Source organism: Vulpes vulpes, chromosome 13 (assembly GCF_048418805.1).
Source record: "Vulpes vulpes isolate BD-2025 chromosome 13, VulVul3, whole genome shotgun sequence".
In the NCBI taxonomy this organism is placed as follows: Eukaryota; Metazoa; Chordata; class Mammalia; order Carnivora; family Canidae; genus Vulpes; species Vulpes vulpes.
Window position 1 is genome coordinate 132,733,903 of NC_132792.1, and position 144,179 is coordinate 132,878,081.

The window sequence follows — 144,179 nt, forward strand, 5'->3', positions numbered from 1 at the left end:
CTCAAAGAGCAAATGAGTTTAACATGATTATTTTTTTCTCTGGGTTTTGGAGGCAGCTAGTCCTGGACTCTGAGGTTAGCCTCTGCTAAGTAACTCTGAGATCTGATTTGAGTAAATGGGCTTTAAGAGAAGATAATTCTAATATCAGCTATAACTTATTCTTTATACTATGCTATAAATATAAAGGGTACAGTGAGGCATGTACCCTGGAGAAACTCTTATACAGGTGCACGAGTAAATAAGTAAAAGAATATTTAGGGCTCGATTGTTTGTCATAGAAAAAATTTGAAAGAATATAAATATTCATCAGTGGAGAAGAGCTAACTGAATTGCAATACAGTTATATAAAGGAATTCTCCATATAATGAAAATAAATGAATTAAAGCTGCATATACTTAGAAAACATGGGTTTCACAAAGATAGCATTAAGCAAAAATGCAAGTTGCCCAAGAATGTATGTGGCATAATACATATTTCTGATCATATATAATGTTTGAGTCGTGCATATATGCAAAAGCATAAAGAAAGGCACCAAAAAAAGATCAACAGTAAATTCAAGAGACTGGGTACCCTTTGACAGGTATGGAAAGGGATAAAAAATCAGGGTAGAGGGAGGACTTCAACTGGGAAGTAAGTACATGTGTGTACTCATAGTATACATTTTATATATCTTAAATATTTTGTAATGTATTTATCAGTGTTATACAGTTACATCTCCATCTTTGTAGTGGGATAAGGATTTAGTGGTTCAGAGTGAGGGTATGCACAAAGTTGAGCAATGAAAGAGCCATGCCAGGAAGATACTGTCTCACAAGACCTTCAGCAATAGAATGTTGGCAAGATGAAAAGAGTAGAAGAAACTGAATGATTTTTTTCTGGACCTATATGAGATAGAAACATAGGAAAATATTAGAAATAGTTGGAAGTCATTGAAGTCTTCCAGCTATAACTGGTTAGCTTATATTAGGCCAGTCTTTCCACTGAAAACAACTAGAAAAACAGTATAAAACATTTTTTGCATTTGTTAAAAGTATCAGGGAATTACCAAGACAGCAAGAACCAAGATCTGTAAAGAAGGAAAGCTCACTGAGGGTGAACCAGACAGTCAGCTTCAGGGTTTGAGGCATGTACCATTTAGAAAGTAGAAGCTAAGAGGTTGGATTTTTGAAAATCCCAAAGAACTAAGGAGGTAAAAATTGAAGTTCCAAAGGGAAGGGAGCCTGGAAAATACCCCAGGCCTTTGACTGTGACTCACCAAAAGCTTTTAGTCAGCCAAACTCAGCTTAACTACCTTCCAGAACACTCCAGAGAGAACATCCATGGACTTGGCAGTAAAACTGATGAAAACCAAATGCAAAAAGAATATTTTAAGATCATCAACAGGGGAACCAAAAGGAGACTTCTCCATCAAAATGATGGAATTTAGAAAACAATAGAATTTTTTTTTCTGTAAGTGCTGAGAGGTGGATGTACCGCCAATCCAGAATTCTATACCTTTTGAAAATGCACATCAAAAATTAAAGTAAAATAACTCATAAAAAAGAGAGAGAAACTGCAATAGTTTCCAGTACACCACACTAAAGGGAAGTCAAAGTTCTGTGGGAAAAAATAAAGAAAACAAAATAATAAAGTTCTCTGGGCAAATGAAAATGATACCAGATGGAGCCATGGAAATACTGAAGAATGAATAGGTAAATGTGTGTGTAAGAATATTGATGGCATGAAGCAACAACTAAAATGTGTAATGAGGCATTAAATGTATGAAGAATTAAATATACATGACAGCAGTACTACAGAAGGTATGAGGGAAGTAAAGAACTTTAAAGTATTATATAGACCTAAAGTATTATATAGACCTTTCATTGTCTTGGAAGTAGTAAAAATACAAATATATTTTAGACCTTAAGCAGCCAAGGATGCTTACTGTGATCCCTAGGGAAACTCCTAAAAATAATAAATGACAACAAATGAGTTAATGGAGGAAGAAGGATAAATATATTTCATTGATTCAAGAGTAAGCACAGAGGGAAAAAAAGAAAGGTAGAACAGGTGTGGCAGATAGAATATAAATGGTAAAATGGTGGACTTAGAGATTAAATGAAAGAGATATAGTATTCCAACTAAAGACAAAAATTGTCAGACTACATTTTTCAAAAGGAAGAGCTGGGAGACTTAGCAAAAGGCAGTTTGAGGAAATAGCAACAAGTTTTTTGGGAATGAAGTCTAGGAAGGATGCTGAGCTATGGTAGACTGTGAGAATAAACATAATCTTCTAAGGACTTCAAAATTTGTTCTGTCAATTAGAATTAATCCTGGAGTAAATACTGCTGGTTCCAGGCTCTGTACTGGAAGGTGATGAATAGAAACATGAAGAACTAACTCAGCTCTTACATAAATTCTCATTTAATTATCTTGATCAATGTCCCACACTCTCCCCACACCTGCCACAATGGAGTTTAGGGCTTGTAGTTTGGTGCAGCAACTAAAAGTGGACTTAGGTAGACCAGATTCAAAGTCCTCCTTATTATGTGATTTTCAGCATTTTAGTTAATTCTGCCCATCCGCTTTCTCTCTCATAAAATGAAGCTAACAAGGTTTATTCTCTCATAGGATTGTTGTAACAATGAAGCATTACTTGATGATGCTTGGTAATTAATAAGTACTGCATAAATAATAGGTATGATGGTGTCTTTAATAGCTTTTATCGATAAAGATACCTCCCATCCCTGCTCCACCTTTCTCCCATGTCTTCTGGGCCATGGCTTCTGCTCTGGTTTGTTAAAATGGTCCCATCCTAATTCCACCTTCCAGAAATTTCATCAAAATCTGGTCCAGAAATAGGCAAAATTTTGCACATGAATACATATGCCAGGATTGTTAATGATAGTCAAAAAGAAAAAAACAACCTAACTGTCCATCAACTAGTGAATGAATAAATAAGCTGCAGTATCTATACAATGAAATATTACTCATCAAAAAAAGAAATACTAATATGTAATATAAATGGATGAGCCTTGAAAACATTATATTAAGTGAAAGAAGCCATCACATACACACTCAAAAAATATGATACCATTTTTATGGAATGTTCAGAGTTGGAAAATCTATAGCAACAGAAAGTAAAAACAGTAATCAGTGGTTGCCTATGATCAAGAGTATTTGGGTAATTGTTAATGGGTACAGAGGTTCTTTGGGGGGGAGGTGATAAAAATGTTCTAAAATTGGCTATGGTAAAGGTTATATAACTCTGTGAATATACTATAAACCATCAAATTACATATTTTAAATTGGTGAATTATATAACCTGTGAATTATATCTCGATAAACTTATTTTTTTTGAATCCGGCCTATAGAACATTCCCTTATCTGAACTGCCCCAGAAAATATAGAGCACAAAGAAGTGATGGAACTGTACACATCACACAGGAGATACAGATGAGTTCATTAAAGCAGAAAAAAACTGAGTCATGGTCATGTGACAATAAAACTAGTTTAGCTGGTCATTTGCCTAAGGTCTAAGCAACTTTGTAAGAGAACTTGTCCTCCCAGCTCAGTAATTCCTGTCCTCAGGGAGTGAGACATGTTTTTAGTTTTTATTTTGTTTTGTTTTATTTAATGAGTTAAAATAAAATGTGACATTAAAAACTTACCATCTTAGTCATTTTTAACTAACAATTCAGTGGTATTAAATATGTTCAAATTGAGCCATCACTACTGTTCATCTCCATAATGTCTCCCACTTTGCAAATCTGAATTCTCTAATTATTAAACAATAACTCTCCATTTCCCTTCCCCACAGCCCCTAGAAGTCATCATTTAATTTCTGTCTTTATGATTTGACTATTCTAAATACCTCATATAAATGGACTCATATAGTACACGTCTATTTCACTTAGTATGTGTTCATGTCTCATTCATGTTGTAGCGCATTGCAAAATTTCTTTCCTATTAAGCCTGATATTCCATTGCGTGTATGTGTGTGTGTATCATATTTTGCTTATCTATTCATCAGTCAATGGACACTTGAGTTGTTCCCATGTTTTAGCCATTGCAAATAATGCTACTGTGAACATGGACATATAAATATCTCTTCAAGACCCTGCTTTCAATTTTTTGAAGAGGCTCCATACTGTTTTCCACAGTGACTATACCATTTTACATTGCCACTAACAGTTCACAGCTTTCTGAGGGTTTTTTTTAGTAGCTACCCTACTGGTTGTGAGATGGTATCTCATCAAAGTTTTTATCTGCATTTCCCTAATGATGGGCATTTTTGCATGTGCTTATTGGCCATCCATATATTTTCTTTGGATAAATGTCCATATATTTTCTTTGAAGTCCTTCCCATTTTTTAATTAGGTTGTATGTTTTTTGTTGTTGAGTATTAGGAGGTGTCTATATATTCTGGATTCCAATCCTTTATATACAGAACTTGCACATATTTTCTCCCAGCCTGTAGGTTGCCTTTTTATTCTGTGGACAGTGTTTCTTGATATGCAAATTTTTAAAATTTTTATGAAGTCCAATTTGTCTATTTCTTTCATTGCCCATGCCTTGGTGTCATATCCAAGAAATCATTGCCAAAGCCAACATCATGAAGCTTTTGCCATATATTTTTGTCTGAAAGTTTCATTATTTTAGATCTTACACGTAAGTCCATGATCTATTTTGAGGTAATTTTTGTATATGGTATTAGGTAAAGGTCTAGCTTTATTTTTTTGCATGTAGATACCTGGTTTTCCCAACACTTTTGTTCAAAACACTCTCCTTTCCCCACTGAATGGACTTCACATCCTTGTCAAAATTCATTTGATCATATATTCAATTGTTTGTTTTTGGACTTTCTCTTCTATTCCTTTGATCCATATGTCTATCTTTATGCCAATACCATGCTGTTTTGATTACTGTAGATTTGCAGTAGGTTTTTAAATCAAGACACATAAGTCCTCCAATTTTGTTCTTTCTCAAGATTGTTTTGGCTAGTCAGATTCCTTTGGAGATTCCATGTGAATTTTAGGATGGATATTTCTATTTCTGCAAAAACTGTTTTTTGGGATTTTGATAGGAATTACAGTGAATCTGCATATTGCTTTGGGTAATACCAGAATTTAACAAATTAAGTCTTCCCAAGCTATGAACATGAGAGTGTTTCCATTTATTTATGCCCTCTCTAATTTATTTCAGCAATGTTTTATAGTTTTCATTGTACAAGTTTTTCATCTCCTTGGTTAATTCATAAGTATTTTATTCTTTTTAATGCTGTTATAAATGAAATTGTTTTTGTCGTTTCCTTTCCAGATGGCTCACTGGGGTTTTTTAAAAGATTTTATTTATCTATTTGAGAGAGAGAGAAAAAACAAAACAAAACAAAAAAAAGCACAAGCAAGGGGAGAGGCAGAGGGAGAGAAAGAAGCAGACTCCCCACTGGCAAGAAGCCTGACTTCGGGGTTGATCCCAGGACCCTGACATCATGACCTGAGCCAAAGGTAGATGCTTAACCAACTGAGCCATCCAGGTGCTCCTGCTTAGTGTTCGTATATTGAAATCAACTGATTTTTGTTTGTTGACTTTGTATCCTACTACTTGCTGAATTCACTTACCAGTTCTAATAGCTTCTTTGTGGAGTCCTTAGGATTTTTTATATGTAAGATCATGTCATCTTCAAACAGAAATAATTTTACTTCTTTCCTATTCAGATGCTTTTATTTCATTTTCTTGACTCATTGCCCTACTAAAACTTCCAGTACTATGTCAAATAGAAGTGGTAAAGAAAGGCATTCTTGCCTTGTTCCTGATCTTAGAGGAAAAACTTTCAGTCTCCCACAGTTGAGTATTGTGTTTGCTATAGGTTTTTCATATATGGCCTTTATCATGTGCCTTTTATCTCTGTTATTGAGTGTTTTTATCATGAAAGGGTATTGAATTTTGTCAATTTTTTTTCTGCATCAATTGAGATGATCATGTGTTTTCTTTCCTTCATTTTTTTGATGTGGTCTATTACACTGGTTGATTGGTATATGTTGAGCCATCCTTGCATAAATCCCACTTAATCATGGAGTATAATCCTTTCAATATGCTGCTGAATTATGTTTGCTAGTATTTTATTGAGGATTTTTGCATCAGTGTTCATAAAAAAATATTGATCTGTAGTTTTCTTTTTTTGTGGAGTCTTTGCTGGCTTTAGTATCAGGGTAATTTCTTTTTTTTTTTTTTTAAGATTTTATTTATCCATTCATGAGAGACACAGAGAGAGAGAGAGAGAGAGAGTGAGAGAGAGAGAGAAGCAGAGGGAGAAGCAGGCTCCACACAAGGAGCCTGATGTGGGACTTGATCCCAGGACTCCAGGATCACACCCTGGGCCAAAGGCAGGCGCTAAACCACTAAGTCACCCAGGGATCCCCTCAGGGCAATTTCTAACATAAGTGTTCCCTCCTCTTCAATTTTTTGGGAAAGTTTGAGAAGGATTTGATTAGTTCTTTAAATATTTGGTAGAACTCACCAGTGAAGCCATCAAGTTTCTTTGTCAGGATATTTTCAATTTCTGATTCAATCTCCTTACCAGTTATAAGTCTGTTTAGATTGTCTATTTCTTTGTGATTTAGTCTTGGTAGCTTTTTCATTTCTAGAAATGTGTCCATTTCATCTAGACTAACCAATTTGTCCATATAATTGTTCATAGTACTATCTCACAATTTTTATTTCTGTAGAATATGTAGTAATGCCCCCAGTCTCATTTCTAATTTTAGTAATTTGAGTCTTCTCTCTTCCTGTCTTTCTTTTTCTCTCTAGAGAGAGAAAGATAATAAAAAGCTAAAATTGAAGGAGGAAGAGATACCGCAGTTGATATATACATTCTTCTCATGGGAGTATCCATAATTAAGAGACTTTGGACTCTTCCAGGAAGGCTCAGGGAGGTGACTGCAGGGACCAAACCATGTAGATGAGTGAATAGTACCAACAGTTTCAAGCATACTTGCAAATCAAATCTAAAGTCTTCTCAGCAACTTCATACCTATAATAGAATTGTAATTAATAAGGATAAGATCTCAGACCCTATAATATTATACTTAGTGACAATTTTACTTCACTATCACACCCTGCCTGCATGAATCCTCCTAGTATCCTGTAATAAGTGGTTATCTAACTTCTGTTTGAATACTTACAAAGATATAGAATTCACTACTTTACAAAATAGTCCATCCAATATTTATACACCATTATTAGCCAGAAGTTCTTCTTTATATTGAGGCAAATTCATCTTTTCTGTAACATTCACATGGTTGGTCCTAGATAGATTTTATGTCCACTCAAAATAGACTTATGTAAACATTTCCCTATAACAATATATTGAAGGCAATTATCATGTACATATATCCTTTAAGCTAAACATCCAAAGTCTCTTCAGTAGCCCCTTATGTGACAAGGTTTTATTTTCATTACCATCCTGGTTGTTCTTAATCTTTCTAGTAGCCAAGCAAAGCCTATATCCATATCCATAAAACAAGGATGAATGAAAACGCCTATGGTTCTAAACTAACCAAATGAATTAATCTATATGAAAGTATTTTTACACTTAAACACTTTGTAAACATGAAATACTATCCAAATGTATCTGCTTCCTGGAAGGCAACTTGGCAAAACATAGTAGAAACTTGCAACTCAAAATGTAGTCCAAGGACCTGCAGCATTGGCCTCACACAGAAGCTTGTTTAAAATAATTTCAGGGGGGATCCCTGGGTGGCGCAGCGGTTTGGCGCCTGCCTTTGGCCCAGAGCGTGATCCTGGAGACCCGGGATCGAATCCCACGTCGGGCTCCCGGTGCATGGAGCCTGCTTCTCCCTCTGACTGTGTCTCTGCCTCTCTCTCTCTCTCTCTCTCTCTCTCTCTGTGACTATCATAAATAAAAAAAAATAAAAATAATTTCAGGGGGACACCTGGTGGCTCAGTGGTTGAGCGTCTGCCTTCGGCTCAGGATGTGATCCTGGGATTAGGGATCGAGTCCCACATTGGGTTCCTTGTGGAGAACCTGCTTCCCCCTCTGCCTGTGTCTCTGGCTCTTTCTCTGTGCCTGTCATAAATAAATAAAATCCTTTTTAAAAATAATAAATAAATAAATAAATAAATAAATAAATAAATAAATAAAATGATTTCAGGCTGGGCACCTGGGTGGCTCAGTGGTTGAGCATCTGCCTTTGGCTCAGGTTGTGATCCTGGGGTCCTGGATTCCCCACAGGGAGCCTGCTTATCCCTCTATGTCTCTGCCTCTGTGTGTGTGTGTCTCTCATGAATAAATAAATAAAATCTTTAAAAATAAGAATAAAATAATAATTTCAAGCCTATCCCACAGCTAGTCAATCAACATCTGTGTTTTTTAAAAACTTTATATATTTGACAGAGAGTGCACAAGCAGGCGGAGCAGTAGAAGGAGAGGGAGAAGGAGGGTCCCCACTAAACAGAGAGCCTGATGTGGGGTTCTATCCCAGGACCCTGGAATCATGACCTGAGCCACTCAGGTGCCCCCACATCTGCATTTTTAAGAAATCTCCAAGAATTTTGTACACACATGAAGGCTTAAGGAGCACTGTAAATTTTTTGTTCATACTTTTTCACTCTCAAGTATTCAGTTAAAACATTTTCTAGTATATCCAGGTGTTTTGTTTTCTCTGTACAATTACCGGGTATAAATATGACTTACAAGGCTTCTATTAAGATCATAATTAACTAACCAAGGGACAGTGAAGATAAAATTGGAGAATAGATCACAGATTAGTTATAAAATTTGTGGCCCAATATCAATGAGGTAACTCATCTTCTCTTTTTTTTTTTTTTTTTAAGCTCTTTTCTCCCTTGGTCATTGACCATGATCCTTATTCTGTCTTTTACTATTGTTATGTAGTTGCTCTATCTGACAGAAAAAGACTCTCATCATACCAGATTCAGTTGGGAAAATTTCAGGAAAATAATGTTTCCTATTTAAAATTATCAAACACTATCCTTCACTCCTATACTCCAGAGCTCATTTTTCTCCTTTATTTTCCTCCTGAACACTTATCACCAGCTAATATACTTATTTATTTTGTTTTATTAACTGTTTGTCTGACTCCCTCCACTAGAAAGCAAGTGCCATGGGAGCAGGGAGTATTATCTCTTTTGTTCATTGCTGTGTCTATAGCATTTAGAAAATGTCTAGTACCTAGGATGTGTTCAATGAATACTTGTTGAATGAATTTACATTTCAAAAAAATCTCAGGGTTCTTAGATCCACTGGTCTTGCAGGTTGAAGAACAGAGTCTTTTATCTTCATCAATTAGATTATATCCAAGGTACATAAAGGCTTTCCAGCCCCCTGATTAGTCTTCTTAATTAATGATAGTGCCACTAACTGAGATTGTAAGCAAAAGGAAGTTACCCAAAATTTAAAAAAAAATTAAATATAAATAGTAATTTAGCCATTTTTATATCAATCCAAAAAGAGATCAATGGACAGGAAGATCTTGGAAGTCCCAGTAGGTTCATCTAAACTAGCACACACACACACAAGCAGAAACATCAAGATAAGATACAGGTCTGGGCAGGATAAGCAATCTAGGAACATGTGAGTGTAGTATGCAAGGATCCAGATGTTGAACTAGATCAAGTCTAAGAAAGGCAGTCCAGAGCTTTGTAAATTCCAGAAGACCAGGGACATAATCTGTTTCATTCATCTGGGCACAGTCATATGCCAGTAATAGTGCCTAACTCATAGAAATGAATATTTTTTAGGTAGATAACTAACCCATCAACTAAACAAAATTCATGCAGCCATTAAAAAATGCTACTATAGATATAAAGGTATTGATACACTGGAAAGTGAAAAATCAAATTGGAAATTATTTTTATTCATATACACACACACACACACAAATATCTGGAAAGATATGCCAAAATGTCCATGTTTTTAATAATTATCTCCATACAGTGAGGTTAGGGATAATTTTAACTTCTTTTGATTTATTCATATCTGCTACTTTGCTTATGAACATTGGTCACATCCATTTCAGAAATGATTTTTATGCTATGTGTATGATATGTGTAAGTGTATAATTGTGTTACTTCAAAGATCATTATCCTGGACCTCAGAATATAAGTGTCTTGCTTAATTTCAGAACTCCTAACAAAGGCCCAGGCGTTTCAAGTTGCAAAAGACTAAAGGAGTGAGAAGCTCCTCCCACTTCTCACAGCCTCCTCCAACTCTTAAAGTACTTATGATTGTGTCCCAGCCCACAGCCAACAGAGAAAACCATTGTGTCAAAGAGACAGCACCAAAAGGCAAAACGAAGGTAAGGATAATAGCTGGGGATGGTAGCTGAAAAGGAAAAGCTCAGCACTCTAAAGAATGTAATGAGATTTGGCTCATATACTTAGTACTATATTATTAAATTTTTTGGCATCCTTAGGGGCACCTGAGTGGCTCAGCTGGTTAAATGTCTGACTTCTGATCTCAGCTCAGATCTTGATCTCAGGGTCTCAAGTTCAAGCCCTGTGCTGGGCTTCATGCTGGGTGTGGAGCCTACTTAAAAAATAATAATAATAAATTGTTTGGCATTTTTTAAAGATTTTATTTACTTATTTAAAAGACAGAGCATGAGTAGGGGGAAAGGCAGAGGAAAAGGGAGAAGCAGACTCCCCACTCAGCAGGGAGCCTAACAGGGGGGCCTAATTCCATGACCCCAAGATCATGAGATCATGACCTGAGCTGAAGACAGAGGGTTTACTGACTGGGGCACCCAGGCATCCCTGTTTGCTTATCCTCCCTCTGCCCTTCCCCCTTCTCATGTGCTCCCTAATAAAATCTTTTTAAAAAAATACAAATAAAGCTGATTACTGACCACACGATGAGGGCTTTCCTACCTCTTGTCCCAGTGAAGTAGTACTAATTGATAAATTCATTGACAGGACACCATGGCAAAGAAGGTGGCAGTGATTGGAGCGGGAGTCAGTGGCCTGGTCTCTCTGAAGTGCTGTGTGGATGAGGGACTGGAGCCCACTTGCTTTGAGCAGACTGAAGATATTGGAGGGCTGTGGAGGTTCAAAGTAGGTGGGATCTTCATGTTTCTTGAACAGATTGTGCCTACAGATGGGTCTTATTGAGGGATTTTCTAAGCAACTTTGATCAAACTTATTTCATGCAGCTACACAGGAACTAAAGAAATAAGCTGTCATCTCTCCCAGATCATTACTATCCTAACCCAGATGGTCAACCCAGGCATGCAAAGGACCTTTTCTTATGGATCTTGACGCTGTCTTGCAGCCCACATTCTTGTGATTCTCAGAGCAATATACTAATATCGGAGAACATATTACAAAATAGAAGTGATGGGTATTCTTTTCAAGATGCCACTTCTGTTCCACTCATTGAGCAGATGCTTTTTCAGAGAGTGTGCTCTTATTACTACTGACTTAATTTTTCTCTGACAAATGAACCATGCTGGTTTGTTTAGCTTTACTAATGATACTGTAAAGTAACTGCTGAGGAACTCTTTAATGACATTATTAAATATATTCACTCAATTCATTCTACTAGCCAAACTATATTATTGATAATGCTATCCATTCATCAGCTTTTACATGAATATTAGAAAGATATGTAAACAGCTATATAGATTCATAATTATTCCCTCCCATAGTCTTCTGAGTTTAATTACTAGCTTGCCACCTCCTCAGTGTGAGATCTTGGGCAAGCGATTTACATCCCTGTGTCTTAGATTTCTAAGTGTAACTGAAATAATAATAGAAAGGTCTAATTATTTCACGGTGCTGTTTGGAGATTAAGAGAGCTAATTCATGCAAAGAACTTAGAGCACAATAAATGTTGGCTGCAATAACTATATATTTTATGCACAAGCAAACAGAAACTGAGGGAGGTTACGTAATTTCATCATAGTCATGCTGGAGGAACTAACATTCAAACCCAGGTCTCTATGACTTCTTAACAACTAATGTCCTACTTATAACCGTGCCCTAACTTGCATTTTCACTCAAAAAGTTTAAACAAAAGTCCCAGCTCAGAACTCCAGAGCAACAACTTTAGGATGTGTATCAGGTACATCTAAGGGAGGGCTCAGACAGGTGAGAACACTCCAGACAGAAGCAAAAGGTTTGAATACACTAAAAGCAGACTCTGACATCAGCAGAGACCATCTAAAGGGCTCTGCCTACAAGCTGATCAGTTAGGGGGAAAACTCTACATCTAGCACATGTGCTTTGTGAGTTTGAACCAAATTTTATGCCAAAATGGATTTTCTAATCTTAGGTTTCTCAAATGCACATGACTATGAGACACACCTTGAGGGTTTTGTAAAGATACTTACCACTAAATAAATAAAATAAAGATACGCAACACCAGACCAGACTTACTGAATCAAAATCTGAGGGAGGGAATCTATATTTAATAGGCATCCCAAATGAATCCTATGATGAAACAAATTTGGCAAACTAATTGCACAAATACCAAATTAAAAAATCTATTCATTCAGCTATGCAAACACAATCAGAGCTAATGATAGAGATGTTGATCCTTATATAAGACAGGTAACTTGCAGAGAAGAATCTGGAAAAACAGCTTGAATCACATTCATTTCTTACTAACAACTAATCATTAGAAACATTATAGCTTTTCTTGAAAGGGTGATATAATAAGGTAGTCATTCCTGTCTTAACCAAAGATGTTTTTTGTTGTTGCTGTTCACTCTAGGTGAGCAACTCTAGGTGATCATATAGATTCCATTGGGTTTTCCCTCCTTGGGTGGATTTTTTGACCTAAGGAAGAATGTGAAGTTATAACAAATTTATATTTTTTTAAAAGATTTTTAATTTATTTATTAGAGAGAGAGACAGGCAGAGGGAGAAGCAGGCTCCATGCAGGGAGCCTGACATGGGACTTGATCCAGGGTCTCCAGAATCATGGCCTGGGCAGAATGCGGCATTAAACCGCTAAGCCACCAGGGCTGCCCACAAATTTATATTTAATAATAAATATGTTACTGTTTTATACTAATTTGGGACTTAAGATAAAAAAGTCAAATGTCCCTTACTTGATTATCATCAATTTGGCAACAGAAGAGGTGAGTTATTTTGAGTGGTCTGTCAAAAATATGATTTGATGAATTCCAGGAAGTATTTTTTCTGCCCCAGAATATTTTTCCTGCTATCCTATTCCCAGTTCCCAGTGTCTAACATTTCAGAACTAGAGATACCTTCCTATGGGTTCAAAAAGAAAAGATTACAATTTGAATTAATTAAACCTTATTAGATATAAAATCCTTAAGTATATAATTTCTTGAAACCTGTCACAATATCACATTTCAAACCTCTCAAAACTATATTTAATAGAGAAACATAAACAATTTCCTAAACCCAAAAAAGACAAATAGTCTCTCTCCAGTGTGAAACTTACAGTATGCAAAATTTCCCAGGCAGCTAATGGGGCCATGTGAAAGTCTTGATTACCAACAGACTGAGTTGCCAAAGAGAGAAGGTACTGAAAGGGATGCTGCGAGCTGCCACACCACTCCCCCCTCCTCACCTCTCAGTCTTTGCCACTTCACTACTCTACCATCCAGAATCAATTTGGAAAATAGGTTATTCTTTCATTTCTATATTTACACACAATTCTTCTAAGGTCACTTAACATACTTAGTGCTGACAAGTTAAAACAAAATTTGAGAATCCTTGCTCCTACCCAGCTAAGAGGATGCTGAATTCTTTCAAAAGGTTTTCCAGCACCCCCTAGTGGCAGCTTTGGAACATGGGTAAGGTGGGTAATTAACGTATTTTTAGCACTTTTCCCCAAAGGAAAAGTACTTGCTATGCGTCATCTTATTTTTTCTTCACAATACTCCTAAAATGTAGTGTCAGGGAGCAAGAACCCCTGTACCCTCAACAGCCCTTCTAGCTGGACTAAGAATCAAATTGACATAAGATTAACAGGAGAAAATCAAGTTTAATAGGCATGTGCTCTGGGAATCCACATAGACATGGAAATTCTAAAGACAGTCAGGCAAAATGAGGTATATATGTCATTCTGAACTAAGGAGTAGGGGGTACGGTTCTGGGACTTCAGAGTAAAGAAATGAACTTCATGGGGTGATAGGAAAAGTAGACTCATTCTGATAGGTCACTCCGATAAAATTTATCTCTGTTAATAACCCTTATTCTAGGAAATACTCCCAATTCAGATTCTTCTGTGTTAAAGGAGAACAAAAGTTTCCTTGAGCCAATAGAGTCTCAAGTGCCTTCAGGTCAAAATAATCCACATGACAAAGTGGTACATTTGGCGGTGTGGGGGGCCTGTCCTGAACCCCTTCAGTAGGTATTATGATTATCCTCATGGACAAATGAAGAGGATGCTAAGGTTTGGAATTAACAAATCGTCCAGGATGGTGGAAAAAGCACAAAAATGAAGGTCTATAAGATTCCTGAGTCTGTACATTTGATCATCTTACTGAGGCGTTAAGAGAGGAAAGCATACTCTTCCTCTAGCCACTAACCAGCTCTGCCTCCTTCATCATTCCTAATACCTGTGTGCATAGGAAAGTTACCAATATACATCACTTTTTGTTTATTTTTTTTTACATTTGGATATAAATATATCTTTTCCAAGCTACATGTACTCAATATTCATATAATCTTTATATAATCTTTTAATTAATCTTCACATAATATTCTTTAAATGTCTCTCCATCTTGGTTTCCTTCCTGTAGATTGGATCTGAAATTTCACTTTCTCTCTTAAAATGTGACGCCCCCAAGATATTCCAAAACAAATATTCCAAACCAATTTATCTTTACAACATATATATTTTTCAGAACCAAAGAGGTATTTAGCGTTGCTTTAGATAATGGGGAATGAATCAGACACAGTCACTTCCCTCGAAGAATTTATAATCAATTGGTCTAACAGTTGCCCACCATGACTTATGCTACATTTGGCCTGGACAGTCCACCTTATTAAAATAAATTTTGTGTTGTATTAGCTTTTTTTGCATTTGCAAAACTAAAGCTATCATTCATATAATTATATTCACATGATTTATCTCATTTTATACTTAAAATCCTCTTTTACATTATTTATTATTAATTTCAACTTAAATATAAGAAAACCAAAGGGAAGTGGCTTACCATTAGTGACTAATAAATGGCGATCGACAGGTCTTAAAACTAGCCACAATATTGAAACATACGTAGGTTCTCTATCAGGCTTTGTCTCACCTAACTCCAATCATTTTCACTAATTTTGGGATCAATTAAAAGTTCTGAACCTTTTTTATTAGAACCACTGATGATCTGGGTCACTATCACTCTATCCTTTTGAAACTGAATTTTTAATCCTATTGATAGGAATTCACATTTGTGCATGTTAAATAGTATCTAGTTGGTTTTGTCCTTGGTCAAGAAATGTTTATTTGAAATTTCAATTCTGTCAATTCTTTTTCAATTCTTCCAATTCTATGCTTTGGATATACACAAATTTGATCACCTATATTTATCTCCATCAAAGTTTTTGACTCAAATGTTGAAAATAGGGATATAAAAATGTGAAACAGACACATAAGGTATTTCCAAATGGAACTTCCCACATGACACCTTCTCTGCACTGATCCAAACATGCACTTCTGTCTTTCCTATGGCTCAGTCTTTCTTCTGTTTCAAGTAGCCTGTTCTTTTTTTTTTTTTTTTAATAGAAAGAGAGAGAGGTCAAGACGGGAGGGGCAGAGGGAGAAGGAGAGGGAATCTTAAGTGGGCCCCATGCTCAGTGAGAAGCCCCATGAGGGGCTTGACCTCATGACCCTGAGATCATGACCTGAGCTGAAATCAAGAGTCAGATATTTAACCAAATGAGCCACCCAGGTGCCCCAAACGACTTGTTCTTCTAAACAGCACATACTGTTCACTTAAAGTTTAACATTATACAGGACTAATGTAAGGGCAGAAAAGTTTTCCCCCCTTCCCTTCTAGGTTCTTTGGCTGGCCAAATAAATTGATATAAGACAGAGTAACAGGATAAAAGGTACAAACATTTAATAACATATATTATCAATTATGTACATGGGAGACACCCAGAAAAACTGAGCAAATCCCTGAAGTAGTTATCACCTTAAATACCACCTTCAGGGATCCCTGGGTGGCGCAGCAGTTTGGCGCCTGCCTTTGGCCCAGGGCGCGATCCTGGAGACACGGGATCGAATCCCACGTCGGGCTCCCGGTGCATGGAGCCTGCTTCTCCCTCTGCCTGTGTCTCTGCCTCTCTCTCTCTCTCTGTGACTATCATAAATTTAAAAAAAAAAAAAAAATACCACCTTCAGCTAAAGACAAGAGAAGAAGTTGAGGGTGGGGAGTCAGTTACCAGAGGTGACCAGGAAAAGCAGTAAGGGTAAGGTTGTTGTGCATATTTAAGTCACTGCCTTCTCCTTTGGTAGAAGTTTCTAGACATTGACTCATCCCCTTCATCCTGGTACCTCCAGGGAGACACTCTTACAAGTGATTTCCCTTCTACATGTCAATATCTCTTACAAAAGGGTACCTTCTGGATCCCTGGCTGGCTCAGTGGTTTAGTGCCTACCTTCAGCCCAGGGCGTGATCCTGGAGTCCTGGAATCAAGTCCCTCGTCGGGCTCCCTGCATGGAGCCTGCTTCTCCCTCTGCCTGTGTTTCTGCCTCTCTTTCTCTCTCTGTGTGTCTCTCACGAATGAATACATAAAAAATATTTTTTTAAAAAGGGGAGGGGGTAACTTCTACTCAGTTTTCAGAGCTTCCCCTAAGTTTGCTGTTTCTTAAAAATAGCCAGTTTAAAATAATCCCCATCCCAAATAGATATATTCTAGGGTGGCAAATTCTGTTCCTCTTCACTGGTTTAGAACAAACAGCCACTTTTTCTCCAGAAGAGATGACTGCCTTTCCCTCATTTTATTATCATTGATCAAAGCCAGAGATCTAGGGAAATATCAGTGTAATGGAAAGACAACAGAATGCAATGACAGTCTAATAAACATAGTGGTTCCCAGTTCATGTGCAAGGAGCACTTCTAAAATACAGATATCTGGGCCCAAACCAGATCTACTCGGAGATTATATATTTCAAAGCTCCCCTGAATTCTTATAATGCAACTAGTCCACTGAATGACATTTGGGAACCACAATTTTGCCCCTGTCTATAGGACAAGAACATAAAAGTAGTTTTAGTCACATTCATTTCAAGAGGAGATAGATATAAAGTTCACCTGAAAGAGTAAAAATTTGGAATGATAGAATTATTTTTTTATTTAAATTCAATTAATTAACATATAGCATATCATCCAGTTACTCCATTCCCCCACCCCCTACCCTCCAACAACCCTCAGTTTGTTTCCTATGGTTAAGAGTCTCTTATGGTTTGTCTCCCTCTCTGATTTCATCTTGTTTTATTTTTCTCTCCCTTACCCATGATCCTCTGTTTTGTTTCTTAAATTCCACGTATGAGTGAGAATGGACAGAATATTTTGAAAGAAACACAATTTTACTATTTCCAACTGCTTAGAGTAACTAGCCATGAGAACAAATTATTGATTGGTAGAGGTCAATATTATAATGCTTCACAGGAGCAGTGCCTGGGTGGCTCAGTCAGTTGGGCATCTGCCTTTGGCTCAGGTCATGATCCCGGGGTCCTGGGATCCAGCCCCTTACTGGGCTTCCTGCTCAGCAGGAGAAGCTCAGCTTCTCCCTCTCCCTCTGCTGCTCTCCCTGCTGGTACACAATCTGTGTGTGTGTGTGTGTGTGTGTGTGTGTGTGTGTGTGTGTGTGTGTAATAAATGCATAAAATCTTTTTTAAAAATGCTTCACAATGAAAATGACCAATTTATAAGTTTTTGTAATTCCCATTCATAATAAGTGAATCTGTTTTCACTCTATAAGCTTGCTCTTTCTGGCAGATTAAATATTACCCTTATAATCTTTCTTAAACTTAGATTAGTTTTTATAACCTTTTTATTTTTATAGAGTCAAAGAGTAACTTCCCTCTAACCTTTGATCAAAAGATTGTAAATTCTAAATCAGTGCTGTCTGAACTAATTTGATTTTGCTACATAGTCTTCTGACATTCAGAAAATTCTATATTAAGAAAATAATTTTTTAAAAAAAAGAAAATAATTTATCATATGATGATTTATCTTAAACAGAAAAATTGTAGCAAATTCTATCTGTTAGGAAATTCAGATTATTTATCAGTATTTGTGCTTAAATATAATTTTTAAGCACTGCTTGGATTTTTTTTTTAAGTGGCCTCCACACCCAGTGTGGAGCCCAAAACGGGGCTTGAACTCAAGACTCTGATATCAAGACCTGAATTGAAATCAAGAGGCAGACACTAACCAACTGAGCCACCCAGGTGTCCCTGGCACTGCTTGTATTTTAAATAAATATATGTTACATTCATCTGTTTTGAAAGCTGTGTCTTCTGTCTCTGTCTTGGTTGACAGAAAAGCCTCCTATCTTAATCTGTCTCTATCCATCCTCAAATCCCGAATGCATTTTTATTCAATGTAATAATAAGGTCCCTAGAGATAGGAACTGTGTCCTGTTTGCATCTTGTCCTTAACTCCAAGCTCAGAGCTTGGACAGGAGAGATACTTGATATGTATTTTGTTTTTTAATAGAATTATTCTCCCTTTATAAGTTTCAGCAAAAACCAGTTTCACCCAGATTTGTCTAAATACATAGACATCTGCTTCAGCTAACATAGGAAGAAGCACATGTAAAAACAAAGCTTTTTTTGACAGCGGTATACCAATCAACCATAATAAATATTATTACTTGATCTTCAGGAAAAAATTGTGACATCATCATCAATTGTTGACAGATTACACCAGTATAACTCCCAAAGAAGAGTCTTGCCCAGACTCTGAAATTACTGTAGGAGCTCAAGCATCAGAACTAGTTCTTCTCATCACCTTAGGTGCCCTTAAAATTGACCTGACAGAGGTGCCTGGGTGACTCAGTCAGTTAAGCCTTCAGCTTGGGTCATAATCTCAGATACCTGAAACTGAACCCCGCAGGAGGCTCCCTGCTCAGTGGGAGTCTGCTTCTCCCTCTCACTCTCCCTCTATTCATTCTCTCTCTCTCTTTCTCTCAAATAAATAAATAGGATCTTTAAAAAAATAAAAATTGACCTGACAGGGGAGCCAACCACATTCCATAGCCACTTTATTGGTGCTTGATAACACTAATGTGCAAGGTATAGTATAACAATCTTAGTTTAGCTATTTCAAATCTATGACTGGTTTAGTAAGATTAACCCTCATGACCTATAATAGTAGCCACAGAGGCAAACATGTGGCTTGAACTCAAGACTCTAAAGTCTTAAAGACACTTATTTAAAGACAGGTGTGGTGTTAAGCACTTTAATCTCAGCCTGATAACAATTGATCAATGTTATAATTATTAATGAACCCCATTTTATAGGATAAACTGAGGAAATTGACATATAATTTGCCCATGGCTATAAAGCCATTAAAGGTGGTAGAATCAGGATATCAACCCAGTCTGACTCCAGGGTTCTCACGTTTAACTCTACTCTGTACCACTTATAAAATTATCTGGTCTTGAGGAAAAAAAATTGGTGTTTCTTTGCCTCCTGAAATATAGTTGACCATTAAACATCACAGAGGTTGGGGTGCTGACCCCTGCACAGCCAAAAATCTATGTATAACTTTTGGGTCTCCCAGAACATAACTACTAATAGCCTACTGTTGACCAGAAGCCCTACTGATAACATAAACAGTCAATTAACACATACTTTGTAGGTTATATATTGTTACATACAATATTCTTACACTAAAGCAAGCTAGAGAAAAGAAAATGTCATTAAGAAAATCCTAAGTAAAAAAAAAAAAAAAAAGAAAAGAAAATCCTAAGTACTATACAGTAAAACATCTGAGTATAAGTGGACCCACGCATTTCAACCCCATGTTGTTAGGAGGTCAACTGTATTTCCAAGTTTGAGAATTTGGTTGGATAAGAAAGTCAGATACTTTATCTTACCAAGGACATTGTACTTAACCATGTTGAAACATCCAGAAATAGTTTACGTATCAGTTTGACTCTAGTATTATGCAATTTGAAGCTAGTATTTGAACATTAAAACACCATTATTTATTCATCCAGAGTTCAGGGTCATTGTATCTTGATGTATGAGACAGAAACTACTTCATGTTCTAATACAAACTCCTTTAGCATTCAAACACTTACACACAGTTAACACCACACACCAAAATCTAATCACCTAGAAAGCTGGCTGACCCTAATCTGACTAGCTTTTATTAAGCCACCTGAAACTTTAACAACAGTATCATCTGAGTCTTGATTCAGGACTAGAGAAGTTAAATTCATCAGTCATATTCACATTCAAAATGGCATTTGACTCCTGGTCTCTAGTAGGCATGAATGAATGAATGGATGAGTGAATGAACAAGAAAGAGAGATAGAAGGAATGTATGAGGGGGAGGATCCTTATAAACATAGACTTAGGTTAGCAAGTATTCTACATACTACTCTTAAATAACATCATCTAAACACATTGTTTTAGTTTTAGTAACTCATATTGGTATTAATAATCCTGATATTCAGTGAAGCCCAATGCACATAAAGAGTTTTGCTGATAAAAAAGATGCGATATTCCACAGTTTACTCTTTTGTAAGTCTTTGAAATCAAACACAACTTCTTGTACAGAAAATTCAGGTGTGATGGCGAATGTGCTTGTGTCTGTTACCTTGGTGTCCAAGATGCTACCCTCGCTTCCTTCCTAGTACCACAGTGAACAAGGAGCTGTAACCAATGGCATGACTGAAGCTTGTAGCTTCCTTCATAACACAGACAATAACAATCGAGCATCAATACATCCCTATTTTACAGATGAGAAGATGGAAATTCAGTGCACTGACTGATCCTGACCCGCACAGTCTAAAGAGAGATGTCTAACTCCATAGACCAGGCTCTTTGTGCTAGTCCTGGCTGCCTCCTTCACTGCTGCCAAAAATCTAAGGAGCCTTGATCTAAAAATTTGGCAGGAACATAATGATTCTTTATGAATAATGATGAGAGAGAAACATAAGCAATTGATTTATTATGGTGGTAGGACTAGAGTATTACCTTTCCTTTATTTACTATTCTGTGGAAAAGATACGTGCTGTTTATGTAACATAGAGTAACATATTCCGATTAATTTATGAGTTCCTGGGATCCCTGGGTGGCTCAGCAGTTTAGCGCCTGCCTTTGGCCCAGGGCGCGATCCTGGAGTCTCGGGATCGAGTCCCACGTCGGGCTCCCGGCATGGAGCCTGCTTCTCCCTCCTCCTGTGTCTCTGCCTCTCTTTCTCTATGTCTATCATAAATAAATAAATCTTTAAGAAAAATTTATGAGTTCCTGCAACCCTTCCCTTTCTTTATACTGCACCCTAACATTGAGCCATAATAGCAAAGATACTTGGCCTGGATTACACTTTAGTCTTTGCATATGCAGAAGCATTTATTGAGGACTTCCTGGGGGGCATTATTTAAATTTTCTTATGCAAGCCTCTTTGATAACATGCTGATTTCAGAAACATTGAATCACTGTACTTATAAAATTTAAGATAAAGAACATTATCTGTATGCAGAGTGCTTAGAGGCAACTACAAACTGAACCATAGCATGTGCTACCTCCAGTTTTATCAAAACATACTTGCTAACATTTAGATTTAAGTTTAAGATTTGATTGGTACAAGTGCTGTTCACTTTTATCACTTGAGGAAGGTTGATTTGCATTAAGCATAAAATGAAGTGGGGTATTCAAATTAAGATGTGAAAACTACCTGCCCCTAGAAGTCTTCATTTTAATTGAAATTCTCCCTTATGTTTTCTGACCAGTGCTCCAGAGTTCATTGGTTCTCAAAGAAGTGGAAGGTGGGGATAGCCTCCCCAGGGGGATTTTCAGAATGGGGCTAATCATCACAATGGCTGGCACTAAATAGATAGAGAATGGGAATACTGAATATCCTGCAATGTGCCAAAAGGAGGATTGTCCCCACTCCCAATCCCACCAATGACAATAGCCTGGCCAGGGAGCAACAGTGGAGAGCCCCAAGTAGACCCTATCACACAGGATGCAGGAGTAGAGACTGCACCTCATCACCCAGACACTGCAGTCATTCTATAGCAATGAAAGATGAACACATCACCCAAGGGTTAGATTTGGAAGAGGAATAAAACATCAAGGAATTTTTTTAAATGTAAGATGATTCTCACCCTTTTTGATTTGATTTTTTAGGAAAATGTTGAAGATGGCCAAGCAAGTATCTATCAATCTGTCATCACCAACACCAGCAAAGAAATGTCCTGTTTTAGTGACTTTCCAATGCCTGAGGACTTTCCAAACTTCCTGCACAATTCTAAGCTCCTGGAGTATTTCCGGATTTTTGCCAGAAAGTTTGATCTTCTAAAATATATCCAGTTCCAGGTATTGTATTTTGGGTAGAATGGTTTTCTCTAAATATTTTCAGCTCACACTTAAATAGAAAAGTTACTCTGGTAATGAAAAAAATTGTGGGGGATCCCTGGGTGGCTCAGCAGTTTAGTGCCTGCTTTCAGCCCAGGGCGTGATCCTGGAGTCCCGGAATCGAGTCCCGCATCGGGACCCCTACATGGAGCCTGCTTCTCCCTCTGCCTGCGTCTCTGCCTCTCTCTCTCTCTCCCTCTCTGTCCCTGTGTGTGTGTGTGTGTGTGTGTGTGTGCATCTCATGAATAAATAAAATCTTAAAGAAAAAATAAATTGTGAATAAAACAAAGTATTCCAATCCAATTCTTTACTGAAAGATAAGAACATGATACAAAACCCAAAAAGTACTGTCACTACCCCTGATATTATAGATTTATACACACTGGCAGAAGAGGAAAATTGCCTGTTAAAATTTAAGGTTTGAATAATGATGATATTGATGATGAAACTGTACTTATACTAATATCTAAACTACTGCAGGCTCTTAGCCTCATTTCCCTTCAGAGGACAGAAGAAAAAAACTCAAACTATTTCATTTTTGGATTTTCTCTGTAGAAATAGAATTTCTGAGAAAAATGTACCAAATAAGCTCACAGTTCTCCATTCATTTATTTCATAGGCCTGTAGAAACTATTTTTTGTATTTTGTTGGGGGGCATGATACTTTCTCTAACAACATAAGGATGGCTGGATCTTTTTTGAAAAACAATTAGAACTATCTTTCCTATGCTCCTTCCAAAACAAATAATCAACAAGAAGAAAACAATATTCTCACTAAACATGCTGAATTTTTATCAATAACCTACACTCTGAAAACTAGTAACTGTGCTTAAGAAATAAAATTAACTTTTATCTCTGAATAAATGTTAGTAGAGCTTATTTTTTGTAACATCTCATTTTCTCAGCAATTTCAGTTTTGTTCTAGGTTTGTATTATATTGATTTATAATAGCTGATTGTGGGTGGAAATCTATATTTGTAAATACCATTAAAATGCATCTAATGCGGATGCCTGAGTGGCTCAGTGGTTGAGCATCTGCTTTTGGCTCAGGGCATGATCCGGGAGTCCTGGGATTGAGTCCTGCATCAGGCTCCCTGCAGGAAGTCTGCTTATCCCTCTGCCTAAGTCTCTGCCTCTCTCTGTGTCTCTCATTAATAAATTTTTTAAAAGTCTTTTAAAAATGCATCTAATGTAGTTTTCCTCATTTCCTGGTGGATCCATCCTATGAATAACAGATATTTTTTATACCAGAAGCTTTTATAGGTATTTGTCCACTTGACTACCAATTTATTTAATAGATATATTGCCCTGCTATGGTATGTAATTTATATAATCTGTTCTTTGAAAGATCAGGTTAAACTTGCAAGAGAGCTTATTTATTGTGTTACTGTTGTTGGGTTTCCTGGAAGTTAGAGAGGGGTTAGGAACACTCATTTCCATTATTGGTCTCTGAGTTGATATAAGCCATAAGATGTTAGGGCCCCATTCAACCTGTAAAAGTCTCCATTGGATTTCTAATAACCTCTGAAGATGTTGGTTCTTAAATCACATTTTGAATAGCAATAATTTACAGTACTTTAGCTAATCTACTATCCTAAACTGCAAATCTGAAATGTTCACTCTCACCCAAAAATACCCAGACATCTTATAGTCTTTTCACAAGCTTTACACTAATGGTCTATATATATTTTTTAGTTGAAACAACCTCAATTCCCATTAATGGGATTCTGACAATGTGCCAGATGCTATGCAAGGTGCCTCACATGAAGTATCTTCTCTAATACAGAGTCTGCACAGTGGTAGGCACATAGAAGTTTCTTAATAATACTGTGTGATCATTTGTATGATGAAGATCTGTTCTATATCTTGCTCAGATTTTGTCTTTCTTTTATGTGTCTCTCTCAAGTCCTTATTCAGTCCTTAACAGACTGATTCCCATGGCTAAGCACCATATTCTTGGTAGCTCCCTGCCAAAGAAGAATGAGAAGGGCACACTTAACAGTCTTTGCCTTAAGTGGCTTGAACTGGGGATTCAAATGGAACCTAGAGTCACACATTGCACTCTACCTATTCCCACTCCCAAGGTACTGGGTGAAGCCCTTGTTATGCCAGAGTAATGCTCAGTGATGCCTTCTCTGTGTTCATTCAAGACAACAGTCCTTAGTGTGAAAAAACACCCGGATTTTTCATCTTCTGGCCAATGGGAAGTTGTTACTGAGAAGAACAGCAAGAAGCAAAGTGCTGTCTTTGATGCAGTTATGGTTTGCAGTGGCCATCACATCCTCCCTCACATCCCACTGGAGTCATTTCCAGGTGAGACCTCTGGAGATTCCCAGCCTTTCAGAGTAGGTGTCGTTGGGGAAGAAAAACTTTCCTCTATACTTCAACATTCTTTTGGCTAGTCTGAGTTAAATTAACATGAAACAGACCACTAGGAAAAAATAAAATTCAAGTGTGTCTGGGTGGCTCAGTCAGTTAAGAGTCTGCCTTTGGCTCAGGTCATGATCCCGGAGTCCTAGGATCAAGCCCCTCCTCAGGCTCCCTACTCAGTGAAGTCTGCCTCTCCCTCTTCCTTTGCCCCTTCTCCCTCATGTCCTCTCTCTCTTTCCTTTTCTCTCTCTCTCTCTCAAATAAATAAAATATTTTTTAATTTTTAAATAAAATAACGCGGGATCCCTGGGTGGCGCAGCGGTTTGGCGCCTGCCTTTGGCCCAGGGCGCGATCCTGGAGACCCGGGATCAAATCCCACATCAGGCTCCCGGTGCATGGAGCCTGCTTCTTCCTCAGCCTGTGTCTCTGCCTCTCTCTCTCTCTCTCTCTCTGTGACTATCATAAATAAATTTTAAAAAAAAATTAAATAAAATAACGCATACAGCGACTCGATAAGAATATGAGGCCAACAGGCAGTCAGGCAATTGAGGCTTGTGTGTCATTCTGAGCTAATGAGAAGGGGGTAGGGGTTGGGGACTATAAAGGGAAGGAAGACAATTCACAGGAAGATGAAAAAGGGTAAATGTTCGCTAAACTCATGTTTACTGGGCCACTCAGAAAGAATGAGACACAGAGAGGAGTATTAACAAACAGACTTGGTAAGTTCCTCCCTATCTACCTCACATAGTTCATATTATACTGTAGTTATCCACCGTGTCAGCTCCCTTCCTAGAGCAGGTCCTCCATCTAAATTCTTTTAGGCAGTTAGGAGGGAAGTCAAAGGCTTTTCTGAGCCTTCTGTTTCTTAAAAATTATTAGCCTAAAATAATCCACATTGCAGGGAGACACATTTGAGGTGATTGCTTCCCTACAGTGTCCAGGCATTTTATATGCAGATTGGATTGACAAGCAGCATTAACTACTGCAACTGGGCATAACAATAAGATCTGGATAGAGCTATAAAGATGAAAGTCTCCACATTTCAACTTTGTTTCTATTGACCTCTTTGGGTCTTCATGACACAGGGACTTCAGCCTACTTCCTCCGAAGTTAGTAAATCTTCCCCAGAATTCCAGAGAATTTTCACCCAACAGAGGGGTTCTCTGTTGGAGAGGCCCTCATAGCCATGTATATCTATCTTGGCCTTTATCTATCCTGCCAAACACTGTTACTTTGTTGTGTCCTTGGAGACTTTTCCTCAGAGCCAGGCCTATAGACAGGGTTACTGAGAGGATTCCCTGGGAATAAGTGCTCCTACAGGACCATGATGGGTACAGAGAGAGCAGAGGAGAGGAGTGCAGACAATGGAACCCCACACATGTCTGTCCTGGTACCTCCCAGCCCCTTCCCTCAGAGAGCATACTTCCTTCTCAAGACCCTCAGGGAAACATCTAATACAGTGGTTCACAGTCCAAGCCTCACATTCAAACCACCTGTGGAAGTTCTAATATCCTAATGACCTTCAAAAGTTCAATTGGTATAGGTAGGCCTAGATCAATTAGGGATTGCTCAAATGATTTTAATATGTAGCCAGGCATGAGATCTTCTACCCTAAAGCAGTGATTCTCAAAAATAATCACTTGGAGGGCTTTTAAAACCACAACTTGCTAGGCCCCATCTCTGACACTTCCAACTCGGCAGATATGGCATCATGAAGCTGAGAATTTGCATTTCCAACAAGTTCCCAGGTTCCAACTAATAATGCTGGCCAAATGACCACACATGGTGAACTAATGACCTAAAGGTTCTTTCAAGCCACTCACCATCAAAGACAAATACTTTAATAAAGTCATATTTTCCTGGGAAAGAGACAGACTTATCTTCAAAATGGCTTATCCAGTAAGTTACTGACTCACTGCACTGTGGAAACCAACCTTCAAATTCTATGTGCCTGGTTTTTCTTTATTTTAATTTTCATTTGCTTTTGCAAAATAAGAATGATATATTAATTATTACACAACTATAATAAAAGCACTTCGCAATATGTCCAAAAACACTTAAAAGAATACATGTGCTATGTGATATTAAACTATCATTGTAGGGGCACCTGGGTGGCTCAGAGGTTGAGCATTTGCCTTTGGCTCAGGTGTGATCCTGAGGTCCTGGGATCGAGTCCCACATCGGGCTCCCCCTGGGGAGCCTGCTTCTCCCTCTGCCTGTGCCTCTACCCCTCTCTCTGTGTTTCTCATCAATAAATAAATAAATTCTTTTTAAAAAAATAAAGTACCATCATACAGTCCAAAATTAGATAATGAGTAGTTGGAAGCCAGCACCTGTCTCTGCTCTAATCATCAAAACCATTTAACACACACACACACACAAAAAAAAAAAAAATTTACTTTTTTAAATAAATATGAAAGCTGCAGGCTCTGAAATCAACTCTTTTGGTCCTGTTCCATATGTATACCCTAACATTTCTCATATACTTTATGCTTTGAGTTTGCCAATCAGCCTTGCCATTGTAACTGTCCTAAGAGGGGAAGAGGCAAAACAAATAATTGACTCTGGAAAAAGAAAAGCTGTTAATGCACTTTTATTGAAATTAACATAGTTCATGGACTTCTCTCTTCTTCTCCTTGAAGGTATCGAGAGGTTCAAAGGCCAGTATTTCCATAGCCGCCAATACAAGCACCCAGAGGGATTTGAGGGGAAACATATCCTGGTGATTGGACTAGGGAACTCGGCCTCAGATATTGCCGTTGAGTTGAGTAAGAAGGCTGCTCAGGTGCGATGCTCTCTGCTTATTTTGTACCATGAAGGAGAGAAAGGAGGAGGGGTATATTGGAAAATCCCAGCCATATACCAATGCTTCATTACTCATTAATTGGTTGGTTGGTTGGTCGGTTGGTTAGTTGGTTGATTGGTTGGTTATTTGGTTACTACAGTGTGGTATCATAAAAAATCTGGAAGTCAGGAAGCCAAGGTTTACCTCCCAGCCCTGCTCCTTATCAGCGATGTAACCTAGAGCAAGTCTTTTACTTCTCTGAGCCATACATGTGGTATGTCATCTACACAGTAGATTCCTCCCTAAAGGGACAATGCCTTGATTTAAACAGCATTCCTGTTTGCTTACCAGGTATTTATCAGCACCAGACATGGCTCCTGGGTCATGAGCCGTATCTCTGAAGATGGTTATCCCTGGGACATGGTGTTCCACAGCCGGTTTAGGTCCATGCTCCGAAATGTCCTGCCACAAACAATTCGAAAATGGATTATGGAACAGCAGATGGATCGGTGGTTCAACCATGAAAATTATGGTCTTGAGCCTCAAAACAAGTAGAGTTCTTTTGCTTTTTTATGGTATACTCATTGGTAAGCAAGGTTGTCAGAGGTACCTCTTTATAAAGAGCCAAATTGCTAACATGGTATTTCAAACTACAACCTAAGAGTATGAGTATCATAGACATCCTGGAATTTGAATTCCAAATTTGTTCTGTATATCTTTTAAAAATTAAATACTTAAGAAGATGAGGTATAAATATTTTGAACTTTTTATGGCTGAGTAATATTCCATTTTGTACACCACATCTTTTGTATCCATTCATCAGTTGATGAACAATTAGATTGCTGCCATATTTTAGCTATTGTAAGTAATGCTGCAATGAACATGGGGATGCATATGTCTTTTCAAATCAGTGTTTTCATTTTCTTTGGGTAAATACCTAGTAGTGTAATTACTGGGTCATTTAAATTCTATTTTTAATTTTTTGATGAACCTGCACACTGTTTTCCACAGTGGCTGCACCAATTTGCAATTCCACCAACAGTGCATTAGGGTTCCTTTTTCTACACATCCTCACCAATACTTGTTATTCCTTGTGTTTTTTGGTTTTAGTAATTCTGACAGGTGTAAAATAATATCTCATTGTGGTTTTAATTTGTCTTTCCCTGATAATTAGTGATGTCGAACATCTTTTCATGTGTCTGTTAGCCAACTGTGTCTTCCTCAGAAAAACATCTCTATTCAGGTCTTCTGCCCATTTTGAATTGGATTACTCAGCCATAAAAAAAGAAATGAAATCTTGCCACTTGAAACAACATGGATGGGCCTAGAGGATATATGCTAAGTGAAATAAGTCAGAGAAAGACAAATACCATATGATTTGATTCATGCATGGAATTTAAGAAATAAAAGAAACAAGCAAACAAACAAAACAGACTCTCGAATACAGAGAATAAACCGATGGTTACCAGAGAGGAGGTGAGAGGAGGGATGGATGTAAGAGACAAAAAGAATTAAGAGTACACTTATCTTGATGAGTATTGAGAAGTGTATAGAATTGTTGAATCACTATATTGTACATCTGAAACTATTATAACACTGTATGCTAATTATACTTGAATTAAAAAAAAAACAAGTTAAAAAAAAATAAATATTATGAGCTACTCCAGAAAGCAGAACTTGGATTATAGGAAGAAGTCCCTAATACCCAAAGCTGTCCAACAGTGGAAAAGACTGCTTTAAGAGATTGCAATCTTCCTTTCAAAGGGGTGTGGTGGGAAATGTGTTCTGAATTCTCCATGTGATAACTCATGCTTTGCTAATTCTGTACACCATAAGGGTTCTTCCCATGAGCAGCTTTTGAGAACATATTCATCATCTCTTTGCCAAAAAATAAATCTCTACTAAGCTCAAAGTTACATATCACTTATCTTATAAACACAAGAAAACAGTATGTTTATTTTTCTTTAGTTGATAACAGGCTCCTTCCCTTTAAAAAATACAAAAACAGAAGAACTTTGGAATCTTTCAACAAATGCCATGTGACTGCTTAGTTCTGAGATCTGATACATGAGGCATGTATTGTCTTTTAAAAAAAAATGGTTCTCAAATCTACAAAAAATGGGAATTTCAGAAATACAACCAGACCTTATCACCCATGCTATGGCATACAGATACTCCATGGATATTTGGAATCAACAAATACCCCCAAACTTAACTTTATGCATTAGATTTTACACTGACTGGTCCTTATACTGGTCCCTTAATAAGACTTTCAAAACTAATGGGGATTTAACAAAATTTTCCTTTCTAATTTAAATTTATGATCAGATAGAGATTAAATGGAGCAACAAGATAATTAAAGGTAGATATCATAAAACAATAGTGGAAACATCAATGGGATGACAATGACTAGAATATTCAGGGATTGACCATAGGTACTGGTATTTAAGCCCTTGGGGATGCCTCCTTTTATGAAATGTCTTTTTACCTACATCACCTACATGTTTTCTCTTCTGTGTTGAGGGGAGAGATTTGTGAATGAAGTCACAAATGAAGTCAGATAGTAAAGTTTGGGGTAGGCCAACTAATCAAGTTAGAAAGTTTTATGGATATTTGAGAAACTTCTTTATTCAAAGAGCCAACCCCATAAAATATCAAGAGAGTTTCAAGATTCTTCATTAGATGTTCCCTCTAAGAGTTTTCTTCTGGGCATTTCAGATATCTTATGAAAGAACCTGTACTAAATGATGATCTTCCAAGTCGTATACTCTATGGAACCATCAAGGTGAAACCAAGAGTGAAAGAGCTCACAGAAACTTCTGCCATCTTTGAAGATGGAACAGTGGAGGAAGGGATTGATGTCATTGTCTTTGCAACAGGATATACTTTCTCTTTTCCCTTCCTTGAAGATTCACTTGTTAAAGTAGAGGATAAAATGGTCTCGCTGTATAAATACATGTTCCCTCCTCACCTGGAGAAGTCCACTCTGGCGTGCATTGGTCTCATCCAGCCCCTAGGTTCCATTTTCCCAACTGTTGAACTTCAAGCTCGTTGGGCTACCAGGGTCTTCAAAGGTATGTGAATGGGCAAGTGAGGGGCTGAGGGTGTTATTCCTGAGGGAGTTTGCTCAATAACGAGTTTAGGTATGGGCATTGCCAGTAAGAAATTTGCCAACCTTAGGCTGCGCTTGAGAAATTAACATGCTAAAAAATTAGTGGAGAATTTGCACAATAACAAATACAGAGATAAAATAATAACAATAATGATAATAAAGATCTACAATCATCTCTTTAAAATATTAGAAAGTTCAGAGAATTTCAATTATCATAAAACTAAGTACATATCCTTTCCTGGAATCATGAGAGAATAGTTGAGAAGCAAAAGTTCCATGACTCATGGTTTTACCTATGTGATGTTTATAAATTCCTCTGTGCAAATCTAGAGACCCATACAATAACTCCAAATTAACTCTTAATACATTAAGAATCACAGTCTCACAGATCCTTACAAAGTTATAAAGTTATTGAAAAGTTTCTGTCTAAGTAACTATATAGCACTTTACATTCCTCAGAAGGCTATTATCTCCCTGACCCCAAGGTTCAATTCAGCTCAAACAAAACTCATTGAATACCTACCCTTGTGATGGAACCTGGTAGGATAGAGAGCAATTTAAACAGATTATTTCCAGGTATTAAGACAAATGCTTTGTAGAGGGATGCATGGAGTACATGAGAAGAAGACAAGGGTGCTTTGCAGTAGCAGAGTGGAATAAAGGAGGGCATATGGTCCAGGAAAACTTGCTAGATGACCAGTTTTCTCAGATGCAGAAAAAAGGAATCACTTTAACCAAAGCATAGAGGCATGATGGATATGGAGAAATACAAGTTATTTGACATTCCCAGAACATGGCATGTGAGGCAGAGAGGGGTGAGAGATCATTCTTTCAGGAGAAGAGCCAGGACATGGGAGCCTTGGAAGACATGCTAAGAAGCTTACAATATAAAACATAAGTTGGCTCTTTCCACATCTGGCCACACATAAAATCATCTGGTGGACCTTTGGGGACTCTGGTTAAGTCTGGCCTAGGGACAGACCTAGAATCTCCATTTTAAAAAGCTCTTCAGCCAGAGGACCCAATGAAAGGTAAGCAAGGAATAAGCATTATCAGATTTACATTTTCAATAGATTATTTCAGCATTAGTGTGGAAGATAGATTTGAAATGAGAAAAGAATGGGGTCTCTGAGATCAGTGAGAAGGCCACTACACTGCAAGGCTCTGCTGACACATGATGTAGCTGAGCCAGGCAAAGAGACAAAGTGGAGAAGACAATAGAAATGTGAGAAATAGTTAGGGATAAAATCTGCAGGACAGAATGATCGGCTGAATGTAGAGCATCTGAGAGGAGTAGGGAGGAATCACAGATGACTTGCAGATCTCAGGCCATGGGAACTGGATGGACAGCAGGGCTCTGAATAGAGAGAGGAATATGTGGAAGAAGATGCAAGTCCGACCAGGAGGGCTTCAGTGATGGGCTCGGTTTTTATCTCATTGACTCTAGTATGTCTGATAACTAGCTGTATCTAGAGGAAATGGACCACTTCAACATGTCTGAGAATACCTGTAGACAGGGATGGAATCATAAGCACACAGTAATAACTCCTGCATTAATCTACCTTCTCTGTCCCCACTGCTCCACTTCACCCCCACCAGGTTTACTTCAACAGCCTCTTAACTGGTCTCACTTCCTTTAAACTCACTTACCTAGAGCCCATTTTCCAAAATTCACCAGCTAGAAGGATCTTTCTAAAGAGCAAATCTGATCTTGTTACCACCTGCAGAAAACCCTCCCATGGCTTCCCATCACATTCAGAATAGAGCTCAAGCCACCTGGCAAGGCTTCCAGCTCTTCAGGCTGACCTTCCTTCTCTAGCCTCTTTTCTCACTCCCTCCCCCTCAGAGTTCATGCTGTAGCCCATGCTCCCCTTGAGGGCAGCATAACATAGAACTCAATAAGAGAGGCACACCCTGGAGTCCAACAACACTGCAGTCCTGACTGGCATAACATGGGTAAATAGCCAGAGTTTAATTGTAGGAATCAACTACTATAAAAAGCAATGATATTGAATCAAACCCACTACTCAATCCAGCCTTTTATTTCTAGGCTTGTGTACCTTGCCCTCAGGGAGCACTATGATGGCGGACATTATCAAGAGAAATGAAAAAAGAATAGATCTGTAAGAATTTTTCTTTAATTCTTTACATAAAGCAAAAAAAAAAAAAATTCTTTACATAAAGCAGTGTTTCTCAAAGTATAGTGACCTAACTACCCTCAAAACCTATTTAGCCATTTCTTAAAAATGCAAGTTCCTGGATCACAACCCAGACTAACTGAATTGGAACCTCAGGATGAAACTAGAAATTTGTGCTTTTATGTTCTCCCTAGGTGATTTATATACATACTAGTTTAAGAACCAACTATATGAAGATAGAATTTTTACCAAATCAGGACTTTTTTTGGACTTAATTTTATTTCAGTTTTGTATGATGCCCATGTTAGATTCCCTATCTTCTCAGGCTGCCCACTCTCTGTGAGGAGAGGGGAAATGGGATGAGAACAGCAGTAGTGATAGTGGCCCAAGTGTCTCTGAAAAGCTAGCTGGGGGATGTCCTATCAAAGTAAATTAGGAGTTGGTGTGAGATGAAAGTAGATGTATGCTTTGTGATAGGATAGAATGGGGTGCAATAGTGATCATGCACCCTTGGACAGTAGACTTGGGGGCCTGACATCACACATAGGAGATGTCTCATGGTCAAATTCTAATTAATCTAACATTTATTGAGCAGCTCTTATATGCCAGCCAGAGTGCCAACTGCTTTAATAATTTAACAAGCAAATACTAAGCAAGACACTCAGCTAAGCTTTCATCTGTGTTAGCTCATGAATTTTTGCAGCTTGACTAATTTGTACTTGCCTAGAGAACTGAAGCCACTTACTAAATATCAAATAATAATCATGGTCATAAACTTTGTCACATCCCTAGAACTTCCATGAATTCATGGCTATTTATTTTACAGCATACTCTCAATCTGAGATCTAAGCCTTCGGAAGGAATAAGCTCACACCTTCCACCAGAGGTTGATTCAAACCTCATTTACTCATTCATCCCTTCATTGTTCCAACATCTATCGAGCATCTACTGTTCTTATGTAACTTAGAACATTTTGTGAATCTACCCTTTTGCACTTTCTTCATTAAGGTTTGGAAAGAGCCTGAGCCAGACACTGCAGACCAATTATGTTGACTACTTGGACGAGCTTGCCTTAGAGATAGGTGCGAAGCCAGACCTCCTGTCTCTCTTGTTAAAAGACCCCAAACTTGCTGTGAAGCTCTACTTCGGACCCTGCAACTCCTACCAGTACCGCCTCATTGGGCCCGGGCAGTGGAAGGGGGCCAGGAGTGCCATCCTCACCCAGAAACAAAGGATACTGAAGCCTTTAAAGACACGGGCACCAAAAGCTTCAAGTGATTTCCCTATTTCCTTCCTGTTGAAAATTCTGGGGCTTCTCGCTATTGTTGTGGCCTTTTTTTTTCAGCTTCAATGGTTCTAATCCATCAGCATAAAGCTGACTTTAGTGTCAGTCAGTTCCTCTTAAAAAAGAAAAAAAACTAAAAAAGAAAAAATACAAAATCTAGATTCTATATTTCAGAGTTGGGAGGAGCAGAGAGAGGTCGCTGTAGAGAATTCGAAGAATTAGGTCCGGGTAAAACACCAAAATGGTGTCATGAAAGTTCTTTGCCGTTTCACTTTTCCTTCAAGTTCACCAGATTCTCCAAAAGGACAATTAAATAGCACTGGCTACATACTGCCAGCCCCCATGGAAGAGGGCTGTGTGGAAAAAAAAAGAAATATGCAGAAGAAAAAACAAGCTCCATGGTTGAAAACATTGGAAAATTCCAATGGTGGGTAAATATTTAAACTCCTGCATGATGTTCTTGATAGTCTTCTTACTTGGACTGTATTTGGTAACAAAGCTCTCAGGCATTAGGTCATGCTCCATTTGGTTAGCAAGGAATCACTCAAAAGTCCTGGCATAAAAAATGAGAAGCTAGACTCAGAAATTGATGGCAATGATCAGGCAGACTCCTGAGCTTCCTGGTGAAAGCTAAACCAATAGCCACATTTCTTACATTTTGATAGAAACACAGCTATAAACATACCAAAACAGCTATATACATACTTAGTACTTATCATAGACCAGACATTGTGCTAAATGCACATCATATGTATTAACTTCTTTTAAATCTCACAATAATTCTCCAAGATGTGTGAGGCTATTCTCCCCATTTTACAGATGATGAAACTGAGACTCAGAGCAGTTGTGTAACATGCCCAAGACCATACAGCTTGTCTTGTCATGGAGCTGGGATTGGAACCCAGTTTTGCTTGATTCTAGAACTGCAGATCATAACCTTTACCCAGAATATACTTATTTACAAAAACCCTTATTATTGATAAGGTACTTATTAACAGTTTATTATATTTGTAATCATATATATGTTGCTTTTGGAAGAACTTAATACAGATAACAGTATTCTTCTTGCAAATATAATCAATTAATTGTATTCATAATACTTGTTTTATAGACCAGCCAGATCTAAAAAGCATTTGAAGGAATTTACAATGAAAACCTATACAAGGGGGCGGCCTGGGTGGCTCAGCGGTTTAGCGCTGCCTTCAGCCCAGGGAGTGATCCTGGAGATCTGGGATCAAGTCCCACATCAGGCTCCCTGCATGGAGCCTGCTTCTCCCTCTGCCTCTCTGCCTCTCTCTGTGTGTTTCTCATGAATAAATAAATAAATATTTTTAAAAAAAGAAAAAAGAAAGAAAACCTATACAAGAACATTTAAGATAATCATTGGCATTTTGAAAAAACAAGCATCAAGGAAGTATACGTCCCAAGTAGATGAAAAGCATTATAATAATTTAGCCTTGTATTTAGCTCTAACCTTAAAAATAACCAATGCAAAAAGTGAAACAATATGTAATCTCTGTCATTTGATAAAAGGAAGCATAGCAGTTTGTCAGGAGACATATATTCTTGGAACTGAAATCTAAAAAAGATACAAGCAATTCAACATCAACAGATATTGAGCAACATAATAAACATTTGGTTTATCAGTCTACTACAGTCATTCTCTCCATGAACTGTGCTTTGGGAAATAAGCTATGCCCTAAGCCCAAGGCCTTTTGAAGAGGGAAAAAGTCAGAGATTAGAGATTTAAGCAAATTTCTCTTCTTACTCTTCCAAAGTCTGTGTGGACACTATCCTTCACTTCGGCCTGGATTTGTCCCTGAAGTATCCAGAGCAATGTAATGGCAATCTGTCAGTGGAAGCTTTATTTTTATTGAAATGCAAAATAATTTTTCATTGTCCTATGGGCAGTTTTCTTTGAAAAAATTGCAGATGGTATATATACTTCTTGATTAAAAACTGAATACTTTGCTAATTATTAAAATTATTTGCCAGCCATTATGGCTTGCAATATATGGCTTGCAATATGATACAGAAAGCCATTTTATTATTGATAAAAATAATATTGATAATAATAATAAATTGAAAGCCTGTATGGCTAGAACAGGTGAACTGTTGTCTGTGGATTAAATGCAGAGCACTACATATTTCTGTAAATAAAGTTTTATTGGAACACAGCCACAAAATACATTTATGGTCTGTGGCTGCTTGCAAGCTATAATGGCAGAGGTAAGTAGTTGCAACAAAAACAGTGTGACTCACAAGACCTAAAATATTTACTATCTGGCCCTTCATAGAGTAAGTTTGCCTATCCCTACTTTGTAATATCCAGACCCTTGTCCTAATTATTTTTCATAACTTGCCTCATTCATCATTCTCACTACCCAGGGAACTAACTATGGTTATTATCCTACTGCTACAGTGGACTAGATTGGGAAACAAGTGTCAGGTTGATACTGAATCAGTGGAGGAAAATAGCTCCATTAGGACAGAATTATTATTATTATATATAGCCTTGAAAATTATAGAAAAAGGTTGACCTATTGAAATCTTTCCAACTATTCTATTTTTAAAAAAACATAAATAGTTCATTTCCAGACTCTGAGATTGACTAAGGATGACACATTCAAGTTTCTTCTTCTGCCTCTATACACCCTGAATCAGGAAAATATCCCAGACAAACCACCTAGGTTAGTTTGTTCCAAACCATGACCCACAGAATATATGCCTCAGAATATCTCGGAGAGCTTACAGAAGTGCAGTTTTAAATATAAGTACAGTAATAATTCAGACCTACTGAATGAGAGTCTCTGCTGGAATCTCCAATCTTGACAAGCTTCCTAGAAGATTCCTGTGCACATTAAATTTGAGACATTGGTTTGATATGTCTCCAAAAAAAAGAAAACCTACTTTAGAGATCAGTCCATGACTTTTTCTATTCCTGAGGGCCAAATTCCCCCCTGCAGGTTATCATGTTCTTCTCCTGTAAAGGACGTGAACTGGTTTTCACCTTCCTCCCAAATCTCTCCCCATAATGGTCCCTTTACTAACCTTTTATTTTAACCACCTTTCTCTCTATGATAGGTTGGTTTTTCTTACGAAAAACCAAATATGTCTCACTTGCTCTTTACAGGAAAAATAGATATTTTAAAAATAAACCTCTTGAATTGTGTCATGGAACAAATTTTCTAATAATAAAGATTTCAAAAGCTTAAGCAGAAAGAATCCAGTGTTCACATTACAGTGAGGATGGCAAAGGAAGATCCTTCCTTAAACCTGGTCCTTCATGCTGGAAGGTGCTGCTACTGACCCACAAACTCCAATGCAGAGCTGTTGGCTGTTTCTTGAAGGCAGATGTGTTTACATAGAACATAACTCACTTTCTTGTCCAATCTGCCTTATGATAGATGATGGATCAATGAGACTTTTAAAAAAGTCTCCTGAGATTAGGTTCTTTTAATCAAGGTCAGATGCCAAAAGAGATTAAACAAGTAAGGTTTTATTAAGGAAAATGCCTGTATGAGGGGGAAAATAGAGAAAGTGCAGGAAGAGGCTGGAAGAGTCACCACAGATGAATGCAAGTCCGCCTCTGAATGAAAAAGGGATAAAAGAAGGCTTGGGTAGAAACATCCCTGACTGCTATGAAGTCCAAGGGAGATGCAGCAGAGCCACTGGGGAGTCCTCAAACCATCAAAGAATCCTGACTGTCCTGCATGATCCACTTCAGCCTCTCTGCCATACTCAGTCTGGCTGGAAGCAGCTGGGAGAGGTGGGCCTGAGAACAAGCACAACAATGTATCTGAAGCACAGCAGCAAAGCCTTTGGTCAATTATGCAACCTGTGCTTAGAGATGCAGGAAGCACATTCTCAGGTTCATAACATCATTTTTATATTTTTTAATTAATTGAATTACAGGCTTTATTACTTTCTGGGGGTGAAAGAGAGAAATAAAACATTCTATTTACAAGTGATTTGATGATGTCCAAAGAAAAACCTAAATCTACCAAAATCTACAAGAACTAGTAATTGAGTTTAGCAATATCATAGGATACAAGGTCAATATTAAAAAATCAATTCTAAAAAAAAAATCAATTCTATTTCTATGGATTAGCAATAAACAACTGAAAATCAAAATTGAAAAATTAAACTTTACAGTAGCATCCAAAAACATGAAATACTTAGGGATGAATTTAACAGAATATTTGCAAGACCTGTACAATGAAAACATCAAAGCATTGCAAGAAATTAAAGAAAACTCAATTAAAGAGGTATACAATACTAATGGATCAGAAAACTTAATGTGAAAATGTCAACTCTCCCCAAATTAATCTACAGAATCAACACAATCCCAACCAAAATATCATCAGACTTTGCTAGCTGATTTTAAAATTTTCATGGGACAAGGTGTGCTGAGTAAAAAAATAAAATAAAATAAAAATCACATGGAAATTCAAATCTTGGGGGAAAAATAAGGTAGAGGACTTGCACTACTTACTTCAAGACTCATTGTAAAGCTATAGTAGTAAATAGTATTAGCATCAGGGTAGACATATATATACCACTGGAAGAGAATAGAGAATCCAGAAATTGACCAACACTTATATGATCAATTAACTTTTTTTATCTTTTTCATTGAGATATAATTGACATATAACATTATACTATTTTATTTAAATTCAATTAATTAACATACAATGTATTATTAGTTTTAGAGATTGAGTTCAGTGATTAATCAGTCTTAAATAATACCCCGTGCTCATTACATCATGTGTCCTTCTTACTGTTCATCCCCCAGTTACCTCATCCTCCCACGCATCTCCCCTCCAGCAACCCTCAGTTTGTTTCCTATAGTTAAGAGTCTCTTATGGTTTGTCTCCCTGATTTCACCTTGTTTTATTTTTCCCTCCTTTCCTCTATGATCCTCTATTTTGTTTCTTAAATTCAACATATGAGTGAGATTATGTGATAATTGTCTTTCTCTGACTGACATATTTCACTTAGCATAGTATCCTAGTTCCATCCACATTGTCACAAATGGCAAGATCTCACTTTTTGATGGCTGAGTAATATTCCATTATATATATATATACCACATCTTCTTCTTTATCCATTCATCTGTCAATAGACATATGGGCTCTTTCCATAGTTTGGCTATGAATTACAGGTTTTAAATTTATTTACCTACTTAGTCATCTGTTGCTTCCACAGCCAACTCTAGGACATAGGTGTGTCTTCGCTTTAATCCAAAGCTTCCAGTTTCCTAGAAGTCTACACCTAAAGGTGTTTGTGAGGCCACCAACAAAGAGATACTGTGGTGCCATCCTTTCCTGCTCCTTTTCTCAGAAAACTTCAGTGGCTCCTTATCACCTCTTTTGTCATTCAGGATTCTCCACACTAGCTGTAACATACCTTTCCAGCCCTACCTCTCACCATTCTGCTCTCCACCTAACCACTGCCTCACCATTCTAAAAAGTCTGCAGCACTTGGCTTTGCTTCACACTATCTATGGCTTCCCAGCCTCTAACAGTTGAGACCCCACCCTTCCTGCAATACTAGGTCAGAGGATATTCTCCATCAAGGTTTCCTCAGTCCCATCCAAGCCAGAAGACCTCTCCTCTGCTTCTCTGTTACCAAACCACTTTGGTTTTGTTCTGAAATAATGTTTATACTCTTGCCTTCTACTGTTAAGTTACTTTTGTCATCCTTAGAAAAGTCACCTCAGTATTCCAGGATTTAGTTTTCTCACCTGAGCATAAAAGAGGGGTCAGATGATCACCAAACCTATCAGATATAATAGTCTACAACACTATCCTAATTCCTCAATAGCCAAGTTTTTGGCAATGGTTAGACTGAATACCATTTGCATCGTGTTTGCTGGCATTAATGGTAAAAATGACAACTTTGTGCCTAGGAGCCACCAAATCCAACTTCTAGAAAATAGATTAGGACATTTCAGTACTCTTCAGGATCATGCAATAATAGGATTTATACTTTGGAACCAAAGGATCACTGCAAGTCCCTGGGTCATTTGAGGGATGGAAGGGATAAACAGAATGCTCTCAGATAAGAAAACTGGGCGTTGTTTAGGGCCACATAGCCAGTCATGTCCCTGTTTCTTCAACTAACAGACCAAACACACCACCATAAGGACTGGCTTGTTCACCCTTGTGGATGGGTATCCAAAACTTGTCTTTTTACACCTCATTGCCCATCTTTATATGCTACATATTCTGGGAGAAGGATTTTAATTGCAACCATTAAAAAAAAAGTTTTATTGTTAGCCATTCCTGTACTTTGTGCTGCTGGACAATAGAAAGTGATTGATATAAATTTCTCTTGCTGTTGAACTACTTCAACTACTTCCTCTTGGTACTGAACTACTTCTAACAACCCAAGTAACTGGGATAAACAATTAAAAGCCCTCATTCACTCATCATTTATTATATTGTAGATGTTATAAAAAATTTAATTTTATTTCTTTAATCCTCAAACCCTTATTATGCATCAGCAGATTGAATCTCAGTAGAGTCAAATGACCTTCCCAAGTTATGTGGCCTGTAAGTGGGTCCAGCTGGGCTTTACTGCCAGCACATGATGGTGTACCAGATAATGAACTGGAAAAAAAGTCATTTATTCTTTGTTTTTCAGTGTCTGTCTTATATCCAAGATAAAAATGTAATTTTAATCAATTCTGTTCCCTCTCTACACACCAAAAATAAAATTTACCCCCCAAGAATACTAAAAACTATAAGTTGTCAAAGATTCACAAATGCTCTTAATATGTCTGATGATATAAAAGTATATTAATGTCTACATTAATAAATATTATATTAATTTAGGTATTAAAATATCTAAATAAGAATGGGAACTGCATTTGTTTAAGAAATAGATATATCTTCACAAGTGCCTGAGGGAAAAAGAGAGACTTGAGGTTTGGGCAGAATGGGGTTCTGCAGGAGAAAAGAGAAATGTTCAAGTTACTTAAAAGAGGAAGAAAGGAAAGAAAGAAAGAAAATAAGAACAAGGGATGCCAGGGTGGCTCAATTGGTTAAGTGTTGGACTCTTGATTTCAGCTCATATCATGATCTTAGTCAAGGTCGTGAGATGGAGCACCCTGTTGGAGTCCACACTCTCTTCCCACTCTCTCTGTCTCTCTCTCTCTCTCTCTCTCTCTCTCTCTGTCTCTCTCTCTCTCCCTCTCTCTCACAAAAATAAATAATTTTTTTTTAAATATTGTGAGGTGCAATTAAAAAGAAAGAAAGAAAAAAGAACAAAAAGGAAGAACAGAGCCAGTGAGATAGCAGAATGCCATGAAGGGAGCAATGTAACCTCTCCCTGTGACTCCCTAAAGTTTCAGTAAAGTTATTAAACACAACAATAGGGATCCCTGGGTGGCGGGATCCCTGGGTGGCGCAGCGGTTTGGCGCCTGCCTTTGGCCCAGGGCGTGATCCTGGAGACCCGGGATCGAATCCCACATCAGGCTCCCGGTGCATGGAGCCTGCTTCTCTCCCTCTGACTGTGTCTCTGCCTCTCTCTCTTTCTCTCTGTATGACTATCATAAATAAATTTTAAAAAATATTAAAAAAAAAACACACAACAATATTTGGTGGAGGTGCACTTTTTATGGACTACAGAAGGAGCGAAGCTCTGTACCTACACTGGTATAGGGCAAAACAGAAACAGTATAATCAGGGAGTTAATGCAGACAGGGAGAAGGCTATGAAGAAGCAAAAGTCTGCAGAGGATTGTGACATTCGGAGCATGTGCCTAGGAACAGGGTGACCCTGCCTGCTGTGCAAGTTACATATATTATACATCAAATAAGTTTTCACATCACCTAAGCCTTAGAAAGATTTTGTGTAAATACAAAGGACCTACTTGGAGTCCTTATTCCCACAACACTCATAACATCATGAAGAAACCTGGATATTCCCCCTCAAGCAAAGAGCTGGCCTGCAGTTCATTCATTCACTGAGGGCGTGTTGAGTGCTCACCCTATAGTGTCCGAGAACACCAAGATGAACAAGAAAAAACAATGCAAACTTTGGAGGTTTAGATCACTGACTTATGCGGAACTTACAAGGTTATTATCACATTATTATCTCACCTGTATGTTAAGCAAACAAGAATGATTACCCTAAATAATCATTTGTATGATTATTTGTAATTCTTATTTGTACCCTAAATAAGAATATGAGAGAATTCTGATTCCTTGCCCCTATCCTTCCTGCTTCGCTATACTACACTATACTCTTCTAAATATGTCACCATGGAAGCTTTTCCCATTAATTAAAAACCCCTTGGACAGTTACAGGGTAGACCTTGGAGTGATATGACAGTTTCCAACTCACTGCTGTAGGCTATCCCCACAAAATTCTCATCAAGCTACAGAGACTTGAAGGGGACTCTAAAAGAAAGGAGCTGCCATTTGTTCCAGTCCTTATGTGATAGAGATGTGAGTTACTGATCCACCACTGTTGGCAGAGAAAGGACCCATTCCAAGTAAAACACTTGGTGTTAAGTAGGCATGGTACCCTCCTCCGCCTCCCTAATCAGTCCAACTATTCTGCAAATAAAGAACAACCTCAATGTGAAAGGCACATAGGGAATCACCCACTCTTAAGATAATCAATCAATCAATCAATCAATCACCATCTAGAAAGGTGGAGAAGACCTATCTAGGTAGGGAACTCCTTGATAGATTATAGATAGATAGATAGATAGATAGATAGATAGATAGATAGATAGATAGATAGATATGTTTGGCAGGTGGGAGATGATAGGTAGGCACTTCCGGTTTTCTTAACTTTGTTTTTAGTGGGAGAAAGAAAAAAAAAATTGTACTGGGTAAGTCTAATTTACAACTGGGACTAAAACTAAGTAAATTCTATGTTCGCTTTCAACTCTTAGATTCTCTAGCTCTAGCTACACATCAGAGTGAGATAAGGGAGAGGGGGAAGCAGGGTAAGAGAGGAAGACTTCAGAAGATGATTTAGAAATACAGTGAAGGAGCCAGAAACATCCCTCTAGTGCATGCATCAATAGAAGGTAGGTAAGGTGCCCTAAAAACCAATCCCCAAATCTCAAAACCCTGAAATAAGACAGATTCCTTCTCTTTCATGTTAGACTCTGCTCATCAGAGTCACTCAGGCATCCAGGCTAATGGAACAGCCCTGTTGAACGTAGCTGCTGCCACACTGAAGGCAAAGCGCTCTGGGGTCTTATACTGGCAACTAACCACTTTGAGCCCAGAAAGGACATGTGTTACCTTGGTTCAGAGTTTGCTGACCAGAACTAGTCACATATTCCCAGCCAAACACTAAGAGACCAAGAAGTTCAATCTTACCATGTACCCAGAAGGCAGAAAGTCTAAAATATTCTCTGAAGAGCAGTATTGTCTACCATTCTGGCTTCTTAGGGCATAGGTCCACTTCAAAAAGGGGACTGGATAGTTTTCCCTATCCCATGGCCTTAGGAACAGCTAATTTACAATAAGCACTAAATTTTTTTTTAATAAGCACTAAAATTAACAGAAAAAGATGCCACTGAAAGCCAGTGTTCTCGTTTTTAATTACTACAAATCTCTTGCTAATTATGGGAACTGAGATAATCTGATAAATGATCATGTTTATGCTCAACCAACATTTTAAGTTCTTTGTTTCTACTGATGTCAGCAACATGCCTGGTCAGGCCCGGGGACCTACTACGTGTTTACCAAAGATGCGTGTATGTATCAAGGTGAGTGCCTGAGTGCTAAGGTTCTGGGCACTAATTGTAGCCCCAGCTCTTAAGGTGGGTGTCCCCAACTCGATGTCAAAGATATTTTTGGCTTTTAAAAATATGCTGGAGGGGCGCCTGGGTGGCTCAATTGGTTAAACATCTGACTCTTGGTTTTGGCTCAGGTCATGATCTCAGGATGGTGGGATAGAGCCCTGAGTCAGACTCTACTCTCAGCACAGAGTCTGCTTAAGATTCTCTGTCACTGTGCCCCTCCCTCCACTTGTGCTCACTTTCTTTCCCTCTCTCTCTCTCAAATAAATAAATAAAATATTTTTTAAAAAATGTTTTTTAATAATTTGAAAAACATGCTTGAACTAATAATAGTTTAGAAGGATTACTTTCTGAGTAAAAGCTAGCTTTGAAATCATCCAAATATTATCATCTTCATCGCTGCAGGAAGACAGCTGAAGTCAACACAGCTAACAATGCTGTCTCCATGCCAAGTCTAAATAGCCAGAAATAAGGGAAAGGGTAATCCTCATGAGCAAACAACAGACTCAGTGATACAAAAGGTCCTCTGGATACAGAGCTTAAGTGTGTGGTTATACTATAATGGAAATCAGGAAAAAGAAATTTATTCTTCCAGAACTTTCCCCCTGCTTCATTCAGTCTTACCTATCTGTCGTGGAGTTTACTCTCTGTGCCTGTGGGAGTCATTTCAATATTATGAGTCAATAATCAAGACACCTTATCTGGCCTGGCAATGACATCATCATCACCATCATCACGGCCACACACAGTGTTTACTATGTACAAGACTCTGCTTGGCTTCTCTCATCTCATCCCCTCGACAGCCATCTGACTTATATGTTATATTTTAATTGAGGAAACTTAATTTTTAAAAATTTATATAATGTTCCCAAGATTACTCTGATAACAACTCTTAGAGACAATACTTGAACCTAGGACTTGGGACCAAAAGGTCATGCTCTGCCCGTATATTTATTATATTTCCCAAATGTCTGGGCAATCATCTGTACCTAAAAAGGCTTTTTAAAATTAATTCAATGGGGTGCCTTGGTGGCTCAGTCAGTTAGGAGTCTGCCTTCATAATCTCAGGGTCCTGGGATCAATCTCAGGATCATCGGGCTCTCTGCTAAGCGGGGAGTCTGCTTCTCCCTCTCACTCTACACTGTGTTCTCCCTCTTTTGCTCTCTTAAATAAATAAATAAATAACCTTTTTTAAAAAATGAATTTGACAATGTGGGTGATGTATGGTTTAAAAATAACAATTCTCTCTAAATGTGAAATGGATCAAACCCTTAAAAATGAATCTTTGGTGTAGCGGCTGTTGACATGATTGTCTTATTTTATTTTCTCCCTCTGAAGAGTGAAATTGGTGAACAATGAAGATGCTACTGTGACTCCCTAAGTTAATTTCTATTTTGCAGGGACAAGTGTGGGTCTAAAGGGATTGTCACCCATTGTGAAATTGTTCAGGTCTGGGAACAAACAGTCAAGAAAGAATTCATGAGACATCTTCAGTGCAAAAAAAGGTGGTTTTATTAAAGCATGAGGACAGGACCTGTGGGCAGAAAGAGCCTGCATAGGGTTGTGAAGAGTGGCTGATTATATACTTTCAACTTGGGAAGGGAGTAAGGAGAGTGTAAGTCTCTAAAGAATTTGGAAGCAAGGTTTCCAGGACCTAGAGGGGTCGTTTACTGCTGTCTAGTAAAACCTTAGTCAGGGGAACTTTCACATGTATATCAGTGGGTCATATTTTTGGAGGATTATTGCCAACATATATCTTGTGGGGTAGAGATAAAGAAAATGTCCAAAGGGATTTTTTAAAGTAGGCTTTATGCCTAGTGCAGAGCCCAACATGGGGCTTGAATTCACAACTTGAGATCAATATTCAGACACTTAACAGACTGAGCCACCCAGGTGTCCCCAAAGGGTCATTTTAATATGTTAAAGAAGACTTACAGGATCCTGGAGGTGGTCTAATGTTGAGCTAAGGTACATTTTGCCTCTAGCAAATATTAAGATCAAGGCAGTTGAGTTCCTGGAGGAAGGTCCCTCTGCCTGTCTTGAGCACTTGTCAATGGGCCGTAGTTGTAAGGAAATTTAATTTTTCTACATTTATTTTTCCTTTGTTCTCCACATCATTACCCACTAGTCAATATTTCTCTTAGCATTTCACTGCTACCATTAATCAAGTTAAAATGTAGACAACGATTAACCTTAGGTCCCAAATTCTACATAACATTTCTTATCTCTTAGATGCCACTCATGCTGTGTGACTCCCAGGCTGACACTGGCTCATACTCACTCATTCCAATTTCTGCTAGCTCCAGAGTCCAAACTCTGATGGGGGTTGTCAGAATCCCAAACACGTAAAGTAAGTACACAAACTAAGTAACCAGATATAATCTCTGATTTCTTTGAATTTCAGAGGTAGAGCCCAGACATTTCCTCTTTTGTTATTGTGCTTCAGGACAGAATCACCTCCGCAGTGTCCCTTCCTCAGTCTGTGACCTGGGAGGGACTAGAGAATCATTCCCTGCCCCCAAGTACAGACAGTGTTAAAAGCTTGCGCATTTGCAAAGGGACCAAGGGACCGTAAAGGCAGATACTATCAAGTCTTCCCCCATACACGGGTAAGTACACTGCTGGTAGATTATTAAGTAGTGAATCAAAAGGGAAAAACTTGGATTCATAATGCTTAGAGAAATCAGTAATTTTTCATTAAATGTTTCCATTAATATAGAACCTTCTAACAAGGTGTCAGACACAGTGTGGAGGTTTGCCTACCAAATCATCACATTTGGCACAAGTGCAGAGAGAGGTAACCCCTCTCTAGAATCTGCGTAGTTTATGTTGCTGTGCTGTCCTTCCTGTGGTTAGAAGTGTTCCATTCTAGGCACTACGACAAAGTTTCTTGAGTTTCTATTGTCAGATCTCTACTGTTAATCCCACCCCCAGCTGAATTTACCACACATTTCAAAGGCTTTAGAAATCTTTTGTAGACAAATAGTCTAATGTCATCTGATTTACTATCGGGTTAGAAACTGCTGTGTTTGTTTGTTTGTTTGTTTGTTTTGTTTTTTTGAGAAACTAAGTCTCCAGCTTTTATTATTCTTTGTTTCTCCTCCAGCCTAGGGAATGTCTATGGCCTTGTAACTGACAAGATACATTTTAATTCTATCAGAATTTTTCATATGTGGTTAGGAATGGGCTTGAGGAGGCAAGGAATGGCTGCTGGGAAACAGGAATAGCAGAGCATGGCACTGCTCTGACATGAGTTTCTTGCCAATTTATGTTCATCTGTTCTCAGGGGCTAAGGAGGTACCCTTGAGCATCTCCAACTGCCAACCATCCAACTAAATCTACTTATTTCTGATTAGTCCTGAAATGCACAGCCTACCTAAGGATATTGTATCATTGTGCCAAGATGGCATGTGTGTGTGTGTGTGTGTGTGTGTGTGTAAGAAAGCGAGACAGGCAGACAGAGAAAAGAGGGAAGAGGAAGAGAGGGATGGGGAATGTATAAATAAAGGGCTGGATGTAAGTCTGACAGCACTAGGAGAGATGGAGCACTAGGAAACATACAGGTAAGTTGCACCAGAGAGAGTTAAGAAACACTGGTTAATTGATATAGTGCTAGACTCAGATATAGGTTCACTTTTCCTGATATCAAAAGGTAAGGTCCCCAGGCCAATAAACCAGCATGCCTGGCTGGCTCAGTTGGTAAAGCAAATGACTCTTGATCTTGAGGTCATGAGTTTGAGTCCCATATTGGGCACAGAACCTATTTAAAAAATAAATTAAATTAAATTAAATTAAATTAATATCAGGGCTGTGTTCTACTAGATAACATTATTTTATTTTAAGCAAAGTATAAAATAAATAAAATAAAATAAAATAAAATAAAATAAAATAAAATAAAATAAAATAAAATAAATAAAATAAAATAAAATAGGGTGCCTGAGTGTTTCAGTCGTTTAAGTGTCTGCCTTCAGCTCAGGTCATGATCTCAGAGTCCTGGGATTCAGTCTCACATCTGGTTCCCTGCTCTGCAGGGAGTCTGCTTCTCCCTCTGCCTTTCCCCCACTCATTCTCTCTCTTTCTCCCTCAAATAAATAATCGTAAAAAATAAAATAATAAAATAAAATAAAATAAATCTGGATGGTAAGACTCTAACTGTCTAGGTTCAAGGGGCCCTATAGTGTATAAGTAGTCAGGTACAAACAAATTAAGTATTTCTGTTCTTATGTCTTTGTAGTTGTTTGAAAAATAATACACAAATTGAAAGAAAAATAATCATTTTATTTCCTTGAATAACCACACTTATTTATAATGAGGTGAATGCTCCTGCTAGGCACCATACAACTTCTCAATCCTTGGAATCAGATATCATCCCTTCATTCCCCATTCCACCTTAACCAACTTTCATGTGGTACTTGCTTTTAACATTGCAACTGCCAGCAATCTAGCATTGCAAAGATATGACATCATCTAATGGAACACAATCCTAACTGGCATTAAAACTATCAACTACCTCCAGTTTTGCTCCATACTCAATAAACATGTACATTCCTGATATTTTAAATTAATCAGAGCACCTCTGTGCATCATTTTGGAAATAGCAGGCCTAGTCTCATGTTCTGACCCCCTACATTATCCTAGTAAACTTAAATGAGCACTCTATCTGACTTCACTACATTATATATTTGCATTTTACTTCTTTGAAGTAGAGGAAGCAGTATAAAATGCCCAGGGGGAAAAAAAACAGCAGTTTCTAACTCTATGGTTGAAAATTGGGAACTTTGGGGGCATCTGGATGGCTCAGTTAGTGAAGCGCCTGCCTTTGGCATTCAGCAGTATGTCCTTGAACCTACAACATCCTACTCAAGGAAACGTACGTACACACTGGTTCTCGCTATACCAAGAGCCCATTTTTCCTGCCTGGGACACTGCCCTGGATACATGGCAGGATATCCATGGACTAGCGTCTCTCCAGGGAAGTTAGATCTCTCTCCCTGCTGATGTCTAGTTTCGGTGGAGCCACACTAGGGAAATTGCCCCACCCTCTTTCTCAGTCCAGCTACTGGAAATGGCTCCACGTTCTCCCCTTACAGAAGGAAACTGCTTTGTTTCCTGGTCTCCTGCAGAGGACACGAGCATCTTGCTATCATCAGACCTGCTGTCTTTATAGGGCCAGCGTGCTTCTGCACACAGTTGCAAATATCGTATTATCTGTGCAATGCTCCCCTTCTTTCTTAGAGTCATTTTTCCCATAAGAGTGGATATTCTTCCTTGAATGCCTACTACGTCCCACAGAAATGCATAGCACTATGTCCCATTCTACAGATGAGGAGCGTGAGGCTCCCCAGGAGGGTATTTTCCTATACGCCAACCTGATAGAGCAGGAATTTAAAACAAATGTGTCTGGCCTCAACACCTACATTTATTGCTTTACATCAGCTGCATCTCTAAATGTAGGGTCACTTTACTTCTCTAGAACCCAGGAAGGGGAAAATTGTATAAGGTTGTCCATTAGGATCCAGAGCATGACTTCTCCTAAAGGTAATTTACCAGCTCTTCCGCAGTCAATCGGAGCCAGTTGTTACAGGGAAGCAACCAGCCCTACAACACATTTAAAGAACACACACACAAAAAAAAAGGGCCTTTCATTCAAGAGCTATTGCTTGGGCATCTGTTATATTATGTTCCCAGTGCCTCCCTGGCCATAGGAGCAATCGCAGAGAGCAAGCAGGTGACGTCTCTATAGTGGAGCTACCTCTCTCAGGTTCCCAATACTAAAAAGCAAAATATGTGTATCCAGTTTTGTGTAAAGATCTCATCTGTGAAACAAGAAAACAGCATCTACTCTGTGACCTATGTGCTTTAAAAACTCACTAACATGAGGAGATAAAATTGTCACAAAAATGTATTAGTGAACAACATCTAAAATTGTATGATTTAGGGTTAAACGTGTATATTGACCAGACCGTATAGGAAATAAAAGAACAGAGGCTCACTGATGGGAAAGGCAGGAGAGGACACCAATTTGGGGAAATGTTTTTACAGTAATAATAACTTATATCTATTGAGCATTTGCTATGTGTCAGGAACAGCTCTACATCAACTGACATGTGTTGACTCACTTGATTCTCACCAAACACTGCAAGGAACCGACCACTGTTTTCTCCATTCTTGTGATGCGCAGAGGTTAACTAACTTGCCCAAGATCACACAGCAGTAACTGACAGAACTGAACTTTAACCCGGGCAATCTGCCAGAGCCTGCTTGCTTAACCACTATGCTATATTGCCTATCGGCATTCTTATGTGGCCCAAGGACAGATGATCCTCCACCTGTGCCAGTAGGGACAGGGCCACATTCCCTGGGGTGAATCAGTATCTGATGGGGAGGGGAGGGATGATTGTCCACACACAGCAGCCTCTCTCTTCCCCTGGTAGCTGTTCACTGCTGTGGGTGGGAGGAGGATGGACCGCGCTGGGCCCCACGGAGCGCCAGAGGGTTGGGACTCTCCGGGGGCAGCGCGGTAGCAGGACCCACATTGGCCAAGGTGCCTCAGCTCCCAATCCCAACTACACTTCACCACTGCTGTGTGGCCTTGCATCAGTTCGCTACACCAATCTGAGCTATGGTTTCATATGTTTATTTAAAAAACATGCTTGACAAGGTGATTCTTTCTGGTCACTACTCTATGCCATTCTGGAGTCAGTGAAGGGAGGCTGGAGGCAGCAGCACAGTCCAGATGCAAAACTCTCCACTAAAGGGTCCAATTTCAGCCCCTCTGTCTCAGCAGCAACCATGCTAACATTGGGCAGCAGCTCCAAGTGAGGGGGTGGGAGCTCACCAGGCACAGGGGCAAAGAAGTGGCCTGAACATTTCTCACATTTCTTCATCTCCCTGGTTCTCTCCTGGTTGGCTAGAGCAGCCAAGCATGGGGTGGGGCTTCCACTGGTGAATAAAAGGCTCTGCTTTGCTTTCCCCACACAGGAGAACATGGCCAAGCGGGTTGCAATTGTGGGAGCTGGGGTCAGTGGCCTGGCCTCCATCAAGTGCTGCCTGGAGGAAGGACTGGAGCCCACATGCTTTGAGAGGAGTGACGACCTCGGGGGGCTGTGGAGATTCACCGTAAGTGGGGGGCTCGGGGCTGTGCGATGTGTCTGTCGGGAAAGGCTGCACGGATGTGAAAAGAAGTAGAATTTCTCCCATGGCACTGACTGCCCTGGGCCGGGGAGGGGGCGGGGGTGGGGAGGGGTAGGGCTTGGAAGTATCTGCTGAACAGGGAGCCAGGAGGACCTCTGAAATTCGTAAAACAAAGAAGCAGGGCACAGCCTAAGCTTGGGTGGGGAATGCATGAGCCATCTCGCAAACTTGATCTAGGGCCAAGAGAGATGTCCCCAAAGGGTGGCAGGGAATGGAGAGGTTGGGACATGCCAAGAAAGCCTAGAACAAGGGGAGCAGGAGCAGAACCACAGGGTCTGACTCAAGGCCAGGGACCTCGGTGTTTGGGACAAAAGTACGAACCCAGCAGTGCAGGAATGTCAGCCTCTGCCTATAAGACAGAGCCACTTGGAGCTGCTTCTGTTCCCAGGTCTCCTCCATCTGAGGTGAAGTGACACAGGGCTCAGTGTAGGATGAGCTCTTTACTCAAGGTCCTGCTCTCCAGGCAGCCCCAATCTATGCCAAGAACCATTGGAAGTAAAGAATGTGGGTTTGGAGCCTTTTTTGAAGCCCTAAGCAAAAGAAAGTAATATTCTCAAACCTCAGCAGGGTTACAGTCCAGCCTGGAGAGGAAAGTGAGGTGAGGAAGCAGAGGGCCTGGGCCGATGGGGGCTTCGGGGGCACTGCTGGGGCCACTGAAGCCCTGTGAGTCCCATGGCGTGGCCAGGGAAGTATTCGCATCAGCCTTTCCAAGCTTCCTGCTTCCCCTCCTGCTCAAGAGCACAAGAACAGTAAGTGTTGATGAGAAAGCCATCAAGAACAGTGAAAAGAAGCAAGGTTTCAGATATCCAGGCCTCAGAGCCCATAAAGAACTAACAGGAAGACGTAGCACTCCTCTCACTATAGAAGAGTGGAATTTGGAACTGGAATGAAGTGTTTTCTAACTCAGTGAGCAAAGGCCAGAGAGGCCGAGGCTGCTAGTTGGTTGCAGTTCTCCCAGCATAGGCCAGCTTGGCTCACATAGAGAAGAATTGCATGTCTTTTTTTTTTTTAAGATTTTATTTATTTATTCATGAGAGACACAGAAAGAAGGCAGAGACATAGGCAGAGGGAGAAGCAGGCTCCATGCAGGGAGCCTGATGCAGGACTTGATACCGGAACCCCGGGATCACGCCCTGAGCCGAAAGCAGACGCTCAACCACTGAGCCACCGAGGCGTCCCAAATTGCATGTCTTGAGATGTGCCTAACCACCCAAATGTGACCATCAGCACATAGAAACTTCCCCAAGGGCACAAGGTGAAAGAGCACATCTGTTTCCATGTTTCAAAATACAAACATCACATTAGGATAGAGGAAATCTAACACCTGTGCTGTAACTCTCCCCTCCTCCAAAAGACATTGCTAATCCAGCATGATACACTTCCTCTGATAAGCCTCAGAACTCTTCTTAACACATACTTGAAAAAAATAGGACTAATCTATCAGAGTTGGGAGTTGGCTTGCAAGATGAGACTTCTCAGTTAGATGAGGAAGTAGCAGAATTATCTGGTTAAAGTAATTTCCATCAAAGCAAAAGTGAGTCCAGAGAACTTAGGGATACTGGAGAAAAATGCACCTTATATAGGTCACAGACACTTAATTATTAACACTGAAACTCATTGAACTAAGAATCAAGAGAAATGCATTCTAGATCCAGCTGTGCCCACACCTGGCTGTGTGACTTGGTCAGGTCAAATGCCTGCGCGCAAGGCCCAGGGGAACACAGAAATGAGAAAGTTGCATCCTACCCTCAGACTGCCGCCAGGGTAATGGGAAAAGAGTAGGTAAGGATGGTTGAAACCATTACATATGTGAGCCCAAACTGGGATGAGATCCTGGCAGAAAAGGAAAGGAGTGGAGTTATAGGCACATGAAAGGGTTTGCCTCAGAAAAGTGGAGAGGCACAACCTCCTCTAAGATGGTGGGGGGAATGTGGGGGGGAGGAAAAGTGAACATGAAGAAAAACATTGAGGTAGAGAGGAAGGAAGATGCATGATCTCCGAAGTCAGTCCCTGCAATGCTGTCAGGAAAATGCAGCATCTGTGGAGGGTGAAGAAGGAGTCGGGCTTAAGGGTGTGGAAAAGTAAGAAAAATAGAGGCAGTGGTGAACACATATTGTGAAGCCCATGACAGGACATCTAAAGGATGGCAAAGAGGGTGATCCAGCAGCTGCCCAATTAACAAGGCATTCCAGCCCCGTTGTTTCATTTATTAAATGAGAACTTGAAACCAGGTTGAAAAAAAGCTAGGGGGCCGGGAAGCAGGAGAAACCACCCACCTTCATTCTGCAGCCCTTTCTTGACACAGTGGCCTCTTGAGATGACTGGACCACTCTGAGATAGATACCTCTGACACCTGAGAGGAAATCCTTAAGTGAGGTGACCTTAACGGGGCCTTCCAGCTCTAACATGCTATGAACCTCCTGAGCTTTCTAAAGGCATCCAATCCTCCTCTTCCTGTCTCCGTGCATGCACATGCATATGCACACACACACACACACCCAAGGCTAGTTAGATGGGTCTCTGCACTCAAACCAGGTGGCCAATTCCAAACCTGCAAATTAAAGTATCTGCTCTAGCAGGGGCTGTACTTACCAGAAAGCCCACAGGGGGATCCTTAGTGCCTGTTCTGGGTATCAGGGGTCATCATGCAAAATTGGACCAGCGATCAGCAGAAACCCCAGAAAACACATGTGGAGACCACTTCCATTTCCAAATAGGGAGACATGCCAAAGATTACAGAGATTATAAACCACTGATCTTAATTCATCCCTCAGAGGTGCATAACTCTGTCTCTCCCAGTGACCACAGCCTCAGGCAAAGAGGAAACAGATAAAGGTTGCAATGGAAATCGTTGGGGTGGGAGAGGATGTGGCAACCTTTAAAAAGAAAAGAGATACATTGGCAAAGAGCCCACTTCCGTCCCCTAACTCAAGTGGAGGCTGGAGGCCTGTATGGAAAGTCTATTTTACAACCAACTCTCTTAGGCTCTTGAGTGTAAGTTTTTCTAGATTTATTCTGGACAAGTCAGAGGCGGGGCCACAGACAAGCAAGATATAGTGAACCCAGGATCCCTGGGTGGCGCAGCGGTTTAGCGCCTGCCTTTGGCCCAGGGTGCAATCCTGGAGACCCGGGATCAAATCCCACGTCGGGCTCCTGGTGCATGGAGCCTGCTTCTCCCTCTGCCTATGTCTCTGCCTCTTTCTCTCTCTCTCTCTCTGGGTGACTATCATAAATAAAATAAAAAATTTAAAAAAAAGTTTTAAAAAAAAGATATAGTGAACCCATTAGTTGATGAGATCAGTAACATTAATTCAAACCACAAAGATATGTTCATAATTTTGCTCTCTGTAGTCACTATACATTTCAGGCAGATCTAGATTCACATCCTTTGAGGGAACAAAATGAGCCCTCCTCCACATGTGTGAAGTTTATGTTCATCTTTCCATTTATTCACACAAATAAAATTAATTTTTGTATCACAGGAAAAAAATGAAGAACTATGCATAACCAAAATGGCAAATAATATTAAAATACTAAGAGCCACATTTCCCATTAAACTCAGAACATCCTCCAAAATACATCCAAAAGACAGAGGCAGTGTATATTAAAGACTAAATATCTAAATATACCAAAACTGCTTATTACTCAACCTGGCAGTAGTTGTCTGAGATATTGATATTTACCAGTTATTCAGGTAAAAATGGGGGGAGGGGGAAATGAGTGTTTCACTATGTACATGGTTGTGCGGTCTTCATAATCTGCACCCCCTTCTCCATAATCCTTTCGACAACACCCTGTGAAACCAAAATACCTAGCAACAATCCATAGTCCAGATACTACTTTCTGGCTCTGGTCTATCTCCATATTTTCCTGTATTTCGCAGTAATGCCATGTGAAGCTGGACAGGTGAATCCATCCTGGGCTTATTTGTTAACATGTAATGAATGAAATTGCAATTCTGATAATAAAATTCAGTGTTCAGTGTTCACCCTACCTCCAGGGCAGGATAACAAATCCCATTAGAAAGGGTAACCTTAATCTTTGTCAATGTTTGAAATGTCTAAATACGAACATCCATTCCATGTGTGTGCGCACACATGCACACATGCACACATGCATACACACTCATGTGCTTACATTGTTTGTACAGGAACATGTTGAAGAAGGCAGAGCCAGCCTCTACAAGTCCGTGGTTTCCAACAGCTGCAAGGAGATGTCTTGTTACTCAGACTTTCCTTTCCCAGAAGATTATCCAAACTATGTGCCAAATTCTCAATTCCTGGAATATCTCAAAATGTATGCAAACCGGTTCAGCCTTCTGAAATGCATTCGATTCAAGGTAAGACACAAAACATCAGTCAGTAGTCAGGAAGTATTGCCTGTTTCCCATTTCTCTCAATAGCCTAGCCCTTGGTTCTGTAGACAAGATCAGGAACTGGCAAGATTGATGACACCTAGCTGGACTCCTTTTCGTCTGGTACTCATAACTACCCTAAGTAAATGTGGAGGTGGATACTTTCTGTAAGGGTTCATGTGTATAAATTTTTGGTTTGTAATAATTTAATCCAAGTATCCAAAGAGACCTAAAAATATCAAACCACATTCTCAACTTGGGACCAAAGCACATAGGGACACTGATCACTTCTACCAGTACCTAGGTATTCTCTTCTTGAGTATCCCTTTATAAGAATAAACCTGTGCCATGTTTATTTGAAGGAAATCTTTTCTATTTGAAGGAAATATTTTCTAGATATCCTTGGGAATAGAAAAATCTTTGAATATTGTTCTTTTCAGATGCTTTACCCACCTCCCTTCCCATTTCCAAGAACAGAGACAGGAAAAAGGTAGAAGGACGGGGGCATATGAATACACTCTCTTTCCCCCCTTCTTTTCCTCTCCAGGAAACATGAAAATCCATGTATTGTCCTTCTCCTAGATCTCCCCCTCTCCCTGCTACCGATGGGGATGGTAATAAATTCCTAAGCAACATGAATAACCAAAACTAGTAGCAAATAAGATTCATATTCACAACCTTAAAAGTACTGACCAAAATGAAACCACTATCTTAAAGAGCTATCTGCACCCCCACATTCATTGCAGCATTATTTACAATAGTCAAGACACGGAAACAACCTCAGTGTCCATCAATGGGTATGTGGACAAAGAAAATGTGGCACACACATACACACACACACTGGAAGGTTGGTTAGCTATGAAAAAAGAGGAAATCCTGCCATTTGCAACAATATGGATGGACCTTTAGAGTATTATGCTAAGTGAAATAAGCCAGACAAATACTGTATGATCTCACTTGGATATGAAATCTAAAACAACAAATTCATAGAAACAGAACAGATTGGTGGTTGCCAGAGGTGAATGGTGGGGGTTGGGAGGTATGGGTTAGGTGGTCAAAAGGTACAGAATTCCAGTTATAAGATAAATCCATTCTGGAGATATAACGTATAGCATGCTTAATATATAGTTAACTGTGTCGTATATTTGAAAGTTGCTAAGAGAGTAGATCTTAAGTTCTTATCACAAGAAAAAGAATTATGACTATGCAAGGTAATGGATATAAACTAAACTAATTGCTTGTTGTAATTATTTTGCAGTATATACATATATCAGATCATTATGTCATATACTTTAAACTTATTTGAGGAGGGCGGGGGGTGGGGGTGACTGGGTGGCGGGCACTGAGGTGGGCACTTGACGGGATGAGCACTGGGTGTTATTCTGTATCTTGCCAAATTGAACACCAATAAAAAATAAATTTATTATTAAAAAATAAAATAAAATAAATTTATACAGTGTTGTATGCCAGTTATCTTTCAATCAAGCTGGAAGAAAATAAAAGTATTCCAGTTTTCCAAAGAGTATTTTATTCCACTTCCTTATTTTGCAAGGCACACAGTAAAAGTGAAGCACTACCACAGAGAATGGACATGATCCACAGAAATATTTTTTAATGCATCAGAGTTTCTGAATCTGAAGCACTACTTTACTACACGCTGCCCCAAGCCTGTTTTAAAATAATTGAAGGGCACCTGAGTGGCTCGGTCAGTTAAGCGTCTGTCTTCAGCTCAGGTCATGATCCCAGGGTCCTGGAATCAAGTCCACATTAGGCTCCCTGCTCAGTGGGAGCTCCCTCTCTCTGTCTCTCATGAATAAATAAATAAAACCATTTTAAAAAATAAAATAATTGAAAAAATGTTTAAAACTAGATGTTCACCAAAGTTTTAAGAAACTACATACAAGTAGCTGTCTATAAGAGATTTATTTCCTCTCTGTGCATTCCAAATTTTTCATTACAAACAGTTCTTATTTTTAAGATGAAAGTAAATTCTATTTAAAAACTAATTAAGGGATCCCTGGGTGGCTCAGCGGTTTGGCGCCTGCCTTCGGCCCAGGGCGTGATCCTGGAGTCCCGGGATCAAGTCCCACATTGGGCTCCCCGCGTGGAGCCTGCTTCTCCCTCTGCTTGCGTCTCTGCCTCTCTCTCAGTCTGTGTCTCTCATGAATAAATAAATAAAATCTTTTAAAAAAAAACTAATTAATTTTTAACTAATTGCAAACTTTTATTTAAAAAAGGAAGATTTCCTAATACCAATGTTGGAATCCAACAAGCACTTCAAATATTATCCAAATACTGACCCCATTAGGAAAGACTTGAGACACCCTGTCTTCTCTGAAAACTGAAAAAGAAAGGCAGCAAAGTCTCTTGGCCAGTGGAGCATTTATGCCTTAAGTTTGACTTATACATTTATTTTATATATTTTCTTAATCAGAACCTCACACCCATTAATATATACGTACTTGATTAAAACAAAAAATAGACTGAAATTTGGACTTCTCCCAGAACATTGAGGCCATAAAATTAGCATTTCTCAGTCATTCTCTGAATCTGGGAAAATTTCGGCAATATACTCTATAGGACCTTTCATAAGGTAAGATACTCAAGACCAAATTTATATTTTCAATTTATATTATCCATGCCCCTATTAAAGTACAGCTCTAGGTGTACAACAGAAAGAATAATGAAATATTCTTTCTTACAACAAAAAGAATAATGAAAAAGACATCAGAAGACCTTGATTCTTACTGTGAGAATTGGAGCAAATCACTAAAACTTTTTGGGTCTCATCATTTCCCGTAAATACTCCACCACAACTCTAACCTTAGAATACTTCCATTTAGAAAATAATGGTTAATCTGATAATTCAATTCAATTTCTAAGTTTATGCTTATTAATCTGATAATTCAATTCAATTTCTAAGTTTATGCTTATTAATTATGTTTAGTCTGTGCTCTAGAACATTTGAAATGTCAACTGGTACACTGGCCAGAAAGCCCTTACTAGAAACTTGACAATTGTGACTATGATTCTTTTTTCAGACTAAAGTCTGCAAAGTAACAAAATGCCCAGATTTTACTGTCACCGGCCAATGGGAGGTAGTCACTCAGCATGAAGGAAAGCAAGAGTCTGCCATCTTTGATGCTGTCATGGTCTGCACTGGTTTCCTTACTAACCCACATTTGCCACTGGACTCTTTTCCAGGTATATCATTTTCTGAAATTGACCTTAATTTGTCTTATGGGAGCCATCCTGCTACTGGCTTGGTCCAGGAATGAATTTTTACAGTTCCTCCATTAAATAAAGTTGTAAGGTAAAAGGAATTTTTTTTCTAACCAGCACTTTCTCCCAATTTTTGATTTTCATTTGTTCCAAACAACCTGTAAGTGCCAAAAAGTAGAATAAATAACTAGCAAGCAATTTTATTTTTCACCTGAGGTTCAGTGTCACTCCTTAAGTGATGTGTAACATTCAGAAAGTTCTAAGACACACAATGCTTACACAAGTTGTTAGCTTCAGTGGTAGCATACAACCAAAGCTGAGTTTAGAGGCCACAAAGGTCAATCAATGAATAAAGGGAAACGTAATGTGATTTTTGTTTGTTTGTTCTATAAAAGTTTAGCTAGACCAGAAGTATATGGCACTAGGTCAGTAGTCAACAGGGAGAAGAATCTAGGGAGTCAAGTTAAGTCATCTTTGGGTTTCAGCTTCCATATCTGGTTTTTGCAACCATGATTCATGTTAATCTATATCAAATTTCCATTAGATTACAATACAGAGGGAATAGAAGATGCAATGGTTTGGTTTATTTTATCTGCAATAAGTTTTCAAAAAGTTAAAACTTTAGGAAATTTTTATCATCTAAATATGGCCTGGAATGATCTCAAGGCTCATCTCACAATAAACTCACACTTCCAATGGCCCCCAGACCTTATTCAAGTCAAGTCAGAATAAAGTACATCCTGAACACTGCCATGGAATAGAATCATTGAATCGAAAATCACCAAGTCCAGTCTTCTTCCCTATACAAGGAACTATTCTCCAACATCCCTGAGAAAGGCTCAACAGCTTCTGCTTGAACAATTAAAAATGGACAAGACAACCCAATCCTTTCTCAGTTCTTGTACACACAGAAAATCCCTGATAAGGAAAACTACTCCAAACTGCCAGGGAGGAGTGCCTGGTACAGGGTCACTCCAAGAATCCAGAAAATTGACATAGAGAGTACACTGAATTTATTTGGCACTCACAGGGTATGTAGCCTGTAAAGAAGGAATGAAAAGAGTTTTATAGGAGTCCAGTGGAGGATTCACAATCTACATATGACCTGCAAATGATATCAATACTCATTTTATTGTTTTTGTACTTTTTTTGTATATTTTTTATTGGAGTTCGATTTGCCAACATATAGCATAACACCCAGGGCTCATCCTGCCAAGTGTCCCCCTCAATGCCCGTCACCAGTCAGTCATCCCATCCCCCCGCCCACCTCCCCTTCCACTACCCTTTGTTCGTTTCCCAGAGTTAGAAGTCTCTCATGTCCTGTCACCCTCTCTGATATTTCCCACTCATTTTCTCTCATTCCCCTTTATTCCCTTTCACTATTTTTTATATTCCCCAAATGAATGAGACCATATAATGTTTATCCTTCTCTGATTGACTTACTTCACCCAGCATAATACCCTCCAGTTCCATCCACGTCGAAGAAAATGGTGGGTATTGGTCATTTCTAATGGCTGAGTGATATTCCATTGTATACATAAACCACATCTTCTTTATCCATTCACTGTTGATGGACACCGAGGCTCCTTCCACAGTTTGGCTATTGTGGACATTGCTGCTATAAACATTGGGGTGCGGTATCCTGCCATTTCACTGCATCTGTATCTTTGGGGGTAAATCCTCAGCAGTGCAATTGCTGGGTCATAGGGTAGCTCTATTTTTAATTCTTTGAGGAACCTCCACACAGTTTTCCAGAGTGGCTGTACCAGTTCACATTCCCACCAACAGTGCAAGAGGGTTCCCCTTTCTCCACATCTTCTCCAACATTTGTTGTTTCCTGTCTTGTTAATTTTCCCCATTCTCACTGGTGTGAGGTGGTATCTCATTGTGGTTTTGATTTGTATTTCCCTGATGGCCAGTGATGCAGAGCATTTTTTCATGTGCTTGTTGGCCATGTCTATGTCTTCCTCTGTGAGATTTCTGTTCATATCTATTGCCCATTTCATGATTGGATTGTTTGTTTCTTTGCTGTTGAGTTTCACAAGTTCTTTATACATCTTGGATACTAGCCCTTTATCTGATATGTCATTTGCAAATATCTTCTCCCATTCTGTAGGTTGTCTTTTAGTTTTGTTGACTGTTTCTTTTGTTGTGCAGAGGCTTTTTATCTTAAGTCTCAATAGTTCATTTTTGCTTTTGTTTCCCTTGCCTTCATGGATGTATCTTGCAAGAAGTTGCTGTGGCCACATTCAAAGAGTGTTGCCTGTGTTTTCCTCTAGGATTTTGATGTATTCTTGTCTCACATTTAGATCTTTAATCCATTTTATCTTTGTGTAAGAGAATGGTCTAGTTTCATTCTTCTGCACGTGGCTGTCCAATTTTCCCAGCACCATTTATTGAAGAGACTGTCCTTTTTCCAGTGGATAGTCTTTCCTGCTTTGTCCAGTATTAGTTTCATAGAGTTGAGGGCCTATTTCTGGATTCTCTATTCTGTTCCATTGATCTATGTGTTTTTGTGCCAGTACCGCACTGTCTTAATGATCACAGCTTTGTAGTACAATTTGAAATCTGGCATGCCCCTGGTTTTCTTTTTCAATATTCCCCTGGCTATTCGGGGTCTTTTCTGATTCCACACAAATCTTAAGATTATTTGTTCTAGGGCAGCCCTGGTGGCGCAGCGGTTTAGTGCCACCTGCAGCCCAGGGCGTGATCCTGGAGACCCTGGATCAAGTCCCACGTCAGGCTCTCTGCATGGTGCCTGCTCCCTCTCTCTCTCTCTCTCTCTCTCTCTCTCTCTCTCTGTGTGTGTGTGTGTGTGTGTGTGTGTCTATGAATAAATAAATAAATAATCTTTTAAAAAAATAGGATTATTTGTTCTAACTCTCTGAAGAAAGTCCATGGTATTTTGATTGGGATTGCATTGAACATGTAAATTGCCCTGGGTAGCATAGAGATTTTCACAATATTAATTCTTCCAATCCATGAGCATGGAATATTTTTCCATCTCTTTGTGTCTTCCTCAATTTCTTTCAGAAGTGTTTTTTATGGTATAGATCCTTTAGGGTATAGATCCTTTACCTCTTTGGTTAGGTTTATTCCCAGGTATCTTATGCTTTTGGGTGCAATTGTAAATGGGATTGACTCCTTAATTTCTCCCTCTCCAGTTAAAACAGTAGATCTAAACCCCAGTGTGACTAACATAATCCCTTTTTCTCTGAGTCAACTCTTGCTGACTCAGCAAACTCAGCCTGAGTTATAGTCAGTCACCACAGTGAACTATCAATGAATTTCCCCCAAACCATATGGATCTTTTTGAATAGGAACCACATTTCATTTATCTTATTTCACTAATATCAACTAGCACAGTACCAAGCACATAGATGCCAAAAAAAATTTTGCTGAATAGAGGAACTGATTCATAGTTTCCTTTAACTTCTCTGCTCTTGCTCCTTGCTTGTGAAAGTTCTATATAATCAAATATTAATAAATATAATATTACTGTCCTGTTGATTTCTACCAACTTTTAAATGGAGTACCTCCATTAAATAAACAATCACTAATTTCTATGTCTTCATAGAAAGTCATGTATTCATATTTTGGATTTTCTTAAAACTGAGTATGCTATTAAAAACAACCAAAATAATCCATCAAAAGGAAACTATTAAGGAAACAATATTTGTGTTTCATTCACTGATTCTGTAAAATTCCTTATTTGACTTTCTTTTTCTATAGGTATAAATACATTTAAAGGCCAATACTTTCATAGCCGACAGTATAAACATCCAGATATATTTAAGGACAAGAGAGTCCTTGTGATTGGAATGGGGAATTCAGGCACAGACATTGCTGTAGAGACCAGCCGCCTGGCAAAAAAGGTACCATTCTTCATGTTATTTAATGAAGAGCTTTATCTTAAGGTGCGTGCCTCAGGCAAACAGTGAAAAATGATAAAAGAAAGAAATATGCCTAAAGCACACACATGCAAAAAACAGATTTTTCAAGTGTTTTTTTCTTACATGTTTATAAATTTTACTGCAAATTTGAAGTGTCATTTTTCCTCCAAGACCAACTTCTCTGACTTCCTATTTTTGTCATGTTACCAGTCATCCAACAAGAGCTACAGGAGACACCTTTGTCTTCTCTAATCCCATAGATGAAAAAAATCCTATCCTTTTCCTTGCTAAGATTTCCCATTTGCTCCCTCCTTTCCTTGTTAACCACCACTACCCTCAGCAGGTCCATATTACCTCACAGTAAGGCTACTGCACTGTCCTCCTAATAATAATTGTAGAAATAATTCATATTTACTGGGGCTTCCTCTGTGTCAAGCACTTCAATAAATGCTTTACTGCATGATCTCAACCAGTCATCAAAAGAAGCCACTGGAGTAGGTACTATCATATCTGTACCCTTGACTATAAATGAAGGAACTTAGGCTTATAGAAGCTAAGTAGCATGCTTGAAGTTGTGCCACTAGCAGATGGCAGAGCCAGTCTTCAAGTGCAAGTCCCTCTGACTCAAAGCACCTGTTCCTAATACTACCCACATCCATAAATGCCCAGTCCCTCCTCCCACACGTGGCAATCCATACAGATACCCTAACACCAACAAACAAATCCTCTGAGAAGCCACCTTTCATTATGAGGCTCTCATGTTTAAAAACTTCTAATAACTCCCCTTACTTAAAAAAAAAAAAGTCAATTATACTCAACCAAAAAAATAAAAAGTGGGAGAGAGCAGCAGAGGAAGCAGATCTGAGAAAGCACAGGCCACTTTTGATCACTTTGCAAAAACAGTGAAAGCTAAGAAAGCTATGCTGGCTCCATGCTCCTGCCAAAATGTGCAGGGAAACTCATTTTACTAAAATAATAAAATAAGCAACACAAAAGAAAATACAAATAATAAATTGCAGATGGATCAGCCCTGCATTATAGGGTTCTCCTTAATCTGGTTCAAATCTGCCATTTCATCTTTATCTCCCACTACTTTGAGCCCTTTCTGATTCTGCGTCTGTTTTCCTCTTTGCTCATACCATACTCCTCCCTTCTCTGGTGCCTTTTCTCCTTTACTACAATCCATGTACATCCCCAACTATCTCACCCCAACACAGTGGTCTCTCCCTAGTATGAATTTATGTAATAATTGTAATTAACATTCCTCAACAAATACAGATTAGTTGTTGGCTTCTGATGTGCCAAATGTGGTGCCAGGCACTAGGGATACACTGAAGAACACAGTAAAAACAAGATTTCTGACATCATGAAGCATAGAGTCATGGGGGGGCACAGACGCCAACTAAATAAGTATAGATAATTAGGTCACTAACAGTGAGAGTGAAAATAGCCATGAAGAAAAAGGATTGGGAGTGTGTGACTTTAATATTCCTTTTGAGGACTTTCAAAAAGGAACCTGATTGGTTGATTGATTTGGAGAGATTTAGCAGTTTGGTGGAGTTATCCTAAAAGAAGGGAAAGGAGGTCCTGAAATAAAAATTAACACAGTCTCACGGACTATGACCACTATATGTGGGTAGCATATTATTATTTATATTTCTCTAATTATTGGAAATTTCAAACTTAGCTGGTAAACTCAGTCAATCTGTAAAGTAAAACAAAAAAAAAGAATTCACTAATTGTATTACTGAACTTTATTGTCAATTCAAACAATGGTTTCTACTGAAACTCTTTGTAGATGACTTTCAACTGCTGCCATGCCCTGTTCTTATTACCTACAAAATCGTAACCACCTGCTCATTGTTTTTCACATGAGACTTTCAATCCCCCTGGGTTGTCACAGTATCTCATTCACTGTCATTGTGTCTGGCAGACAATAAGTTCTCAATTATATGTTCTCAGGCATTTTAATACTCTAGATACTCAAACCATGATATCAAAAGAATAACTTTAAAACAGGAGAGGGAAGAGCCAAAACTATCTTGTTGAGGATGTATTTTGAGGGTGGCAGACCCTCAAAATCATTCTAATCATGAGACTTCCTGAATTTCTGGCAAAGCCAACCCTGTGCAGTGTGTCAAACTGAGTGGCTTCTTTGATTGCTTCCAGGTGTTCCTCAGCACCACTGGAGGGGCATGGGTGATGAGCCGAGTCTTTGACTCAGGGTACCCATGGGACATGGTGTTCATGACTCGATTTCAGAACATGTTCAGAAATGCTCTCCCAACTCCAATTGTGACGTGGTTAATGGCAAGGAAGATGAACAGCTGGTTCAACCATGCAAATTATGGCTTAGTACCAGAAGACAGGTAAATATAGTGTATCTGCTGAGGGCTATTAGGAAGAAGGAACCTTGATCCTTCTATTGAAATATCCAAATCAGGCAATAACACAACAACTTGATTGAATATGAAGAAAAACTTACCTGCCCTCTTCCACCTCCTACCTCCAAGCCCCTCAAGTGTTCTGATTCTTGGCACCAGAGCTGTGTCTACCATAGCTTTGTCTAACCTGGATGGTAGCTATGGGACCATAAAATTTTATTTAATCACATAAATTTAGAAGATGTGAAATGAGCCTAAAGAACTATAATCCCTTCACTCTTGGATTTAATCATTTATCATTTCCAAAGTTTTTGCATATATACTATTTCATATGCTCTTCATCCTCCCCAATGAACTAAGGATGGCAAGTGTCAGTAACCCTATTTTACAGATGAATAAAAGACAGTTGGGACCAAATGACTTCCTCAAGCTCTGTTAAGAAAAAACATTAGGACAAGAAGCCACCCTTCCTCCCACCTATTCTAGTATTCTTTCCACTTTGACACACCGTCTTTTTCCATGCATTCACCATAAGCTCAAAATGGCTCAGCTTATTTAAAATCATCTCACAAAGCATTTGCTTAGTGATTCCAAAGGCATAGGCATAAGATGGTAATCCTGCCCTTGTTCCTATTAAACACATGCATGCTTTCTTTGTACAATTGCTTCCCAGGAGGAAAGAGCTCCCAGGAGTCCTCAGCAGATGTAGAAGTCCCTGGCTTCCCCTGTAGTCCTTCAGCACTGCCCTATCTCTAATGACAGTGATAACTGAGTGCTGAAATTCAGCAAGGGAAACAGGAGCCACAGAAAGCTCTGACCCCCTTCTCTACAGGCTTCCAAACTCTAGTAAATGGCAAGCACATTTCATCATTCTTCTTGGACATGCATGAATCCCTCCCATAGAGGTAACTTCTCCCATGACTGGCACCTCCTGCCTGGACAAGGGGAGAGTCCCAGAATGAATAAGAGAAGGGAAGGGGGAGGGAGAGCTGGCCACACTGGTCACTGGCAGATCTCTTCCCTGCCCACATTTCTGTTTAGGATACAGCTGAGAGAGCCTGTGCTAAATGATGAGCTTCCAGGCTGTATCATCACAGGAAAAGTGCTCATAAAGCCAAGCATAAAGGAGGTGAAGGAAAATTCTGTTGTATTTAACAACACCCCAAAGGAAGAGCCCATTGATATCATCGTCTTTGCCACTGGATACACCTTTGCTTTCCCCTTCCTTGATGAGACTGTAGTCAAAGTTGAAAATGGCCAGGCATCGCTGTACAAGTACATCTTCCCTGTGCATCTGCCAAAGCCAACCCTGGCTGTCATTGGCCTCATCAAACCCTTAGGCTCCATGATACCCACAGGAGAAACACAAGCACGATGGGCTGTTCGAGTCCTGAAAGGTATGTGCATGAGAAACTACGGGGCACATGTCTTTGGTTTGCCATGTTATTTGGGATATTGGAAATTTTGAGACCATCCCCAGCTCCTATCTAACACCACAGAATCTTTAAAAGCAGGATTCATTCTAGTCTTTATGGAATTATGCTATTGTAATGAATCTTAGCCATTACCAGCACAAAAGATAAATCAGGGGCCACAAAATAGAAGTTGTGTCTACCTGTTATTTTCACTGATTCAACAGGTTCAATGAAAATGTAAAATTTCAATTGAGTAAGAAAATTCAATTGTGAGGTTTTGTTGTATTAAATAAGTAGTGAGATGACCATATGTTTACAACTTTTTGGGTGATAGCATTATTACCAGGTAGCGTTATATACCACCAATTCATATAGGCTTCTAACATTTATTGCCAGAAGAACAGACAAGTCATTGGGTACTAAAAATAAAAGATGAGCAGTAGTAAAGCATCTTCACCCATGAAAGCAGTTAAATTGTCCTTCTTGTTTGTATATTTCATAGGTATAAATAAGTTACCACCACAAAGTGCCATGACAGAGGAAGTTAACGCAAGAAAAGAAAACAAACCCAGTGGGTAAGTTAACCAAGTCAACCACTTACACATCTTTTTTGATTCATAACTCAAACTGGTAGAACAATAGCAGACAGAGGTGAGTTACACTGGAGGAAAAAGAACACCTGAGATTTAGGGGGGAAAAATCTAGGATAGCCTGTTAAGGGAAGAGGGAACAAAGGGAATTGAGAAGTTTAAGTGTCCCCAGATCATCACTTCAGACCATGATTATCCAATGCCACATGGAATCTGGATTCAAAACCAAATATAATGAACTCTCATCTCCCAGATACATTATTCCACACCTTATTCATAATCAAAGAGCTGTGTTCATTCCCTCTGACGCCAGAAGGGTCTGCTTACTCATTCATTCAACAAATCCGTATCCAGCTCTATTGTTTTATTCAGATTGCTACTCTAGAGCAAGATTCTGCAGACTATGGCCTGAGGGCCAAATCTGACGACAACTTGAATTTTTCTTTTATGTTTTTAAAAGGGTGGTATAAAAGAAGAATATTTTATGATATGTGAAAATTATATGAAACCTAAACCACAGTGGCCAAATATAAAGTTTTATGAGAACATAGCCACACTTATTCACTTACAGATTGTGTATAGCTGCTTTTGAGTTACAACAGGGGAGTTGAGTAGTTGAGACAAAGACCTTAATATGGCCCTCAAAGCCTAATGTACTTACCATCTGGCCTTTTGTCAGAATAACTTTGTTGACCCTGTCCCCTAGAGGAGAGGTTTCCACTTATGCTCTGCTCTTTGACTGGTACTCAAGGGCCAGGGATTACAGAGGGGAGGTGGCCAGCAAAGAAGGGAGTCTTAGCCTCCCCCTCCACCCATTCTCACTCCTAAACCATTTAAAACATCCCTGGTTTTATCTGATTTACTGTTTATCTGTTTTGGGCTTTAATAAAAATTTTCACTTAAAAAATGATTTCTGAGACCAAAAGAAAGTTTGAAAGTCACTGCATTTAAGAATTTTTATCACTTCTCTAATTTATATATAATTTCAAACTTCATGTTGCTCTATCCTTGTCAAAGCGCTAAATCCCAAAATAATAAAAACATTCTAGATGTCTCTATTTCACCCTCAACCTGGAATACGATTTGATCTCCATTACGGAATTCTGCTATAACATAGATAATTAATTAGAACTGCACAATGGGGGGATCCCTGGATGGCACAACGGTTTAGCGCCTGCCTTTGGCCCAGGGCGCGATCCTGGAGACCCGGGATCGAATCCCACATGGGGCTCCCGGTGCATGGAGCCTGCTTCTCCCTCTGCCTGTGTCTCTGCCTCTCTCTGTGACTATCATTAATTAATTAATTAATTAATTAATTAATTTTTAAAAATTAAAAAAAAAAGAAGTGCACAACGGAAAGGCTTGTCACATAGGTCAGTCAGTGATTTTGGGGCCTGATACCAGCATTAGGGGTTCTTGTGGACTTTCACATTATAAAAATCTAACAATAATTGAGTTTTAGAAAAATTTAGGAAAAGTGAAATTATTTATTTAAAAAATTTTTTCTAGAAATTGCTAATTATTTGACAAAAGAACTAAAGAAATACTAGCTGCATTATGAGCATGTGGAGCACCATGCCTATAGAGTATCTTGTCAAGGAACTCATACATTTAAACAACAACAACAACAACAAAACCATTAGACAGCTGTGGGCTTTGAGGGAAGAATACACAAACCATTTCAAATTTTCTATTGTCACTGTTTACTCTTGGCACTTTTTCTTGTTCTGAATTATCATTATTTTATCTTTTTGTCTTCTTTATCCCCAATTTTCCTTTTATAAAGGTTTGGCTTGTGCTACTGCAAAGCTTTACAATCAGATTACATCACATACATAGATGAACTCCTGACCAATATCAATGCAAAACCCAACCTATTCTCATTGCTCCTGACGGACCCACGTCTGGCTTTGACCATCTTCTTTGGCCCATGCACACCGTACCAGTTCCGCTTGACTGGCCCAGGGAAATGGAAAGGAGCCAGAAATGCGATCTTGACTCAATGGGATCGAACATTCAAAGTCACCAAAACTCGAATTGTACAAGAATCCCCAACTCCCTTTGCAAGCTTGCTTAAACTCTTAAGCCTTCTGGCTTTGCTAATGGCCATTTTCCTAATTTTCCTATAAGAAGTACCCAGATGGCCTGTCAGATGCACATAGTAGATTTACAGTGCTCTGGTCCCTCCATTCCCACATCATGACCCTCACAGCCTTGAACTATATTCAAGTGGTAAAGGCCACCTCCCATCCTTCCCTGGCTGATCCCAAGGCTACCACTGGTATTCCTGGGCCTCTCCCAGCTCCACCTGCTCCCAGTGCTAGAGCAAGATAATCATGATTTCTGTGCATTTGAAGGCTGCTGGGAAGTTCCATGTTCATTTTACAAAGAGAGTTGTTTACGGCAGCACTCTGAGCATTCATATCTCTCTCTCATATAAACCATTTCATAGGCCTCAAATAAAACCCCCTAATTCACAAAAGATTTGGTTGTACTAAAATGATGTTGTTATGGTATCAGCTGATTAGAAATAAAAAGAAAGAAAAAACCTAGAAATTGATTATTTCCAGTGGTCTTTTATGCTCTTTTTACAAGATGGGGGTAAAGAGAGAAAGGGATGAGATGTCTACTCATGAAGGCCATAAAAGAGTTGAGAGTTCAATAAATTCACTGGAATGCATCTAAAGGAATGTAGGGACTGTAGAAAAAGACAAATACCATATGATTTTGCTTATATGTAGAATCTAAATAACAAATAGGGATCCCTGGGTGGCGCAGCAGTTTGGCGCCTGCCTTTGGCCCAGGGCGCGATCCTGGAGACCCGGGATCGAATCCCACGTCGGGCTCCCTGCATGGAGCCTGCTTCCCTCTCTGCCTCTCTCTCTCTCTGTGTGTGTGTGTGTGTGTGACTATCATGAATAAATAAATAAAATCTTTTAAAAAATAAATAAATAAATAAATAAATAACAAATAAACAAGACAAAACAACAACAAAGAAACAAAACAAAATCCAGAAACAGACTCATAAATACAGGGCAGAGAGGTGGGAGGATAGGCAAAATAGGAGAAAGGAATTAAGAGCTACAAACTTCCAGTTATAAAATAAGTAGGTCATGAGGATAAAAAAAGGTACGGGATGGGGAATACAATCAATAATATCATAATAACTTTGTATAACTATGCCTATGGTGAGCATTTTGCAATGTATGTAATCATCAAATCACTATGTTGAAAAAAAAAAATCTAGACTTTGTGATTCGGTAATATCAAGCTTGCATGTGCATGCAACTCACTGCCCCCTATCGTTCACATAGTCATATGGCAGGACTCCAACTCTGGTCAAAAGTCAACTCACTACAGACGTCAAACCTCCACCTGAGCACTTGACCTTAAGCAGAGGAAAAACATTCAGCTGCTCGGCTGCCTAACTGATCACTCTCCGATTCATGCCGACACTACTGCTTCCAAACCCTCTTAGGTTGTTCTAATTTCTTCCCTCCCCAATCTGATCTCCTAAGATGACTATTTTATACGGTCTCCTCTCACCACATCCTCCACCACTTCCTTCTTAGCTCACTCTCAGATGAGAAAATAGTGACAATTAGCAGTGAGCATCATCAGGTTCCCCTCACCACACTTCCCAAGCCACCTGCAGGTGTGCCCATATACTCTTTCCTGTTACTAAGGGTGACTACCTATGCTCTGAAGGGCAATTCCTGCCAATGTCCTGATTCCGTCATTTCACACTTACCCAAGAACATCTCTCCTATAATTTGTTCAATTTCTCTTCCAAGTTGTTCTTTCCCTCTTTCCTGGGCAATTCTCCACAATATATGAATATGGCATGATATTCCTGTTTTTTTAAAAACACTTCCTGACCACACATTCTCTTCAGCAAATGCTTTTATATATCAGAGCAGCATGATCTGATTCATGATTTTAAAAGATAATTCTGGAGAATAAATGATAGGGGAACAAATGAAAGTAAAGAAACTAATTAAAAGACTGTTTCGGAAGAACAGTTCCAGCAATAGCAAACTAGATAATACTGACCCATCTTAAATTGGGTTCTTGGAGCCTAGAAGACTGTCATAGAATAGGGCAAACCAAAAAGACCTCACAGCTAAGTGCAATTTGTAAATTTTGATGGTCTGTTTAATTAGGAAACTATAACTATAAAGAGTGGTGTGTGGTTCAAAATATGCAAATCAATTAACGTGATATGCCACATTAATGAAATGAAGGATAAAAGTCACGTAATCATCTCAATAGATGCAGAAAAAACATTTGACAAAATTCAATACACTTTCATGACTAAAACTCTCAACAAACTGGGTACAGAAGGTATTCATCGTAATATATTAAAGGTCATTTATGAAAGCCCATAACTGACATCATATTCAATGGCAAAAAAAAAAAAAAAAAAAAAACCTGAAAACTTTTCCTTTAAGATCAGGAACAAGGCCGGATGTTCATTCTTGCCACTTACATTCAACAGAATACTAGAAGTCCTAGCCAGACCAATTAGGCAACAAAAGAAATAAAAATCATCCAAGTTGTAAAGTAAGAAGTAAATTAATCTGTTTGCAAATGACATGATCTTACATAGAGAAAACCCTAAAGATTCAAAAAAAAAAAAAAAAAACCCCTGTTAGAACAAAACTACAGTGATTAAAACAAGATAGTGCCAGCATCAAGACAGATATAGACCAACAGAACAGAGTTGTGAGCCCAGAAATTAATCTTCAACAAGGCTGCCAAAACCACACAACGAGGAAAAGATAGTCTCTTTGAGAAATGATGCTGGGAAAATTGGATATCCACTTGCACAGGAATGAAATCAGACCCTTATCTCACACCACACACACACACACACACACACACACACACATCAACTTAAAATGGATTAAAGACTTAAACATGAGACCAAAAATATAAAACTCCTAAAAGATAACATAGGAAAAAATCCTCTTGACAATGGTCTTGGCAATGATATCTTGGATATAACACCAAAGGCACAGACAACAAAAACAAAAACAGACATGTGGGACTTCATCAAACTAAAAACCTTCTTCACAGCAAAGAAAGCAATCAACAGAATGAAAAGACAACCTACAGAATGGGAAAAATATTTGCAAACCATACACCCAACAAGGAGTTAATATCCAAAGTAAGACTTCTACAACCTAATAGTAAAAACAACAAAAAGAAAAGAAAAGAAAAGAAAAGAAAAGAAAAGACCCAAATAAACTGATTACAAAATGGGCAAAGTTCTTGAATGGAAATTTCTCTAAAAATGATGTACAAATGCCCAACAGATATATTTAAAAAGTTCTCAGGACACCTGGGTGACTCAGGGGTTGAGCATCTGCCTTTAGCTCAGGGCACAATCCTGGGATTCTGGGACTGAGTCCTGCATCAGGCTCACCACAGGGAGCCTGCCTCTCCCTCTGCCTATGTCTCTGCCTCTCTCTCTGTGTGTCTCATGAATAAACAAACAAAATATTTTTTAAAAAAGATGCTCAACATTACTAACCATCAGGGAAATGCAAATCAAGACAACAATGAAATATTACCTGTTAGGATGGCTATTATCAAAAACACAATAAAAGTAACAAGTATTGGTGAAGATGTGAAGAAAATAGAACCCTTTTACACTGATGGTGGCAATATAAAATGGGGCAGCATGGAGGTTCCTAAAAAATTAAAAGTAGAACGACCATATGATCCAGCAATCCCACTTCTGGATATTTATCCAAAAGAATTGAAATAGGGATCTTGACAGATGAATGGATGAAGGAAATATGCTCTACACTACCAAAATGGAATATTTTTCGGCACATTCATTTGGGGAATTCATTTGGGGAATATAAATAATAGTGAAAGGGAATATAAGGGAAGGGAGAAGAAACGTGTGGGAAATATCAGAAAGGGAGACAGAACATAAAGACTCCTAACTCTGGGAAACGAACTAGGGGTGGTGGAAGGGGAGGAGGGCGGCAGGTGGGGGTGAATGGGTGACGGGCACTGAGGGGGGCACTTGACGGGATGAGCACTGGGTGTTATTCTGTATGTTGGTAAATTGAACACCAATAAAAAATAAATTTATTGTAAAAAAAAAAAAAGGAAGAGAGAAGAAAAGAGAAAAAAAGAAAAGAAAAAAGAAAGCATCCTACCATATGTGACAACACTGATGAACCTGGAGACAACATTATGCTAAGTGAAATAAGCCAGTCACAAAAAGACAAATCTGCGAGTGCCTGGGTGGCTCAGTAGGTTAAGCCTCCAACTCTTGATCTCATCTCCGGTCTTGATCTCAGAGTCATGAATTCAAGCCCCACTTTGGGCTCCACTCTGGCCCTTAAGCCTATTAAAAAAAAAAAAGACAAATCTGTATGATTCTTCTCTAAAACAGTTAAACTCAAAGAAGCAGAAACTGGGAGCAGGAGAAAATGAGGAGTTATTCAATGTATATGAAGTTTTAGTTCTGCAAGATTAATAAGTTCTGGCAATCTACCTTTCAACATAGTGCATATAAATAAAATACATATTGTGCCCATAAAAATTTGTTAAAAGAGTAGATTTTACATCAAATATTCTTACCAAAAACAAACAAAAGGGCATGAGGAAACTTACAGAAAGTGATGGGTATGTTTATTATCTTGATTGTGGTGATGGTTTCACAAGTGTACTACATGCATCCAAACTCGTCAAATTACACTCATTAAATATACGTAGCGTTTTTCTGTGTATCAATTATACCTCAATAAAGCTGTTAAATAAAAAAGGGGGTGTAAATAAATAATAAACTAGCCTTGGGGAGTGAGGATCCCAGACTTATCATAATTGCCAATTTCCATGTTATAAATATTCCCACCCTGACCAATGTCAAGCTACTGCGATACTGGAAGAGACGCACACATTCTCTCTGTATAAGCCAGATCTGGTATGCCACTGGATAAGAACATTTTGGGGACACCTGGGTGACTCAGCGGTTTAGTGCCTGCCTTTGGCCTAGGGTATGGTCCTCGAGTCCTGGGATCAAGTCCCACATCGGGCTCCCTGCATGGAGCCTGCCTCTCTCTTGAATAAATAAATAAAATCTTTTAAAAATAATAACATTTTGGAGACAACTGGAGAAATTTGAAAGTAGACCAGGTATGTTGGATGGTATTATTGAATTTATACCGGTTTTCCTAGGTGTGGTAATGATAATGTGATTGTGTGGGAGAATGCCCCTATTCCTGTGAGATACATACTGGAATATACTGATGGCATCCTGGTGTCTAAAGACTACACTCAGATGTGTGTGTGTGTGTGTGTGTGTGTGTGTGTGTGTGTGTGTGTAAAGAGAGAAAGAAAAATGTACCAAGAGGTTAATGGCTGAGGGATACACTGATGTTTGTTAACAAAACTGTCCTTTCAAATTTTCTGTGAGCTTAAGACTTTTCAAAGGAAAAAATTAATTTGTTACAAACAGAAGATTTCATATAAAAATTTGGATTTTCATTTGCTATTGAAAAGATCCTAAAATTGCAATTTGGGCTCATGCTCTCAAATAGCACCATTTCCCTGAAGCTACAGACTAGAGATGTGCTTTCCAGTCAATCAGTACCAGGCCCTCTCCTCCTTTGAGTTATTTTCCTGACCCCTGTGGGCTTTTGCCTTGAGCTCCCGACCCGATAACTATTCAATGAATTTATGGCTACTCTATTGGCTTCCAACCACTCAATAGAGTAGAAAAGAAAAAAAGAAAAGAAAAAAAGATGGTGCCTATTTAGTATTCTATTGTTGCTTCTGTAATTGCTCTTTTTTTCTAGTGCCCTAGGCTAATATTTAAAACTAATTTTAGGCTTTCTCAAACTCATTTTACCAGCTCCTTCTGCTGACTCTCTCTAAAAGGATGACATTGCTTAAATCCCTTATAAATTCCGGATTTTAGAATCACATTCCTGGGTTTAGAGAGCTCTAGACATGAAAGAACTTGATGAGTGACAGTCACCTAAACTGCTTTCTCCTCCGGCCCACTCCTGCGATGGCTCAAGAAGAGTCCTGATATCTGGGGGGCCCAGGGGTTAGCGTCTGCCTTTGGCTCAGGTCGTGATCCGGAGGTTCTGGGATCGAGGCCCACATCCGGCTCCGTGCAGGGAGCCGCCTTCTCCCTCTGCCTGTGTGTCCGCCTCTCTGTGTGTGTGTCTCTCATGAATAAATAAAATGAAATGAGATGAAATGAGATGAAATACAATATAAAACAAAATAAAATGAGACTCCTGATGCGAGAGTTCGGCCGGCAGAACGCCTGCGACGCCGCGGTGGCTTTGGCGCCCTCTACAGGCCGCCGCGGGAAGGGCAGCCGCTTAAGCCTTCCGCGAAGTTCCAGGCTGTGCCTGGACTGTGACGTCGAGGAGGGTGGGGAAAGGGGCAGAAGTCCTCGATGCGCTCCGAATCCAAAGCCCGTATTCTAATTCGTCACTGAGCCCTCCCCTGAGATCACGGAAGTTTCCAGCTCCTGTGCAGCACAACTTTTTACGCCCAGCGAGTGGGACGCTCTCTGCTGTCACCGGGATGGGGCAGGCGAACCGCTGTGTCTCGCGCTGAGGCCACTTGATCAAAGTCAGCTTTCCCTTGTTTTCCTCTTAGAACAAAGCGTTGTCTATTTGCTTTGCGAAATCATTTGTCAGAGTATCTTCTCTGTGCCAACGAGGTAAGTGTCCTGGATGACTCTTCTTTGCTGTTGTCTTTTTTTTTTTTTTTTTTTTAATGGGGAAATGTTTCCAGAAACTGCTTTTGCAGAGGATGCATATTCTTGATGAACCCATTCCTTAAGAATGACTGTGAGTCTCTTCTTCCGGAGCCTCTTGATTAGGGTGAAGATAGCAGTTGAGGGGATCCCTGGGTGGCGCAGCGGTTTGGCGCCTGCCTTTGGCCCAGGGCGCGATCCTGGAGACCCGGGATCGAATCCCACATCAGGCTCCCGGTGCATGGAGCCTGCTTCTCCCTCTGCCTGTGTCTCTGCCTGTGTCTCTGCCTCTCTCTCTTTCTCTCTGTATGACTATCATAAATAAATAAAATTTAAAAAAAAAAAAAAGATAGCAGTTGAGGACAAAGTCAGAAAGCAAAAGAGCATTGCAAGGAAACCAAGTTATGTTCTAGGGAGAAACCATCTGAAAGCGAGGGGGCAGTTAAGAAGAATAGAATCGTGGCACTTTCTGTAATTCTCTTCTCACCCCTGATTTCATCTTATGGAGGAGATAGTAGCTCCAGGCACTGGGAAACAGAAAACACTCCGCAGGGTATAGGAAAGACTCTAACAAAGTAAGAGCATTGGTGGGTGATGATAAGAAATATACACAGATGATATATGTTGGCAAATTGAACTCCAATAAAAAAAATTTTAAATAATTAACCTTAAAAAATATATAAACAGATGAGATTCCATACTCAAATAAATTTTGAGCAGTTGCATGATTCAGAAATCACCCAAGCCTCTCCATGTCTCAAAAACAGTTCCTACCTTTTCTGGTCTGCCAGATATGGGATGGGGTTGTCATGTCGTTCAAAAGTCCCAATTCAGTGGTTCAGCTCATCTCTACCAAGGAACTTATTATAAGCAACATTTGGTCTACAGAGGGCCTAGCACCCTTTCTAGTTTACAAAATGCTTACATGCACTTTGTGTCCCCACCTCCTGGCTCTTCAAGTCTGCACTCTCTCTCCTACCTTTCAATTCACACCTATTTTGGTACCAAATACTTGCCATTCGGACATAAAAAACAATTCTCTTGGGCTGGAAGGGGAAAAGAGAAAACTATTAGAAACCTCTGCTTTACAAATGCGGGAACAATCTCACAGGAAATGAAGAATTTTGTTTAAATGTATACAGCTGGTTAGAAGCAGAGGTAGAACTAGAACCCAGGTCTTCCCATTTCCAATTTGCTCACCGACTTTCCTCAGTGATTCGAAGCATATTTTTTAAATGGCTGCCCTGGCTCAGAAATTTATAATGTGGAAATGTTGTGTGATTTTAAGAGGCATGAATTCCCAGTGTGTTTTTGCTTGAGCTGTCTTTTCTAGGGGAAAGGGAGGAAAAGACAGGAGAAAATTAGGGAGGTAGGGAATGAACACCGAGAAATATTTGGTGCTGGGCACTTTTGTATAAGTAATGTCACTCCATCTAAAACTCAAACAATTCTTCAACATAGCTGATTTGCTAGAATTGAGTAGTTAACCCATCTGTCAATACAATAGCTATGTTGATGTTTGCAGAAATCCAAATTGTAATATCAAGAAAAACTGGTTATAAATCCCTGTGACACGTACTTCTTCCAGGCTCTACTGACAAATACAGGCATCCCCATTTCCATAAGATCTCATCTAGAATGTTCCATGGAACTTTCCTTGGGGACTTTGTTCTATATTATGGTCAGTCTATCTTGCCTCGATGCAAGGTTAAGAACCACCCTTAATTCATGTAATATCTTTGTTGCGTGGCAGGAGATGACCCATGACCAGCTATTCTTCAAGACTCTAGAGGCTTTGAATAGGAACTAACATTTTTGCTAGCTGCGGTTCTTAGGGTCCAAAAGCACTAGGTGGCAGCAAAGGGCTCTTTTATTCCTAGGGTATCTAAAGTCCCAAGGGGCACCTAGCTTGCTCAGTCAGTAGAGCATGTGACTCTTAATCTCAGGATCATGAGTTCAAGCCCCACGTTGGGCATGAAGCCTACTTAAAAATAATAATAAAAAAATAAAATAAAACATTTTAAAGTAAACAAAATCTCAAGGGGATCAAGGGCCTGACTACAGTAGAACTAAATTTAAGTGAGCACTTACTATGTAGGAGACACACTTCTATAACCCTTCCAACATATCAATCATTTAATTTCGTAACAAATATTTAAGAGATATTATTATTATTTCCATTCCCATTGTACTAAAATGAAAACCAAGGCCCAGAGATGATAAGCAGCTAGCCTGAGGTCACACTATTAATAAGTGATAATAAGACTTAAACCAAAACAGTCTGAATTCAGAGCCCTCATTTTTAACCAAAATGTGAATCTGCCTCAGCTAAAAGAGGGTGTTTATACCACTCTAAAAGTTAAGTTCTATAACAGAAGGTTCCTTCTAGTCTTGTCATATAAAGCTTAGCCCAACCTTCCTCTCTAACAGAGTGCCATGGCCAGGCGAGTTGCTGTGATTGGAGCTGGTGTGAGTGGCCTGTCCTCCATCAAGTGCTGCTTGGACGAGGACCTGGAGCCCACCTGCTTTGAAAGAAGTAACGACATTGGGGGACTATGGAAGTTTACTGTGGGTAACTTGTTACTTCCCATTTCTATCCATCGTAATCTGGCTGTCTGCTTCGTCCCTGCTCAGGCATGGTGGCTTCAGCCTACCTTGTTGATCACATAAAAAAGCAGCTCACTTCAACAACACAGGCTTGTGTACAGGGCTAACACTGTGCAGGATGCAGTGTGACAGGTGATAAACCTGGAGAGTAGGCAGGGCAGAGACAGTGGGAAAGCGGAGGAAAGGAAGAGATAAGTCTGATACACAAACACAGTATTGGAAGTTACAATTATTTCTAGACCACGGACATTAGGAGACTAACAATGTCACATAGGTTAAGCCAAATGGCACTGGTGAGTATGAAGCAGATGATACTTTTGGAAAGATGGAAGTTGGCATTAGGAGCAGAGCTCCAGCCCCCAGGCATTTATTCAAGTCTTTGAGAGGAGAATTGGCAGGAGTGAAACAAGAAACCAGACCCTGAAAGGTCAGGTGGGGGGTTGGATAACCCTCACATTATCAGAATAAAAAGAGCCAAGGCACTGATCAATCCTTTGAAGGAGTTCAGTGTACCTCCTGGGAGGTTATTTTTGGAGCTAGGCCAGCTCTTGGGTGACTTAAGCAACAGAAGTAAGGACTGGGAGTGGCTAAATACCACCTGCTGGCTAGGATTGGTCCTGGTAACTGGGAATAGCAGGATGTCCAGCAGGGACCTAGGGATCTGTCCCAGTGGTGGGGTGTAAAGTATCAGAAGGTAGGAAGTCTAAGTACTGGATGCGTCAGGGGTAAGAGAAAAGCAACATTCAGTGGAGTTCATGCTAGAAGAGTACTTCAAACTGGTATGAATGAGGGAAGCCTTCACGGAGAAAGTGGCATTTGCCAGTCTTTGATAGATGGTGAAGAAAACAGAATAAGCAAATGTATGTAAGCAGATATGATCACAGCCCTGGGATTATAGTATTATAGGATTAGGATTATAGTATGGGGGTGGGGGGTAGTTTTTTCTGTTGTACTGTAAGCCTGATTCAGCCACCAAATGTCAATGTGGAAAGAAAACATTGGGTCTGATTTGTGTACCTTCTGCTATTTGGCCCCACAGTTGATTTGGTTTTCTTCTCCCATGCTAAAGTAATATAGATAAATTTTAGAAAATAATATTGAGTTTAAAAAAAGAAAGAAAATAGGATGCTTGGGCGGCTCAGTTGGTTAAGCATCTCTCAATTTCAGCTCAGATCATGATCTTAGCATCATGAAATCAAGCCCAATGTAGGGATGGAGCCTGCTTAAGATTCTTTCTCTTCCTTTCCCTTTGCCCTCCCACTGGTGTCAGCAAGTGCAAACGCTCATGGAGACACACGTTCTCTCTCTCTCTCTCTCTCTCTCTCTCTCTCAAAAGTATAAAGGGAGGCACCCAGCTGGCTCAATCAGTTGAGCAATGGACTCTTGGTTCAGGTTGTGATCCCATGGGCCATGAGATGGAGCCCTGCATCAGGCTCCAGGTTCATTGAGGAGTCTGCTTATAGATTCCTTCACTCTGGGACACCTGGATGGCTCAGCGGTTTAGCGCCTGCCTTCCCCAGGGCGTAATCCTGGAGTCAGGGAATCAAGTCCCACATCGAGCTCCCTGCATGGAGCCTGCTTCTCCCCCCTCTGCCTCTCTCTCTCTCTCTTTCTCTCTCTCTGTGTGTCCCTCGTGAATAAATAAATAAAATCTTAAAAAAAAAAAATTCTCTCGCTGTCCCTTTCCTCATTCACACAAGTTCACTCTCTCTCTCTCTAAAATAAATGAATAAATCTTTAAAATATAATAAAAAAGAAAATAATAATTGCACTAAACAAAAGGAAAAATACAAATTAAATATAATATCAATACCCATGGGTCCCCACTATTAAAATTTTTATGTATGTTGTACATCTGAAACTAATGTGACACTGTGTGTCAACTATATTCCGAATGATAATAATAATAAATGTTGATGTAGTTTCTCTCAACATCTATATACTATTTATTTCTCAAAAATGCAGTGATAGGGACACCTGGCTGGCTCAGCAGTTGAGCATCTGCCTTTGGTTCAGGGCGTGATCCCAGGATCCTGGGATTGAGTCTCACATCAGGCTCCCTGCATGGAGCCTGCTTCTCCCTCTGCCTATGTCTGCTTATGTCTCTGCCTCTCTCTCTCTCTCTCTCTCTCTCTCTCTCTGTCTCTCATGAATAAATAATTTTTAATGCAGTAATAGTATTAATTTTCCCTTATTTGAACAAGTACCAGTATGTATAATGTCCCTCTACCCGGAGGGGACAAGATGGACAGGGACCCTGCCCTCCTTACAGTCTGGTGATAAAGACTGTAAAGACATTACACTGCAGTGTGAATGGTTCTATGTTAGAAAAGCAGGACACTGAGAAAGCACAGCAGCTGCCTCAGGGAAGGCAACAGCTAAGAACAGCTAAGAAAGACACTTTTTTAAAAAAAGAAGTAGAAATTAGCTTCAGCCACCAGAGTTTATTGGTGCCTTTAATATGCATGTTCTTGTTTCTTTGCTATGTTTTTAGTGTGCAACATTGAGACAACAGTGAGTTAGGAGTCCAGTGAGAAAACAGAGGCTACCAGTATGTGATTTTTCGTACAGTTGATCTAGGACAGAGAAAGACAAGGCTAGAAGGGATATGGGTTTTGTTTGGCTTTTTAAATTATCTTCAGTATTTTAATTCCTGATGGGAAGGAGCCAATAAAGAGAAAGTGATTGAAAATATAGTAGCAGGGCACCTGGGTGGCTCAGTCGTTTAAGCATCCAACTCTTCATTTCAGCTCAGGTCCTGATCTCAGGGTCATGGGACCAAGCCTTGCATTGGGTTCCATGGTCAGCTCAGAGTCTGCTTGAAATACTCTCCCTCCCACTCCTAATGCACCTCCCCTCGCTTGCGTGCATGCTTTCTCTCTAAAATAAATAAATAAATCTAAAACAAAGAGAAAAAGGAAATATACCTAGACAATAAACACAAAAATCAGTGAGGACTTCTGTGAAAAAAGACAAGAGAAAGAGATCTTCATGAGTGGAGGGATTGATGACCGCAAAGAAAGAAGAGAAAAATAAACGAGTTAGACCATAGGCCCCATGTCCATGGAATCACTGAATGGCAATGTTAGTCTTAGAGAGTCCTGCTAAATTGCGTTAACTTCTTTGAAGTTTGAGATAGATATGGTGTTTAATCATTCTAATCCCGCCAATGATTTCTGATAACTGTAGATCCAATACTACATTTTCATGGAACTCTTTGGAATTAGAAGTGGAACACTGACTGCTAATGATCTCTTTTCTTCCTGCCTCCCCACCCCATCAAGCAAACTATGTTTCACCATAGGAGACATCTAAAGATGGGATGACCAGGGTCTACAAGTCATTAGTGACAAATGTCTGCAAAGAAATGTCATGCTATAGTGACTTCCCCTTCCAAGAAGATTATCCCAATTTCATGAACCAAGGAAAATTTTGGTACTATCTGCAAGAATTTGCTGAGCACTTTGACCTTCTGAAATACATTCGATTTAGGGTAAGATAACTTGGGTTATGGAAGGTTAATGAATGGGGTCTACCCATCCAATCTAATGGAAAGGGGATCTTAAGTAAATTTATTCCTAATTTTATCTCTATATAAATAAAGTAGGTAATAAAGATTCTTCACTTCCTCCATCTCTCATGGTTTATTCAAATAAATCATTAAATTAGACTTTCCTGGTGCACCTGGGTGGCTCAATCGTTGAGCATCTGCCTTTACTCAGGTCGTGATCCTGAGTCCTGGGATCGAGTCCCACATGGGCTCCCTGTAGGGAGCCTGCTTTTCCTCTGCCTATGTCTCTGCCTCTCTTCCTGTTCTCATGAATAAATAAATAAAATCTTTTTTAAAAAAATAGGCTTTCCTGATTCCTCTATGAATCCAAATTCTTATTCAGGAAGAAATTTAGAATTATTTTTTTTGAGAGGAAAGGAAAAATGAATTTTGTTCATGAAACCTGTGGGGAAGAAATGGCTAGGAATCTGAATCACAGAAATTATAATGAGCCAAAACTCCCTTCCTGCATTTTCCCAATGCATTCAGTATTATAACTCACCACTTCTCACTGGGAATAAAGACCGAATGTTTCTTTCTTCCAGTGAAGGCTTGCAGATATTTTGGGTCCTACTCTATATAACCACTTTTAAGTCTTTGCACCAGTTACTTAATTTCTTTAGGGAGGAGATAAACCAATATTGACAGACCCTTTAACCTGAGACTGATTTGCCCCATATGAAATAACAAACATGGTTACCAAACCAGCTGTTACATGAAGTCTCAAGGTGATTGATAGAAAGTGAGTGTTTTTCTGCCTATTTCAGACCACGGTGTGCAGTGTAACGAAACGACCAGACTTCTCTGAAACTGGCCAGTGGGATGTGGTCACAGAGACAGAGGGGAAACAGGAGCGTGCCGTCTTTGATGCTGTCATGGTTTGCACTGGACATTTCATGAATCCCCATTTGCCTTTGGAGTCCTTTCCTGGTGAGTCATTTCTACCTGAGACTATGTCTACTTTTCTGAGTTCTTCTACAAGAAAGCCATTCATTTGTAATTGGAAATAATCACTAATGATTATAGACAACTCCATGTTCACCCTCAGAAATAATATGTACAAAATAACTTTGAAAGGTATAAAGAGGGTGGGGGGGGGGTGCCTAGGTGGCTCAGCTGGTTAAGCATCTGCCTTTAGCTGACATCATGGTCACAGGATCCTGGGATCAAGCCCCATGTAGGGCTCCCTGTACAGCAGGGGGTTTGCTTCTCTCCTTCTCTCTCTGCCTGCCAGTCCCTCTTTTTGGGCATTCGCTCTGTCTTGCTCTCTCTCTCTCTGTCAATTAAATATTTTTTTTAAAGAAAGGTATAAATCACTAGGTAGGTGTCAGGTCTTCTTATTAATATAAATGCTGCTGTTATTGAAGCGTTTTCATGCCTGTCTGATTCAAGTTCAATGATCACATAAGGCTTATGTGTCATTAAAAAAAACACAAGCTTTTGAATTTTGTCATTGAATTACAGGTCATTTGAATCAGGAGTGGTCTGTAATTCAATAACTTAAAGGAAGTGAGAGTCTAAAGAAACGTGACAGATTTGTTTTTAAGGAATAGAGTAGCAATTATACATCCAAAGAAATATTTTTATACTTCAAAACAGTCACCACAATAATAATCCATATATCTCATTATACTAAGGCTATAACCACAAAGGGAGTTTAGAAATTCCTTTTGGAAATGCTTTTGACTCCAACAGCACATTTTTTAAAATGTACGGTTAGCCTTTGAACATCTCAGGGGTTAGGGGCACTGATCCCCTACATAGTCAAAAATCGCCATATAACTTTTGACTCCCCCCCCCCCAAAAAAACTAATAGCTTTCTGTTGGCTGGAAGCCCTATTGATAATATAAGTCGTTGTTTAACACATATTTTGTATGTTATATGTATTATATGCCATATTCTTACAATAAAGTAAGCTAGAGAAAAGAAAATGTTACTAAGAAAACCATAAGGAAGAGAAAATACATTTACAGTACTGTATGGTATTTACTGAGAAAAATCCATGTATAAGTGGACCTATATAGTTCAAACCTCTTGTTGTAGAAGGGGCAGCTATACTCATGATTAGCACATCTCCATCTTTTGGGATCAAATGATGATTATTAATATGCCCTACAGCTACTCTTCTTCTGTCACTTATAAGTGGCTTTAAAGGCAGTTGAGTAAGTGAAGTTTTGAAACTTCATTAAGGAATTGAAAGAACTTTTAAGAAAGAGTGTGAAGAATAAAGCTTGTAAACCTGGGCCAATAAAAAAATTAAATATAAATCTTATAAACGTAATCTCAAATTAATAAAATATCCTATTTTAAAAAATGTTTTGGGAATCAAGTGAGACTTTGATGCATAATTTTGCAAAGAAGCAATGGTGTCAGTGGTGGTTGGGCTTCAGACTTGCAACTAGTCTGGTGGCCAAATACACAGTGGGACAGTACTAACGAAATATAGAACCACCTCTTATAACAATATTTCTATGGGGAAATGTGTTAGAAGTGTCAAAAGATTGATGTTTTTGGAATGTAGTGTCTTACCAGGTTTTGGCTGGCTTACCCTCAGTTCCACTTAGGCTTTGACTCAGAGATACTACTGCAAAAGATCAGTCAAGAACTGAGAAATGAGGATCCTTTTGGCAGGATAAAGTGGAATCTGGAACAGTTGGTTCCAAAGAAAGAGACTGGGCAAACATAAAATAGAATTGCAAGATAGGGGCACCTGGGTGGCTCAGTGGTTGAGCATCTGCCTTTAGCTCCGGGCATGATTCCGGGGTTCTGGGATTGAGTCCTGCATCAGGCTCCCCACAGGGAGCCTGCTTCAACCTCTGCCTATGCCTCTGCCTCTCTCTGTACCTTTCATGAATAAATAAGTAAAACCTTTAAAAAAAAATCGCAAGGTAGTTTGGGATCATTTCAAAAGCAAACATTTCTATATACCTTTATGACCTCTAGGGAAGAAATGATTACATTAGAAATATTGGTGTGCCCTTCTCTTTTGCCCCAAAATCCAGATTAGGGAGAAGGAAGAAATCCACACATACAGATTTCAGACTCCTCCTGAGGAGGTCTTAGTTTATGACCAGACTTTAGAAGGATTTGTTACAGGGGGACACCAGAATAGATATCCCAATTTCCTCTATGTTCCCAGGATGAGGAATCTTGGTGAGTGGACATGCTGTAAGGTTTCCAAGGGGTCCTGGCTGCTACAGTTCCCTTGGGGTGATGGCCCTCGATGATAAGTGGCATTTAGCATAATGGTTATGAACAAAGTTCTAACATCAGGCAGCTTGGACCACATCCTGGAACTAGTTGCATAATCTTGGGTAAATTTTTGTTTAAGATTTTATTAATTTAATCATGAGAGACAGAGGGGGAGGGGCAGAGACACAGGCAGAGGGAGAAGCAGGCTCCTGGCCGGGAGCCTGAGGCAGGATTTGAAACCAGAACTCTAGAATCATGACCTGAGCTGAAGGCAGACACTCAACCACTGAGCCACCCAAGTGTCCCAATCTTGGGTAAACTTAACTCAATGACTCCATTTCATAGAGCGGTCATGAGAATTAAATTAAAATACTCAGGATAGGACAGAGCACATGGTGAGCACTCTGTCAACATTAGCTGCTATTGCTGTGACTCATGACCTACTGTGAACTTTTATAAACGTTCTGAGAATTGTTCAGAAGAACCTGCTTCCTAAAAGATCTGTGATTCCCCCCAGACAAGGAAATATTCATCCTCCTTAGTTCCATAATAACTCCTGCTCTAGCAGCCATTCGGCCTCAGAGTGCCAGCTCCTCCTGTGTTCCAGGTGGCAACCCCAGGACGGGTCACGCAGACCTAAGTTCTGCATTGCTCTTCCACACACAGAAGCTTTGTAAGAGTGACTCTCTAACCACATATCAGTTGTGACCATTAGTAATAGGTTAGTGCTGTGAATGCCTAATTATGTTTGATCAGCTACTAATGTCTTTATGCTTGGTGAGCATTGTAAATGTAATTCAGGCGCATGGTCTTCCTTCCCCTCAGGTAGTTGCTCTGCATTTCCTAGCACATGACATTAGGGCAATAAGTATAAGATGAATAAATCACAGCAGTAAAGTGCTCCAGAAATATTTAGTGACCTGGCAAACTAAATCCCATGCCCCTCAGCAGACCCCAAGGCTCTCACTGTATAAGAGGACAATGCAATAATCGAAGGTTATAAGAATGACCTGGAATTATCAGTCTGTTCTACTTTTCGGACATAAAATATATAATACACTTCAGAAAGTCTTCTGTGAAAAATAATAATTAAGATTTTGATGTTTCTGTGCTAAATTGCCCAGTTGTCTGAAGAATGCTCTCCCCTGAACGTTGAACCTCTTTGGCATCAAAGATGCATTTATTATGAGGCATTAATTAGACTTCCCCAAAGGAAGGAGATAGCATTTGAGAAGTGCTCAGTAGTCCTCAAATCACTCCCTGTCCCCATCCCCATACACGGATGTAAGATATGAAAAGGAAAATATGGTAAAGATGAAAGCTGAGTCTTGAAGTAATTTACCATGATGTTAGCATACGTTTAATATGTGCCTGTTGAATGAAATCAGGTGCCCAACAGCCTTTTATGAAAACAGTCTGAAAGAAAAGAACTAGTGTAATGATAGATGTAGGCTATGACACGAGTGCAGGGTTCCCAACCACCACCAAAACCTGAGATGTTTATTTTAAAAGCAAGTTACTGTGGCATTTATGGAATAAAAACCTCCAAAAGTGGAACCTTGGAATCCAAATATTTAACAAACTCCCCCATCAACGTGATCTTCGTGAAAACTAAAGCCTAAGAGTCATTTCCATAGTCCAAGTAGAGGCAGCCTAACCCTTTGGTTACCATGGGACAAGAGTCAAGTTGTGCCCATGTGATTCTTATTGACACCTGGGCAAATCCTGTGTCCTAAGTCCCTATTTCTCCACCTGTAAAATGAAGTACTCATAGCACCTTCTTCCTAGGGTTACTTTTGGATGAAAATAGGGTTACTTTTGGATGAAATCAGCCGCTAGCCCAGGAGTGCCTAGCACAGGACCTAGAGCAGAGTGCTCTGGAATTTAGCTAGGGGTGTTGGTATGAAAGAATTATGCCCATCGTTTGTGGGAAAAGAAATGGAAAAAAAAATTACTGGTACCAAATTAAAGATGATTATTTGTTATTTCCAGGGCCAACTCAATCACTTAAGTCATTTCAGGGAGAAAGCTTGAAATGTAGCACAAATTGGAGTCATAAAACCGGAATTTAAATCCTGTTTCTAGCACTTATTAATTAATTATATGACCTTAAATCACTTAACCTTTCTATGCACTAATGGATTCACCTGTAAGACAAGGATGACTAACCCACAGCCAGGAGGATTACTACAAACCTGACCTGAGAGAATGCCTATGAAAGCACCTGGCGGAGCACAGTCCATTACAATTTTTTGTAAAACGTAACTTCCTGCTAAGCTGTACCATGAATTCATTCTTTGAGTAACAACACAATTTATCGTGCACAACGTGATGACAGAATGATACTGGAAGAGAGACAGCAGAGGGTAATGGAGCAAAACATGGACATTAAAAGTCCAGAATCTTGTGTCAGAATACTTGCATTTAAATTCCCAGCCCTTGGGATCCTTGGGTGGCTCAGCGGTTTAGCGCCTGCCTTTGGCCCAGGGCGCGATCCTGGAAACCCGGGATCGAATCCCACGTCGGGCTCCCGGTGCATGGAGCCTGCTTCTCCCTCTGCCTATGTCTCTCAGGACACCTGGGGGGCTCAGCGGTTGAGCTTCTGCCTTCAGCCCAGGGCGTGATCCTGGAGTCCCGGGATCGGCTCCCTGCGTGGAGCCTGCCTCTCCTCCCTCTGCCTAAGTCTCTGCCTCTCTCTCTCTCTCTCTCTCTCTCTGTCTCTCATGAATAAATAAATAAAATCATAAATAAATAATAAATAAATAAATTCCCAGCCCTCAAGGTACCTGGCTGGCTCAGTGGGTGGAGTGTGTGACCCTTGATCTCGGGGTCATGAGTTCAAGCCCCCCACCGTAGTGGAATCTAGTTTAAAAAATAAAATAAAAACAAATTCCCAGCTCTCTACTCATTGACAAGTGTTATGTCACAAAAATCACATTATCCCAGCAAATCCGTTTCTACATATGTAAAATATAAGTAAAAATAGTATAGACTTCAAAGGATTATTGTGAGAAAAATCCATGCAATCGCTGTGTTATTAGAACAGCAATACAAATGTCTTTTGGCTTTATTAACGTTTCCCTGCCCTCAATTTATTTTAAGGGCGAAGATTATAATCTCTTTCTAAGACAACCCCATTCCATTCAGATGAACATTAACTTGAAGTCCCATCTGCCTGAATTTAGAAGTTAATATTTAAACAATATTAAAGTTTCTTATTGCTCTGGTTTGGAAGAAGGGAGGATGTACATACATGTGTCCCAGCCAACGTTGCCTATTTTCTGAAATAAAACTATGGGTGAATTGTCACACGCAAAAAAAAGACACCCCCCCCCCCACTCTGCCTATATGTATGCTGAAATGCACACCTCTGTTTTGTAAGGGAGAAAAGACTTTTCCTATACCCTACTCAGTTTGGTAGGCAGATTAACAGAGAGAAAGGTATACAGATTTATTAATTTTTAATACTAATATGTGGACATCATAGGAAAACGATGAATACCAAAAAAATCTATGAGATTTGAGAGTTTACATACTATCCTAATAGGGAAAGGGGGAGTGGATATAGGCAATCCGGGGGGAAGCAAAGTTCTCTAGAAAGATGAATGAACTTTTAGAAAAGAAGATGGGAGATACAACTATTTGTGACAATGTTTGTCTGGGCTTAGACTTCTACTATCCTCTCGTGTGATATGAGTCAATCTTTCCTGGTTAGTGAAACTGCCAGAAAGGAGATTTATGACCATAGAGTTCCTTTGGAGGACTTGCCTTGAGGCAGATGAGGAGAGTTTAGAGAAAGCCTCTTCCTGCCTTTGCTGTTTTTCAAGTGCCTTCGCCTGAAAATAATCAATATATCAAAGCGGCGTATTTTGTGTAGCAGGTCCTGAACTCCTTCAGTGATAAAGTAAATAGTTCAAACATGACAGCAGTCCAAAAAAATAACATCAAGTAGCCATACAATTTCCTCAAGGAAATGGCAAGGCATTGGAAGACAAAGCCCTGGCCAAAATCTGGACAGTTGGGAATAAATACATTAATTTCTGTCAATCTTTACTTACGCCAGTGTGCAAGAGAGCCACAGCTGTTTGGTAATGATTTAAAATACTATCAGAGCCCCTCTGACATCTGGCTAAGATTTGCTCTTTTTAAGAAGCCTTTTCTCCTTTCACCTAATCACCATATGTCTTTCACATGTAGTTTTAAGACTAATGTTGAACATGAATGTTTTGCTTGGGAACATAACTCTTCTTTGTATAGTAATATCTGGGCCATTTCTACCCTATCTTATCAAAAACCAAATGCATAGAAAAGGATGTTTGTCTACAAGGTGTCACCACCACTATTTGGCAGTTGAAAGCTCATCCACATCACCTTATTTTTATGTATATGAATTGTCTTTTCCTTTTTTTCATGAATTAGTAGTTATGATTTACCAGATTCCCTTTTTTTTCTTTTTTGGCACTGCATTGTCGACATAATCATTGACTCAAAACTAACTATGCATATTACATTTTTTGAGCAGGGTCCCCCGCTCAAATATGCAGTTATAGAGAACCTATCATTTGCAAAGCATTGTGTTAGGTAGTATCTGTGAACCAAGGTTGAGCCCTCCAGAAGCTTCTCTCCAGCGAAACCTCAGTAAATAGCTTAAAGCTCGAGTCTCTAATGCAGCCAACACATGTATTGATTCCCCTTCTTGAAACCGTCATTGCACCCCTTCTTGAATTCTTAATTATCCTTCAAATGTCGTTCTTTAAAAAAAAAAAAAAAAAATCACCTCCTCCTGCATGCCTTTCAGCCTCAATCCAGGTCAGATGCCTCATTGGAACCATCCTAACAACTCCTGATCTAGGAGGCAGTGTAGTATCATGCTTGACAGCTGAGCTCCAGAGTCAGAGGATCGAGTTCCTGTCCAGACTCTGCTACGTGCTGTATGACCATGGGCAAGTTACATATCCTCTCTGTGCCTCACTCTCAGTAAAGTTGAGTAATAAAATTATCCACCCTCTGGGGTTGTGAGGTTTAAATTCATTAATATGTATAAAGTCCTTAGACAAGTGCCTTGGACTTGTAAAAGAAGGGCTGCATAGGGGCAGCTGGGTGGCTCAGTGGTTGAGCATCTGCCTTTGGCTCAAGTCGTGATCCCAGAGTCCTGGGATCAAGTCCTACATCAGACTCCTCTCAGGGAGCCTGCTTCTCCCTCTGCCTATGTCTCTGCCTCTCTCTGCATCTCTCTATGAATAAATAAAATCCTTTTAAAAAGAGGGGACTGAATAAATGCTAGTTAGCTGCTGTCTAGTTATCTCTTCTTCATTAGAGGATGAACTCCCTGAAGGTAGAAACTACTTTTTATCCTCACAGGCCCTAAACTCAAAACAGCACCTCAGGGTAAAGAAAGACCAGATCCTGTAAGGTACAGTTATTTATTTACCTACTGCATTTTTAAAAAAGATTTACTTATATATTTTAGAGAGACACCTGGGGGTGGGGGCAAGGAGCAAAGGGAGAAGGAGAGAGAGAATCTTAAGCAGGCTTCATGGCCAGAACGGAGCCCAATAGGGACCTCTAGGATCATGACCCGAGCCAAAACCAAGAGGCAGAGGTTTAACCCACTGAGCCACCCACATGCCCCACCAACTGCATTGTTTTCTTGCAATGATCTGCAAGAAATCAGACCTGATCTGTGGGGCTTTGTTCTTCCTCTGCCCCTACTTGCAATCTTGGGATATTCCTACTGCTTTTCTGCTCACCGTCAGATAATGAAAAGTCCTCTGATCACTTTAAAATCACCAAAAAATTCTCACTTGCATAACTAAAATGTCCTTCCCCATGCAGTAGTCAAAACTTATATGCAATGGTGAAGTTTCCCCCCTGGCCCAGCTTCTCCCTTCCTCTCCCAGTTTTTCTTTCCTCCGTATCCATCACCCACCAGCTGCAGTCTGCAGTCTTCAGTCTCTGACCTTTCCAGATGTGGAGTCAGGGAAAGGACCAGAAGACATAGTTCACAGGAAAGCTCTTTCTTGACCTGCACCAATCATATACTAGTTTTCTCTAGCCTTGGAGGTGCCTAAGATTGATGTTCTGTGGGGTGCTTTCATGGGTTCTGCTTCAGAGAGGTGCTCCAAGAAGGGAGATCTCTCAGTGCAACCCCTGGGCATAGGCCATGCCCCCTCAGGCTGGCAATGTACCTAGTTCTTCCCCTGTCATCTCCACACAGACTGTCTTTCAAGTCTCAGAGCCTAGGCAGATGCCTATCTTGTGCAAAGTCCCTTTAAATTGGCATCAGCCAGGCTCTCTCCTACCTGGCTTTCGTCTGGTGCACATGAAATATGCATCTCATCCTGTCAACAGGAGATGAAAAACTTGCTACCAGGGCAGCCAGTACCCCTTGCTGGCAGTTGCAGCCACAGGCTGTCAAGCTTGGGTCAAACACTAGGACCCACGCTTCAGAGACTCCCAAGGGTCAAGATCTCACAGTGATCTCCTTGCAGCCCTCAAACCTGCCTCCATATCCAGGGGACATAAAAATGTCACAGCACTTTAAGTTCTTTCATGAAAGTCTTCAATTTCCAACTCCTGGCCACTTCAACTCCAATCCCCAAAAGTGAGTGAGGGGTTAGGGATCCTAAAACCAGTCTGCATACACATTCTTTGCAAATTCTGCACAGTGGGTTTAACACCTCCCTTGGAATATGGCCACCATTGTATTCAGTTTCCAGCTTTGGGGTCCTCAGGAAGCAAAGACTCCAATTAAAATATTGTTACACATATTACATATGCAATAAATGTTATTGAGTAAATGAATCGATCAACCACTGCATGATAGAAGAATGATATATTCTGGGAGGCAGTTTCATTTTTTTCTTAAGATTTATTTCTATTTATTTTAGAGACAGAGTGGGGGAAGGAGTGGAGGGACACAGAGTCTTACACTCCCCACCGAGTACGGAGTCTGATGCGGGGCTCAATCTCATGACCCTGAGATCACAATGTGAGCTGAAACCAAGAATTGGATGCTTAGCCAACTATGCCACCCAGGCACTCCTAGTTTCATCTCTTTATTTTAAAATTTCAGAAGCACTTGAAGTATTGAAGTGAGAGATTGTCAAACCCTCTAAACTGCAGAGCTTCCCTTTCAGATTCCTTGTCAGAGTGTCATCTCACCCATCTGTGGGTCTGACGGTCACTGTTCCCATCACTCCTGTTCCCTCTGCCACCTCATAATTCCCATGGCTACAGCTGCCACTGGAAACACCTCTACTTACTCTGTCACTTCTTCACTTATATGAATCCATGATTTACGTCTTTTATAGATGCCAAGGAGATAGTTACCAAAAATAAATCAAGAGAAGAAATATTTGAGAGCCCTTCTCATATATATACATACCGTAATAGTGATACTTATAGGGGCACTTGGGTGGCTCAATCGGTTAAGCATCTGCCTTCAGCTCAGGTCATGATCCCGAGGTCCTGGGATGGAGCCCCGCATTGGGCTCCCTGCTGAGCAGGGAGCCTGCTTCTCCCTCTCCCTTCTGCCCTTCCCCCTACTCGTGTTCTCTCTCCTCACTTCTCTCTCTCTCTCAAATGAGTAAAATATTTTTTTTAAATGGGGATACTTCTATTAGCAGAGTGTTAGGAACTTGAAAGATCAATCAGTAACACAAATATAAATAATGTAAGAATAGAGTATAAATAAGCATACAGTATAATAAAGCATTAAGCATATAATAAAGTAAAATAAGCATTAAGTATAAATAGCAAGCCTAAACCACAAAAAATAATTACTATTAATTATTAATAGTATTTTAAATATTAATAGTAATAATATTACTATGTTCAGGAGAACTTGCCACAAAATTTCTTTTGTGGAAAATGGTTATTGAACCAGAATTCAATTTGTAAATATGTTATATACAAAGACCATATTCCCATAGACTGTATCTATTGGGTAAAATAACATGCATCAACAATCTACTTCTTGCTTAAGATGTTCGGGGTCATGCATGAGATGTTTGTTATTGAGCTTCATTTCTCAATGAGCTGCATTGAGCTTCATTTCTCCAAGTAATCCACCTTAAAAGGGAGCACCCATGTGGAACATAAGTTCTCCTGTACTCCTAAATCTCCTGCAGGCTGTACTAAATCTGTATCTGGGCTCACGAAATCCAGTGGAGAAGGAGATGATGTGCTGTTTCTACTTCCTGCAATTAGCAGCAAGAGCAAAAAGGCTGACATATTTCTGGAACTTCCCTTTTCCTACAGATGCTATGCCTGCATCCTAGGGAATTATAACTCTAGATACTTCTGATTTTCTGATCCCTCCTTCCCCTTAGGTATTCATAATTTTACAGGCCAGATCCTGCACAGTCAGGAGTATAGGAGCCCAGAAGGCTTTCAAGGCAAACGTGTGTTAGTGATCGGTCTTGGAAACACTGGAGGGGATGTTGCAGTGGAGCTCAGTCGAACGGCAGCTCAGGTACACCAGGGGAATCCACACCCTCACCCCATCACCATTTCTGGTGGCTGGAGAGAGGTACACAAGATTACAAAACACATAGGCCAATTGCTAAATCATGTGGACACAGCATGAGTGAAAAAAAATCCACATGTGATGAGATTGAACCATCTCCAAGAGGGGTTTAGGAAACTGTATGGATGTCAGACCACTAGGCATTTTTCAGAAGTACTGTTTCAGAAAAAAGACCAAATGGACAAATTATTCCACCCAAACCAATTATCTTTCTTTCACACTCTCCCTTTGCATTTCTGGCAAAACCTCCATATAAAGATAGAAAAGGGAAGTTGTTTTCTGAACATATTTGCTTTAAAATAAAAGCAAGCTTTACTTTGTCCACGAAGTGTATGTGATGATTTCAGAAAACCCAAGCATAGATTCACAAATTAGAAATCTGTTCCACTTTAACATAAATTATAGGACAATGATTAGATTTGGAAAGAACAGATTTTTATTTAACTCAGTTAAAATTGCTTTCTCAAGACATCACTTTAAGTTCTATATTATTTATATGTAAAAAATTGCCAGATGAGTAGTGCAAATATACTAGTACTATAATTTTTATACTGAACATGATAAAAATACTTAACAAATATATAGATCAGATAAAAGTGATTTACAAAAACAATGGCAACAACAGAAACAGTCATTTATAGATGGATGCACACATTTACCAGTTAAGAACAGATGTTATGAATGAAATCTTGCCATCTGTGACGATGTGGATGGAGCTAGAAAGTATTATGTTAAGCGAAATAAGTCAGAAAAAGTCAAATACTATATGATTTCACTCATATGTGGAATTCAAGAAACAAAATAAACAAGCAAAGGAAAAAAATAAGAGAGAGAAAGTGAGACAAATCAAGAAACCGACTCTTCATTATAGATAACAAACTGATGATACCAGAGGGGAGGTGGGTGCAGGGATGGGTGAAATCGGTGATGGGGATTAAGGAGGGCACTTGTGATGAGCACCAGGTGATCTATGGAAGCTTTGAATCACCATATTGTACACCTGAAACTACTATAGCACTGTATGTTAACTAATTGGAATTAAAATAAAAAACTTTTTTAAAAAAGGACAGATGTTATAAGACTATCTGAAACACCAAGGGAAAATACTACAAAATGATGTACATATATTTATCCTTCCTTACTTTTTAGGTACTTCTCAGTACCAGAACCGGTGCCTGGGTTATCTGCCGCTCTTCAGAATGGGGCTACCCATATAATATGGTGGTTACAAGAAGATGCCTTAATTTTATTGCACAAGTTCTGCCCTCATGTGTACTAAACTGGATTCAAGAGAAGAAAATGAATAAAAGATTTAACCATGAGCATTATGGATTAAGTATTACAAAGGGGTACTTAATTTTTTTTATTTAATGGGGAAATTATTGAATCAATATTTTTATTATGCTGCCTTTGTTTATTCTGTTCTGGGCTTAGCTCCTTAAGACAATGTCCATCAGGTAGCACAGCAGTTCTTGAAATGGGAATATTCTCTGGTAACAAAAGCAGTAATTCATTAGGCTAGAAGAAAGTGAAGTATAAAAGCTTTTCATTTCTAGCTTGAAAATCAGGAAATTAGGGACACCTGGGTGGCTCAGCAGTTGAGCGTCTGCTTTCAGCTCAGGGCGTGATTCCGGTCCCGGGATCGAGTCCCATGTCGGGCTCCCTGCGAGAAGCCTGCTTCTCCCTCTGCCTGTGTCTCTGTCTCTCTCTGTGTATCTCTCATGAATAAATAAATAAAATAAAATCTTAAACAAAATACAATCAGGAAATTAAAATTGGCTTTGAGGAATCTTGGAACGGCTGCCATCTATAAATGGAATATTTGCAGCATCACAAGTTGCAGATGGCCAGCTAACTTTTAATAAATGTTGTCTCTGGCTGAGTGATTAGAGGATGCATTTCCAATAGGAATTTCTAGAATTATATACTTTAATATACATCTATATAGGGTTGCAAATGGCAAGAAAAAGAAGACCTTTGAAATGAACGTAAGGTCATTAAATGTGCTTTTATTTTATGCTTGACCCAAATATTTCTCTTTGGGAAGATAGCTCGCTTTAACCTTACAAAGAAAATTAATGGCAATGGATGATTTGATATGTCAATTATTTATGTTTTATTTTTAGAGAGTGAGAGTGTGCACACATGTGTGAGCAGGGGCGGGGGGCGGGGTAAGACTGGGGGGAGGAGGATAAAGGGAAAGGGAGAGAAAAAAATCCCCAGCAGACTCTACACCAAGTGCAAGGCCCCATGTGTGGCTGAATCACAGGACCCTGGGATCATGGCATGAGCCAAAATCAAGAGTCAGTCACTTAACTGATTGAGCCAACCAGGCACCCCAATACATCAATTTTATAAAGACATTATGTCTGCTGTGATTGAGTAGAATGATGCTCCCAGTGAAAATATTTACCAGCATAAATTGATTCAGATTTTTTTTAACCCAGAAAGTTTCTTGGTAACCTCTCCTTTCCTAATGTCAATCATTTGAGGCCTCGGTGATATGAGACCAAAAACTGATTCTTAAATAGATTGTTGCATACTCGTTCCTGACACTTCAAGAAAAGCATTGCTCCAGAAATTAATTCGAGAGAATATTTTAAATCCCAAGCAGGTTTAAACATTGTCCACATGCCTTCTCTTGGAAGCGGGAGAACAAAACATGTCTTTGCAACCCTAAGGCTCCTTTGAACTTGACATTGGTCAGTTCACTCCCTTAACTTGGCAGATAGTTTCCTTGAATTAACCAAAGAAATAGTTTGCTCAAGTGTGTCACAGATATAAATAACTACAATGAGTAATTTTCTCTTCTGTGTCAAAGGGCAAGAAAGATCATTGTGAACGATGAGCTGCCAACCTGCATCCTCTGTGGGACAGTCACTATGAAAGCCAACGTGAAGGAATTTACAGAGACCTCTGCTGTCTTTGAAGATGGAACAGTGGAAGAAAACATCGATACTGTGATCTTTGCTACAGGATACACATTTTCTTTTCCCTTTCTCGAAGAACCCCTTAAAAGCCTTTGCACAAAGAAGATATTCCTGTACAAGCAAGTCTTTCCTTCAAACCTAGAGAGAGCAACACTTGCTATCATTGGCATCATCAGCCTTAAAGGATCCATCTTAGCAGGCACAGAGCTCCAAGCACGATGGGCCACGAGAGTATTCAAAGGTACTTGACTCTATTTAAAGCCCTACACGATCAACTGAGTTTTCAAATTAGTGCCTTGCAATTTAGCCAAAATGGAACAGATGTGAACTAGAGTAACATAAAATATCAGAAAAGTCTAATGGCTACCTAACTTCATCTATGGGTAATATTATCATGGGTGTGCTTGTATCACTAACGTGACAGAGTGGGAAAAAGGTTTTGATTCTGTGGATGGAATAAATTTGGACAAGATATAATCACATTTCTCAGATTAACCGAAATTATTGGAAGCTTCGGGATCCTCTGTTCTACTCTCATCTAGTCTGGTTGATTTACTTCTAAATCTTATCATTTATTTCTAGAAGTAGAATTTTGCACCTCTTCCAAAGCAAGGTATTGGAATAATGCACACTGTGAATAAATTTGAGTTCTGGGGAGATGGTAACCTTTGAGAAATGCCTATAAAATAAGTTTTATAGACTCTGGAGACTGCTGTCAGTTTTTACTGTGAGAGTACAAATGATTGGGATGCCTGAGTGGCTCAGTGGTTAGGCATCTGCCTTTGGCTCAGGGCGTGATCCTGGAGTCCCGGGATCAAGTCCCACATCGGGTTTCCCGCATGGATCCTGCTTCTCCCTCTCCCTGTGTCTCTGCCTCTCTCTCTTTCTCCGTGTCTCTCATGAATAAATAAATAAAATCTTTAAACAAAAAAGTAAGAGTGCAAATAATGGAGTCAGAGCTATGGGGGTCCAATCCCAACTCTAAAACCCATAGCTTTGGGATGCCTGCGTGGCTCAGCGGTTGAGCGTCTGCCTTCAGCACAGGGCGTGATCCTGGGGTCCAGGGATTGAGTCCCACATCGGGCTCCCTGCATGGAGCCTGCTTCTCTCTGCCTGTGTCTCTGCCTCTGTCTCTCATGTGTCTCTTTATTTATTTAAATAAAATCTTAAAAAAAAAAAAAAAAAAACAATAGCTTTGTGAGGACCTCTCTGAATCTCAGCCCCTTCATCTGTAAAATAGGGCTAATAAAACCTCTTTCACAAGGATTTTGTTAGATGGATGTCTGCCAAGCACTTAGCACCATGCTTGGCACATAGTGAAGGCTATTAATTGACAGCTGTCATTCTTCTCTATTATTATCATACCTCTCTAAAGCAGGGCAAGTTTCACATTAGTAAGCATTTTAAAGAATTGCACTTGTATAATTTTTTAAATATAAAGAGCAATCAGAGTTGAGCCAATCAGCTGTCCTTGAGCAGAATTGTGTCCTTAATGAATAAAAACAATCACCAATAATTTATAAATAGTATATAACACAGTACTAAGGAGTGTCAACTTCTATCACACTGTACAAATGTAATAGACAACAAATTCCACACGTTCCATTAAATTATCACAATTTTTTATTTCTTTAAGGCCAATTAAAGTGCTTTCACAGCATTATCTGATTATATTAAAATCAGAGAAGACTCTTAAGTACCCAGTGGGGTTTTTTTAAGTGTTTTATAATAAGCTCAAAAATCCTTATCAGAATGATAGAGCTGACAAAATGAAACTCTATTAAATCACACCACAGGAGTAATTACATGCTTCTCCAGAAAGCCTCTGGACGCAATCCAGGAACTACTAGTAAAGTCTTGCCCACTTTCTACAGGATAAAGTTATGCTGGTGGCAAGTACGCTACAGAGCTAAGTCAGACCTATCTCAAGTACATAGTAACCCCACCCTCTGGGGGCTGTACTTGGCTCCTAGCCAAAAGAGCAAAGCCCACACCTGAAACCATCTAGGTGACAGACTGACACTGAGCACATCCTCACCACCACTCAGAGCCTCCGTGAGGCTGAGGGACCATCAGGTGTTTCCACCCTTGAGGCTTCTGGTGTAACAAAAGTAAAGACATATCAAAGCAGGGTTATAAAAATGAGCTCATCTTTAGTATTTACATTTAACCAAATAATGGCATAGATACAAATACAAAGAGGGATATACAAACCATATAACACAAATAATATTATATATGAATATATGTAATGTGAGAGTATATAAATGAGCTGGAGCAGGTGCTGATGACCAATGGGCCAGTGCAGGCCGAGGGCTGGGCCATGAAATATCCATCCTCATCATTCTGGCAGTAGAATAGTATGCTGGCTAAGTGGGTTTGGAGGAGGACTTTGCCTCCAGAGATGACCTGTAATTCCAGTCTAGCTTTGACTATTACATGTCCTAAGGATGGGACAGTGGGGGGCCAGAAATGAGGGGAAGGAGAGCTCAAAGGGAAAGGCACGTGTGATGTTAATGTGTTTCCAATTTTTCACACAGGACTCTGTAAGATACCTCCAACCCAAAAATTGATGGCTGAGGCTACTAAAAAGGAGCAACTCATAAAACGGTATGACATAACATGCAGCTTATTCCAAGAAAACCTAATGTATTTCCTTATAAATACACACACACACACAGACACACACACTCTCTCTCTCAATATAAGAGCCATTCCTAGAGAAGCACCATGGTAGCTTGGATATAACTGCACTAGAGTCAGAAGAATATGCTTTTTTGTTTTTAGGATATAACTGCACTAGAGTCAGAAGAATATGCTTTTTTTTTTTAAGATTTTATTTATTTATTCATGAGAGACACAGAAAGAGAGGCAGAGACACAGGCAGAGGGAAAAGCAGGCTTCATGCAGGAAGACCAATGTGGGACTTGATCCCAGGACTCAGGGATGATGCCCTGAGCCAAAGGCAGATGCTCAACCACTGAGCCACCTAGGCATCCCAAGAATATGCTTAAAAAAAAAAAAAAAAGATTTTATTTATTTATTTGACAGAGAGAGAGCACAAGCAGAGGGAGCAGCAGGCTGCCCACTGAGTAGGAAGCCCAATCCGGGGCTCGAACCAGGGCTCGATCCGGGGCTCGATCCTGGGACTCCAGGATCATGATCAAAGCCAAAGGCAGACACCAACTGAGCCACTCAGGTGCCCTAAGAATATGCTTTTAATCCAACTTAGATGTGTCAGTGGGGGCGCCACATCCCCTCAGCAGAACACAGAGCCCAGCCCCCAACAGATGGCAATCTTGTTCACTTGGCCCCTGGAATTCCACTGTATCTTTGTTCTCCTCTTGCCTCTCAGGCTGCTCTGTCTCTTCATTTAGTGGTGTCACCTCTTCCTCACTCCAAACAATTGGTGAACCCCAACCTTCATCCTCAGACCTCTTCTCCCTCTTCTCACTTCTATTAACACTCACTCTCAGGTGGCCTCATCCAGGCCTGTGGCTTTAAATGCCATCATAGTGTCATGGCTCCCATCTCTCTCCCTGGAATTCCAGAGCCCTAATGCACGTCCCTCTAGATATCTCTACTTGGCTACCACTTAAGTATCTCAAATTGAATATATCTAAAAACTAATGCTCAACTGCCATCACCTGCCTACCCATCCTGCACATGGGCTGCTCTAGACTTCTCCCCTTCTTAGTCACTGGCTATTTATTCCAATTGGTCCATCAAAAACCCTAGAATGATCTTTTTCTCCCCTTTTTCTCTCAGACCCCACGTCATCAAATACTGCCAGCTCCTACCTTCAAACAAATCCAGAATCCAGACCCTTCTAACTACCCCCAAAGCTCCCCCAGACCAAGCCACTATCATCTCTCACTTGGATACTTGCTGTCACCCCTTATCTGGTCTCCCTGCTTTCACTCTGCTGTTCCGCAGTCGCATCTTGACACTTCAGCAGGAGTGAACAACAAACACCACATTGTTCTTCTGTTCAGAATCCTCTGATTGCTTCCCATTTCACTTCCAGAAACTTCCCTGCAACTCTGCAGCCCTCCAGAGCAACGAGCTATCTCTCTGTCCTCACTGCCTCCTGCTGTCCCACCTCACCCATACTGCTGCAGTCACTCCAGCCTCCTCCCTGGTCCTCAAGCATGCCAAGCACAGCCCTTCAGAACCTTTGCACTTACTATTCCCTCTGCCTGGAATGTTCTCCCCACCAGATACCTGCAGGCTCCCTCTGTCAAATATCACCTCATAAGAGAGAAGCCTTATCTGACAACAGTGTTTAAATATGGCAGTCCACCCAGTCCCTTCATTGCATCATCCCCCACCTTCCTTTATATTCGCTAATAATACCTGTTACCACCTGATTTATCACCTATCTATTTGGCCAGGGCGGGGAGCTTTATAGCCTGTTAATTTTCTCACTAAAATGTAAGCTCCTTGACAGCAAGGCCTTTATTTTATTCACCTAGGGTGATGCTTGTTATGTGATAGACACTTAATATTTATTTATTGAAGGAATATATAAATGAACAAGTGAATGAATGACATTGGAACATCATGAAAGTTGACTAACAACAGAAATGAGTAGGAATAAAGCTTCCATATACACTATACTCATATCTGTACATATTCAGTGCTGGTACACCACGTATGTGGTGTACACAATTAACCTCAATAAAAATAACTTAGGGGCCATACATGTGATGCTTTCTGATCACATTCCTTTATTCAACAACTTGTATTTGGACTGATCAGATTTTTACCCTCATGTCAAATTCAAGAACCTAAACCACTATCTAGAGCTCCCCTTCCAATTGCCTCATTTTACTGTCCCCTTTAAAAAAATTCATTACTGGGACGCCTCGGTAGCTCAGCAGTTGAGCGTCTACCTTTGGCTCAGGGAGTAATCCAGGATCCAGGCAAGGGCTCCCTGCGAGGAACCTGCTTCTCCCTCTGCCTGTATCTCTGCCTCTGTGTGTGTGTGTGTGTGTGTGTGTGTCTATGAATAAATAAATAAAATCTTTAAAAAAAAAGAAAGGCCAAAGAATGTGAGCATAAATACATTTTTAAAGAATCTTTAAAAATAAAATAAATTAAAAAAAAAAATAAAAAAAAATAAAATAAAATAAATTCATTACTTTCACAAATACCCTTTGTAGGTAAACTCCTCTTATTTTTTTCTTTGCAACATAGAAAAACATTCTCAAAGATGATTTGACCTCAATAAAAAGAAACAAAATGGTGGGAAGAAGGGTGACTTATAACTTGAAACTGAAAAATAAACCACCTTTTTCCCTCTCAGGGGTGTGATGAAAGACGTCACTAAAGACAAATTTGAGTACATTGCATACATGGATGACCTTGCTGCCTGCATAGGCACAAAGCCCAGTGTCCCAATTCTGTTCCTCAAGGATCCCAGACTAGCTTGGGAAGTTTTCTTTGGACCATGTACTCCTTACCAGTACCGCCTCCTGGGCCCTGGAAAATGGGATGGAGCCAGAAATGCCATCCTGACTCAGTGGGACAGGACACTGAAACCCTTAAAAACTCGAACTATTCCTGATTCCACCAAGCCTGCCTGCATGTCACATTACTTAAAACTTGGGGGAGTACCTATCCTACTTGCCTCTCTTCTATTGATATATAAATCTTCACTTTTTTTTAAATTGGTGCGAGATCATCTACAGGTTAGAATTTCCCCTTATCTAATAAGTATTTGGTGAGGATGAATCTGATTAATTACAAGAGTTCTCCTAGCCACATTAATTCTATCTCCAGATATTTCATGCATCCCTCCTCTCCTCTCCGCCTTAATTTGCTATCATCCAAGTTCAGGTCCAATCAAGATCTCTTATCTGAATTATTATACTTTCTTCCTCTCTGATCTCAATGTCCCCTTTCTTGCCTCCTTTTCCAATCCATATTCTACTCTGCTACCTGAGCAATTATTCTAAAATAATATTGTCACCGTTTCCATCAAGATCTTGGTAGGAATAAGATTGTGACATTCAAATTAGGAAGTTTGTTGGAGTCAAGCCAAGGATCACCCAGCAAACACAAGCTGGAAGATAGGGGAGAGGCATGAACAGATTCTGCCTCAGAAACTCCAGAGGGAACCAACCCTGCTGACACCTGGATTCCAGACTCCTAGCCTCCAAAACTGTGAAAAATAACCCACCTGGTATGTGGTACCTCGTGATGGCAATCCTAGGAAACTAACACAGACTGCTGTCATCACAGCGATCAGCCTCCTAAAGTAGAGACAGAGCAAAGATGATGGAGAGTATATATGGAAGAGCAGATGAAAAGGATCCAGTACAGACATATTACTTTCCAGTTGAAAATCCTTGAAAATTTCTCCTTTGATTAGAGATAATGGTCCAAATTCCTTAGCCTAGAAAAAGAGACCCTTCTTGATCTGAGCCCATTTGCCTGATCACCAGACTCCTGTCCTGCCCTACTTCAAACCTACCAGCCTGTGTTACTGACCTCCGAACTGCACCATATCTCCTCACTTTGGCACAAGCTATTGCCTCCAGTGGGAACTCCAACACCAAGTCTTTCAAGAGAGAGCTCAGTTATCTCCCTCTATGAAGCCTTCCCTGAATCCTCAGAACAGAGTTGATCCCCACTTTGTAACGACCGCATTTTGTGTACTGCTTTCCATTGCCTTTTTGTCCGTGTAGTGTATAGTTGACCCTTGAACATCATGGGTGTAAACTGAATGCGCCTATTTATACTTGGATTATTTTTTGTAATAAATGCAGCAGAGTCCCATAAATGTATTTTCTCTTCCTTATGATTTCCATAATATTTTCTTTTCTCTAGCTGACCTTATTGTAAGAATACAGTCCATCATACAAATAACACACAAAATATATGTTAATTGACTACTTTATCAGTAAGTCTTCTGATCAACAGTAGGTTATTAGTATAGTAGTATTGTTAAATTTGGGGGAAGTCAGAAGTTTTTTGGCTGTGCAGGGGTGCATTGTTTAAGGATCAACTATAATATTCTTTTTGAATCTATCTCCTAACAAATGGTGAGTTTCTGAGAAAAACCGTTTCTTGTTCAGCTAAAACACTGCCTGATGCAAAGTATTGTTAAATAAATGTTTGCTGATTTAACAGTGGCCTCACCAGCTGACATTTCTTGTCTGTGCTCTTCTACCCACATTCTTTCTCCTGCAAACATGATAAATTTCCTTAGATTACCTCAGTCATGCAAATGAACAAGGATGGTTCACCAACAGCAAGAAATCCGTATGGCAATTGTAGTAAATATAACTACACAGTAACTGGGAGCCATGTGTACTGGTTGAAAGCACTAACTCTAGAAGTTGACCTGGATTATAATCTCAGTTCTGCACTAGCTGCGAGGGCTTGGCCACGTAATCCTCTGAGCCTCAGTATCCTCATCCAGAAAATGAGGAGAAAAGTAATAAAGGTACCTACTTTTAAAGTACACAGACAATATAGGATGTTAGACACACAGTAATTTGACTATTAATAGCTGAAGAGTCTGAGGACACTGTCAGTGTTCTGAGTTATAGGACTTGAAATCCATTGCCTAGCTCTTTTCCCTCTTGCCTCATCAGAAAGTGTGGCCTTTGGTCTCCATGAATTCTCTCATAGTACTTTCCAACTAGGATCACTCTCTTGTCCTTGTGATCCCCACCAAATCCCTGAGGCCTATTGCCACCACCACACCACCCAAGTGCTACTCAGATGGGCCCTCCAGAATGCAGCAGGTAAACATCAGTAAAGAAGGAATTGTTCTCAATCCCTAAGAATGGACCTCCTGACATAACTTGTTGATATGTCTAGATTTTCACTAACAACATCACCTAGTAGAAGGGCACCCAATTCCAAATCCTCGAAACCAACTAAAATTGACCAACCGAAGCAATGTCATATTTAAGTCATCTATACCCAAGTTCTTGAAGAGGAAAGCAGAGCTTTCCCATTTTGTTAAAAGACATCTCATTATATTATGTAATGTTGCGATTTTCCATGTATTAATTTTTAGATGAGAAATCAAACTCAGAGAAGTAATTTTCCCCAAATCACAGAGCAAATAGGAGACAGAACAAAGATTTGAAGCCAAATATATGCGATCCTAATGCCCAACCTGCCTCACCACTTGCCTTGAGAAAGAACTTCTCCATTCACTTCTTCCCACTTTAATTTGCTTATAAATAAAGCTCCAAGCCGGATACCTCCTCTTTACAACTTGAATAGATTTCTAAATACTGTGCTTATCACATCCCATGACCCCAGTTCTTGAAGAACAAATGTGTCATGAAAAAGTCACTGCAGATAAATCATTTTAAATGGGAATCAAAATTTCATAGTAAATAGCAGCAGTAGTATTTGGGTTTTATCAAGACATGAACTTGAGAAATAAAACCAGAAATTATAAAAATAAATTTTCTTAGTCTTTTATTTAACCAAATTTTTATTATAATTGTAACTATGTACTGATGGGCCCTCTAACATCAGTAAAGAAGGAATTGTTCTCAATTATTAAGAATGGACCTCCTGTGTGACAGGAGGCCTAGCTGTGTGACAATTTATGTAACAGCAAGATAGAACATCTTCTATCTCATACATTCTCATAACATTCTTGACCTCATGTTTGACTTTCAAAGCAAAATTACACGATTGGTCATTTTGTAAAAATTTCCAAAGTTTTCATTGATCTTACCAAGGAACTCTTAATTCTTTTACATTTAAATCATTCTCTTTTGGGTTTTTTTTTTTTTTAAGATTTTATTTATTTATTCATGAGAGACACAGAGAGAGAGAGAGGCAGAGACACAGGCAGAGGGAGAAGCAGGCTCCATGCAGGAAGCCTGATGTGGGACTCGATCCCCAGTCTCCAGGATCATGCCCTGCGCCGAAGGCAAGCCTAAACCCCTGAGCCACCCGGGCTGCCCTAACTGCCATGGCATGGCAATTTCTCTTTTGAAACTCCTGTCTTGTCATTATGCTTGTCAATTATATTTGTTCTTAAAATCTCATACTGATTTAACTCTGCTAAATTCAGATTTGCCAATGGCTTAGCTGTTCTTGCATATTGTCTTTATCAACTACATGAAGTCCTTCTTATTTTGAAGGCTTTGCCATTTCACTTGCTATTACGTATTTTGCATTGTATGGCATACAATATCAGATGATCATTAGATGACCACAAAGACATTGATGCAAAATGATACCCAGGGTAGACTCTCCTGTTGAGTAAGTATATGTGTTTGAGAGAAAATAAACTTTTAAGTGGTCAGGTAATTCATTAATTCATTCAACAAATATCTATTGGGCATCTACTATGTTCCAAGCACTATTCTAGAGCATAATGCTATGGCAGTGACTAAAAAGAAAGTCCATGGCTTCATGGAATTTATAATCAAATATGAGAGACACAAAATAAACAATAAAGTGCTGGATAGTGATAAGTTCCATAAAGAAACATAAAGTAAGTTTAAGAGTGTAACATGAGAGATTCAGGTAACAAATCCCCAGACAAGAAAAACTCTTTGTGATTATCTTTTTGCATCCTTCTAAGTTATATACTCTTTGAAGGCAGGAACAGAAAGAAACCTAATTGAGAAACATCTGGCTGGCTCAGTTGGTTAAGCATCCAACTCTTGGTTTCTGCTCAGATCATGATCTCAGAGTTGTGGAGTCGAGCCCCGCATTGGACTTCATGCTCAGCTCGGAATCTGCTTGTCCTCTCCCACTATGCCCCTCCCTACTCAGTCTCTCTCTCTCTCTCTCTCCAATAAATAAATGAATAAAATCTTGAAAGAAAGATAAGAAAGAAAGAAAGAAAGAAAGAAAGAAAGAAAGAAAGAAAGAAAGAAAGAAAGAAAGAAAGAAAGAAAGAAAGAAAGAAAGAAAGAAAGAGAAAGACCTGATTGAAAAAGCAATTCAATAAAACAGTTCACTGAATTAAATTCGGTTTCCCCAGACTAACAAGGCTTCTCAAAATCTCACAGATTTATTTTCAATAGGCTCTGGGAACAGTCTAATGAGTCTAATGACCTCAACAGTGGGACTGAGGCCTTTGGGCCCTTAGCAATATCTGTACCTCTGAGTACAAGAAATGCATTATCAGTTCTCCAAAGTCAGTAGGAGAAAACAGAAGTTAATGGTCAATGTTCACTAAAGATAACTTTCTCACACTCTGAAACTTCGAACTTATCCAGGAGAATAAGACTAAACTCTAACTGGGACTCCTGGGTGGCTCAGCGGTTGAGTGTCTGCCTTCGGCTCAGGGCGTGATCCCAGAATTACCCGGATCAAGTCCCACTCGGGCTCCCCGCATGGAGCCTGCTTCTCCCTCTGCCTGTGTCTCTGCCTCTCTCTCCGTGTCTCTCATGAATAAATAAATAAATTCTTAAAAAAAAAAAAAAAAAAAAAGACTAAACTCTAACTTGACCATAAAAGGAGATAGAGTTGCGGGTGGTCCACAGGGCATCTCTGTACCCCCCTGTGAAATGTACCATTCTTCTTCTGGATCCTGTATGGTCCCAGATACGCTTCTTCCTCATTCCTAATGCTTCCTTCCTGTGAGAGGACCTGAATTGGTATAGCCCTGGGCCTCTCTCCATCTCCTTGCTCATTCTGCTTATGAATCTGGGCAGGTACAATGATTTGACAAATCTAGGGCAAAATCTGCTCCCCAACCAGCTTTGCTGGCTCTCTGGTGGGAGCAAGCCTCCCCAAAAAAAGCATTTGTTCTGCACTGCCCCAGGCACTGGGCGGGGAAGTCTCCCAATTCTGAAGTTTGATGAGCAAAACCATATATTCTAGCTTAACCTCTATCTATAACAAAATAAGTATTTTGGACTCAAATTTCACTCTTTTATTTTATAATTTGTTTAGAACCCAGGTGAAGAAATAAATTGCTATTTAGAAGTAGGGACTAGAGACCCCAAACCTGTACCCTAGCATTTAATTATACCTCTATGTTCCACTTCTGGCTACGTACTTTGCTAGTACATCATCAACATGCCAGATAAGAACCCCTCTACTATCAGATCCCTTCCTTTCTATTTCTTGACTTGCTGTTTTATCAACTTCCCACTTCAAAGGTTGTAAACCTACTTTAGCCCACAGCTTCCTGTCTGTTGACTCTATCTTGGAAACAAAAAGCAGCTTCCAGTAAAGGCTGACTGGAGAAGCCTAGATGAGTCCACCCTAATCTATGGTGCCATGACCGCTTAATCCTCTCAGCGACCTAGGAGGTAAGTACTGTTATAATCACCCTCATTATACAGATGAGGGAATTGAGGAAGAAAGGTTACTTAATTCACCTGAAGTCACATAACTACTAAGGGACAGAACCGGGCAGATATTTATTCTAGCGTCCCCACACTTAACTACATATCCCTGTAGAAAAGGAAAAAAATTTCCTTGATATTTTCAGGGTGCCTGGCTAAGCCTGAAAGTTAAACCGACCAATTAACAGGGGAAAAAAAGCATATGAATTTTGTTGACTTGGGACACTTGGGTGGCTCACCGGTTAAGCACATCTGCCTTTGGCTCAAGGCATGATCCTATGGTTTGGGATCAAGTCCCACATCGGGCTCCCTGCAGGGAGCCTGCTTCTCCCTCTACCTATGTCTCTGCCTCTCTCTCTCCCTGTGTCTCACAAATAAATAAATAAATCTTTAAAAAACAAAACAAATATTGTTGAATTTTTACACTTAACCCAGGAGACTTTACAGAAGAATGAAGGCCTGAAGAAGTGACCAGAGTAGAAAGTCTTATACATTTTAGACAAAGAAACAATAAATATGTAAAGAATTGAGAAGGCAGAGAGGTTTGGACTAGGGATAGTAAATGATGGAGAAGTGTCTGGGAAGGTAAAGGCTAGCTCAACAAAGTTTGCTTGTACAGATTTCCAAGCCTCAAATTCCCTGTCTCTGGTGATGACAATGTCTGCCTTCCTCCTGGTGCAGAGGTAACTTTCACATAGGAGATTCATCACCTGTTTCAGGAAAGAGGAAGGGAAGCTGAGGGAAGGTCAGGGTGACCTTCCTACATCTGCTATTTTTCTTAGATTCTTTCATCTTAAGATATTCAATGTGCCAGGGTGCCATGTTTTGGGGTAGTGTGCCCTGTGTCACCATAAAGTTAGGTATAGAGGTTAGAATGAGAGTTACTTGCTCACACTTAAGAAAAATTGTACAAGACATGGAAACAAAGCTAAAAGAATACCTGAATGCCCTTTCAATGTCACACTGAAGCATTGTTTAACAATCCCCTCAAGGATTATTTCATTTTCTGGGAGAATTTACTATTTTCTGACTTTTCTATTTACTATTAATTAGGGGCTCATATTCTGTGAAGTTATGTTAACTTGTAGATTTATATCCAATAAAGATGCAAATGACTTCTCTCTAGCAGAAGAGATAATCCCAAAGGTTATGTTTTATTGCCCTGTAAAACATTAATCAGTTTTGTTTCTAACCTAGATCATTTATTCTAAGATTTCTTTATTGAACTGCCTATGAATACCCACTTCCATAAATTCTTTTTGAACTGGCCTGATCATTGTACTGGTTCCCTCACTAAGTAATGAGATAATTAAATCTTTGACAGGTATCCATTCTATGTTTGCAAAAGAGAATTGCCTTTTAACTTCTGAAAATTACACACTCCAGAAGTGGGTGAACCATTTACAAGGGCTCTTCTAAATAAGTCTTTTTTGCTTATCGAAAGCCTAACAGGGATGCCTGGGCAGCTCAGCGGTTGAGCATCTGCCTTCAGCTCAGGGTGTGATCCCGGAGTCCAGGGATTGAGTCCCACATAGGGCTTCTTACATGGAGCCTGCTTCTCACTCTGCCTATGTCTCTGCCTCTCTCTGTGTCTCTCATGAATGGGTAAATAAAATCTTAAAAAAAAAAAAAAAAAAAAGCCTAACAGACTTGGGTTCAAATATGACCTTGTCCATGTTCTAGCTCAACAATTTTGGAAAATTCACTTTCTTACTTTAAGTCCCACTCTATGTCTATGAAATGAGGATAAATATTTCTATTGCACAGAGTTAGTGTGAGCATTAAGTAAAGTAATATACCCAGTATCTAACATAGCACCTGAGTCCTACTGAGTGATTAGTATACATATCAGTTGCATCTCCCTTCTCCCATGAGGATGCCAGCCAATGTCTTACAACCGGCTTTCTAAAAGTCCTGTTTATAGTGCTTGCAGATTTCCATGGTCCAAATATTCCTACTGTGGCCGATTTCACTCCACCCACCAATCTGAATGCAGAATTTGGAAGAAATACCTACAATTGGCCTTTGCACAAGCTGACTCCCTCTCCTCCCATTCTTCACGGGTACTCCTTCTCTTTCAGATCTCAGCTCAAACACTTCTTCATCAGGGGAACTGCCTTGATTCCCCAGACTAGGTCAAGTGTCCTATTATTTTTTTCACAATACCATTTGTCTTTGCTTCAGATCCTTCTCACAATTTGGTAATAATGCATTGATGATTTTTAATTACCTCTATCACACCCATTAGACTCTTAAATGCCAGGAAGACAGAGACCATACCTATTTTGCTCTCCATTACATTCCCAGCACCTAATTCAATGTGTGGTACAAAGAAGGGGCTCAATAAATATGTGGTAAAGTAATCAAACAAATAAGCAAGTAAAGATGAATAGGTAGATGGATGGAAAAATGGATGAATGGATGAGTGGAATTGAGTTTTTGTCATTCTTCCAAATTTTACGCAGTTTATGCTCTTCTAACTGGCGTTCAAGCCTCCTCTGAATGCTTTTCTCCAAAGTTGCTCAAATCAATCTTTATTAGAAGCAAAATATTTTTGATGGCTGGAGAACCATGGTACAGTGGCATACTTCCTGAATGACAGTCATCTGACTACTTAATACCCAAGGACTAAAAGTCACTTGATTTTTTCAGGGCTGAGTTCTGTCAGTGAACTGGATATTCCAGTGCCAACCACTGCCTCTGCTGACTGTGAACTTGCCGCTTGCCCACTGTGCTTCAAAAGTCAGCCTCTGTAATTAAGACGGCTCTCCAGAGTCCACCTTGGAACTTGGGTCCACATCCAATTTTCTTCCCTTCTGCATATGTTTCTCACCACTACTCATACATAATGCCATATATCCAAGTTACAGATTAATATCAACATTTGTCTAGCTTTGTGGCCAACATGTACATGAGAAAATGCTCTGCATCACTTGCCATCAGGGAAATACAAATCAAAACCACAATGAGATACCACCTCACACCAGTGAGAATGGGGAAAATTAACAAGGCAGGAAACCACAAATGTTGGAGAGGATGCGGAGAAAAGGGAACCCTCCTGCACTGTTGGTGGGAATGTGCAGCCACTCTGGAAAACTGTGTGGAGGTTCCTCAAAGAGTTAAAAATAGAACTGCCCTATGACCCAGCAATTGCACTGTTGGGGATTTACCCCAAAGATGCAGATGCAATGAAACACCGGGACACCTGCACCCCAATGTTTCTAGCAGCAATGTCCACAATAGCCAAACTGTGGAAGGAGCCTCGGTGTCCATCGAAAGATGAATGGATAAAGAAGATGTGGTTTGTGTATACAATGGAATATTACTCAGCCATTAGAAATGACGAATACCCACCATTTGCTTCAATGTGGATGGAACGGGAGGGTATTATGCTGAGTGAAGTACGTCAATCGGAGAAGGACAAACATTATATGGTCTCATTCATTTGGGGAATATAAATAATAGTGAAAGGGAATATAAAAGAAGGGAGAAGAAGTGTGTGGGAAATATCAGAAAGGGAGACAGAACATAAAGACTCCTAACTCTGGGAAATGAACTAGGGGTGGTGGAAGGGGAGGAAGGCAGGGGGTGGGGGTGACTGGGTGACGGGCACTGAGGGGGGCACTTGACGGAATGAGCACTGGGTGTTATTCTGTAAACTGGCAAATTGAACACCAATAAAAAATAAATTTATTATTAAAAAAAACATTTGTCTAGCTTGACTCTCCCAGAGAAATAATTTTCATTTGTAATCAGAAATATTTTCCTGTAGAGATATTACCATCTCCACTATCTACAGATATATTTTTTCTGAAAATGGAATTTTTGTATTTTTTATTTTTTATTCTTTTAGAAATGGACAGCATGGGGGAGGCACAGAGGGAGAGAGAGAATCTCAAGAAGGCTCTGCATCCAGCATGGATCCTGATTTGGGACTTTATCTCACAACTCCAGCCAAAATTAAGAGTCAACACCTAACCAACTGAGCCACCAAGTGCCCCTGAAAATGGATTTTTAAAAAATTATATTGATTCAAACATATGAAAAATGATTAAAGAAAATAATTTAGGTGATGCCAACTTTATTACATGAAGCAGACATTCTCCACTGGGAAAACATCCATTTGTTTACATGGCACCTGAAGCAGGAGTGGCCTAGAAATTTATTTCAAATGTAAGGAGTTATTACTATTAATTAAGAACCTCAGAGGTCTATCTCTTTAGATCTTATACAGACTTAACATATAAAAATTTGGGAGGAAAAAAAACAAAGTTTAAATAAAAATAATTTGTATGAGGCATCAATTAGGCATGCGTGATACTATATTATGATTCACAATAAGAAACATCCTTTTGGTCTTGTTCTCATTTCTGGCACAGAGATTCTAAAACCTTTGGTATTTCCTAAGTGATAGAGTGAAAAAGATGACTTTTGGATTTATAACAAGCCCTGTTCAACCATACCTGAGTTTATGTTAGTGTAGTGACTTTGGAAAGTCCCTAAAAATGGGGGCTGGTTGCCAGGGGAACCAACCAAATGATTAATAGTTTGGAACTTTCAGCTGGAGATTGAGTTAATAATCACTAGTGGCTAATGGTCTAAACATATGTAGTGGAACCTCAAAAACATGAAAAACAAAACTGAACAAAAAGGACAAGTTTCAGAGGGCTTCTGGGTTGGTGAACACATGGAGGTGCTAGGAGAGAGTCATTCTCACAGAGGGCATGATAGCTTTGCATTCCTCCCCTATAGGGGAGGAAGAGCTTCTCCTTCCACCCTCAAGGTCTTCAAGAGGGTTTTTTTTTTCCTAAAGATTTTATTTATTTATTTATTTATTTATTTATTTATTTATTTATTTGAGAGAGAGCACATGAGCAGGGGTAGGAGCAGAGGGAGAAGCAGGCTCCCTGCTGAGCAGGGAGCCCACATGGGACTCAATCCCAGGACCCTGGGAGAATGACCTGAGCCGAAGGCAGATGCTCAACCAACTGAGCCACCCAGGCTCCCCTTCCAAGTGGTTTAAAAAATAAAATGACATGAGACATATAAGCAAGAGACAAAATCCGAGTTTTATTATATGTTCACAGAGTCCCAATAATGAAATTGAGACCCAAAGAAATGAACAAGACAGGCAGTCTTTACACATCTTAGACAGAGGGAAATCTGTGAGGAGTTGACAGGATAGAGAAAACTTAACTTTGGGAGCTTCATTTAGCAAAAAACTTTAAACAGACTTTGGTCTAGGGTGGTAAGTGAGTAAAAAATAACCAGGGTTGTTTACCCAGACTTTTTGGCTCTAAATTTCCTACCTCTGGTAATAAGAATGTCTCTTTACCTCCTGGTACACAGACGGTATCTTTCACATGGGAGATTTATTTCTTGCTTTCTCGTGACAAAGGGTAGTGGGAGGGTCAGAGTGTTCTTTTTGCATTAGCTATTTCTTAGGTAATTTTTATTTAAAATAATCAGTATGCCAAAGTGGCACATTCTAGGGTAGCTGTCCTTGGCCAATACAACCCACACCTTGCCCTATGTATCTCTTACATCTGGTTGTTCTTGAGTTACTTCGTTTTATAACAAATCAGTAATGTAGCAAGGCAACTTTTCTTGAGTTCTGTGAGCCATTCTAGTTATTTAATAGAACCTGAGGAAGGAGTATGAGCCCCTCCAATCTATAGCTGGTGGGTCAGAAGCACAGATTACAACCTAGACTGGAGATTGGCCTCCTACGTTGGGTGGTGCAGTGAACCAAGGCTTGTGTTCCAGAATTGCTTGATGTGTGGAGAACCCACGCACTTGGTGTCAGAAGTGAGCAAGTGCTTGTAGTAGAGCAATAGGAACAAAATAGACTCAGTGGAGTGCTTTTCCTTTACAGTACACATGAAGTAAGTAAATAGATTAGGGTGAATCATTAACCTCATGAAACTTTGTAAACCTTTCATCTAGCATTGCAAAATTCTTTCTGGCGGATTTTTGCAATTCTGACCATTTGCACTTATGTACAAAGTGTGACCTGCAGCCCTCACGAACGAAAGCTTGCAGTGAAGCTTGGAATCTAATCTGAGGAATCCTTGGATCCTAGTAATGGAGAAACTGAGATCTACTTAAAGAGATGCAGCCCAGGGCGCCTGGGTGGCTCAGTTGATTAAGCGTCTGACTCTCAATTTCAACTCAGGTCTTGATCTCAGGGTTGTGAGTTCAAGCCCAGCATTGGGCTTCATGCAGGAGCCTACTTTAAAAAAAAAAAAAAAAAAAAAAGTCCAACCCTAGTCTGATGCAGTATTTATGATCAGATCTCACAGATGGAGAGGGGCCAAAAAAATGTCCAACCTGCTGTGTGTGCAGTTTCCTAGGGGAGGCAGTGAAAAATTTGGTCCATGCCTGGACTTGAGCCTTTCTAAGGTCCAAGCTAATAATGAAGCAGTTTTCCTCCAAGCAGCAAGCTATGTCTTTTCACTTACTCAATTAAGAATGAAACAAGGTTCCAAGGATAACCCATAATTCCACAACATTTTAAAAATATTACTAGTCATTTTATCTCCTATCACTAATGTAACTTGTATTTTAAAGTATAATTTAAATGAAAGAATGCAATATTAAGAAGCCTTATGAGGCAAACCACATTTTGCTAGGTTGTTCAAGGAAATTAAAAATAAACCTGCTATAAAAATCTCTTGCTGAATAATAAAATGTGTTCAAAGCTTAGCATTACAATTAGATACTTCTGTCATGCAATTTCCAAAAATTTATCTCCTCAAAAGGAAATCCTTCAAGTGAAAGGGAAATCATTAAAAAAAAAAAAAAAAAAAAAGGACTAAACTTCAGAGATTGCATCTTCTGGTTTTTAATAACTAAAAAGGAAATAAATAAAACATTTATTTTCTTGGAGTACCCTTATGCACACAAGTTCTAACATCTCAATCTTCTCCAAGATGAGCTCACTATAGCTCTTCAAGCAGACTTTAGAGTCCCCATAGGAGTAGTAATGAGAGTGCCTGCCATTCATTCTGAAAACATAAATAGAACTATATGAACACCCATGTACACATAGAGCTCATCTGACCTTACTTTACATCATACCAGACAATCTGGTCTCCCTCTACTACCCTCAGTTAATTTTCAGGTAGCTGACAGGTGAAAAACCATCAACAAATCAGTTATAATGATCCACTGGCAATAGCCAAAGCAATTAATAGACAAAAGCAAAAAACACAAAAGCAGAGAAAAGAAGCAAGCAAGAAGGAAGACAAGGAAAGGCAAGAACTCCAACTCCAATAGAAGAGTGCTCTGGAGTCACGTGGGAGAATTAAACCATTATCCATAACTCTTGAGAACGCTGATAACTTGAAAGGCAGAAAAAGTCAGCTACAATAATACAGCTTTATGGGGCCATTGGGTAGAGGGCATCCATCCTCTCTAATGTCCTAGGAGGGAAATGCTAAGTGACAGCCTACATTTATACTTAAGACACATTAGTTGGACTAAATCATCTTCCTCTGAAAGGAAATTTGGCTTCTAACAGCAGCTAAAAATCACTAGGACATGCTGTGGCTGTGAAAGCTATAAAGGCAAACTCAGAAATTACTTTTCAATTAAAACTAAAACGTAACATAGAGGTGCCTGGGTGGCTCAGCCAGTTACGTGTCTGACTCTTGATGTCAGCTCAGGTCATGATCTCAGGGTTGTGAGATGGAGCCCCACATTGGGCTCTGTGCTGGTTTGGAGCATGCTTGGAATTCTCTCTCCCTCTCCCCTTGCCCCTGCCCCCCACTCATGATATCTACCCCCCCTCAAGAAAAAAAAAGAAAATATTAAAAATGAAACTGATTTGCCTTTTTGGGACGCCTGGGTGGCTCAGCAGTTGAGCGTCTGCCTTCGGCTCACAGCGTGATCCCGGAGTCCCGGAATCGAATCCCATATCAGGCTCCTTGCATGGACCCTGCTTCTTCTGTCTCTGCCACTCTCTGTGTGTCTCTCATGAATAAATTTTAAAAATCTTAAAAGAAAGAAAGAAAGAAAGAAAGAAAGAAAGAAAGAAAGAAAGAAAGAAAGAAAGAAAAGAAAGAGAAAGAAAGAAAGAAAGAAAGAAAGAAAGAAAGAAAGAAAGAAAGAAGAAAGAAACTGATTGCTTCTGTAATTCCAAACAAGATGTTCAAAAAAATGGAAAAAGGGAAGCTTGGCTAAATTAAGTAGACTATCCCCAGCCCCACAAGAAGAAAACTTCATTTTGAAATATTTTTTAGGGTATTGGATAAAAATCAGTCTTACTAAGACTTCTGGTTAAACATGCCAGATAGAACACAGGTTATTATGTTTATTTCATTTCTTTAAAACTCCACCAAAACAACAGTAAAGGAAAACAAAAAATAATGGGAGACAATAGCTGATGGGCAATGTCATCACATTTTAAGTAGATGAAAAGCAGATGGAATAGTAATAAACTAACAAAGTGGAGGAAGTTTACAACTTAGACTATTACAGTATTCACTTTCTACAAAGCAATTTTGTTCAAGTGAAAAAAAGAATAGGTTTACTTAAGAGTAATAGAGGAATTGCAATTGCTGAACCATGGCAAGTCTGAAGAGGCAAAGACAAGGTCAGCTTTTATTAGGTTTTAGGAAGAAACTGAAGAGTGTTGTCTTGAACAAAAGTTTATCGGGGAATAAGAGTTTGAGACTGAGGCAGTTTCTCTTTGGCTGCACTGGTGGTTAGTGCTTTGTTTCTGGGGCAGGGAGGGAAGGATTTTCTTTCCTTTTCTTAAAGGCAGGAGATAAACTTCCATGTGAAAATGTGCCCTCCCTTGTCAAAATAATTCTTATCTTTTCTCCCTGCTGATTATGCAGTCTGCAACAAGTGGTAGATACATGCAAGCTCCCCCTTCAGGGCATCTGACTCCATTTTAAATGAGATTTTCTTTACTTTTGCAATAAATATCACAAGAAGCCACAGAAACTTTGAAAAGCTCAGGATCTAGGGGCACCCAGTACAGCAAAGGCAAAGATGGGGCAAGTAGGTAAAGCCAAGTGTGTTAAAGACTCCATTCGACAGTAATCAAGAAACTCCCAACGCACAAAAGTCCAGGACCAGACTATAGTGCCCTCACAGGTGAATTCTACCAAACATTTTAAGTCAATACCTATTCCTCTCAAACTATTCCAAAAAATAGAAGAGAAAGAAAAACTTCCAAATTTATTCTATGAGGCCAACATTATCATGATACCAAAACTAGATAAAGATACTACAAAAAAAGAGAACTACAGGCCAATATCTCTGATGAATATAGATGTAAAAAACCTAAACAAAACGGGGCACCTGGGTAGTTCAGTCAGTTAAGCATCTGACTCTTGGTTTTGGCTCAGGTCATGATCTCAGGGTCATAAGATTGAGCCCCACATTGGGCTCCACACTGGGCATGCATTCCTATATTTATAGCTGCACTATGTACAACAGCCAAAGTACAGAAGCAGCCCAAGGGTGTATCAATTGATGAATGGATAAGGATGTGAGATATATATATATATATATATATATATATATCCTATATATGTATATAATATTCCATTGTGTGTGTGTGTACACACACACACACACAATGGAATATTATTCAGCCATTAAAAAGCATGAAATCTTGCCATTTGCAATAACATGGATGGAGCTAGATAGAACAATGCTAAGCAAAATAAGTCAGAGAAAGATGACTACCACATGATTTTACTCACATGTAAAATTTAAGAAACAAACAAGCAAAGGGAAAAAGAAAGAGAGACAAACTAAGGAACAGACTCTTAATTATAGAGAACAAACTGATGGTAACCAAACAGGACAGGGGTAGGGGCAGGGTGGAGAGGTAAAATAGGGAATGAGGTACAACTTGTCATGGTGAGCATGGGGTGATGTAAGGAATTGTTGAATCGTTAAATTGTACACCAGAAACTAATATAACACTGTGGGGTAGCTAATTGGAATTAAAATAAAAACTTTAAGAAAAAGAAAAAAAAAGTTTTCATTCTGAAGAATGAGCCCCAGCAATCCCTTCTCCCTGCCTTATGTCCAATAATACCAGCAACCAGGAAGCAAAGTAGCACTTTCCTCTCTAGAAAATCTGAATGGCTCCAGAGAAAAACTTCTGGATTCTAACTTTTAGAGGCTCCCCAGGAAAAAAAAATTAAAAATTAAAAAAGGAGAGAGCCTAGAAATCCCAGCCTGGGGAGCCTGGGTGGCTCAGTTGGTTAAGCGTCTGCCTTTGGCTCAGGTCATGATCTCAAGGTGCTGAAATCAAGTCCTCATTGGATTCTCTGCTCAGTGGGGAGCCTGCTTCTCCTTCTCCCTCTGTTCCTTCTCTTGCTTGTACACACACTCTCTCTCTCTCTCTCACTCTCTCTTTAAGATAAATAGATAGATATAGATAGATAGATAGATAGATAGATAGATGATAGATAGATAGATAGATAGATAGATAGATAGATAGATGATAGGTAGATAAATACCAAACATTGTTTTAACACTAAAATGAATATGAACAATTTATGGAGCAAAATACAGTATTTTCATTATTTTTTTAGATAAATAGGGAGACTTCAAAGAAAGTGGGCTATGTGGGGGCTCTGCTTCTATGTGCTACTTCTCTCCCAACCCTCTGAAGTACTTTGCCCAGTGGCCAGACCTTTAGGAATATTAATGCCTGAACAGTTGCATAGGAGTTTGAGAAACCTCACCAGAAACAAGGAAACATTAACAAATAGCTCCCCCTGCTGATCCGATTCTTTTTTTTTTTTTTTTTAACATTTTATTTATTTATTCATGAGAGACACACAGAGAGAGGCCAAGAGATAGGCAAAGAGAGAAACAGGCTCCAGGCAGGGAAAGCGATGCGGGACTCCATCCCAGGATCCCGGGATCACACCCTGAGCCAAAGGCAGATGCTCAACCACTGAGCCACCCAGGCATCCTTGCTGACCCTGTTCTTAAAGAAGCTTTCAAAAGACACTCTCCTGGAGGCAGGATTGATGGGCATTTAGTGAATCCTCATATAAGGCTGGACTGGTCCAGTTTACATACTGTGTTAATCCTGGGCAGCCTCCTGTCACTGTGGGATTACTAATCATCTGCTAAGTATCTTAGGAAATTTTCTCCTGTGTCTTCCTAAGGAGCCATTTACAGTGTCTATATTTTATTAAATGAATTGCGTGCCTCTGTGTTTTGGTGGGAGACACGATCCCAAATTGATGGACTGGACTAGATCAGTGGATTTTGACACCTCTGTTGCTTACTTCAGGAGACCAAAGATACTGGAATGGGAGTAAAAAACCAAAGCATGGCTTAGCCACAACCCCATATACACACACTTTTTTTAATGTTTTATATATTGGAGTATCCAGTGATACTTTATTAGGGAAAATGATGCCTTGCTAAAAATGTGAAAACCACTCATTCCTATTAACTAGTAGAAAAGAATTCTATGTACAAATGTTAAATTCTGTCATCTGGCTTACTCTGATTCCTGGTTCTGCATCCAAGTAGTGATGCTTAGTAGGTAGCTGGAGATTCACATCTAGCACGCCGGAAAGACAGTAGGTTCTCATAAAGATAGCACTGGTAATAAAGAACACTGTATTTCTGCAATGAAGTCAGCAGGAGTATTTCTTATTTTGTTGTGTATTGACTGACAGTACAAGTCACTAAAAGCAATTCTAGGAGGGACCAAAATAGCCCAGTACAAGTAAGCAGGTACCTGAAGTTCTACAAAGACTACGTATATTCTGTAGAAATCTTTCCTGAATGTTATTCCTCTCAAATGAGCTTTTGGCAAAAGTTCAGGTCCCTACAGATATGTGGTCAATTAAGAGAGTACCTGCACTTTGAAAATCAATTCTGCCAATGTATATAGAAACAGTTGAGGGGCACCTGAGTGGCTCAGATGGTTAAGCATCTGCCTTTGGCTCAGGTCATGATCTCCAGGTCCTGGGATCGGGCCCCACATTGGGCTCCCTGCTCAGTGGGGAGTCTATGTCTCCCTTTCCCCTCTGCGTCTCCCTCTGCTTATGCTCTCTTTCTCTCTCAAATAAACAAAAGAAAAAAATCTTTAAAAAAATAAAAGAAACAGTTGACAACTATGAGGACCCAAACTTCTATCCCATAAAGCTTGTATATGATGACTTTAGCCAGAAAAATTAGTAGCTCATGTTGCCAATTGCCCAAGTGGTAAAAAGGAAAAAAATCATAATAACATTAAGACTTCACTGAAGTGTTTTATTTTCATTTTAGCTGTGAACTTTGTGGTGGACCCTTCAAAATATTTCAATGGCAAAATTTAATCCCAGGTAATTGTATGAATTAACCTGATTGTTTATTTTACATGAACCAATTAAATGTCAGAGGACGCCTGCTGAATATGAGCATATAAAATACATGTGGCCCCTGCCCTCTTAGAGCTTACATTGAAGTGGGAAGATGGAAATCCAACAAATCATCATAAAATAGATACATAATTACAGACTGTGAAAAATCTTTGAAGAAACGGTCCAGGTAGAGAAAATGAGTGACCTAATTTAAACTGCAAAGGGATGTGTGTTAAGGAAGCTCTTTCTGAGGAAGTGACATTTAAACTGAGATGTAAAAAGCAGTAATACTTCTCCAGCTAAAGAGTGGGAGGATTAAGGGTATTTCAGGCAGAAGACAGCAGGTAGGAAGTCCCTAAGGCAAAATCCTATACAGCACAAGGCTGGAAGTAAGTCTCATTGGCTGGAAATCAGTGAGCAAGAATGGTAGAAAATGCTCTGCATCACTGGCCATCAGGGAAATGCAAAACAAAACCACAATGAGATACCACCTCACACCAGTGAGAATAGGGAAAATTAACAAAGCAGGAAACCACAAATGTTGGAGAGGATGTGGAGAAAGGGGAACCCTCCTGCACTGTTGGTGGGAATGTGAACTGGTGCAGCCACTCTGGAAAACAGTGTGGAGGTTCCTCAAAGAGTTAAAAATAGATCTGCCCTACGACCCAGCAATTGCACTGCTGGGGATTTACCCCAAAGATACAGATGCAGTGAAACACCGGGACACCTGCACCCCAATGTTTATAGCAGCAATGTCCACAATAGCGAAACTGGAAGGAGCCTCAGTGTCCATCGACAGTGAATGGATAAAGAAGATGTGGTCTGTGTATACAATGGAATATTCCTCAGCCATTAGAAACGACAGATACCCACCATTTGCTTTGATGTGAAGGGACCTGGAGGGCATTATGCTGAGTGAAATAAGTCAACCTGAAAAGGACAAACATTATATGGTCTCATTCATTTGGGGAATATAAAAATTAGTGAAAGGGAAAGAGAGAAAATGAGCGAAAATATCAGTGAGGGTGACAAAATATGAGAGACACCTAACTCTGGGAAATGAACAAGAGGTAGTGGAAGGGGAGGTGGGCAGGGGGTTGGGGTGACTGGGTGATGGGCACTGAGGGGGGCACTTGGCGGGATGAGCACTGGGTGTTATGCTATATGTTGGCAAATTGAACTCCAATAAAAAAAATTTTTTTAAAGAATGGTAGAAGAGGATTTGGAAGAATCAAAGCCAATTAAGCCCAGTAAATTAGGACCTTATAGGTTATGGGGAAGATGTCTGATTTTACGTAGGTGTTGTAAATAAAAAGTATTAGAGGGATTTTTTTAAACAGCTTTGTTGAGGTATAACTGACCTACTGTACAGTTTATCCACTGTAAGCCCACAATTTGATGAGTTTTAATACATTTATACAGTTGTGCAGCCTTCATTACAATCATGCAAAAAAGTGCTTTGTATCCATTTTGCACCTATTTATTCCCACCCCAGTCCAAGGCAACCACTAATCTGATGTCTGATGCCACCATAGGTTTGTTTTCCTAGAAATTTCATATAAATAGAATCATACACTCTGTAGACTTTTGTGTCTGGTTTGTTTCATTGCACACGACATTGTTAAGGTTCATCAGTGTCACAGTGGGTATTAGTAGTTTGTTATTTTTTATTGCTGAGTAGTATTCCAAGGTACGCATATAGCACATTCATTCATTCACCAGCTGATGGACGTTTGGATTGTTACCAGGGGGTGTCTATCATGAATAAGGCTACTATGAACATTCATCTACAAGTCTTAGTATGGACATAGGTTTTATTTCTCTTGGACTGATTCCTAGAAGTGAAATTGTTAGGTTCTATGATAAGTTCCTATTTAACTTTTTAAAAAGCTGCCAAACTGTTTTCCCAAGTGGCTGTATGATTCTACATTCTGACTGAAAATGCATGAGGCTTCCAGTTTCTCTACATCCTCATGAACACTTGCTGTTGTCAGACTTTTCAATCTTAGTCATTCTAATGGGTATGTACTAGTATCTCTTTGTGGCTTTAATTTGCATTTCCCTAGCAAATAATAATGCTGAACATCTTTTCTGTGCTCATTTTTCCTGTTGTATATATTGTGGGGTTTTTAAAGATTTATTTATTTATTCATGAGAGACACACAGAGAGAGGCATAGACATAGGCAGAGGGAGAAGCAGACTCCTCATAGGGAACCTGATGTGGAACTTGATCCCTGGACCCCAGGAGCACGACCTGAGCTGAAGTCAGAAGCTCAACCATTGAGCCACCCAGGTATTCCTGTTGTATATATTGTTTAGTAAAATATTTATTCGAATCTTTTGCCCATTTTTAAAATGAGGTTGTTTGTCCTATTATTGAGTTGTAAGAGTTCTTTATATATTCTGAATATAACTTTATCAGATATATGATTATAAATATGTCCTCCCAGTCTGTAGCCCATCTTATCATTTTCTTACTATATAGGATAACAGTATGCAAGTTATGAAGCTCTAGTATAGGCAGAAGATGTTAGTCTTAATGGGGATAGTGAAGGTGGAGAAGAACTGACAGATTTCAGATATATTTTAGATAGAATCCAGATAGATTAGAAATTTGATATGAAGGAAACAATATCAAAGATACTCATGATTTATTTTGTATGAAAATAGATTGGATAGAGGCACTATTTTCTGATATGGGGGAGATGGAATGCAAGTCAAATTTGAGAATGAGACTACCATGAGTTCAGTGAAAATAAGATGGGAAGGAAGTGTGGTTTTGAGATGTTTGTGAGCTTTCCAAACGGAGCTCTCCAGTGATTAGAGATAGAAATAGGGACGTAGAGCTCAGAAACAATGAGTAATAATGAATAATATGAATAATATTTTTATAGGATAGATTCTTAGAAATAGGATTGTTGGTCAAATAGATAAAATCATAGATACTGTTATTTAAAAAATTCAACTGAGAAAATTTTAAAGATCTTACTGGCTTTATTCAATGATTCATGAATTGGGCAGCATCCAATCTAGCAGAAATGAGCTCTGAAGAGCTGTACCAAATGAAAGACTTTTATAAGCAGAAGGGAGTAGAATAGGGAAGTTATACTTGACAAATAAAGCTGGTTGATTATTGCAAGGTCATTTTCTTTTAGGGAATGGCAGGAGTCTATCAGACAGATTACCTAATTCATGCTGATCAGATGATTCCTGACTGACTGGCTTAAGATTCCATTTCTAGAAGAGCTGAAACTGTAAGTAAGTCTACATTTGGTGACTTGGGCTTAGCATTCCTGACTCCATTTTGGCCTGTTATCTTGTTTTTAACACTACCAAATGTTATTCAGTGTCCTTTCTCCTTTACACCCTTGCAAATCTAGATAGTAACAATCTTTTTTTTTTTTTTTTTTTTTTTTGAGAGTGAAAAAGAGAGAGGGAGAGGGAGGATGAGCACAGGCATCGGGGAGAGATAGAGGGAGAGGGAAAAATAGATTCCCCATGAAGCAGGGAGTCCATCGCAGGGCTAGATCCCAGGACCCCAAGATCATGACCCAAGCTGAAGGCAGACATCCAACTGACTGAGCCACCCAGGCACCACTTTTTTTTTTTTTTTTTAAGAATTATAAGGAAAATACACAGCAAAATGGAGCTGGCAGGTGGTAGAAGTGGAAGATCTGGAAAACCTTAAATCACCAAACATGCTGCTCAAACACAGCTTCCTGCTGTGAAGAATAGTGATTTATCCCTTATCCGACCTGCTTTTCCTGATTCCAGGAAATCTGCTCCTAACAGGACTGGGCCCAGGGAGTACCATTTTCTAATCTGTTCTCTTTCTGGGAGTTTCGGACGGGTTGTATAGTTTTCAGGCTTCCAAGATATAGAGGTCAGTATAGAGAAAGGAAGGATGTTGCAGCCCTTTCTTACAGCATCTTGCCCGGCCCCAGCCCTCGGAATTTGTTGGTGCCAAAGAAATGAACCCCATGGAATTGGGGCAGCATAGGCAGTAGAACAGTGAACAATGAGGCTGTGCCAAAGAGGGAGTGAGCAGCATCATATCTGGTAGAAGCTGGCCATGAAGTAGATAGCTGGCACTTGGGCATCTCCCATGCCTCCCCCTGGACTCACAGTACAGTTGAAGAGATGCAGAGGAATTTGCAGGAAGAGGCAAATTGGAGCCCGTAGGTTACCTGTTCCCAGGGTGTCAATAGCCAAGACTTTTCCTTGGCCAGGAGTCTCAAAGGGTGCCCCTTTCACCTTATGTAAGAAAATGTGCATAACCTGCCAGCTTCAGAAGTCCATCCAGATTGAGGCATGGCACTCATCTCTGCCAGTACCAATCTTCTTTCCAAATGGCCCTTTATATAAACTTCTGTCTCCTATATTTTAATTTATAAATAAATGTGAAACACCAAATTTTGTTTTGACTTCACATCTACCTGATTCTTGGTTGAGCAACTGTGATACTGTGATTTATAAGAAATACATATTTGGTGATTCAGATTACCAAAATATATTTCTCATATATATTTGGTCTTTGGACACAGTTTCTGCCTCACAGTTCCCAAAACTCTTGGAATTTCCTGAGCAATAAGAGCAGTGGGAACATCTTTTTTCATAATATTTGATCTCCTGTACTCAGTTGTTACAGAGCCATAAAAGTGAAATGAGTGTACTGTTATTTACAATTTTCTTTCCACCACAACTGGGTTTATGTTAATGATGTAACTTTTGGAAAGCACATCAAGGTTGGTATTTTCAGTTCTATTCCTTGACTTCCAGAGAGCAAAGAGGGGTAGATGTTGAATTAATCATGCCTATGTAATGAAGCCTCCATAAAAACTCAAAAGGAAAGGACCTGGAAAGCTTGTAGGTTGGTGAACCCATGGAAATTTATGGAGAATGGTATGCTCTAATAGGGTATGGAAGCCCCATGCCCTTCCTACATACCTTGCCCTACGAATCTCTTCCTTCTGGCTATTCCTGAGGTGTATCCTTCTCTAATAAACCAGTGATTTAGTAAATGAAATGTTTCTAAATTCTGTGAGCCACTTTGGCAAATTAATCAAACCAAAGGAAGGGGTCGTGGAAACCTCTCGTTTATAAGCAATGACTCAGAAGCACAGGTGACAACCTAGGACTTGTGACTGGCATCTGAAGCCAGAGAGAAGTCTGGTGGGACTCAACCCTTAACCTGTATGATCTGATGCTATCTCTGGGTAGATAGTGTCAGCATTGAGTTGAACTGTAGGACACTCCTCTGGTTTCAGAGAATAGCTTGGTGGCGATGGTATGGGAAACCCCCCTCTCCACACACAATGAAACTGGTCCCACACATTGGAATTAGATACAGAACTTTTAGCAACTTTTTAAGCAAAGGGGCCATTTGTCTTTCTTCCTTTGTGATTCCACAACTACTACTGTTTGTGTGTTTGTTTTTAATTAATGATTGTAGGAGATTTTTCTGGTATAGAAACATTAACCCTTTGTCTATTATGTATGTTGCACAGATTTTCTCCCAGTCTGCCTTTTATCTTTTATGTTATTTATGGTAACTTTCATCATAAAAACACTTTTAATTTTACAAGAGTACTTCTGTTTATCTGTTGTGGCTTCTAAGTTGGGTGTCTTGCTTGTGCTTTCTCCTCCCCCAAATTACTAAAATAATCTTTGTTTTATTTTAATACATTATAGTAGAGTCCCTTATGCTTAAGCCTCTAAACAAGGTGAAATTTCTTTTGTGACACACTGTGAGATAAGAATAAACTTTTTTTCCTAAATAATAACTGATTTTCTCAATATCATTTATTAAATATTCCATCATTCCTCTTTGTTTTGAAAGGCCACCTTAATATACTAAATTCCCATAAATTACTGGATTCTTTAAAGAGGATCTACTGACATTTTTTTTACAGTAAGAGATTACAGTAAATCCTGATAATAAAATCATGGTATCAGCATATAGGAGTGCTTATCTCCTTAGCAAGGGGTCATCCACCCAGCTCAGAGAGAGATGATGTCAAGCCATTACAAAAGAGTTGCTTTAAAATGAAGGTGTAGACTACATCACATTACATTTTACTTCCAACTGAATTAAATTTATCTATTGACCCAGATTTTCATATGCCATTAAAGTACAGCTTCTACATTAGTTTTAGTAGCTCTGGGGATTCTATGAAGCTAAACAGCGAAGTTCAGAATAGATTCCTTACCTCAGAGGCAAAGGCCAAGGAAAGATCAATAAAAACTGCAAATAACTATGTGCTTAAAAAAGAGATTTCAGCACAAAGTGACGAATAAGATGGTGGTCAATAATGGAGGAGCAGTGCCTAATTCTCTTTGTCTTGTCCTGTTAACTATTTACCTGACAGACCTCAGCTTGGAATTTGTCCAGAAGACTTACTGGCCAGCATTTTAGACTTAACAACTAGTGAGTTCAAGGTCTATAATCTGTTGGGAATGGAGAATTGACCATTAAAAAATGGAAAAGACCAACCTTTAAGCCCAACCAAATGGGCCCATTCTAATGGGGTTACAATACAAACAAGTGCTACAAAATAAAGCCACTACTCCACAAGTCTTGAATATCCTAGAGGCAGGGGATTCCCATCAGCACTTTGTTTATTTGGAGCCACGCAGTATGAGGGAGTTCTCAGTCAGAAAAAGGGTTAGGGTTGATTTCTTTATTTGATGTTCTTCTATTCTATTCCTAAGAAAATAAGAATGAAGATTTTTGAGTTGAATCAGTTTTTCCAATGTTATTATTCAAAAGCAGAGCAATTTACTAAGTCCTTTCTTCTCAAAATCCATGACCTCGAAATAGCTCCTATAAGTATCATTGTCTTCCCTGTCTGTTAACTGGCTGATAAAAATGCCTAGAGGGTGGATGAAATGAAGCAAAATGCCAATGCAAGTCGGACTTCCATAAAGTGCTGGGACCAGCCCTGATTCCAGGTCAGGCACCTGAGTCCCCATGGCTGTCAGTAAATCACCCTGTGCAAATGTAAATCCCTCTACCAACAGGAAAATGTCCCATTGCCCTGAGAATAGCTCAAATCTGCCCAAGAGGAAGAGGTTTAGATTCACAGTCCTAAACTAAGACAGTTGCAAGCGATTTCATTAATCTTTTTTTTTTTTCTAAACCAGCCAAATATTTTAATCAGAATATCAAAATGTACTCATCACTTACTCTAGATAGAAGTCTATTTCCTATCTATAAATGTGTTGGGACAGCCTGGGTGGCTCAGCGGTTTAGCGCTACCTTACGCCCAGAGCCTGATCCTGGAGACCCGGATCAAGTCCCATGTCAGGCTCCCTGCATGGAGCCTGCTTCTCCCTCTGCCTGTGTCTCCGCCTCTCTCTCTCACTCTGTGTCTCTCCTGAATAAATAAATAAATAAATAAATAAATAAATAAATAAATAAATAATAAAAATAAAAGAAATTGTTATATAAAATGTGTTGGCAGGGTGCCTGGGTGGCTCAGTGGTTGAGCGTCTGTGTTCGGCTCAGGTCATGATCCCGGGGTCCTGGAATCAAGCCCCAAGGTGGGCACCTTGCTCTGCAGAGAGCCTACTTCTCCTTCTCCCTCTGCCACTCCCCCTGCTTGTGCTCTCTCTCACTCTCTCAAAAATAAATAAATAAAATCTTTTTTAATTTTTTTAAAGATTTATTTATTTATTCAAGAGAGACAGAGAGAGAGGGAGGCAGAGACACAGAGGAAGACGTAGGCCCCCCGCAGGGAGCCTGATGCAAGACTCCATCCCGGATCCCAAGACCACAACCCCAGCCAAAAGCAGGTGCCCAACCGCTGAGCCACCCAGGCGTCCCTAAAATCTTTTTTAAAAAATGTGTTAGCTTGAATGATATCCTGACTCCATCTTGCTCAGGAACTTATATGATTCTATAAGTGTAGGTCTGTAGGAAGAATTGGCACAATAGCAGTTTCTGAGGAGGCAGGGCAAACCTTTCTCAGAATGCTTGCTCACCATGAACTGAGAAACACAAACAGGTAGATGAATATAAGAGTAGCATCTAAAGGGGATCCCTGGGTGGCTCAGTGGTTTAGCACCTGCCTTCGGCCCAGGGCGCGATCCTGGAGTCCCCAGATCAAGTCCCACGTCGGGCTCCCAGCATGGAGCCTGCTTCTCCCTCCTCCGGTGTCTCTGCCCCTCTCTCTCTCTCTCTATGTCTATCAAAAATAAAGAAATCTTAAAAAAAAAAAAAAAGAATAGAATCTAAAACAAAGGAGGCAGCATGCTAAAGGCACTTTGTAATTCCTGGTTCACATTCAGAATATCATATTCTGCTCCAGGAAACACATCCTAACAATGATGCTGATAAAGTGGAAGGTAGTCAGGAGAGGGTGATCAAGATGGTGAGGCATGAGGATACCTTGTGCTGTAAAGAACATTGGAAGGCTAGAGGGTTAGGTCAATATTTGGAGCTCCTGGGAAGATTGGCAGGGGGCTTACCATCAGAAACTACCTAGGAGTCCAAATCAGAGAAAGAAACTATAAATGGACTGGTTGCCCAGGATCTCCTAAGATCACAGGACTAATGTCAGTCGGCCTCACCTCTCTGTTTACCTTGGTGACTCATGACAGTTCAGGTTTCCAGATCATCCATCATCACCAGACCCTTCTCCCCATATAACACTGTATGTACCTAACTGGCCCAATCTTCCTGAAGAACTCGAACTTTTCTACTACATCCTGTGGAACTCACAGATGTCATTGGCAAAACCCTCCTTTTCTCCAATGCCCACACAAATTCAACTCTTTAAAGAACATGGCATTAGAATCTAGACTCCATGACCTCTTTGTTTCACAAACCACCCGTCAACCACCCATGGCTCACCCTCATTCTCTGAGGCTTTAAAGCTCCTGGTTTTCTGTCCCTTGTTAGCACAACTGCTGTCACTAGTCTTAGTGATTCCACAGCCAACAACTTGGCCTCTCAGGTCCTTGACCTCATCATCTCTGATGATCACTTCCTATTTCTGAAATCTTGCTCCAGCCCTCTCATTCTCAGATCACCACTTTCCCAGATCTCTAGATTTCCTGCTGTCCTCAGCAAGCCTCCAGCCTCCCCAGAAATTTCACCAGAGTCTCCAGTACTTTCACTGTCTGCCTCTACCCTCCTTCTTACCCATTTCTCTAGCTTGTACTCTCATGGTTCATCATTATAATCATTCTTTGATGGCACCATTGACTGCCCCGCCCCTCTCTTTATTTTTCTGAGTTGGAGGCAAAACTTGGTTCCTGTGAAAACCCCATCTCTACCCACCCAGCACCTGCACCCAGATGGCCAAAAATGGTTTAATTAACTAACACACTGTGGTGCTGACTGGTTCTAACTTTGAAATCATGGTCACAGGTCTCAACGGGGTTGTTAGCACTATGGAGCAATCTCACTTCATGTACTAGCAAATTCACTTTCCCTCTGGCCCAAATGCCAGTTCCATGCCTCTTTCTCTTCAAATTTCTCCAAAGCCCATTTTCACAGCCCCTATTGGTTGTATCTTTCCTTCTTTGAATGTGGTTTGATTCTGAGCTCTCTTCCCTCTGTACCTACACTCTCCCATTTATCTAGGCTATGGATTTAATTACCAGCTATACAGTGAGCACAGATTTATTTCTCCTCAAGGCCCCAAATTTGGACATCCAACCAATGACTCCCCTTGAACATCCAATAGGCACCTCAAATTTACCATAACCAAAATCTCTGTTTCCCACACCAAAACTCTGATTCTCCCCCAATTATTTCCATCTCATTTTCTGAGTTGCTCAAGCCAAAAACTTATGAGTTTTCCATGATTCTTTTCTCTCACTCACTCCTTACATCCAATCTGCCAACAAGATCTGGGTATTTCAGGGACACCTGGGTGGTTCAGTGGTTGAGCATCTGTCTTCAGCTCAGGGTGTGATCCTCGAGTCCTAGGATTGAGTCCCACATCGGGCTCCCTGCATGGAGCCTACTTCTCCCTCTGCCTGTGCCTCTGCCTTTCTTTGTGTGTGTCTCTCATGAATAAATAAATAAAATCTTTAAAAAAATAATTTTAAAAAAAGATCTGGGTGCTTCATAACTTAGGAATGGAAACTGACTTTTTAATACCTTCAGAGCTGCCACATGAGCCTAAGCCCCCACCATTCAGCTCTCACCTGGATGAATACAATAGTCTCCCCACTTCCACCCTTGCCTTCTGAATTCCATTTTCCCTTTGGCTGCCATTAAAACATACACTTTCCTATTTGAAAACCTTCAATAGACTCTGTACCCACTTATAATAGAGTCTGGACTCCATATAAGGTTTTTCATGCTCTAGTGACTAGCTTAATGCTCTGACCTCATCTCCTGCACCTCTTCTGCTCTCTCACCAGGCTCCAGCCTCACTGTTCTTCTTGCAGTGACCTAAACATGTATATGGAAGGAAAATAACTTTTCCCTCTACTCTCTTATGTACAGTGCCTGGGGTTCCACAAACTGACAAAGGATGGGTTAACAGGAGAAAATATTTATTACACATACATACAAAAGCCTTTATACTAAGGAGGGGATGTGGGGAAATGGGTAGAACAAAAGCTATATACTCTTCTAACAAAGAGCAATAAACTGTGGAGAAGTGACAAGACAAAGAAAATGGCTTAGGCTTCAAGGGCTGGTAAATTGCAGGAAGTTAAATACATGACAGGAGCAAATGGAAGATAAGTAAGATTTATTATGCAGACTTAATCTCACACAGCCTTTGGTGATAAGAGTGTTTCTAGTGATTAGAGTCTTCTTCTTTCTGGATTGGAATGGGGAGGGGTACACTTTCACAAAGAAAAACATATACCCTGTCTTCAACACAAAGGGGGAGGATAGACAGCCTTTCTTACATCTGCTGTTTCTCAAGTTCCCCCAGCTCAAAATAGTCCTTATGCCAAAGTAGTACATTTCAGGGTGGCATAATCTGATTTCCTTCACAAGCTTTTCCTGTTCCTCACTATTGTACTTACTGTTCTCACCAGTTGGAACATTCTCCAATTTTATGTCATTTAATTCTTCACTGAAATGTCACCTCCATAGAGGTAATTTCTGAACACTACATCTAAAATACCCCCATGGCTCTTATCCTGATTTATTATCTGAAATTATGATGTGGGTCTAGTTACTTTTTTGATGTCACCCACTAGAATGCAGTCTCCATGATGGCAGTATTTGTATCCTATAAACTGCTGTCACCACACCTAAAACAATCCCTGACACATAGTTTTACTGATCAATAAATATATATTACTTAGATAAATGGGTCATTATCAGGCAGAGATGTGGGCACGTTTTTGTTGGGAAAAAGTTATTTTCCCTTCTAGAAAAATTATCATAACTGCATGAATCAAACATATGCTGAGCATTTTGACTATCAGAAAAATTTTGCTTAAGGGTAACTTTTTTCCACAAAGACAACTGATGAAAATTTTGGCTGCCCAGCATATTTTCCCTCTTCCTGACAACAGCTCATTTCTTTTAGGGAAAGGACACTCTCTGTTATGTATAATCTTGATGGGACAGTAAATTAAGTTTCCTTTGTTACTCTACCCTACCACACTGTCCTCTATTTCTCTCCCTTGACCTCTCTATTTTTCCTCCTACCTCTCTCTCTCTCTCTCTCTCTCTCTCTCTCACACACACACACACACACACATACACATACACACAGACCCCAAGCTAAGAGGTGGATTTATAACACAAGTCAGAATAATGAGATTTTGTACATAGAAATTTGTGACTGAAAGGATTGAAAATGTGTTTGGAGGACATATCTTGCAGCAGCAACTCTGAGACAACAGATGTTCCTAAGCCTGAGTCTTTAGCTTTCTATGGTGTCTACAGACTACACAAGTTTTCCCCCGACTCCCCACCCCAGGGAATTGCCTTATGTCTTAAGTTAGTAGAATTTATTTATGTTGCTTAGAACCAAGGAACAGCGTTACAAAATTGCCTGAGTTTCTTGATAGAAGGATCTGGTTTAAAAAGACATTCTCCTTGGGGCACCTGTTTGGCTCAGTCAGTAGAGCATCTGACTTTTGATCTTGGAATGGGGAGTTTGAGTTCTACATTGAGTGTAGAGATTTCTTGCCTAGCTGGCTCAGTGGGTAGAGCATCTGACTCTCAATCTCAGGGTAGGGAGTTCAAGCCCCATGTTAAGGGTAGAGTTTACTTAAAAAAAAAAAATTCTCCTCTGAGTTCCAAGAACAATTACATTAATACTTGGACTTCTTGATCTCTTTTTCAGTATATATATATATATATATATATATATATATATATATATATATATATGTCCAGACCGTTCAGAATTTAAATACATTTAAGTGGGCCCTGAGCCATGCTGGTTTGTCCTTTATATTTAGTTTCATTTAATTATATATGGTAAATGCTATAGAATTCTCATTAAAAATGCATTTTTAAATATAAAGGCAATTTGCATAATATATTTGGAAATAAGTACCCCTTAGAATAATACTGTATATTTCCATAAGTTTGGTTTTGTAAATATGCATGTGAGTGCATAAATGAAGGCCACATGGAAACTAAAAACAGTAATTATGTAGAAGGAAACATCTTGAAAGTCAAAGATGACTGTAGTTTATCATGTACACTATATGTACTTAAAAGACATAATTTTTTTTACAGTTTGATATACTATTTATTTATTTAGTTAATAATATGGACAGCCTATTCAACATTACAGATGTTTTTCAAAACCTATAATAAAATATAGTCCAGGGATCCCTGGGTGGCGCAGCGGTTTGGCGCCTGCCTTTGGCCCAGGGCGCGATCCTGGAGACCCGGGATCGAATCCCACGTCGGGCTCCCGGTGCATGGAGCCTGCTTCTCCCTCCGCCTGTGTCTCTGCCTCTCTCTCTCTCTCTGTGACTATCATAAATAAATAAAAAAAAATTAAAAAAAAATATAGTCCACTATCCAGCCCAGAAGAAGATAGTAAACAATACCATTCTTACAGTAAGTGTAGCATAAGCATTCAAAATAATAGTCCCTTTCCTGGACATCAAAGGGAATAATCAGTTTCTTTACCTCCACTGAGGTTTTAATTTTCTTGAATTATACCTGTTTCAGAGTCAAAAGTCCAACTTCAGTCACCCCACAGATATGTGCAGTATCTCCCACTGGAGAGGAAAGAGCTCTTGTTACCCTGGGCAGCCCATTCTACTACCCTACAGCCCTTCCATAATGGAGCCCATCATACCTTTCAGCCAGTATTTGTCAAGCTTGTGCATGGGGACAAGACAGGTATGTCACAGGGATCTTTTGGTTAATTTACAAAGATTGTGTTTCAAAGTTCTAAAAACCCATTTGGTGGTGGTAGTGGCAGTGAAGAGTACACTATATTTCGCCAAGAGGGTCTTCTCATCTCTTGAGTCTTGGCATTGTCACTTTTTTCTGATAGTTGTGAGATCTAGTGCAATTCTCTGTGGCAAGTGGAGGTGGGAAACTCTAACAGCTACTGGTATGAGGCCATCTGCAGAATGAACTAGACTGGCAACTATGGCTTTTATAACCTGCTTCCTTTCTTTAGTATAGACAAACTTCTTTCTTAATCTTTTTTTTCTATGTCCTGCTAGTTCTAATATAAGATTTAAAAGGACTAGGACAGAGGAAACTTCTGATGAAAAACTGCCACAAAAAAACAAAAAAACCCACAACAAAACCTCTACAACCCACCCTCCAATGACCTATACTCAATTTCTCAGTTGAAAACAAATGCCAAGTGAACATTTAAAGACAAGTGTTGGACAATGCTGATGTCAAAATGTACATTTATCAGATTCTAAAATATAGGCCAAAAACCCCCCCAAAATATGTACTTAGTGTAACACAGATTCTTCAACCCTTTAGTTTCATGCTGAAAAACACAAATATTTTCAATGTTAAGCTACAGATGACAGCGAATTAAATAAAAATTAAAAAACCACAAGGAAGCCTTGCCAAGTTTGTGGCAATTTCAGGAGTCTACATAGTTAGGAAGAAGGAGAAACCATAGGGTAAAGAGTGAGAGCATTGGATTTTATTTAACTCTAGGTACCATGGGTTTGACATTAGTAGGTAAGACTAATGAATGAGCAGCCATACAGTTTTTTGGTCACTGTGCTTCCCAAGCACCAAAAAATGGAGCTATTTTTACTATTCAGTTCCATCTTTAAAAGCTAGACAGATCCTGCTGCATTCTTGTTTGTTTCTAATTTACCAGGTACATTATTATGTAGTTTTACCAAGTGTGAGGAGCAAGTCATTATGTAGTACCAAATTTACATCATCATAGGACTACAACATGCACATTCTACTTAATGTAGCTCAAGCAACAGGAATACAAGAGAACAGTTATGGGTGGAGACTAAAAGACATAATTTTAAGGAGAAAAATTTTAAGCATGTTCAGGGAAATAAAGTTTGTTTTTTTTTATTTATTTATTTATGATAGTCATCACAGAGAGAGAGAGAGAGAGGCAGAGACACAGGCAGAGGGAGAAGCAGGCTCCGTGCACTGGGAGCCCAATGTGGGATTCGATCCCAGGTCTCCAGAACCGCGCCCTGGGCCAAAGGCAGGCGCTAAACCGCTGCGCCACCCAGGGATCCCTAAAGTTTGTTTTCAAACTCTTAAATATATGAAAGTACAAATACAGAAGCTCCACAGGATGATGATAAAATTGGAAGAGTGCTGTATTCTGATGATAGGATGACCAACCACAGTAGTTTGTCCAGGAAGACAGTCACCCTACATGATAGTGTCCCTAGTAAAAAACTGTGTTGTAGCCTAACTTTGACATATAACTGCTGATATAATCAGTAAATAAAGTTTGGGGGGCTCATGTATTCATACAATGCTAGACATTGACAATACAATAAGCCTATATAACATTCATTCATTTAACAAATATTAATTGATCACTTGCTGTGTACTAGTGATAAAAGATAGTTGGAAGAAAATAAGGCAGGGACAAGGGGCCCCTGACCTAAGAAGAAACCACCCTTCAAAGGATTTTATACTACCCAGGAAGGAGCCCACCATCCTTTCCCATGTGATAGATGACAAAAACCTGATTGGATGACAGGTGCATGGAGGGTTAATCAGATTAAAACAGCCACCAACAAGGCCCTAAAAACCCTTAGACTTACCAGAGCCTGGGTGGCTCAGTTGGTCAGGTGTCTGCCCTTGGCGTGGTTCATGATCCCAGGGTCTCTGGATCAAATCCCTCATCCTGCTCCCTACTCCACAGGGAGCTTGCTTCTTCCTCTCCTTCTGCCTGCTGCTCCCCCTGCTTGTTCTCTCTCCAGCAAATAAATAAAATTTTTTAAAAAACAAAAACCCTAGACTTAGAAACTCTGAGGGCCACCCTCTCAGGTCCTCTACCTCTTTGGAACCTTTGTACTCTATCACTCAATAAATTTCACTGTCGCTCAATAAACATTGCTTTGCTGCCCACCATTCTTCTGCTGGTCTTACCTCTTCATTCTTTGAAATGGCATGACCAAGAACCCCAAGCACCGGAGGAGGAGAAATCCTGTAACACTAGCATTGTGGTATTTCCTGAAGATCCCGCAGTAAATGAGGCACAGTTCTTGCCTTCAAGTACCTTAGCATACTAAAAGAAGATAGACAAGCAAACAAGTAATTAGAATACAGTGTTACCTAAGAGACAGATAGTAGAAGAAGCTGTGAGAGTACGCACGTAGGTAGAACACCTAACCCAGCCTTAAGAGGGCAGGGCTGCCTATCAAAATACCATGGACTTTCTTCAGAGAGTTGGAACAAATTATTTTAAGATTTGTGTGGAATCAGAAAAGACCCCGAATAGCCAGAGGAATATTAAAAAAGAAAACCATAGCTGAGGGCATCACAATGCCAGATTTCAGATTGTACTACAAAGCTGTGGTCATCAAGACAGTGTGGTACTGGCACAAAAACAGAAACATAGATCAGTGGAACAGAATAGAGAATCCAGAAGTGGACCCTCAACTTTATGGTCAACTAATATTCGACAGAGGAAAGACTATCCACTGGAAAAAAGACAATCTCTTCAATAAATGGTGCTGGGAAAATTGGACATCCACATGCAGAAGAATGAAACTAGACCATTCTCTTATACTATACACAGAGATAAACTCAAAATGGATGAAAGATCTAAATGTGAGACAAGATTCCATCAAAATCCTAGAGGAGAACACAGGCAACACCCTTTTTGAACTTGGCCACAGTAACTTCTTACAAGATACATCCATGAAGGCAAGAGAAACAAAAGCAAAAATGAACTGCTGGGACTTCATCAAGATAAGAAGCTTTTGCACAGCAAAAGATACAGTCAACAAAACTCAAAGACAACCTACAGAATGGGAGAAGATACTTGCAAATGACGTATCAGATAAAGGGCTAGTATCCAAGATCTATAAAGAACTTATGAAACTCAACAGCAAAGAAACAAGCAATCCAATCATGAAATGGGCAAAAGACATGAACAGAAATCTCACAGAGGAAGACATAGACATGGCCAACAAGCACATGAGAAAATGCTCCACCCTCACTTGCCATCAGGGAAATACAAATCAAAACCACAATGAGATACCACCTCACACCACTGAGAATGGGGAAAATTAACAAAGCAGGAAACCACAAATGTTGGAGAGGATGTGGAGGAAGGGGAACCCTCCTGCACTGTAGGTGGGAATGTGAACTGGTGCAGCCACTCTGGAAAACTGTGTAGAGGTTCCTCAAAGAGTTAAAAATAGATCTGCCCTATGACCCAGCAATTGCACTGCTGGGGATTTGCCCCAAAGATACAGATGCAGTGAAATGCCAGGACACCTGCACCCTGATGTTTATAGCAGCAATGTCCACAATAGCCAAACTGTGGAAGGAGTCTCGGTGTCCATCGACAGTGAATGGATAAAGAAAATGTGGTCTATGTATACAATGGAATATCACTCAGCCATTAGAAACGACAAATACCCACCATTTGCTTCGACGTGGATGGAACTGGAAGGTATTATGCTGAGTGAAATAAGTCAATCGGAGAAGGACAAACATTATATGGTCTCATTCATTTGGGGAACATAAAAAATAGTGAAAGGGAATAAAGGGGAAAGGAGAAAAAGTGAGTGGGAAATATCAGAAAGGGAGACAGAACATGAGAGACTTCTAACTCTGGGAAACGAACTAGGAGTGGTGGAAGGGGAGGTGGGCGGGGCGTGGGGGTGACTGGGTGACGGGCACTGAGGGGGCACTTAATGGGATGAACACTGGGTGTTATTCTATATGTTGGCAAATTGAACGCCAATAAAAATAAAAAAAAGAGGGCAGGGTTCCTGTTCTAGAGCCAAGTACAAAGGATAAGGCAAAACTTGTAAGTGATGGAGAGCATTACATCATTATATGACTGGAAGTGTTTCTTTCTCAGTGGCACATAAGATAATGATGCATCTTAACTTGGTGTCATCTCAGATACAATGAAATGCAGTGTTTTTAAAAGAACTGATTTGGTTGTTCTGCTGAGTGAAGCCAGTAAAGGCGGGGGGAGATAGGATCAACAATAGATGGAAGCAGGGGTCACCTGGGTGGCTCAGTAGTTGGCCATCTGCCTTTGGCCTTAGGGTGTGATCCCAGAGTCCTAGAACAGAGTCCCGGGATCGAGTCCTGGGACAGAGTCCCATGTCAGGCTCCCTGCAGGAAGCCTGCTTCTCCCTCTGCCTATGTCTCTGCCTCTCTCTGTGTGTCTCTCATGAATAAATAAATAAAATCTTAAAAAAAAAAAAAAAGCAATAGACGGAAGCATAGAGGTGAGTTGTGATGCTATTGCAGAAGAAAGATGCTGGCAACTTGGATCAAAGTCATAGCACAACTGAGGTAAAAGATGGTCTGATTCTGGATAGATTTTGAAACCAGTTGATGATGGACCACAAGATATGCAGTGTGGGACACCTGAGTGGTTCAGTTGGTTGAGCATCTGCCTTTGGCTCAGGTCGTGGTCCCAGGATCAAGTTTGTGATCAAGTTCGATCAGGTCATGCATGGTTCCACCTGGGATCAAATCCCACATCATGCTCCCCACAGGGAGCCTGCTTCCTCTGCCCATGTCTCTGCCTCTCTCTGTCTCTCATGAAGAGATAAATAAAATCTTTTTTAAAAAATGTGCAGTGTGAAAGACAAGAATAAAGAGTGATGACAATATGTTTGAACAAGATAACTAGAAAAATGAAATTTCCATTTCCTAAATTAGTCATGTACATTGCCACAACTTTGCCATTAACACAATGAATGACTTTTTTTTAAGATTTTATTTATTTATTTGAGAGAGAGGATGAGCAGGGAGAGTGGCAGAGGGAGAGGGAGAAGCAGACTCCCCGTGGAGCAGGGAGCCCGATGCAGGACTCGATCCCAGGACACTGGGATTGTGAGCCAAGGCAGATGCTTAAGTGACCGAGCCACCCACCCACGCGCCCCTATAATGAATGGCTTTAGATATGTTGAGGCTCTTCCCTGAACCTCAGTCCTCTCACTTGCACGGTGAGAGATTTAAACTAGATCGGAGTTCCTCATACTGTGTTGATGTGTGTGCCTCTGCAGGCCACTCAGAAGACAGAAAGAAAGGCTGGCAAATTAAATTGTGAGCTTTGCATATTAGGGGTCCATTTAAAGTCTTATTTAAAGATAGGACTCCACTTCTTTTTTAAAAAAAAAATTTTTTTTTAATTTTATTTATTTATGATAGGCACACAGTGAGAGAGAGAGAAGCAGAGACATAGGCAGAGGGAGAAGCAGGCTCCATGCACCGGGAGCCCGACGTGGGATTCGATCCCGGGTCTCCAGGATCGCGCCCCAGGCCAAAGGCAGGCGCCAAACCGCTGCGCCACCCAGGGATCCCAGGACTCCACTTCTAAAACTAAAAAAAAAAAAAAAAAATTCCATCACTGACGTAAACATGTTTTTGTCTCCCCAAAATTCGTATGCTGACACTCTAACCTCCGAGGTGATACTCTTTGGAGCTGGAGCCTTTGGGAGGCAATTAGGTCATTAGGTCACAAATAAAGCACCATTTGCAAACCAGGAAAAGGGTCCTCACCAGGTCATTGCTCAGCACTTTGGACTTGCCAGCCCAGAACTGTGAGAAATAAATGTTTCTCACCTACACCACCCAGAGTTTTGTTACAGCAGCATGAGCTGATGGAAACCATCGTTTTACCTAGATGACCTGTGAGACCCTTTCCACTCCAGCTCTAAAGTTCTAGCAACAAGTTCAAATTGTTGATTTGTACAAGTGGCATCAGTCCACCTCCATCACATCATTGCAACAACAAGCAGGAAGTTTGAGTGGGCTGTGTTGAGACCTGCCACAGCAGTATCAGCTTGAGTGGCCACCCTGCCTAACAAACTCTGTGTGTGCTTGGTGAGAGAGAATCTGGATCGGGTGCATTTGCTGTGACAGTGTAGCCCTGCATTATTTTAAGAGGATTTCATTATTTACATCTCCTTGGGACAAAGCTTGAAGTTTCAGCAGCTGGTTTCCTTTTGAAATCTCTTTTAGATTTCAGTTCCTTTCATTCCCGATTTGAGCCTTCTGGCAGTGATGGAAAATTTCTGAGTTATCAGAGTGACTCACCTCAGATGGGTGAGAGCAAAGTGAAACAGGAAACAATTATGATAATAAGGGCCAGAGACACACCCAGAGGTGCTAAGACTATGTTTGGAAACCAGCCAGTGTCTTTCTGGAACATTAATTTCTCCTAAAACATCTACATAATTTTCAGGTTCTTCCGGTATCTTAACACAATGTTTTATTTCAGCATGGTCCATTCTTATTATGCGACTCGAGAATTTCTGAGTCCTCTGGTGTGTTCGTGAGGATTTCCATGAAAGGAAGTGGGGTGAGCAATATTGTAGTAACTCTACCCAGGTGGTTAAAGCACTACAGAGTTGGGGCATCTGGGTGGCTCAGTGGCTGAGCTTCTTCCTTTGGCTCAGGTCATGATCTTGGGGTCCTGGGAACAAGTCCTACATCAGGCTCCTCTCAGGGAGCCCACTTCTCCCTCTGCCTATGCCTCTGCCTCTCTCTGTGTCTCTCATGAATAAATAAATAAAATCTTAAAAAAAAAAAAAAAGCACTACAGAGTTGGACAACATTAAACTCATTTGAAAATACCTTACTTGAACAAATACCTATAAGTGGAGTTGCTGGATCGTATAGTAGTTCTATTTTTAATTTTTGGAGGACACTCCATGCTTTTTTCCACATTGGCTGCACCATTTTACGTTCCTTCCAATAGCAGAGTTCCAGTTTCTCCACAGCCTTGCCAACACTGGTGTTTTGGGGTTTTTTTATAATAGCCATCCTAACACAATGATATTTCATTGTGATTTTTTTAATTGTGGTTTTGATTTGCATTTCTCTGATGAGCAGTGACGTTGAGCACTTTTTTGTATACTTCATCTCTCGAAGAGCTATCCGCACCCTTGTGTTCATTGCAGCACTATTTACAATTGCAGAACTAAAAACAACTTAAATGTTCATTGGAGGATAAGTAGATTTTTTTTAAGATTTATTTATCGGGGCACCTGGGTGGCTCAGTCGATTAAGTGTAGGCCTTCTGCACAGGTCATGATCTCAAGGTCCTGGGATGTAGCCCCAAGTCAGGCTCCCTGCTCATTGGAGAGCCTGCTTCTCCCTCTCTCTCTGCCCCTCCCCCCTGCTCATGCTCTCTCCCTCTCTATCTCAAATAAATAAATAAATCTCTTTTAAAAGATTTTATTTTAAAAAAAGCTTTTTTAAAAAAGATTTTATTGATTGATATTTTTGAAAGGGGGAGGAGCAAGAGCAAAGGCAGAATTTTTTTCTTTTAATGGCACAAGAACTCTGTCTTTAATTTTAGTATATCTTTAAGGAATATTAGCTACATTTTAAAATATTAATTGCGTGAGCCACAACAGCTATTTGTTAGATACAACATAGATTAACATTAATTCAAAAAGTCAAATCTTAGAAATGTTTAATAAAACCTGTTAATCTGTTCTACACTAATGGCATTAATTTTATAACTTAAAAGTCATTATATTAATGACTATGTTATTTACTTCTTGGACCTGAAAAACCGACATATACTTTAGGTAAAATTACAGATTCACTTAGCAAATGTAGAACAATTTTTAAATTTCTTGAGAATGTGTTCTAATTATCAAATTTTCTGTACTAGAGGTCAAATGACAAAAATAAGGAGTTTTTTGCAGTGTTTTTCTTTCTTTTTAATTTTATTTAATTTCAATTAATTAACATATAATGTATTACTAGTTTCAGAAGTAGAGGTCAGTGATTCATCAGTCTCTTATAACACCCAGTGCTCATGACATCACGTGCCCTCCTTAATGTCCATCACCCACTTACCCTGTCCCCCTACCCCTCCCCTCCCTTCCAGCCACCCTCAGTCTGTTTCCTATGATTAAGAGTCTCTTATGGTTTACCTCTCTCTCTGATTTTGTTTTATTTTATTTTTTCCTAGGGAGAGAGAATAGTAGGCAGACTCCGTGCTGAGCGGGAAGCCTGAGGCAGGGCCAATCTCATGACCCTGAGCTCATGACCTGAGCTGTAACCAAGCATCAGTCACTCAAATGACTGTGCCACTGGGGTGCCCCGTAAGTGGATTTTAAAATGTGGCACATACATACAATGAAATCCTATTCAGCCTTACAAAAGAAGGGAATCCTACAATATGTGACAATGTGAATGAATTTTGAGGACATTATGCTAAGTGAAATAAGCCAGCCACAGAAAGACATACTGCATGATTTCACTTATGTGACTATATCAAATAGTCAAACTCATGGAAGCAAATAATAGAATTATGGTTGTCAGGGACTAGGGGGAGGGGGATATGGGAAGTTGCTAGTCAACCCGTATAGAATTTCAATTATGCAGGATGAATAGGTTCTAAAGATCTGCTATACAACATTGTGCTCATAGCCAACAATAGTGTATTGTACACTAAAAATTTGTTAAGCGGGAGATCACATGTTATGTGGTCTTACCGCTGTATTTAAATATATATAATATAGTATTTTGTATATTGACATATACTTATATTAAGTTATATAATATTTTATACATATATATTAAACTTGCTTGGCATTGGCATATTCTTTGCATGACATAGTGGTCAAGAATATTTATCATCCATGCATCTTGGGCAAGTTATTTAATTTAGACTCTCTGTGCCTCCATTTCTTTATCTACTGAATGGAGCAATAATAACAACTACTTCAGAAGGATGTAATGAGGAATAAATGATTCAAGTGCTTGGAATAGTGAAAGGCATGAGATAAAGAATACACATGTGCATTAGCTTCCACTCTTGCTGTGTTTATCCTGAGGAGTCATCAATAAGAAAAGCATCTCAAAACAAAAAATCTTCTCCCAACAGCCTATGGGTAAAATCCCCCTTCTTGTCTCCACTGAAGCACTATGCATCAAGATGCTTCCACTGAGTAGGATATTAAAACCACTGATTATTAAAACCTTATTAAAATCACTGATTCAGGACATTTACCTAATGACACATCCATAGAAATGTATGGCTTACTGTTGCATTGAGCCTTCTGTTAATTTCCTAAGGGCCATAGGGCAGGTGCATAGTAAAGGTAAAGTTGGCTGAGATTCCAGAATGGAAGAGGTAAGATGATGAAATGAGCAAGGAAAGAAGCATTCTGGGAAATCTGGGAACTTGAGCAAAGAGACAGTAGAAGGAAAGAGGTGCTTAACTTGTTTTTCCTCTCTCACTTTACCCCTGAATCATAGAAAATGGGAAAAGACTTCTAAGATTTCTTGTGTAACAAATCTTGAGCTGCTTTCCTCTCAGCCTGAGAGAGCGATTTTTTTTTCAGAGTGATTATTTTTAAACATAAAATTGTAAGATCTGCTGCTTAAAACCCTCCACTGCCTTCCCATGTCACACAATGCCATCAATCAATACTACTGGAACGAGTATATGGGGGAGGGTGTTTGACATGAGGAAGATGGGGGTCCCTAGAGGTAGGTGGGTTTACAGGAACACCACTTGCACAGACAACTGTTACAACCTGAGATTTTCTGTGTTTCCTCTCAAAACCCTCCCATCTTCTCTCCCTGCCCATTTCTTGTCCCTAGAGGTATTGGATCCCCTCAGGACAATGCTGGTCAGAACCTTTTGAGTGTATCCCAGGCCTTCCCCTTTCCCACTTCAAGAAGCCAGTAAAAACCCGCATCCCAAGTCAGAGTATCTTGCACACCACAAGGGTCACCTGGACCACGACAGTTACGGAGATCACTGCTGACTGTGCGAGCTCTTAAAGGAACAACAGAGCCCAGTAGTCAGGGGCAACTCTCAGGCACCCATAGGTCAGGCTTGATGTTTCCACTTAACCACTTCCACACTGTTAGTAAATCTTTCTGAACCTCAGTTTCTCATCCATAAAAGGATGTATCTACTTGGAAGTTGTGACAATAATTAATAGTGACACCTGGCACATAGTAATAGCTCAATAAATATTGGCTATTGTTAGTATTAAAACCTCAATTCCAGGGGCACCTGGGTGGCTCAGCAGTTGAGCATCTGTCTTCTGCTCAGGTCGTGATCCCGGGGTCCCAGGATCGAGTCCCACATCAGTCTCCCCTCAGGGAGGCTGCCTCTCCCTCTGCCTATGTCTCTGCCTCTCTCTGTGTGTCTCTCATGAATAAATAAAATCTTTAAGAAAAAAAACTCAATTCAAGAAGCTAGGAGTAAACCTTTATCCTCCCATTTAAGAGAGTGAGCACAAGCTTCCTCTTATGCTATTAATCATGATGAAAATCTAGATACAAATTAGATACAAATATAACAATAACCATAATTCTCTTCTGTCCTCTAGTTTCCGACTGTGTCACAATGTATATCG

At 39.6% G+C, this 144,179-nt stretch overlaps 3 protein-coding genes across 12 annotated transcripts; all 3 read left to right on the forward strand.

Annotated features, from left to right (window-relative positions):
• Positions 1-10,137: 10,137 nt before the first annotated feature.
• FMO2 (flavin containing dimethylaniline monoxygenase 2) lies at positions 10,138-36,341 on the forward strand. Of its 5 annotated transcripts, none has more exons than XM_026003310.2 (9): positions 10,138-10,319; positions 10,936-11,073; positions 22,313-22,501; positions 24,690-24,852; positions 27,552-27,694; positions 28,046-28,245; positions 30,413-30,768; positions 32,857-32,929; positions 33,953-36,341. In XM_026003310.2, the coding sequence occupies exons 1-9, from the start codon at positions 10,245-10,247 to the stop codon at positions 34,302-34,304; spliced, it is 1,689 nt and encodes a 562-aa protein (XP_025859095.2). In that variant the 5' UTR covers positions 10,138-10,244; the 3' UTR covers positions 34,305-36,341. The 5 variants fall into 5 exon arrangements, 4 of the variants coding, with proteins under 4 accessions (XP_025859095.2, XP_072589083.1, XP_072589085.1 ...); XR_011996341.1 differs by having other exon boundaries at positions 10,257-10,319; positions 28,046-29,170; positions 33,953-34,393; XM_072732982.1 differs by having other exon boundaries at positions 10,263-10,319; positions 10,936-11,077.
• Positions 36,342-46,374: 10,033 nt separating this feature from the next.
• Positions 46,375-69,609, forward strand: FMO1 (flavin containing dimethylaniline monoxygenase 1). The gene is made up of 9 exons (XM_072732985.1): positions 46,375-46,610; positions 50,983-51,120; positions 55,346-55,534; positions 58,591-58,753; positions 62,504-62,646; positions 64,834-65,033; positions 66,090-66,445; positions 66,966-67,038; positions 68,840-69,609. Exons 2-9 carry the CDS (start codon positions 50,989-50,991, stop codon positions 69,180-69,182), a joined length of 1,599 nt encoding a protein of 532 aa, XP_072589086.1. The 5' UTR covers positions 46,375-46,610; positions 50,983-50,988; the 3' UTR covers positions 69,183-69,609.
• Positions 69,610-75,442: 5,833 nt separating this feature from the next.
• Positions 75,443-112,198, forward strand: FMO4 (flavin containing dimethylaniline monoxygenase 4). 6 transcript variants are annotated; one of them, XM_072732989.1, is made up of 9 exons: positions 75,443-75,757; positions 78,224-78,361; positions 81,705-81,893; positions 82,718-82,880; positions 93,477-93,619; positions 94,823-95,022; positions 96,495-96,844; positions 99,144-99,213; positions 111,748-112,198. In XM_072732989.1, the coding sequence occupies exons 2-9, from the start codon at positions 78,230-78,232 to the stop codon at positions 111,878-111,880; spliced, it is 1,380 nt and encodes a 459-aa protein (XP_072589090.1). In that variant the 5' UTR covers positions 75,443-75,757; positions 78,224-78,229; the 3' UTR covers positions 111,881-112,198. The 6 variants fall into 6 exon arrangements, with proteins under 6 accessions (XP_072589090.1, XP_025859090.1, XP_025859092.1 ...); XM_026003305.2 differs by lacking the exon at positions 111,748-112,198 and adding an exon at positions 101,912-103,737; XM_026003307.2 differs by lacking the exon at positions 111,748-112,198 and adding an exon at positions 101,912-103,737 and having other exon boundaries at positions 75,510-75,757; positions 78,224-78,329.
• The last annotated feature ends 31,981 nt before the right edge of the window (positions 112,199-144,179 follow it).

Excerpts from the sequence above, each read along its gene's own strand:
- FMO1 (XM_072732985.1), top strand. The coding sequence starts at position 50,989 with ATGGCCAAGCGGGTTGCAATTGTGGGAGCTGGGGTCAGTGGCCTGGCC. Across the intron at positions 58,754-62,503 it reads GCCACTGGACTCTTTTCCAG|GTATAAATACATTTAAAGGC; the intron begins GTATATCATTTT and ends CTTTTTCTATAG. Across the intron at positions 65,034-66,089 it reads GGCTTAGTACCAGAAGACAG|GATACAGCTGAGAGAGCCTG; the intron begins GTAAATATAGTG and ends ATTTCTGTTTAG.
- FMO4 (XM_026003305.2), top strand. The coding sequence starts at position 78,230 with ATGGCCAGGCGAGTTGCTGTGATTGGAGCTGGTGTGAGTGGCCTGTCC. Across the intron at positions 81,894-82,717 it reads TGAAATACATTCGATTTAGG|ACCACGGTGTGCAGTGTAAC; the intron begins GTAAGATAACTT and ends TGCCTATTTCAG. Across the intron at positions 96,845-99,143 it reads GGCCACGAGAGTATTCAAAG|GACTCTGTAAGATACCTCCA; the intron begins GTACTTGACTCT and ends TTTTTCACACAG.
- FMO2 (XM_026003310.2), top strand. The coding sequence starts at position 10,245 with ATGATTGTGTCCCAGCCCACAGCCAACAGAGAAAACCATTGTGTCAAA. Across the intron at positions 22,502-24,689 it reads TAAAATATATCCAGTTCCAG|ACAACAGTCCTTAGTGTGAA; the intron begins GTATTGTATTTT and ends TGTTCATTCAAG. Across the intron at positions 30,769-32,856 it reads GGCTACCAGGGTCTTCAAAG|GCTTGTGTACCTTGCCCTCA; the intron begins GTATGTGAATGG and ends TTTTATTTCTAG.